Raw genomic sequence first — 128,283 nt, forward strand, 5'->3', positions numbered from 1 at the left:
AAACATTATTTTTTAGAGTGTTAAATCAAGCAAGCTGTTGACCCAATGGGATAACATATGCTTAAATTTAAGCAAATGCTTAAGTGCTTTACGAGAGAGAGAGAGAGAGAGAGAGAGAGACCAGTGTCTGATACCTTGCCAGATCCAGCTCTAAGTGAAAATTAATGTTTTGCTCTAATCTTTGAGACAATTCACTTCCCATTCTGAAAACTGCACATATACAAGACATCGGTTCTTATGCAGTCATGCAGAAGTGGTAGTTATTTCCAGCCCTAGGAAAAAATGCAGGAGATGCACACAGCTGAAGTGCGCTTCAGAAAACAAAATCTAGTTAAACGTAATCACAATAGTGATCTTCATTTTAAAAAAGTGAAACAAGGAGGTAAGATTTACTCTTGGAATGATTCTGATTTAAATTAAAGATTCATAAAGTTCAGTAATTAAGTGCTTAACAGAAATCTATGTGATGTTGATAAATCGTTTGTTACATTTGCCATGTGTATAAATTTGCTGTGATTTATGGCTCATTTAAAATTATTTTTCTGTGATTTCACCCTTCTTCCCATTCACCCTAACCCTATTTCTCCTACCGCAGCAGCCATAGTTTTATCATGCCTGTTAAGATGCTTTGCTATCACTGAAGATATTTATTCAGTTGTTTGTGTGAAAGATAAGAAACAAAAATATAGAGGGTGTTGAGGGAAATACGTTAGTCCTACTATTGTCATATGCTAAAAAACTAATAGTAGTAGTATGAAAAATAGAGCTGCTTGTTTATTAACATCCTGAATTTAACTACCATGTTCATAACATGCTTTGAAAACATTTGGGGCAGTTTTTCTTAAAAACCAAACCAAACCAAAACCACCCCATCCTAACATTTAAGAAAGAAGCACAGTCTTAAAAAAAGAAGGAACCGCCCCCCCCCCCCCAGTGATAGTTATTTGAAGGCATGGTGAAAATGAGGCAACGTTACAGAATTTGTAGTGGATGGAAAGGAGCGAGGAAGATGATGCAGCTGGTTTATGGCCATCCCACCAGTTGCTAGCTGAAGACCTTGCTGTTGGCTGAGGCCATTCAGCCTGTGTGATGGTTCCTCTGGACCAAATGCCATTGTGATGTCCCCAGTAGTGTTCTGGTTGTCACCTGATGGGAGCTGCCAGAAACTCATCACATGAGTGAGATCCATGAAAGGCAGGCTTGTAGTTTCAGCTGCTGCCTCTGTCTCCTTGTGCACTGGGTACTTGTTAGTATCCCCTACAGGCCCTGAGGAAGCTTCTTCCAGACTGATTTTGTGGAGAGATTGAGGTTCTGGTAACGGCAGGTCCTCAAGAAGATGCACGTTGTAACCTTTAACATCCACTTTTATCGGTAGATTCTTGAGGGATCCTGCTGCAAATGAGGTAGAACTAAGGTCATATTTATTAGGCTGATGAAGGTTCAGGTTGGCAGGAACGGCTGTTGAGCATGGTGTGGGATGGACAGCTGGCAGGCTGTCTGCGCAGCCCATCCTTTGCAAATGAGGAGAAGGTTCAAGAGGAAGAGCAGTTTGTAAGCTTGTCTGGGAATGAAGATGTGAACAGTTGTATTCCCCTGATTCTGAACTATTCAAAATCCCATTCTGCACAGAGACCCTTTCAGGAAAAGGGGACAGTATGCTGGCATCTTCCTTCAGCCTGAATGGAAAAAGCTGGTCAAGGAGACCCACTGAGTCACCGTTCTGCAACCTGCTCTTCAGCAGTTCTTGTGGATGAGTCTTCCTAGTGTGGCGAGTCAAGTGGTCCTTCCGCCCAAACCTCTGGGCACAAAACTGGCATAGAAAGTCTTTGCAGCCTGTGTGAACTACCATGTGACGCCGCACGTCTTTACGGGTATAGAAGTGACGCTCACAGTGGTCACACTTATGTTTCTTTTCCTTGGTATTGCCAGTTGGTTTCCCTGCATGGCTTTTGAGGTGTTCCAACAAAACTTCAGTACCGCCAAACTCCTGGGCACATACCCTACAGGTAAGGTCCCCACTGGTGGCTGCATGAAGAGCCAAGTGTCTCTTATAGCCTAGCTTGGTGTTGTACTTCTTGCCACACTCTTCACACTTGAAGGCCATCTTGTTAGGGTCATGAGTCTGAAGGTGATTCTTTAGATGGTCTTTCCTGTGAAAGGTCTTTTCACAGTAGCCACACTGGTGAGATTTCTGTGGAGAATGAGTGGCTGAGTGCCTAAGACAAAAAAAAAAAAAAGTTACTTGCCTTTACATTCACTCTAGTACACAGTACAGCTTCAAGACTTGAAAACACTGGCACTCTTGAAGGAAGGCATTTCACAAGTTCTCAGATTATTAGTAAAAGCCTAACTTTTTTTGGGGGAAAGGTGTTAATCATAAAGCACAGAGTAGGTTAAAATTGCTCAACGTAATCTTTTTGAGCAGCCACCGCAATTGAGGGAGATTAGTTTTCTGCAATTCTACCAAAACAGGAATAATAAAAATTGGAACTCGGGGATTAACTGTCACTAGGACACTCAAGAGGAAAAAGATGTCCTTGGTTTTTTCCCCACACACCCACCAGAAAAGGATTGCCTTCAGAGTTGTACCTGAGCAGTTTATATTTGGAAATGAAGGCTTTTGTGCATCCGTGCTGTGAACACTTGTAGGGGCGCTCCCCTTTGTGCGCGTAAGTGTGGACTGTGAGCTTGTCAATGGAATCAAATATTTTCCCACAGAGTCGGCAAGGGTAGCCGTCCGGCTGCTTCACTTCTCTTCCCTTCAGCAGTGAAGACCGGCCATTTCTCCATTTAGGTATAAACCTCACAAGAGCATCACAATTGCTTCCTGAGCTGGCACAGCTAAGCTTTGCAGCAGAGGAACAGGAGATGGTCCCGTAGCACTGAGCAATGCTTTTGCCTAATGCCGCTCCTCTCAGTTTCCCTTTGAGTTTGCTTTTTGCTTTTACGGGTCCCAATTTATTTGGTGGTCTGAACCTGGTGGTAAGGACCCGGTCTTTATGGATGCACTGGTGAGATTCTAGCAGAGCAAAAGTTGCAAAAGTGCTTCTACAGCTGGAGCATATCCAAGGGTCTACAGACTCTTTCTGCAATGAGAACAGAAACAGGTCTTTCTTATTAGCCGTTCTAAGGAAAGGTCATATTCTTCTCATTGACCCTACATCTTCTCCTGGGCTTTCCCAAGACCTGTCATTGTCCTTAGCGATATTTACTTCAATGTACTACCACACAGCTGTTGAATTGGAAATGGATTCTCTCTAGGAGTCTACAAACCAGAAGGAAAAAAAAAATGGTTGGCTAAATACCGATTTCCATGTTTTTGTTTAGCATTTACTGTAACAGTCCTGAGTCCTTCACCTTTGTTTATCTGTGCTTACTGAATTTCAAAGTCTCTACATTTGTTCCTTTTATGGAATTACTCATAAAAGCAGTTGCAAATTGTACTTCATCCTTAGACTGACATAATTTATCTGCTATTGCAACCATACAAAAATTGGGTGCGTTTCTGCACGCAACTGTAGTTTAGCCATACAGGATTTCCTTACGTTTTGGGCTGACTCCATGCTTTACTGGACGGTAATGGCCAACGCCTCCAGGAGAGACTTCCTCACTTAGCTTGACATTTGGCATTAGACTTTCTTAAAATTGATAAGAAACACCTTAGGTTTGGGGATCTCAAGCCCATCCTGACTTAGAGGCATTAAAACATAACAGGTTTTTGGCAAGCAATGTATTATTTGGAAGTATTATTTCTGTGGAAATAAAAGCTCTACTGGATTCAGTTGAATCCACTTTAAATATTGACATTTTAAAAATTCCAATGAAAAACAATTACAAAAAACCCTCAGTCACTGATGAAATGTACTTCCAATTAATACACAACCATGTACTTCCTTAGCTGTCTCTATATTTTACTTAAGCTTCTCATAAACCATCCTTACTTCCCCTTGCTCTTGGGCTAGCTTGCTCTGGAGAACATGGTGAGGCTATGTCCACTCTGTCTTTACTTACAGACAGAGCCCTCCTCCACCTTATCTGCGTCTGATGCTGTGGCCCTCCCAGCCCTTCTTTCTGGCGTATACTCTAAAGCTCTCATATGCAAATGCAACAACGGGGTTACTTCCCCTCCTGCAGCACCTCTGAATTCCTGGTTCTATCATATTCCCTGTTTAACATTTCCTCCTAGCGTAGATATCAATCTTCAGGGTCATATTTTCAACACTTACAAACTTTTCCTATCAGTTTAAGGATTCTTACTGTCATACAGAGGGGAAGGTATTGGGGTTAGAAGAGAAGGGTTATTGCACAGGAAAAACTGAAATAATCAGCGCATTATCTGACCAACCGGTCAGAGCATAACAGGGGGGAACTGGTGAAAGAAGTCTGAGGCTGGACAGCTTGGTTGTCTACAAATTAAGTCTTTTCAACACATCCCACTGGTGCCACTTACTTCTGGCTATATCTAGTGGCTCCACTGGATTACAAACACAGGAGAGGAAGAGCAGCCTTTCTCTGCATAGCTGTTTGGTTAAAATTGCTCTCGGCTTTGTGTTAGCCTACTACTCTATGGTCTACTCTAGCATTACCAGAATTACATAAACAGAGAAAGCATGTGAATTGTAATTTACTATGTCTGGTGATGGCTTGAATGCAGATTAGGGGTACTTACTGCTACTGGAGGCAAAGGACAGATGTCAGATTCTTCTTTAATGAAGACTGCAGAAGCTTCCATAAATTTGGCATAATCGGCAGCATACCATACTTTCAATTCTGTGTGGGGTTCAATCGGCTGTGAATGGAAGAAAATAGTGTATGTTTATTTGTGCCAGTTTTCCTATAGTGAAGATTGGTGGGGGGTGTGTGTGTGTGCAATTTGTGTCCTTACCCAAGTTGCATTCTTTGAATCTGTTTAAATTATTGGTAACTTAGTTTCAAAATTCAAGCACTTTTTGAGCATTACTATCCACTAGCATTTGACACCTTCACAGTTTCTAAAAGCAGAAATGCATACGTAAAGAGATTTTGGGAGGACAACAGCAGGAGGGGTGCCTCAGCCCTCATGACCTTTGCTCAGCGAGATCTATTTGTCTGTGATGTCCAGACATCCAGCAGTCTTTCCAAGCAATATCCCATGCCTACTCCTCGATGTTTCGAAGCCCACTGGACACAATGCTGAACTATAGGGTACAGGCAAAGGAGAAACGCATCGTGAACGCACAACTGCTTGGATGCCTCCTGGATGTGTCGCACTCACAGAGCGTGCATGCAGAGTTGATCAATATGTGGACTGCAAGTCAAACTTGCATGTTTCCACACGCTGGCTCTCATGTGTCAGGCTCGCTCTGCATGTGCTTTATTGTACCTCTGCCCTCCTTTCACTGAAGCCTTCCCGCACAGGTCTAAGGGAGCCCATAATCTGCAGTTTCCCATCCAGTCATGCCTGCCCAAATCTTTTCTTGGACTGGACTATGACCTCCTCTGACAAATATGTTCAGTCAATAATACAGCAAATAGAAAAAAGGAGGTGTGATTACACTCACTGGCTAAAGATCCATTGGTTATTTAAAAGCAAAGGAGAAAACTAGCTTTGGGGTCAAGATTTACATGACTCCCTGGCTCTGTACACAATTTTCTTCATCTATAATAAAAAATACCATTGCTGCAACAGGGGTGGAGCCAATCTGCACTGTACTTGTAGTTTTATTTAAACTAAACTAAACTTGTGCCACTAAAAAAGAACAAACTAGCCTGGAAGGAGAGCAGCTGAGACTTATTCCACAAAATGTGAAATCTTAAAACACACATTTTTTAACATCGGTGTTGGATAAGCATGGTAGGTGAAAGACAACTTAGATTGTGAATGCTGACAGGTGACAGGTAATTGTGTGTATGATGTCAAAAACTGAACTTTTGAACTTCCAAGAACAAGGCTGCTTGCTAACTACAACCAGTATGGGTTGGTTGTACGTTTGGATAACACATGACCTAAACAGAAATAGTATGTGCTGAATTCTCCACTCAATAAAGGACATGAGGCAGAGCCACCAACTAGGAGGCCGATTATGCACTGTGCTCCTGCATAGAGTCTATTTAGATGCAGAAAACCAAGCCTGGGGGAGCTCCACAGAGACAAATGCCTGGGGATGCCCCGGGACTTTGGCCAGTGACACCTGAGACTGGTACCCACAAACAGCTGCACAGCATGATACTGTCATGACTTTCTGCCCAACATTCCCGGACCAGCGGCGATAGAATATAATAGAATCATAGACTCATTAAGGTTGGAAAAGACCTCTAAGATCATCGAGTCCAACCGTCAACCCAACACCACCGTGCCCACTAAACCATGTCCCTAAGCACCTCATCTACTTGTCTTTTAAATACTTCCAGGGATGGTGACTCAACCACTTCCCTGGGCAGCCTGTTCCAATGTTTAACCACTCTTTCAGTAAAGACATTTTTCCTCACGTCCAATCTAAACCTCCCCTGCCGCAACTTGAGGCCGTTTCCTCTTGTCCTATCGCTTGTTACTTGGGAGAAGAGACTGACACCCACCTCGCTACAACCTCCTTTCAGGTAGTTGTAGAGAGCGATGAGGTCTCCCCTTGAGCCTCCTTTTCTCCAGGCTAAACAACCCCAGTTCCCTCAGCCGCTCCTCAGAAGACTTGTTCTCCAGACCCCTCACCAGCCTCGTTGCCCTTCTCTGGACATGCTCCAGCACCTTGACGTCCTTCTTGTAGTGAGGGGCCCAAAACTGAACACAGTATTCGAGGTGCGGCCTCACCAGTGCCGAGTACAGGGGCACGATCACTTCCCTACTCCTGCTGGCCACACTATTTCTGATACAGGCCAGGATGCCATTGGCCTTCTTGGCCACCTGGGCACACTGCCGGCTCATGTTCAGCCAGCTGTCAACGAGCACCCCCAGGTCCTTTTCCGCCAGGCAGCTTTCCAGCCACTCTTCCCCAAGCCTGTAGCGTTGCATGGGGTTGTTGTGGCTGAAGTGCAGGACCCGGCACTTGGCCTTGTTGAATCTCATACAGTTGGCCTCGGCCCATCGATCCAGCCTGTCCAGGTCCCTCTGCAGAGCCTCCTCTGTGGGAAGCTGAGACCTAGTCAATGTGACTTTGGAGGGAGAGCAAGTGTGTGAAATAGTCAAGTAAGGTAAAAGTTTCATTCTCAGTAAAACTGAGATTAAACACCAGTATCCAAATCCACTACAAGTTGTCATTTATTCTGTCTCACCTGTGACAATAACAGAAAGCTATGGTAGCACCCACATGAAACTCTCCTGTGATCAGACAGATAGCAACCATGGATGATTTTTACTTCCTCATAATTCTATACTTTTAAAAAATACTTATTTCTAGGGACTGCAGTCATTAGGTCAGCAAGTACGCTAACGGTGCTGTTAGCATGCCATTTACATGTATGCTTTTGTAGCTGCAGCTTCATGTCACTGAAACCCCATCTCTTTGTAAAAACAGTTGGGAGAGGATTCAATCCTTCTACTCCCAACTTAAGAGACTTTATTCAAAGTATCTTGAGAAACTATCTTCATAACCAGCCCTAAGGCAGCCTCATGACATGACCAGCAGGGTGTGCCTAAGTGTAGCAAAAGCCTATCACTTTCACTGACTGGGGGACAATCTGCAGGATGCCACAGTACTGTGAATGATACTGGGACTTAGGAGCAAGAAAACCAAAGTAATTCCCAATGATACACAGCACAGTTCCAAGACACATTCCTCATCCTAAGATACTCTTCATGTCAGTATATAGGATGCAACTCTCCATTAATGCCAGTGAGCAAAGTTCTGCTGAAGTCAGCAGAGAGCTGGTTCAATAATATTTAAATTACACTGGAAATTGTAAATTACCAGTTTGTAACTACAACTGCTTTGAAGAGCGTGTGTTCATGCTTCCCAAATATAGTATTATTAATCCTGTCAGTTCTACACGTATAGTATGCATTGAAAAAAATCAAACTGAAATCTCAAATGGTATGGACTGCATCAGAACTTCAAACACAGCCTGAACACTGTCTCAGATTAGCATATACTGTTTTACATTGATTTTCTTCTTTTTTTTAAATTATTTTATTATTCATCCAAAAGCAACTATATGTAACACTGTTATAAAAGACTTTATAAAAGTGTTTTCAGCATTAACTTATTCTCACACCATCACTGTGCGGTAAATATTTTTCTCACTTTGCAGATGGAGAAAGAAAAATGGAGGAACAAAAGTTAACACTACTATCCCACAGAAATGTGTGCCAATTTTGGAAATAAAACTGAAATGCTGGATTTTAATCCCACAGTAACTTCTTTTGACTAGTATTCTCTCTCTTTTTTTTTGTTAATGTTGCCCACAATGATATACAAGCATTAACTTAAGAATAAAAAAGGAAAACAATGAAAGTTCAACATACAGACCAGTTTCCTAAGTGTACAAAAGAGTAAGTTCTGATTAAAACAAACTTTGCCTGAGAAAGTGGCCAAAACAACAAAAATCAAGGCTGTATGTTCCAGTGTCATTTATAAATACAGCGTACTTTGTTCTCTCTCCTCAGACAAAGCCACAGTCCAGAATCTCTAACATAAACTGATCATTTCATGGCAACGTGACAGTACTGTAAGTTGTGCAGTTAAGTCTTCAGATTTAACGAGAGTGGAAAATAGTACATAAAGATTCTACTTAGCACCCTGTTCCTGAGCACCTGGTAGTGTGCTCAGAATACAATGTGTGTCCAAAAAGGTAATAAAGGAAAGGAATGTGTTTCTTCTTTCCAGGATTAAGTACTGTTGAATGTAACACTGCTAGATAATCTCACCACGTACCCATCTGGAACTGAAGAACTTTGCAACATTCACGTTTAAACACCGCCATCATGAATGATATTTCTGTTTCGTTCTGCTCAGTTTCTTCACTACCCACAACAGTAAGTACACACTGCCTTTTACTGGAAAACCCCATACACTGCTTGCTTTACTATGGAATAAGTGATGTAAAAGGTGGTATGTAAAAAAGATCCAGTTGCCTGAGTATAATCAATCTTTCATCTGTAAAAGGGTTAGCCTTTCAGAACCTTTGCCTATGAATTTCCATTTGGATGACTGGTGAAGCAATGTGGGTTTAACTACCTTAACAGTTGTGAAGTAGACTTCTCCGCAGTGCTGATAAGCCACAAGGGTCTGTTCTTCTTGGTTCCGGGCTAGCCGGACAAACATCATCCAGTTTCCACAGTCTTCATTGGGAGTGTCCAGAAAGTACTTTCCTCCATCTTTCAGTACCTGAAACAAAAGGGGGAGGACAGGAGAATGAACACGATAAAACCAAGTCCTGTATAGAGGCACATTAGTTTTCTTTAACTTGGAATCATGGCTACCCATTATATACCCTGCCTTGGTCATACGTCCTTTGAAATCGTGGTTGTTTTGAAATAGATCACTCTTAAAGAACACTGAGTGCAAAAGAAAGTGAAGAACGAATACCTGCCGAGCACCCAGCTACTAAAATAACTGTAGGCCTTTGTATGTATTTCCAGTTTAGATTTCATCATTTTTATGTTATATAAAGATAATATTATAAGAACTAAGTGAAGGCAGGTAGAAAGATAAGCTTTATGCCTTAATGTACTTCCTGAGTACTTGATAATCTCAAACTTTAGTGCCGTATTAATGTTACATTTTGCATGGAACAATTGTGTAACTTGTATAGTAAGTCCAGAGAGGTAACATATGATATAATAGCATTTTAAGAGTCTTTTATTTTTCCCCTTAACAATGCAAAAGTAAATACAAATGAACAATTGTGCCAGAAAGATCTCTTTCTTTTTGCTTTACTTCATTCTTCCTAGATTCCTTTCCAAGAAATGCCTCTATGAGGCAAATGCTCCCGACCCCGTACAAGACAGTTGCTTTTCTGCAATATAGTCTCAAACACGGACAGCTGAAGCTACACAACAGATGTCAGCACAGCATGTATCTGGTCTACTAACCATGTAAGTGAGCAATTAATTGCAAAACAAGTTGCATTTCCATTGCTTCTGGGACCTATTTTATCTAACTTCGTCATGTTTCTGATGAAATCACCTGCCCGTTGGACAAGTTTGGTCACATACTCAGAATGCTGCTAGGGAGAAGTCAAGGCAGCTACTGCTGTCATGTAGGAAATCTGGGAGTCTAGTCTCCTGAAGAAACAGTCTATTCATCAGCCAGAGCTGTGCTTATCACTGTATACTTTTAAGCAAATGGGGCTGACTATCTGATAGAGGATAGGGTGTGGTTTACAATGGATTGGTGAAGAGGAAGGAACTGAGTGCTCAGCTCATCCAAGCTCGCAAGCTTGTTAGAGAAGAAGTACATTTTCTGCATTTGTAGCAATTAAAGTGTCTCATAAAGACAAGAAATTTAGTTATTGAGAAGAACAAATCCTCTCTGGTGTCAACATGCCATGAAAATCCCACAGAAGGACAATGTTACTTTCCTGGCAGACCATTCACATGACTTCCATGAGCAAATGAAGTTCACAGCGATTACTGAGCTGTTACTTTTGTTCTCAAATGAAATTACAGAAGTATCTGTATCTCCATGCCTTCCTCCACAACAGACAGTGTTTTCCAGTCCCAAGCCTCCAGAGAAAGCTCCAATGAAGACATAAAGCATGTCACAGGACAGTTGCTGCTGGAACCTCTCTCCTGGGGGGTGAGAGGGCCTGATATGAAACGCAGGCTCTGGAAGAACTGTGACCTGTCAGGAAGTCCTGACAGAGGCTGTGGCTTGACCATGGACTCACTGTATGACAGTGAGGTGTGCCGAGGCATGACCCCGTGCCGCAAAATGCAGAGACTGGAGCATAGAGGATTATGATCAACTATCACTCCCAAGGAATTCCTGTGGGAAAGGATGTGCATGCAGATATGTCTAAGATAGGCTGCTCCTGAGAGGCCATTATTTGTGCTGGATAAAGTACAAACAATAGTGTCACGGTCCAGATGAGACGATCAGTATCTGCACATGCAGCAAGGGATATTACCAGCCCTAAATAACAATCTGACTAAATAAACTGAGTTAGTGCACTGTGTGTCAAAGTTTATATCTAATCACATCATTAAGAATGCTTCCCCATCCCTGCACTGCTAAGCAGGTGCCTTAGTGCACATTTCTGCCACTACTGCTAACTCAGTGCACAAACTTAACCCTCCCAGTGGCATGGTGTTAAGCACAAATCCTTTTGTTTTATCTGGGAAGACAGTGCTATCCTTGGATACTTTCAGTAGCCATGCTCTGCGAAAAGTTTATGAAGAGCTGTTAGACTGACAAGCAAATCACCCTGGAAGTGGTAAAACTAGAAAGCAGGAAAGCAAACTTCTAGAAAACACAATACACAGGAACATTTTGGTACTTCAGGTTATGCTGTGCTGTCTAATAATGTGATTTGCATTCATACATACAGATCAGAAGTACAATTAATTAACTAGATCAGAAGGCAAACTGACTGGTTAAAATACATAAATACATATGAACTGTTAAAGACACATATGCACTTTGTAGTAAGTCACCGGGTTTTTACCTGCAGGACTAGCCTGCTCTCATCATAGCGGGTCAGTTTTGTAGACAGTTGACCAATGTAAGGACCAAACTGCGTTCTCTTCTGTATTACTTTCTTTGCAAATACTCCAAGGACTGTGAATAAAAAAAAAGACCAGTCTAATATTAGTATAGACATCACAAACTATTTCTTATATATTTACAGTTGTGAAAGTGGAAATAAACACAATAGCGCTGAACACATGAATTCTTCTTCTAGACAAATAACCCAGGTAAGTAATTCTAACGGGAAGAATTTGAAAGTGATGTAAATATGTACAGAGATTTTTTTTAAAATGGGTTATTACATTGAATACAAAAGTGCCTAAAAATCCATGACAGGATATTAAACTGAATATGCAACACAAACGTGCAGATATTCTTCAATCTACAAGCTGATGTTATCATAGTGCTCTGTTTGTTGGCATAATTTACAAGGTGGTTCTCTCCCAATATGAGTGGAGAGAATCTATAAAAACACAGCATTAGCCGTCTTAATCATTCTAGTTATTCCCCTGCCTAATACCAATGGTGCAAGATAACAGGCCTCTTGTCATTCTCTTTCTGAAATGAAATCTAGGCAGGACTAATTTTACACAGGTAACTGTGGAAAATTCGCACACTAAGGATGTAGTTCCCTTGTTCAAGTTTAGGCATTCAAACCGCCCTGCCCTCAGAAGGAAACAACAGTCTTCCTATGACATGAACTGAAGATGTTGCAAAAGGTAAATTAACCCCCTGTGTTCTTTTGAGTTTGCAGGGGGTGGATGAGGGATGTAATTTACCATTTTGTTTCTGACCTCTTATTGAATACTCTTTCCTGTTTTGCATGCTTCGGAAAAGAAAAAAAAAAAGTAATAGTGCATGGCTGTTACTATTAGATACAAATTCAACATTCATTAAACTTGTATTGACTGAACAGAGCTAACTGATTGCTCACAGTTAAGTGTCACACCAGCTCTGGCTAATGTCCTGCCGCCAGTCTATGCATCGATGTTACTAGAAATCAGTCATAAAAAACAGTAGCTGAATGTAAGCTTTAGCTGCGCTCAGCTGAAAATAAAGTAGTCTTCATACTGTTAATACCCAATGATTATGCCTTGAGTTATTCATGAAAACAAGCCAGTGTTAGTAGTTTTGCCTCCTCTTTCTCAACTGTGGGAAAAAGAGCTAAAATACTTACTCTGCTGGTTTCCAGCTCGCAGCTCCAACACTCGCAAAGTGAGGTAATGAGGTAGGGTGAGACGGGCTCGGCTAGGAATAACCCTATCTTTAGCCCTGATGAGTGGTCCGTGGAGTTTGCATTCTCCTATAAGGCTTTTACCGCAATCCTCACACCCTACAAATCCAGAAAAGGGAACCTGTTACTAAAAATGACATACTGCTCTCCAATTTAGTCTCTTCTAATTTTGTCACCTTGAGAACACATCTTGAATTACCAATGCTTTTTTTCACACCACTATTCTACATTAGGTAGTGAAAAGTTTATCTGCAAGCCAAAACCGAACTAGGAAGGTTTGAAACAAGACCTCCAGTTTGTGCATTCTCTCCTGTGAGAATTGGTGAGTCCTGACCTCCAAAGATTTATATACAAGCTCATTTGGAGGTGTCACAAACTCTACCTTTGGTGACTAGGAAGGCAGCAAAACTGGAGCTTGCAGCATGCACACCTATAAATCAAGGTGCATATATTTATATAGAAGTGAGAAGGACAAGTTGCTAGTAATAATCAAGGTAATTTGCAGAGATCCAAGGAGTCCAAGAAAGATCACTGTGACTTTGTGAGCCTGCACAGACCATTCTCAGTAGAAGACGAGACCCTCGGTCTACCGTGAAAAACGAGTACAATGGGTCTTAAAGTCACAACTCAGTTGACAATCACACAAAGGCAGCCTTCTCGTAGACTGTGCTGCCTGTGGAAGTAAGCAAAAGGGGCTTGCTGCATCTCCCAGTCATCGGTTCCCAGTAATGACATCTGCAGGCTGAACACACAAACCATACAGAAGTCGTTAATGAGAAATGCACGGCTGCAAACTGACTTTCCCCCAGCACAGTGAGATATTTTTGGTTCAGTGTAGCTCAAACTGGTTGCCAGGGAAACTCATTCGGAGCAGCGACACAACTCAGCAATGACACTCTCCAGCAGAAGGTCATCCCGGCACTGGTGTCACACAGGGCGATGGGAAAAACGGGACTTCTTGCACAAAACCTTTTTATAGACAGTAGAAACCAAACCAGCGAGCCAACAATGCTTTACGACTGAGTTAAAAGGAAAAGCTGATATTGGTCATCCATGACTACCTCATTTTGTTTTACTTCTAAAAACTCTGCTGAGCAAGTCTATTCAGTAAGCGACAATAAGCAGCAGAGGAGGGGAGCCAGAACAGCCGAGAGAGTCCAAGGGAGCCACAGGATGCTGTAGCAGAGACTGGGGCAGGAGAGGTGAGGCTTCACCACAGACAGGGGCTCGTAGCCAAAGAGAGGTCAAGAGAAGCGTAAAGGCTCAGGAGACACTGCCTGGAGAGACATCGGAGACGGTCTTTGAGAAAGGACAGTAGCATCATAAATGCAATTTTCAGGGTAGCTCGAAAAGGTTTCAGTTTGTAAACACAAGTAGGCACCTGACTAAATTAAACAACTCGAGAGTCTAGTCCAAAATCTCCCCAAATAAGCCTGAAGTGTTCCTACCGAGTTCTTTGGGCTCTCCATCAACTCTAAATGAGGAGGTAGACTTACATGTTGGCCAGGTCGCAGGCATGGCAGTAGTCCATATTTTTCAATAATTTTGGGACCATGTAATAGTTTGCTTTTGCCATGGCTCCCAGACTGCACACCTGCACTATGAATAGCTGAAATACATGATTTTTTTTGCTAGTGCTATAGATAAAGAACATTCCACTCTACAAGCCACCACTTAATACGCACAAAAAATAAATAATACAGCTGCAGGGTGCATTTTTCTCGTTACACACTACTTTATGCACCTGAAAGTCCTTTACAGCTAGGCTGTAAGAAAAAAAATATTTTCTTCGTGATTTAACTTAATTGGCTTTTAAATAAATTGCCAACAATCTACGTCTTCTGAGGGCAAGGGCATAACAAAATTATGAAGGCTTCCTGAGCTTACCTAGAATAATAGCAACTTTGTCTCAAGTCAAACAGCTCCTGCTTGGAGAGTCATTGTATGCAAACTGCCGAAACACATTACCAAAAGCAAAATGGAGACAAAGAACCGCTGTTAAAGGGAGGATGTATCTAATCGTAAAGTACACGACCTTATCAATCCATGCCATGCCTCTGTGATTCATCACAACTGAGCTCCTGTGCAAACCTTCCAGCCGTCCCAGGGCAGTGCCCACCACAGAGGCCCCAGGGTGGGCAGCTCACGGGAAGGCTGGAAAGGGAAAGAAGGGGAAAAGGGTCTCCCTTGAATCCTCCAAATTCAGCATGAGTGCCCTGTTAGCTAACCCACCTTGGTCCTCTGGAGCCAAGACGTAAGGTCTGAAATGATTCATGTGGCACGGGCGCTTGGGAGGTGCTCCTCCAAAATCAGGAACCGCTTTGCATCTGAACGGGTGCTGAACATGCCGCCGAGCTTAGGGGCCCCAGAGACGGCTCCCCAGGAGGCACACCTAACTGGCCTGATGAAGCCATCAGCTAGCACTGAATGAAATTAGCTGCAGAGCTGGAAGTGTTTTTTAAGCACCTTGCTAGTAGGGCTTGGGATTCTGACCTGGCATCACTGTGCAGCACCTTGAAATATCCAGACCTGCCCAGGGCTTGTTCTAGGATTTTCTGTGCTTCATTGGATGGGATATGAAGATAACTAGCTGATTTAGTTGTTTAACAGGCATCCCGGAATAACATTCGCTACACAGTATTTCTGACCCCACACCAACGTGTTAGTAGCCTGACTCTGAATTTATTGCACACTAAAAATTGGAAGGTGTACCAGAAGCACAGGATTGAGCCACTGTAAATATAATAACTTTAGGGACTACCCTGGGGAACAGGGGTCTTTGCAATTTCTTCCCCCAAAACTAACAGCGCAAAACTGTCAAGTTGATATTCTTCCTCGGTGATAATTACAGACCAACTCACGATCCTTTGTATTTCAGTGCTAAATTACAGATGCCATTGGGGAAGGAATGTACACATTATCATAGCTGCAGCATGGCACCCGTTTGCAAAGCTCACACAGATTTTACACCCCCTTTTAACTTGGCTCCTTAAGTAAAATGTAATTTTTTCAACAGCCTCAGAACACACTCTAACCTGTTCTGAAATATGGAGCATCCAGCTATGGAAACAACACACACTTTGCAGTATTAGCACTAGAAATGAAATACACATTGATAGAAAAATCACTTTCTGTGAAGATCTTTTTCTGCTTTTTGTTAGGCACTTCAGTACCTTACTTGATGCTTTTACAGTTTCCCTGCTCCCTTAAATTGTATTTACACAAACAAAATTAATGGATTCAATGTAATGTTTACAGGAATACTTGATAATGTGCAAGCATGCAAGAAGAAGTAAAGCTGCCTCTGTTCCTCCACTTAGCTGTTATTTAGATGAGTAGGCAACAAACGAGATTCACAGGAGTTACAAGCTGTTAAAAAACAAATCGTGTCATTTACTAGATCTTTAGAGCAGCAGTGCTATATTGTGCCCTAGAGGGTATTTCTTCGTTCTTTCTCTATGTCTTTGCAACGATTATGAAAAAGTTCCAAATAATGCCGTTTTTATCTACCTGTAGATAAAACTACACAAGCTAATAGATCCTGTAGCTGATAAGATTTTTACTTTGCTGAACTCCACTGCAGCGGTGGGGAGGCACACTACAGAAGAGCCTGGCTCAGGTGCAGACTCTGCCCAGGTTGTGGGTGTGCAGCCACCACCTTATCACATGGACGAGGCGCTTGTGCCCTGCCAACGGCTGCTGAACAGGATGAGAGAAGGGTACATCTCCTGTATGCCCCCAGCCTGGTACCCCTGTGCCTGAATGCATCTGCTCCCGCTTCTGCCCAGCCATCGGGAGGCATGGTCGGCAGCTAAGGTTTTCCCCTGCTCCTTGGGTCACCAGAAAAATGACACCTGCTCTCTGCACGACACACTCCCACCACATGGGCTGACTGAAACACCGTCGGCCATGTTCCCAGGGAGGAGAACGGTCTGTGAGTGTGGCTCACCTGTACTGTCCTTACCGTGGTGGTGCTTCCCCCCAGTCCAGGTCTAGGTGACAGCTCTCCTTTGCTGCAGACTACAGCCTGGCAGCCTCGGCGGCCAACTTGCCCTGTCCTCCAGACGGCTCTGGGACCAGCCACGCTGCACGGGGATGAGCTCCCGCGGCCAGCAGTGGCCAAGCTGGTACGGTGGCTCGGGCCACCTGGACTCAAGCACAGTTAACAAACTCGGGTTTCCAAAACAGCAGCACCATCCGAGCACTGTGCCACCCCCACAGGCACAAGCCCGGCCTCGGGGAGAGCTCATTAGCGTGGGCAAGGAGCCACAGGCTGCAGTTACACAAAGTCCGGCTGCAGAGATAACGGGAGCTATACATAGCCATACTAGGAACTGCAATCACTGTTGTGATAGCTCGAACATACCACCAGCTCCTTAACCAATCAGTGGCAGAACACCACTTTTTAAAACCAGTTTGCTAAAAACAAGATGCTTATCAGGCAGTCCTTCCTGCTTTTTCTCCAACCTCTACTTTCAAGCAAAACTTTACGGTACCTGAACACCTCAGTGGCCCACAAGATTCCTGCGGTACGATTTACGTGCCCTGTGAAGGCAGAGGTAAATCATTCCTTTTAAAACGTCCACTTCGAGCAAAGACGCCCCGCGAGAAACAATCGTCCGGCTGAGCAGTGCTCAACATTTGCTGTGCTGTTTTGCAGCATTAGAATTAGCTCCCGTACGCAGAGGGAACAAAGATCAGTGTACACAGCCTAGCCTAATTACAATCATAAGATTTGCATAGCAAACAACAGTAATTTATCCCAGAGTAAAACTGTACTGCTCCGTTAGCCTTGTTCAGCTTTCACGTAGAGGAATGCTGCATACATACCTTATGGACATCTTCTGTCTAATATACATTGCATGTGCAGTGTACGAGTCTTGGTTCTTTTTACACAAAGGTACACGAGGTTTTCCTGCCCTGTGGTTTTTCCAGCACTCCTTGCTGGAAAAGCTTGAAAACCTTGTTCCACAATATAATTTATTTGGCAAAAATTCAAAAATACTCAATTAGCAAACAGTTAATCCCAAGTTATTTTCCCATTATTGTGGGCCACTGCCACACATTTTCTCTGTAAAAAATGTTTATGAAAGAAGCCTTTAGATGTCCGAAGTTTGATGTGCAAAGTGCATTTACAAAGGAGCTGAAACTCTTAACTGATTAATAATTAATCCTATTTACAGTATAGTAAAAGAGAACTCGTTATAATTACCAGAATTCAGAAGATAAGAATTTTATTCAAATCCCAATAACTTCTGGTATTTTGTCATGCTAAATTTTCTACTGATTTTCACTTTTTAACTGTAATAACAGATTCCCTAGTCCAACACGAAAACAGATGAACATTTCTTCAATGTCTCCTTTTCGTATCTCTTCTATCTTATACAACAAAACCTCGCAGTAGCAGAGAGTTACAACTGCTCAGCTCTGCAGAGAAAAAAGAATAAATAAATAAATCAGGAAACCACACTCCAGGCTGATGTTGCAATCGTAATTGCTCACCTGAGCAAAGACTGCAAACTTGCACATTCATGCACCACACAGTGTATTATTTGGGAAGCAGGTATTGTATTTTCCATAACCCTGCACCCAAAATAACACCCCCCCCAAAAAGAAGGGGGAAAAAAAAAAGAAAGGATATTTACTCCTAAGTGCGTGAGAGGAAAACTTTTGATAGATTTCAAGTAGTGGTTCCCATGTCTTTGACACACGGAGACCCTAAAGCCTCACAGTCTCTACCTGGTGCCACCAGCACAGACACTGTGGGAAATGCTACTGGGGCAGCATCGGCTCCCCTACTGAGGCCTTGCCCTGCTGACTACCATCCTCAGGCTTGCCGGCAAGCATTGGCTCCCCTACTGAGGCCTTGCCCTGCTGACTACCATCCTCAGGCTTGCTGGCAAGCGGACCAGAGCCTCTGAGATGCTGGTGGAGGGGGAGGAGGAGTCCTGGTCCTGCGCGGACACGAGCAGCACCCTGCGAGTGAATGCTTCTTTTGGGGCCCCCTCTCCCCAAGGAGGAGAACGGTAGGTGGTTTGCAAACGTCCCAGCAATCATTCTTAACATTAAACACGTTCATAGGAACACGACCTCACTCTACTAAAATGTAAAACTTAAAAAATGAGTTACTATATTTGGAGACAGAAACAGAGAAATAAAACAGAAACCATGCCTTACTACCACCCTGTATGTTCAGCTCGACAGGTCGAGCTAATTCCCTAAAACTGGGACCCAGCACTGCAGGTGAGCCCAGCCCTTAGGCATCCTGACCCAGACGCTGATCTGCAGCGACACTTTCCCTCACCTCACCCCCACCCTCCCTGTGCCCCTGCCTTTGTTCCCAAGAGGAAGGAAGATTTGGAGGGAGGGTACATCCTTGGGTCTCCAGCAGTGGGAGATCATCCGTCAAGGCACCCGCTCCTGCCTCATAGCGGTATGATCCTGTCCAGCACAGCTGCTGTTATGGAAGGATGCCTCTAGAAGGGAGACTCTGCACTTATCTGACTGTAAAGAAATCTTCTAACGCAAAGCACACGTGTATTTTCCTGGCAGACATGAGTTTAAGTATGTAAACTCTTTAGAACTCCAAAACTATTTGTTATACAAACATATAAATGATAACAACAACTATGATTCATTATTAGTTCCTAATAGGGAGTAATCACCATGACAGTCAAGCACATCTGGGAACACTAAGTTTTTTGCCCGGCGACCATGAAGTACTATGACAGGCATAGCCAGAAGGAATTTAACCAGCCTCCCATAAAAAGTCATCCTCCCACCAACCCTGACGAGGCTTTCTACCACGCTCCTTCTGTCTGGCAAATCTTAGAAGCAAAAGAGTTAGAGAAGCCTCACAGAGCACAGCCAGGCTGTGAAATTCAGCAATGTGACTGCACACAGCAGCTTTAGCAGGATCCCATGAAGCCTGTGCAGCAAGCAGGATATCTGTGCTCTGCTGTATCTTACAAACTTCACAGCTAGGAGGGGAAAAAAAAGGTTACCTTCACTGTTTGAACGCCTGAAAGGGCAGTAGCTTATAGGACTTTCCCACAAAGTTAAGGAAAAAAACAAAAACAAACAGCAGGGAAAGTATGTAGGTGTGTTTATCAAGTTTAACTTCACTCTGCAGTCTGAGCAACCGGTTTATCAAAGTTCTTGGTAGGTTCATTCATCTAAAATGACCTGAGATCAAAGCAGTGACTGATTGATTGAAATCTAATTTTAAAAAAAATAATCTTTTTCTGGTTATTCTTGGGACTAAAATGTACGTGTCACATTTCTGGTACACCACATGGGGTTTGGTTGCTATCAGAACCCATATGCATAACGAGCATAGTTCAAGTGAAGTCACTTCCCGTAGTTTACATGTGCAATCAGCGCAAACAAAGAGACTTCTCTCATTGCTGAAAGCTGAATACATTTCAAACAATCAAATTGTAAAATACAGTTGGATTTTTCAGGGTTTTTTTTTTTTTTTCCTTCTCTCCCCCCTCCCTCCACTGGCTTGGCATGAAGTCAAATAAAATTAGATCCAGAAACAAGGAAGGAGGTTAACGGCAAATTCACAGAAACAACTGCCATTTTTTACGAGAAACAGCCTCAGTCAGCGTAGCGTGGTCCTAATGCCCAGCAAAAGCTTCCTGAGAGCCAAACCTTCCTGTTGCGCTCTGCTCATCTCCCCACAGCAGTCAGCAGCAGCTGGTCCTGGTGCCAGGCTGTGGCTCCTGGCTGCGACACCGTCTTGCTTTAGGTCTCCACTAGCACTGTCCAAACTGCACAGCTTCCATACTGCAGACAGCAAAACTAAAATTCCCCTGTCCACAGAAATACAGACAGCCATCAAGGCAGTCATATTCAACTACTCATAAGCACCCTGTGGCTCCCAGGCCACATTTTGGACCCCCCTAATCTACACCTCCCACAGCAGTTTTGCCTCCCACAGCAGAAGTAGCTTTATTTGGTCTTGAGCACTTTTCTTTTGGGGAGATTTTTGGCAAGCTGGCTGATTTATTTTAGTGTCAGACCTTTTTGGTGGATAACACCAATGCTACTGTTGTAATTTAACACAGACACCAGAATCTTCTATCTTTGTTCTAGCAAAAAAACCCCCAAGTACGTATGTTTTCCTAAATGTATGTATGTATAAATACACATGCATGCAGCCACACACACCATATCAAGTGCATTAATACAGCTGACAATTTTATTCATAGCAGGTCAACACCACAGTTTCAATTCTGATAAACAAAGTGCAGGGATGCTAATGACTAATACTTAGTATTAATTAGTTGAAATATTTCCAACCCTTTCAACGTTCCCTTAAAAGGGAACCATAGGTTGGGTGTCTCTCTCCTTCACTGAACTTGGTTGTTACTGGCCACCAAGTCCAGATGTCATCTGGAGGAGACTGGTGGAGGGCTCAGTGACAAAAGCCACCTCTCCTTAGGAAACCAGCCCAAATCGATTCTTGCTCTTCCGCTTGTGACACAACTTTCAGCATGGACTTGCAGGAACTTTCCCAGCAAAGACACTAGCGGCTGGGATATATTTCCAGCTGTTTACAGGTAGAAAGAACCAAGCAGATAGACACACCTTGGAGAAGGAAATATGAGTTTACTGTAGGACAAAATGAGGAAGTCTGGCATGACAGAGCAAAGAGATGCTGTACTCATCCTGCAGCTGGAGAACTTGAGGTCTTTAGAGGCAGTTATAACTAAACGAAGCAAGCTACAGCTACTGGGAATAAAAGCGCAGTGTAAAAACTTCTGCAGGTAGAAGTCCGTACACTCGGCTCTACTGGTGTGCGAGTAGCCACATTATGAAAGAAGGAAGTCTGTGTGGAGAAGTAAATACATGGAGACTTAGGACTGGTGGGGGCTGAGACCTTGGAGGACCAATCCTGAAAGAACACTTCAATCCATATTACATTCAGTGGAAACCAAGTCTGAATAAAACTGGAAAATCAGTTAACTTTCTCATTGAACTGTCCAAACCTCCTACTGGTATTCCAATTCACCCAAGAGAACAAAAAAGAAGTTAATTTCTTTTTTGACTAATGAATCCTAAAGCATATATTTAAAATACTGAAATGTAGGAGTCTTCTTTTAAAAGCATTGTTTTTTGTAAATGAAGGGTCATTAACAGTGCAGCAGAACAGCTTTAGCTCTTACTATGCATCACCTTCATAACAGAGGACAGAGCCAACAACTTCTGTCATTACTTGCCTAATTTCCGACAGAAAAAGGATGCTCGATTCCCAGCTTCTCTGGGAACAAAATGGGGAGGACACTCTCATCCTTAGCCTTTATGTTCCTGTTAAATTATTATCCTCTTTTATGCCATGATGTGATTTCTTTAAAAAAAAACATAGACATTGGGAAGCTCTGCTGCTGAACAGACACAGAAACGTATTTGTCTGAAAAAAATACTCACACGTGCAAGTGTCGTACTGTGTTTCCATTTACTTGTTCTCTTTTTCCTGAGATCTAACAGATGCTTCTTTTTTCTACTCTAAAAGACTTTCAATGGGAACCACAAGATAATTATCTAACGTCTTGACTGATACTGTACTAAAGAGATTATGTCCACCTGAGCTTCTTTAACAGACTGATTAAGAAAGGATAATAAAATTGGCAGCAACAGATTAGGCAGCAGCATAGTACATTTCCCTTACAATAACTATTCTCCTCAGGCATAAGGACAGCCTTGAGTCTAGTTCCCTAAAATAGAGAATTACAAAGTACGTGATTATAGAGTATTATTGGAGAACTACATCTAAGAGTTGCAAAAATTTGTGCGTTTAGAAAAAATTGCAGATTTTTTCCTGCAGATGAAGCACTCTAAATTCAGATTATAATGTATCTCCATAAAGCCCTATTTATTCTCCTGTTGACAGTCATCTCACTTTGGGATTAAATAAAATCCAAACACTTTTTCTACATTTGTTTCTGATTAATTTGTAGTTTCTTTAAACTATTTCCAAAAGTCACAAAAATAAAAATAACAGTGGTCTCTATTACTAGAATCTAAGAAGCAACCTTGCAAAGCAAAATTGCAAAGAATTTGTTCCCATTTTCATACTTTCCTAGCTCGAAGAACAAGATCAACAGATGGTAAAGGCATCACCTTGGGGGAAATGCACCATTCCTCAGATATGTATTTGTATAACCCTGGTCATTTAACATGCATATTTACTTAGAGCTGTGTATGATCACATATCCCACTTTGTACTGGGTATATCTTACTCTATTGGCTGGAAATCAATTATTTTATACTCCTTCCACTTTAACATTGCCAATAGGTCACAACGATATTCATATTTTATAAAGATCCTCGATGTTAGAAGAGGCAAAGGGACAACTGTCTTGCCAAAACATCCCCATGTACTTCCCTACACACCTCTGGCTAAACACAGTCCAGTAAGTTAAACATAACACACTCTGCCTTGCCTTATCGCCCAAGTAACAGAGAGCAAATGCCACCTTCCATGTCACACATGAATCATCGACTTTCTTCTCCATTATACTAATTAAAATAGCTCTGATCAGCTGAGCTTTCCACAACTGTAACTCTTTTCTATTTACACCATTACAACTACCCAGAAACCCTCACTGGTCAGCATTTTCATGACACATCTAGACTACAGCATTAAAATGACCTACAAATATATCTCCTTTCCAACTTCAGTGTTAACTTTAAATTAGCTTTAAAGTTTAGCGCCTTCCAATATCTATCATGTATAAATACACATAAGTGAGGTCAAAAAACACTCTTGACACATTTGGATAACAATAATGACAACAGAGCTCACAAACATCAGTATCAGCCTGCTTGAGCTCAATGTTTTTACCTCTGTCAAAATCATAAATGCATTTGCTTTTTTTGCTTTTCCCTCTGAAAATCTTGGAAATTTAAAGGCAGACGCTACAAGCAACAATGCTGACACTTTGCAGTTAAGCAATGTATTTTCATTTTCAGGATAGCAAAGTATTCTAAAGAAGGCATGTTTGCATAAGGAGCCCCAATGCTTCCAAGAAAAACAGATCAGTTATCTGCTGCAGAGAAGAGCAAAATGAGACAAAACTACTAAGATTACTAGCTCAAAGTCACCCAAAGCAAAAATGCCAGACTGAGGAACACAAAACTACTCTGATAAAACGTGAAACTTCCCAAGCACTTCCCCCAAAATGAGGGGATTAATCAAGAGTTTTCAAACAACTGCACGCACACACAGGTACTTTGAAACAGGTTCGCAACACAAAACCAGCAATTCCTACTCACGTGACAGTGATTATTCCGTTTGGAGCTTGCCCTTACACTTAAACTGACAAAGGAAGAAATGACATTACTTAACTTTTTTTCCTGTGGTCATAAATTGGCCACACCTGAAAGTTGTAGCTACTTGAGCTCAGAAACCTTTTTCTTCAGTCACCACAGAAACTAAAATAGAAACTCCTGTTTTCAGTAGAAAATTTACATATGAATTACACACCAAATTCCTTTGGTCTGATAAACTGTTCTGGACTCACATGAAGAAAATACTGCTTCTTCATTATCATCCTCCTCTTGCTATTCTTTGCTGTCTTTACAAAAAAACCTGTACATCTAAAACCAGCAAGCATAGTGGTAAGTCCATCTCTTGCCTTGAGTCTATGCATAGAAACAGAAGTTTGGAAATATATCCTTACATTTCAAGGGCTTTTGGATTCCCAGATTTTCTGCCAGAAAGGCCCACTTGTTAGTCACTGCCTTGTGCGTAAGTATTAACGCAGCGATTTGTACCAGTCAAGAAATCATCTGATGCAATTCGGCTGATTCTCAAAGACATAAAGAACTGCATATAATACCCTATATAAATGACTGATGTTCAGGACCTGACTGCAAGACCCAAATACCAAATTATTTCCTATTACTTTTCATATTCATTTATCACCATTAGATAAAGAACAAACGAACATACACAGAGGCTAGAAACAGCACAAGAGTCACTTAAGTGTTTCCCATGACAGAATACAATTCAAACATTGTTCTTGCACTCGAGAACACAAATGCAAACATTTCATAAGCACACCATGTATGGGAAATCAAAACAATCCTTACCTTATTTAAAATGGCATTTTTAGTAAAAAGTCAGGCTATGCTAGTACACGGTGGCAGGAACCATGCCATCCTCCTTCAGCAGACTTTTCCAAATGCCCCTGTGTTCAACTAAGTCTAACTCCGCTCTGTTTTGTTTCCCCAAGAGGACCCATTCAGCACCATGTGCTCCTTTTCAGCTGTCAATAAACAGAAGCGGTGAATTCCCCCGCGCTTCACAAAGCTAGTTAGGCATAGCCATTCATTTCTTCAGGAAAACAGGGCATTGATTTCAGCAAATTCCCAGGGAGCAGCTACAACAAAGAGATCAAAGACCCACCTCCTTTCCTGCACGGCTTTGGCCAGCCGGGTCGAGAGGAGCAGCGACAGGTTTCCCAAAGAGCGGGCTCGAGCCCTACCGACCACCGTGTGCCCCATTCACGCGCGTCGCCTTCCTACGTTCCCGGGACAGCCCCTGGTGCTAACCGTGACAAACCCCTACATTCAGGCAGCATAATATACTGCACGCTAGTTCATCCAAGGATAAAAAGAAAAACAAGCTCCAAGGGAAGTCTGTTGCTTCCCTGACCGTCCGAGCCTCAGTAGCTGCCAGACATTTTATAAACTTCTCTCTCTTTTTTTCCCTTAGCTTCTCCATCTAAAACAGAGAAACACTTGCTACCTCAAATTCATCATGCCGAAACTTCACTGGGATGTCAGCTTTTTCGGTTTATTTCCACAGGCTTGAAGACTTAGCTGCTGGAGTTTGAGGTCTAGCTGCAGCAGCCCTTGTATTGTGCAGCCATGACATTTTCTTTGTGCAATTTGCCCCAGACTGCAGTGGTTTTTTCCTAGGAATCTAAGTGGTTTTGTTCCAGTTTGGTTAGATTTTTTTCTTTTTAATTACACATTTAGTCTTCATTAATGTGACCTGGAACAAGATTTTTAATTCTAGAATTTGACCTTGTATTGAACCAAGCAGTAGTGAAAGATGATGCTGTGGTCAGGCTTAGGGACTGGGTGGTTAGGCTACATGTCTACTACTAAACAGTAAGAGCCAGAGACTGTTTCCTGGTGCCGAGACCACCTGGCATCAGCTCCACGTGTCTAAACGCTGCTCACCTCCTTCCCTTTTCCCCCACAAACAGTTTGGTTACATCCAAATTCCTTACCTGGAACAGAGCCTCGTAGATGTTATCCTCAAAACACGCCTTGGTGTTGCTTGTTAGCACAGGCCAGTACTAAGCTCATGGGCTGGCTCTGTACTATTTATTTATATAAAAACAGACATAAAGATCTAGAGCCACTTCACATCTGTATAGGTTTGCCATGTTATTCTTTAGCGTTCTCCTGTGCACTGACATTTTTCCAAGGCACTACCTGGCTGTCATGAACCCACATGCATGTGTACTCCCACCAGCTGGAACCTGGAAAGTCCCCTCAGCACTGGTACTGCCTCAAGGCTATTCACACGTCTCTAAGTGAGAAGACAAACGTCTATCCCTCTAGCATGACCAAGTATCACAGGACCTGCCACAGCACAAGCCGTACAATAACTGAGAAGACCAGGGTGGTAGGGATGACTGATCATTGCACAGAAGATAGCTGAGGACACAAGGAAATACAGAACTGCAGAATTATCTAAGTTGCAAGAGACCTGTGGAAAACAACTAGCCCAGCCTCTTGTTGAAAGCAGGCCCTTAGATTAGCATTACCCAGGGCCCTGTCAAGCCATATCTCGAATATTTCCAGTGCGGGAAATTCCACCACTTCCCTGGGCAGCCTATTCCAATGTTTAATTGATCCCACGGTGAAAATGCCCCTTACATCCAGGAGCACCTCCCCTGAAGCAACTTGTGGCCATTGCCTCTTGTCCTGTCACGGTGCATGCTTGGGGAAAGAGTGCTTCCACCTCCTTCTCCATAACCACCATTTTTGTACTGGAAGACCATGACCAGATCTCCTTGAGCCTTCTCTTCTCCACGCTGAACACACCCAACTCCTTCAACCTCTACTCAGGTGACAACTTCTCTAACCTACTGATCATTAGGAAAAGCACAAGACAGGTGCTGACACTGAGATGAAGAGAGAAAAATGAAACTGCCAGGGCATAAATTAGCTAAAACAGTCAAACCAGCTTAAACATCTGAGTAGAGTTGAGGAGTCTTAAGTGATCTTGACCAGGACCACTAAGCAGTCACCCTGCCCTCTTCTCCTTTCTTTAACATTTCACTCCTGACAGCAGTTTTGCCTGTTGTATACAATACAGTCAGGCATATTACATTCCTCATTTTAGAGTTCTCCCTGTATCTAAATGGCACTTAAGCATGCCCCAAAATTGCCAGTTAGCAGATAAAGCTCCAAAAATGCACTTTGACAAATAACTTGAAGTTCAGATATCACCTCCACAGATAGCTGCTATCTGCCAGTAAGCCACTGATGGTTTTATATTTATTAACTGATTACAGCTATTGACCAGAAAAAAATTGTTTTCTTTGTTTCTCTGAGGAAGTATTGGAGACTGATAAAACAGGTTTCTGAAATTCCCCTCTCTTATACTGCACTGCTCTGGGCAGCCCTCGGAGGTAATGATAAAAAATGGCAGCTGAGGCACTGAAGGGACTCCAAGAGAAAGCATGTAGATCAGATAAATAAGCATAGAAAATGTGCTTAATGCTGCAGATAGTTTAGGCTGGAGTAAGAGAGTGCAAGTATCGGGGAGACCTGAGCAGTAGATTTTTGTGGTAGTTACGACAGCAAAGGATAAAGATATGCCACTTGTATATTCTTTGCTGTTGAAAAAGAAGGATGGGTAATAGTGATGAAGCGTGAGATTTGGGTGTGACTTGGATAATGATGCCTTGGAAACACAGGAGTTAAATTCACAAAGTGATTAAAAAAACCCAAGCACATCACTCAGTAGTAAGCTGGGATAGTATTTGTGCCAAAGACAGATAAAACATTTTAGATAGAATTGTAATTTTAAGTCTCAATGAGCCAGTCTGTTCTTATACATGGGCCAGATTTTTACAATTTTACTCATATTAAGTCATGCTTTACTCCAAGAATAATCCCGTTGGTTATAATGGTAATATTGTTCCACAGATGTCTCAGAAGAAACGCAAATGTAAAAGCAGACTTTATACTTAAGATAAAAGACATCAATCATGAGCACATCTGGGAATCTGATAAAAACACATGGTACAAAAAAATCACTGTGGGATGACGGAAATGTACTTACATAGCAGGTCTGTGGACATGTTTACAGATCAGGCAAAGGAAACCTACATAAAATAAATGAAAAAGAATGATCAGTTTTCTGAACTAGCACTATTCATGTTTAAATTTCATGCTAGTTATCATACGCATAATTTTTTAGTTCTTTAGGAAATGAGAGCATATCTAGGGAAATCTAACAAGGAAGAATTTCAATTTGTAGAGGAAAAGAGTAAATCCACCTATTTTTTACTCCTTAATATATGATTCCACTTCATTTCACAAACAATGTGAACTGACAATATTAATGTAATGCATTTTAATTAAAAGCATTTCGCTGTATCCCACATCTTCATTAACATTTATTATTAAAAGAGAATTTTCAGGCACCATATATTTTACCCCATTGCAGGCCATTCTCTGTTTAAGCCTGCTATTTCTGGTATTCATCTTAAGAGTCCTCACCCTTGCAAAGTCAAAGGGAATATTAACTAGATATAGGACAAGACATTTTATTTGCTCTCTTGAAAGATTTCTGGAGACTTCTAGCTTTCTGCTGAACTCTGTTCATCTTGTTCCTTTCCCATTCATCTGCTGGTTTTTGAGTGAAATTTTACTGTAAGCACGTAGGAGCAGAGTCTGAGCTTTCTGTAGCTGTCTGAGCAGTCTCCAACACAGTGGGATCCCAATGTGTGGATAAGGCTACTTGGAGCAACAGAAATAATAAGGCACGTAACAGTAAGGGGGCATGCAAGTAACAGTACGAATCACATCAGCTTATGCCATTTTGTTGTGTCCTGTACATATCCTGAAAATTTCAGGCAGTGTTTGAAGGTGTATGTGTATGATTTAGGGTGAAAACTTGACTCTGGTGAAGACAACAGTATTTCGTTGCTGACTGAAATGGGTCAAAGAAAACATCTTCATTTTAAAAAATACAGATCATTAGTAAGATACTTCCAAATTCACCGGAGCTGGTTGGGAGAACTGAGGGAAGAGGAGTATGGAAGAAGGCAGTAAAGATGACAGGAAAAATGGATGGCAAAGAATAATGAGAACTGAGGAGGAAACAGACTCTAGGGGAGTAAAGAAGTGGTAAGATAAGGTGAATGCAGAGCACGATGAGGCAGAGAGGAGTCAGTGGCCTGCTGATGGGAATTTGCCAAGGAAGAAGCTGTTACTCTGCCAGGTTGCCCATAAGCAGGATGAGGAAGCTGAGACCCAGCTATCTGCTGAAATCCACGAGCACACTATAGTGCCATCTTCACATTTGAGAAGACGAAGATAACACTTCTAGTGACCCATTGCAAGCACCTAAGTTGCCATCTTAGCTTGAGGACACACCGTTTGTCCCTGCATACAAAAGAAGCCATGCTGAGCATTCCCCCAGCATTTACTCAACAGTGATGTACCTACAGATCATCATTACTGGGCAACATAACAAATATGCTGATTACATTAGCAAGTTAACAATTGATAAACTTATATATCCTCATTTAAGTGCTCACAGACCCAAGACCAAGACACACAAAGTTAGTAAATCAGACTTGCTATCTTACCATGTGTCTCATCACAATATAATCAAACCCCCAAGGATTTAAATTGTCAATCCTAGCATAAAAGACAATATGTAAAGAAAATATATTTTATAGATGCTCTGTCCTCTGGAATTTGGAAGAGTTCTGATGTCGAAACCTGAAGAGCTGCCTGGTCTTTCCTTCCCACATGCTAAAAGATGTCTTTCAAGCCTATGCTGCCTTCACCAAACAGAAGACAAGTACAAGCTTTGCATTTTAAAGAGCGATTTGCAGTGGTGGGTGGTGAGGGGTAGTTGACAGATATACTGTAGTCTTTATTGCAGAAAATTTGTATTTTCAACACAAAACCAAAAAGATTCCTCCCACCTTTGGACTGCACACATTCCCTAACATCAGTGGGATAAAACTGACAGGGAGCAGCTCATCAGAGACCTTCAGCAGGGAAGACACTTCAAGGAAAGACGCTTCAATTGCCCATGCACAAGCATCCTGTTTCTTTTGAGGTGCCCTAGGTCATCTGATGCACCCACGTGAAGCTGATAGCTATAATATTGGTCATACAGGAAAAAGAGTCCCTCCTGGACCAGGAGCTAGAAGCCAGGGCAGGGCTACCAAGGGCATCTCAGACAGCACTAGACACTTAAGTTTCAGCAAATTAATCAAGTCCTACAGTATTGCAGTTTGTCTATTTTTACAAGAAACCAGGCAGAGAACAGGCAGGCTGCTGGTATATCACTTCTGTCTGAGATCAAGGGGACTGCGGATGAGGCACAAAACACAAGTGCCAGCACATCAACTTCTCTTCTGTAACCTCTGTCCTCTGCCAAAACAGCTGCCTCTGGTGAACATACAAGCTTATAAACTGGCTTTTGTCTCTGACTGGGATGGTGTGTAGATGTGAGAGAGAAGCAGTAAAGGGGCCCACACGCTAAAAGGACATCAGTGAGTCCTCTTTCCAGCTGAAAACAGCCATGCTGAGAGCAGGCTTTCTAAGCAGCAAGTGTCCTAGTCTGATTTTCACTGGCCAGAAAACTCTTTCTGCAAAAGAACTACTCTGCAGTTTGACTCCATTCTGGCTGAGAGCAAGGCACTTGTCTGTGCTGTTAATTTCTAAGAGTTTAGGCCTTGCAGAGGGAACAGTGGACTTCAACGACATCCATATGTGACTGTACACACACCAACCTTTGTCATCTCCCAGTCCAGCCCAGACACAGCAGGTTACATGTTGTCACTGTCAAAACAGTGCCATCAACTAATAAAGATTTCATCCCCGCACTGAATTACTAGGCAAAATGATTTAATTTTGCTGGCATTCAATCTGCAGGGCAATTACCTGGTAAACCACCACAACACAACAAGCTCTCCCCATCCATGTGGTTTGAGTCAGTAGTATACCTTCATCCTCCCACATCTGGTCTGCAGCAGCCTCCTGTCATGAGAAAGTCCAGCCTCAGTCCAGCCTCTCCCTGTCCCCCACAGGTCTGCCATCCAGCCATGTTCCAGTGATGCTGTGGTCCATGAACACCCCAATTAAGGTTTGGTTGAATTGTTCTGTGGTGTCACTTTGGTGGTAGAGGAGGGGGCATGGAGAAGAAGGAACACATACACTAGCTGGGACAGAAAACCATACCTCTTGGCACGGAGACTGTGACAGGTCAGAATGACATCAGAGGGACTCAGATGAAGAGTAGCATGGTCCAGAGCAACACAAATACCTATGAGACACCTCTGCTGCAATCAAAAGGCTAATCTGCTCCTGGGGTGGGGGGCAGCTCTCAGAAGCATGAGGAGGTTCTCCATTCACTTATTACTCAGAAGCAGCTACAAAAACCACAGCAGAAAAGTGCTATTGCACAGGTTGGCTCTTCCCTCCCATCCCTTTTGCCCATGCTGACAGGGCTGCCTTCTCCTGTGGTCTGGAGCCAGGAAGGAATCAGTCCATGACACTGCCATCTACCTGCTCCCCCTCATGGCACTAAAGGCGCTTACCAGTACAGGCAGGTCACCTTGTACAGAGCTCTCCTCCTAACAGCCCTCCTAGGACGTGGTCAAAGGTACAAGACTCTGCTGCAGAAGATCTGCCACAGAGAATGAGGGCACTATGAAGAGGATAACCATAAATCACCAAAGTGTTTTTCTCCACAGGCCATCAAATCCTGGGAAACTTTCTCTTTTTTCCCCCTGTACGGTCCTCTGATGACGCAGCATTAGCAGCAGCGACCCCGTAGTGCCCAAGTCCAGCCCTTGGGGAGGACACAGAGACTACAGACCAAGAGGGAACACCTCTGTGAGGGCATCCCAGTCACTGCAACACAAGCCACTTGCAGAACAACAGAGCAGCAGGTGCGCGAACACAAGGAACTGCTCCTCTTCTAGCAGTCAGTCAGGACGTTATCTCTGACAGGGTGAGGATAAGCACAGCAAGGTGTATTTGCAGAGGCAAGGGAGCGTAAGCAGAACTACAAGTTCCTTCACAAGCTATGCCAGCTCTTCCCCAGTTACCCTCAACGTGGACCCAGAACTGCCTGTCTTCCTAGCTGCAGAAAACCACCACCATAAATTCCTGCTTCAAGGTCAGCCCTCCAGTGCATGAGGGCACCTCTTGCACAGGGTATTGCCCTTCAACCAAGGGGGCTCCGACACGTGCAGAGTCATGGCAGCCACTTATGCTGTGCCAACCAGGCACAGTGCCTGGTGGTTTCTGGCCACATCAGTCACTTGTCAATCTAAACTTAGCTGGTTGGCCAGTGGCCATGCTGGCCTCAGTTTAACAGTCCCATTGGCAAATCTTCTGTGTTTTCACTCCTTGTAAACCACATTGACGTACCACATTGACCTTTATATAAAGTGTTGCAGGTATATCGGCCAAATTTGCTGTGCTGCCCACACAGCCAAAAGTTGTTGTTTGTCATCGCTCTTAAATACTGTCCTTTCTCATCAATGAACGGGCAGAAGAGGAGGAGGAGCAGAGTGGGGGATGTTTCCCATACCTGAAAATTGCAGCCCTGAAAATTTGAGGCAAAGCCTTATGAGGCTCTTACAGGCTTTCAGGTATCAGGAAATTAGCTTATGCATTTAGGTTGAATACGACTTGATGGGTTAAGTATAATAGATGGTTAACAGTCTACAGATAGCAAAACAGTGATTACAGGCACATTGGATGATGAAAAGCCCAATGCTTTGTGGCGGTGAAAAGTGGTTATGTGCTGGTTAGAGGAAGTGAGGATGGGTTCTGTACTGCCTGTCAAGGAGAATGACATGTTGCAGAGTACATTTCTGTAGGAGCCAGGATTTTAGGCTTTGGTTTTCTTAGTTGTTCCACCATTGCCACAAATTTACAGACTATGCATTTTGTGTTTCAGAAGTGACTGTAGTGGGCACACTGTGGGCATGTGTGACTTGGAATGGGTACACATTATGGTGGTGGGATTGCCCTGGGACATCCAGGGTCCACAGTAGGAAAGGCAACGCTTGTTACCCCTTCTGTTCTGATGCAGAGGACGTGGGAGTAATGAAATCAGACAGCCAGTTTCTAGGTATGGTCCATAAGGAGGACCTACATGAGAATCGGGGTCACTGCTGCACCAGAGGAAAGGTGACTCCCACAAGGAAATGCACAGCAAGGGAAACCAGCCCGCACAGGACCTCTGGGGCTGTTCATGATGCACATAAGACATCCGTGAAGGCTGCCAACAATGGCCTTGATAACTACCTTGCTTACCAGTGGTTCGCTTTGAGAGGCAGCAAGAGGGACAGCAAAGGCTCCACTTTCTACTCCTCCTGTGCCTGGAAAATACTATGATGACACCTGTCTGAAGTTTCTGAATGCAGTTCTCACCCAAAGTCCTGTATCCACTGCAGGTCACTGCAGATTTCTAGGAGGATGACACAGTTTTACCACAGTGTGCTTCACTGACCCTGAAGTTCATCTTCACCAGAGATGACAAACTCCATGGCAAGGGAGGCCAGGAAACTGCTCTGTGAGGGACCTTTGCAACATCTGCAACATAAGACTACAACTAACTGTTCAAGACAGCTGTCCTGCACCTAACACCACAGCATTCTCACATGGGTTCATGTGACAGAGCTCTTCTGCTGACGTGACTCTCTTCCAGAAGAGGTACATCTACCTTCCCTGGCATCATGCCCCAGAAAGCCAGAGGAAAAGCAGGCACTGGTGTAGGAAGAGACGTAAGTGGCAGCAACAGGAAAAGCTTTCATACTGCCACACTGACACTGTGGGTGATACCTTTATGGTCACATCATGATGCCATCTGTAGATGACAAGAGAACATACTGTCTGCAAAAGAGACCTATGCCGTGCAGAGACAAAGACCTGGATCATAGCTTTTGAATTATGAATCCACTGTGAGCGGAAACATGGCTGTTCTGAACCAGTCAGCATCTGCCCCCCCCCCCCCCCCCCCCGCCACGCCCTCAGAGGTTATTACAGAATTCCTTACATTGCTTTCTGCACAAAAACAATGTCAAAAACCAATGACAATTGTCAGCACAGGCATACTCTTTCTAATGATCTGACATTATATGGCTCAAAAATGCACCTCGGTTTCACGCTGCATGCCAAAGAGATGCATTAGTTAACCAGTCACCGGAAGATTCTTCCCCTGACGCTGTGAAGATTCTTCCCCTGACGCTGTGAAGATTCTTCCCCTGACGCTGTGAAGTCATCTGTCCACCTTACTCGTGCAGCTGAAAAGGGGACACTGCTATACTTCAGATACTCTGAAGAACATCCAGGACAACCCACTTACAGATTCACAACAGCCCCACGTAGATGACGTTGTTATCTAAGTACCTTTTATCACATTTTAACTGAGTAAAGGTAAAACGCAAGTAAAAGCATTTTTTCAAGTCATCTATGGTAAGTAATACAGTTGCAGATGTCTTTAAAATACACAAACAAAGATGTGACAGGAAAACCACACTTAACCTACTTACACTGAGATTAAATCAGGAAGGACTCTCTTCCCCCATTACAGAAATCCGTTGCCAGGGTTTAACTTTCAGCATACCTCATGCCTCAGGTTGCATCCATCAGAGGAAAACACACCTTCAGGAGACAGCATCTATTACACAGCATTAGCATTCCACTGGGGTCCTTGCTTGTTCTCTTTCAGCTACTGCTAATGCTCGTGCTGGGCTAACTGCATTTCTGCTGACATAGTTTCTCTTTTCCTGAATTCACAAACAGGAAGGAAAATCATAATGATATAGAAATTATTTAAGTATTAACAGAGTACTAACAGGGAAAAATGAATATGCAGGGCCAAAATCTCCATTCAGAGAAGCCTGTCTAGATTTTCTGAAGTTTGTGTTAGTCCCACATGTGCATCCACAATCAGGATTTGGTACACGCTAAGCACAACTCATCAAACATGTCCAACAGTGAAATTCCATGCATTTTGTATCTACCACATGTAAAGTCCCTCACTGGAGAAAACATGAAATTATAAATCACTTTATAATTTATCATATAAAATAGCATATACTTGTACTTCTACAAAATTACATCTTATTTTCAAATCATGGAATTATTTTATAATTATAAAACAGAATAACTCTTTTGCCATCATAATGTTTTTCTTTATGTACAGGATTCCACATCTTTCCCTTGATTAAGCAAAGAACTTGAGCAGTATAACACATAAACACTTGTGTCCCTGATCCAGAAATCTGGCTCGCTGATATTGCAGAAGTTCTTCAAATGTAAGTCATATTTGTGAATGTAAAAAATAATGAAAACTCAAAGTTATATATGGAACATCTGTCTCTTTTACAAAGGACTATGCAGATGTAAAAGAACAGTGCACAAAATCATAAGGCAGACTGTGGGTGGATAAAAGTCATGCACTCAAGGATACGTTTTCTCTAATGTGTTTACTAAGAATATTTTGTATACCTTCATGATAATTGTTTTAAAGTGTGTACACACACACACAAATACTATACAAATATATAAACTAGTCCTGCTGCTGAAGGAAACTTTATAACTATATACACATCTCTACAGATTAAATGCCTTGGTATGCAAGCAACCAAGAGCACTGTCAGTTTCCACTGACTTCAGGAGGTCAGGCAATAAGACATCCTATTGACTTATGCAATTTTTGGATCAGTTGGCTATTATTTTGCCAAAGCTATATTAAGTGTTAAATTTGGATACATAAAAAAGTCCTGCCTTTCCATTCCCTGCACCAACCAATCAATATTCTAACCTGGTTACAATCACCTCAACATGTAGCATCATCAAATATGGTCCAGATATGCACCAAATCTATCCAAGTCTATTTTCAGTTTAAAGCAAAAAAGTTTTCATTAAAAGTAAATCCATTTTATATCCTGTGTCCCGATACCAGAAACACAAAGACCAATAAATCCCACTCCGTGTTTCTAAGCAAGTTTTTCCTGTTCTGAAATATGGCACTGTCTCACATCATAATTTTCCTAGCCTTGTATCACTTGATGTTGGTCTATTTTGGTCAGCAAAAGACCTATGGCAGACAACGCATCAAGTACAAGTCTTTGCCCACGTCCAGTGCCCTGATAACAGAAGAAGTGCTATTAAATAGTATTTTTAAAAAGCAATAGTAACAAAAGGGAGACAAATCCCTAGGGAACGATACCAAATAGCATCTCATGCCAGCCTGCCTTACTGAGGGCTGCTCTTGTTGTTTGGCTTTGCAAAGCACTCAGCATTTTGATTTCGATCCAGCAAAGCATTTCTGCATTTCCCATGTCCTTCCACCACTGACTTGCAGGGAACTATTTGTACACATGAAGACAAACCTACACTTCGTATTTTGCTGGGTCAGGGTCAAGGCACCAATCATCTTTCTGGATCCTTGTTTTGTTATGAGAATTGGTTAAAATAGGCTTAAAAAAAAAATCTTAAAAGTGTGAGTTTTAAAAAGCCTCAAGAACCAGGAACATTCCTAAAATAATTTGCATTCCACAGCAAAACCATTTCCATTTCAATGAGCCTGTGGAGAGGACTCTGGTCTACCCGCTGAAACTCAGGACTGAACCGGCACAAAACAAACACCGAACCCACTTGTATGAGGTCACCTGAAAAATCACTTTTTCCTGTTCTCCCTCAATACCTTGGCTAAACCCTTTACATCGCTTCAGGCCTGCATCCCAACACTCATTTCAGGAAGGGCACTGCCACTCCTCTCCGCTGGACAGGCTGGTGGCAGGGAGATTTCCTTCCCTTCCCTGCATCCTCCTCAGGCAGCCTACTGCAAAGAGTCAACAAGTCTCCTGCGGCTTCAAAAAAGGTTTTACGACAACTTTGGCTTTAACACTCTCTCCTTTCATAAGCTCACTACAAATAAAACTCATTAGCAGCCGCCAGCTTTCCAAACACGGCGAGTGAAACCCACAGTAGAGACAGAGGGGCCAACAAGTTCCCTCACGGTGCAACAGCCACTCCCATGATCAGAAAGAAGGATACACATTTAGCCAGTACTTCAGCAACGTCCGTAAATTTCAGGAAACCATAAAAACAGATTTGTCATCTGGAAGCCAACACCTTACCTCGCACATCTTGCTTAGATCATGGTAATCTAAAACCTCCCAGCCTCAGATGCTCACAGACTCTGCACATACCTACAACATCATCCAGACGCGTCCTACAGCGCTATTTCAATAATGTAATGCAGTGTGTAATGCTGCTGCTATACTATGTAAATATTAATATTCAAATTATTTGGTCAAATTTCACTTTCAGAGTCTTGCTCTAACTCTTCAGCAGCTTTACATTTCAACGCTGTAAAATGACCATTTCATTCAGAAACTAGTAAAACTGAGGAAGTTTTACCTGAAAAAGGATTTCAGGTCAACAATGTATGTATTTTTACAGATATTTTAGATGCAACATATGATCTTAATGGTGATTTCAATCGGTTTAGCAGCTTTGCCTCTTTAGCTGTTTCATAAAAGCTGGATGTCTTCATACATAAATTATGTATCAAAACATAGTTAATGCTCTTCCATAATATGACCCACTGTTTGTTAACAGCATCTTGGCTACTACAAATGTTTTCTTTCCTCTGTCCACTCCTAAAGGCCTCAGAGAATTGCTTGAGCTGTCTGAAGTAAGCAACGATAACACTAATACATCCTCAAAACTCAAAACTAAAGCATAAGCCAAGAGTTTTCACTAAGAACTTAATACTCGAGGTAGAGAGACAACAGTAGCTGATTTGTTTAATTAAACGCCACAAGCCTTGTACTGGATAACAGCTGCCTGTCACATCCCTCAATTTGTTTGCTGCAACCTGTACACTCAGATTTTCTGCCAACAGCAGCTGGATTTGCCAATGGCAAACTTGGCAGCAAAACCACCCACGTCCTTTCACTCCCGTTCGCACACGTGGACTGGCTGGAATGGGATACTGCCTGAAAAATGCAATCTACCACTTCATATGCTACAGATGCAAGGGGCAACTATTAAAACTAATTTACTGAAATGGAGCCATTACGTTAAATCATCAGGAACTAATTCTGTTGGAATTAAACTGTAACTTGAGGAGTGATTTTTTATTGCCTTTTCTTAAAGGGTATGTTAGTTTTAGGGGTTATATTTTTATAGTGGTGCCCAGAATGCCTATGGTGCACAACTCTAAAAATATCCAAATCCTCCAAATACTGCATATATACTTGATTAATGAAAGCTACACACATTCCCAAATATTACTTAGCTGTTTCCTTAATTTTTCCTTTGATTATGAAGCCATATGATTCAAAAAAATCCGCAAATTGTGGCTCACAGGTTACTGTTGAATAAAAGTAGATAGAGGTGCAGATTCCACACAATGAATCACCATTCATATACAGCACAGTAAACTGTTTCTCAGATAAAGGAGAGGCAAAAAGTTGCTCCCCACTGTCAACTAAGGATCAGTTGAATCTCTTGCTCTCCCATACTGACAGCTTGTAACACAGAGTTATAATCAGACTCCTGCCTTTCCAAGGTCTGCACTGGAAACCTTCTCGGTAATTGTATGGTATACAAACCTCCTTGCGATCCTGTGCCACTTCGTGCACATTACTCAAACAAGAAGCCAAAAAATGTGGCATTACATGCACAGTGTTCGTGCTTGGTTAAAATTTCATCCTGCACAGTAATGTAGTTCTACCCTTTCCTCCAGCAAAACTGAAACTTGATTAAATTAAAGGAGACTGGCTCTTGTCTACGCAAGCTTCTTTTTTCAGTGTAGGAGAATGCGAAAGGAATTACGAAACCAGAATAACATGGCCAATGCTGAAGAGCCCCATAGAGACCAGTAAGGGAAGAATTCTGCCACTACCTCCACAGAATGAAAAAAACCACTTAAAAATAAGTGACCATTAACTCCCGTATCAATACTAAATTAGGAACTTGAAATTTGGCGCACCATGGATTAATGAAAGTAAAGTGCAGGCTGATATAAAATATACCTAGTATTTCAGCAGTTCGGCATTTTTATTACAGTCACTTGTCTGTATGCCATTTTTTCAGAGACAGTCTTGGAATCTGTTTAACTTCTTCAAGGGCTCTAGTAACAGAGGCAAAGAACACCATTTCTCCATTTAAAAGTTATCGTGACATAGAAAAGCTTGTTACAATAATGTAGAAAAAATCCTGTGATCTCTAACCTTTCATTAAAAGTTCACCAAGAGGTCATTTGTCCTTATTTCTTCACCCAGTTGCATGACCTCTTCAACTCCAACTTTGACATTTGAAACATCCATTCAGTATGGTTCAGTCAGTTAATGAAAAACAACCCCAAACAACTCAGACATTTGACATTTGCACCCCAAGTTACCAGAAGGTCATTTTAGTAATTTATAAAACCCTACATGAACATATTCTGTCATCTGTTTATATGGGATGTGAGGTCTGCAAGTGGAAGAACTTAGGGTTATCTAAAAGTGTCCACTATCTAATACTTAGATGGTTTCAGTCAACAAACTACTGAAGTGTATTTTACTTGTTGCACCATGACATTCTAGTCTCCAACACCTACTACAATGTTAATAAAAACCCAACAGATTTCTAATAAATGGTCACTGATGACTTGCTAACCAGATTCACATTGGGAGAATCAGTATGATTCAAGAGTCAGTGCTCCGCTGGACAAACTGAAGGCACAGATCACACTTTCCACAAAGATGCTGTTTTAGGTTGTCCTGTAAACTCCATGGATTCAACTTTTGAAACACACCCTTGTCAAAATAAATGAAATTAAAATTACAGTTTAATGCAATTTAAGATTCTGGGACCCAAATATATTACTAGAAGTATGATAGCAACCTTAGCACCTAAGTAGGTGCGTGACAATTTTTGCTATCAGGTTGGAATTTAATTTTTAAAATTAACACCTGACTATGGGTTTTTCTAAATTAGATGATTAATAAAGTAATCAGTGCAAATCATTGACCATAAAGACAATTCAGAGACTTATATAGTCTAAAAAATGAGTGAATTTGACAAGAAAAAAGTTTTACAGTAATATATCCTGCTAATATTTTTACAGATCAAAAAAAGACACTCATTCTACATTGTCTTCAACTATTTTGTGAACCGTTTTACTGATTTGGGTACAAAATATTTAAAATAACCTTATTTTTATACTCTGTTTTCCATTAGTTTAAGAAGTCTATACTCATTTTTGTAATGTCCTATTTTAAAATTATTTTAAAATGTTGATATTTTTAATGCTGATAAAAGTGGTATGAAAAACTTAGCAAAAACCTGACAATTTTTTTTAAAAGGACTGAGACCCACAACCCCTTCTCAACCGAATCACTTTAATGATCTCTAACATCCTCTTATACACTCTGTAACTCAGTATTTCATCTTTGCTCGGGTTCCAGAGATTTGTAAATATTTGCCTGTATGGGTGCTGAGGCCTGCAAAGACTGAAATGTTCTGAGATTCAGGCTTCAACGTTGACAAGTCACTGAAACTGTAAGAACAACTTACAGAAAAAAAATCACTTACTTTTAGAATAAGATAAAGAGGGAAAACCAATTTACTTTCCCATTTATCCTTGTTTTATTTGCTTCCTTGTCGATCTCTCTGTTTTGGTCAGGGCGGCCTCTCTTCATTTTATTTAATAAATGCTTGAAAACTAGGATACATTTTTATTAACCAAAAACCTCCACATACCTTAGCAGACTCGGTGAAAAATCTGTATAGCAAATTCATGCATTAAAAATAGAGATGATTCCATCTATCACTCACACTAAGAATATTTTAAAGAGAAGAACAGCATGTAAATGTGCACAGGTCAAGTAAAGATGATTTCCAAGTGTGAAAATTATTCTTGTCACTGGCAGCTGTACGCGAGAAGTAATAAGGTCCAGAAGCCTTGTTGGGCATGACCAGGGATAAGAATATCATTACAATCCATCTGCAACCTCCAAGAGACCCAAAATGCCTCTGCAATCTTTTGTTCTAAGCAAAAGTAAAAATCTAAAGCGACAGGTTTCCAAACCAGGACATCTGAGTGTCACCACAGCGGTAAGAAACTTTCCACAAACAGCCCCCCCCCAATGGGTTCACAGAAGGGAAAGCAGAGAACACTTTTCAGAACTACAGAATTTAAAGATCACAGATTTTATAGTAAATGTGTGCTTGCTTTACCTGCTTATTTGCTTGTTTTGTGGGGAAAGGAGTGTTAGGTTTGTAAAAACAAGTGAGTCATGAACAAGTCAAAATATTTCCAGTAAAACTTATTTTTGTCTGATTATGCTGAGTTATCTGAAATCAAAACGTTTTGCAGAAATGTATCTGTTTCACTGGCTTTGCCATGAATCAGTGCTACAGGCTGTGTTATATTTCAGTGAAATTGTTGGTTTCATCCTCCTTCATTTGGGATATAACAGCCTCCCCCCCAACTGTGGAAATCCTCACCTGACACGATTTTTCTTACTTTCATTGGCACCTACCACCGAGGACCAACCACCGAGCGATCTCTTTCCAGTGCTTGGCACCATCAGAATGAGGAAGGGCTATTTGGCTGCCAGGTTTACAAGAAGCAAATGATGCATCCACTCGGGATACCTCATGTGCTAGTTTTCAAATTTCTGTTCCACCGAAAGAGGGAGGCGTGGTTTTATCCTAGTGAGTGCATTTGGATTCATTCTGGCCAGCAGCCCCGGTCTTTTCTTGGATGAGCCCTGAGAATACAAAAAGGTAGTGTTTCAACAGGTGAATCACCTGATTTCAGCAGGCAAATCACCTGCTGCTGTTTCACTGTGAGAGGTATTAAGTCACTTAATTAACATGGGTGATTGCTGAGATATCTAAGTGAAGTTGAAGCAGAAAAGAGTTACGTTACTTCTTCTTAGCTTGTCTTAATCACTTAAAAAGGGTTTAATGCCTTTTACTTACTCAATGATGCAGGTGAGCCATGACTCCCACTGAGATACAAGAAAAAATCAGGGGCCAGAAAGCATCCTGGACCACCTATGTAGAGTCTTTTTGCTTTCTAGAACATGACAAAGGTTGCCTCTCTGCACAGAAAGCTGAGCTGGTTGCTAAGACTAAATGAAAATTGAACTAAAATAGAACTTCTTATGCTGACAAAACAAATCTCTGGGATTTTTGCACTGTTCTTCCATCTAAGAGTTTCTCTTTTGTTTCTTCAATCCAACTTCAGTTATGTTTTTAGTAACTTCTTTCCTTTAGCTAATACTTTCCGGTATTTCATTATCTTTCCTTTGCCTTTTGCTTACTGCCTCTTTCCAGATCTTTGTTCAGCATCACTGCTTCCCTTCCTTTCATACTCCCCTTGGTTCTCTGCACGCCGCATCTGCGGCGATGACTCTGGAGATAATTCCACCTGACAAAGAAGGAACATCCACCTCTCTGGGGACAAAATAAACTTTGAACTAGTTTAGCTATGCCTGTAACATGTCCTTCACTGGTCCTTTCACTGTTTACTATTGCAGGACAATATAAGGATTAGATACTTGGTGTCTTCTTTGGGCATCAATCTGTCAAGGCACTGGCAAAACAATTTTAATGCTTTATAAATCACTTGTTTATTGCTCAGCCTTGCAGCACTTTTAGTTGTAATCTTTAAAAAAGCCGTATTGATTCTCATGTTACTTATTTCTGTAGGACAGGACAAACCAATGCTGTTGATCACATTATACAGCTGTGGTGACTGAAATAACATTCTAGCTGAAGTAAACCAACAAAATTGCAGTGAGTTTATGGCCAAAAAAGCACGTGGGACTTTTGCTGTTGCAGTTCTCTCTGAAAGATATACGTGACACTCTTGCAGAAGATATCCTTGCTCATCCTCAAGAGTCCCTCAACACCATTCATAGCAACAGGAACCTGGAAACAAGAGTCTGAGTGGAGGAGCAAAGTATAATACTGCTCACTGCATTAAATTTGCTTGCTATTGTATGTGCTACCACGGGTTAGATACTGCTACTCTAGTATTTTCCTAAGTGCAATTCTATTATATGCCCTGAAGAAAAGCAAAGCACATCTACACTGACTTTGTTACCTGTGCCATGGTACAAGACTTGGAGCAAATGCTGTGCCCGGTCTTTGTCTGCTCTAGGTATCAGATGGACTGCATGGGGGCACAGTGGCTATCTCTGCACTCTCTGTGTATCTACACTACAGGACTCTTTAGCCTACCTACACCATGCTCGTGACTCGTATGCACAATGCACACAGTTGACCACAGTGGTGGCACCAGCCTATGCACTCTACCAGCTGCTATTCTGCATTTGCTGCAAACACATTTCTTGCTACAGTTCTTCAGATGATTGTTTGAGGCGATGGCATCAGAAGGTTGACAGGGGGACAGTGCCTCCCAACAGGATGAATGCAGCAAACTTACTAATCTGTGGATGAATCTTGCCATTCTGGAGTGACTAGTGCTCCCAAACTGGCAGCACACAACTTTCCCCAGCACGGTTAGCGTTGTTGTGAAGACAAAGCATGGTGCCATCTGCACAATGAACGTGGTGAGCCATTCCACATGGTGTGTCTGGGTCGTGCAGGTCATCTGCAACACGCCTCAAGCACACAAAGTGGACACTTACCACTGAAACAGCTCTATGTGCAACATGCAGGTCTGGGCAGCCACCAGCTAAACTACCTTAACCATGAGCACAAGTTTCCCTGTCAAGAGCCCTAGTGCCCTACGTAAGGCAAAAACAGTACTATCACTCTAGACATCCAGGAGATGACTGCTCGCCTATTGTATCTCAACACACAAGAGAGAGAACTCCCCTGCTCCTCCCCAAGATACACATAAAATAGGCAATGAAGCAGCATCCGCCTAGGACAGACCCACTCCCACCTCCCTCAGAGCAGGGGAGGAGGAGACAGAGGAGAATACAATTGGGACAGGGAATCCATCCACATTACACAGAGGACTGGTTCCCAGCAGTTGGGCTGGGATGGACGTCAGCACTTACTCTCTGTCCCCTGTGGGTCAGACAGAGCTGGGAGGTCTTCTTCCCCAGCACTTAAGTATTGGAGAGTCAGGACTGGGTGCCACTCACAGCAGACCATGGTGCTACTCCTGAGATACTCCCTACATCTTCTTTTATACTCCAATAGCAGCACCTAAGTTAAGAATAACAGGATGAAATGCACACAGTTCTTCTGCACAGCTACTTTTTCAGGCTCTTCACAGACACTGATACAGACAAGAACTAGAGTTTTCATTTATATTTGTCTAATTTCTTCAAGGATTTATTAGCAACTCAAAGAGCCAAATCTTTCTATACTTGAAACTTGAGGCTCGCCAGAGGAAACAAAATGACAACAAGGATGCTGAATTACCAACCCAGCATGACTGAGCTTACTTTAAACCCTTTTATGACCCACCACAAGGACTAGAAATGCACACTTTTCTGCATTTTATTCCCGTTGCATTTTTTCAGGGGTTTAAGCAAGGGAATATACAGTGTCAGTGTGTTCAGGGATGTCCTTTGAAAAATCATGGAAGCTGAATGGGAGAAAACACTGGGAGGTGATCAGTGTGATCAAGTTATCGCTCCAACTCATTAGAACTATAAATCAATGCCTTATGATACAATCTCTATTGTATCATCATTCCAGCTTGGAATTATGAGTAGTTAATGCTATTTGAAAAGCTTAAGTTTTGCTATCTCAAGTTGTTTGTGAAACAGCTTCTCCTAAAATAGTGCTCTAGGTGCAGGAAGGAGAAAGATAAAAGCAGATCTACTCTGTCGTCCAAGACAGAATTAGTTTATGAAGGCATCCTTGATCCTGATTTAGCACTGCAACTCACGCCATTTTACAGATCAATCAGTACAGGCAGAAAAAGCAAGAAAAAAGAGGAAATACGAGAAGCATACGGACAAAGACCACTGGAAAGAACTGTCGCTTCTAGATCATCACGTCGGAGACATCTGGAACCCGAAACGCTCTTTCACAGCAAATTCCGAATAGCCCATATTCAGAAGAATGCATGGAAGAAAGAGGTAAGTCAGCAAAAAAGGAAAGCTAGAAGCAAAGTATTTATTTGATTATCCTCAGGATATGTGTGGAATTAAGTTTTATGATCAACTTTCAAGATTTTCCCATACAGAATTCAAGTAGACTGACCTTCTTTCTGTCCTAACTCTTGTTATTTCCTGCTAGTTATCATAAAATAGCAGTATCCTTGGCATCATTTAAAGAGATTTCCTACTTATTTCCACACACGCAAGAAAAGAACAAACAGTTTCTTCTGGGTGTAGTGACAATTAAATAATGTGGCCAGTTGTACAGTGGCACGTGCTTAAGTAGAAGTGTGTGACTGCTGTTCCCTTGGCGTTTGGAGCAGTCTTGTTTGCTTCATGCTTATCTTTGAAAGCAGGAACATCTTAAAATAAAAACTCAGTGGAGCCAGTAGGGACTAGTTGGCAATGCGTACTTTAAATACGCTCTGGTTCTGCAAACATCTTGTGAGCCAGATTTCTCTTACTGAACAGGACTATTTAGGTTCGTAAAGTTAGGTGTAATGTCAAGTGCTCAAACACACGAAAATTTATATCAAACACCAGCACAGACTGTCTTAAGTCCAGTGTGTGTATTCACTTATGGGTGGGGTGGTGGTTGATGGTTTTGGTTTTTCATCATCAGCCAAGAAGTTAGGAGTTTGAGGGAAAGGGATAGCAGCTCAGGTCCCAGCCTCTGCAACACACTGTAGAATAAATGTGTCTCAACATTTATCGTACACTGTTTCCTTTTCACTGAGTCCTGGCAGAAGGACAGGCAGGGAGAGAAGAAACGCGTGTGCTCACAGAGCTTCACAACAAGGAGATTCTTGCTGCAGAGCAGATTATGGAATTGAAAGGAAATAGAAGTTACTGTCTTCAGTTAGAGAGCATGAATCTGTGACCTGCTAGCTTACGTGTCTGCAAAATGTATGCAAAACAAGTGCCCACGTTAAAAGAAAGTCTACCTACAAGCAATGCACTCAAAATGGTTTAACTCTTCATTTTTACCTTAAAAACTGAGCAATTTTAAATAAACTTGAAGATGCCAATCTAAGGCTTCAACCCGGTTAAACTTGGAGAACTAACTACATGATTTAATAGCCCTTTCTGCCTGTAAGAAATAATCATTTATGTGTTTATGTGCTTTCTTGTATCGAACTCTCCAAACTTCCCACTACTGTTCTCACTCTGATGCAGGTCCAGAGAAACTGGTATAGTCCTTCTGATCTCATTTCTAGCTTTTATTCCCACTCACCCCATCTTCTACTTCTTACACAAGTAATCTTATTATCAATTTGCAGCATCTGCATGATCGGAACGATCAGGTCCTGTTTAAATGTCAGCCATACACCTTGAGAGCACTCAACAATTCAAAATGCGGTGGCGATCAGCCTATTACGCAGTTATACTACTCCAGGATCTATACTGGCTCCCATTAGCTTTGCAAATGAGATTTTGACTGCTTTGACTTACAACGCAGGGCAAGTAAGTGCACGCTAATGGTGGAAAACATATTGCACATGTAACGGCACCACAGCAGCAAACACACACAATATCAAATAATAATCACACAATTTGTCACTGATCCTGTCACTGTACCTGTACTTCTGTTTAGCAGAACTACCTGTGTTCCACCCAGAGCCACCTGCCTGGCACAGCCCCATTTTGTGTTGTACAGTATGGCCGCTCCCCATGCACAGAGGTGGAGCGGTGCTCCGCACACTGCTTCTCCAAACCAACAACAGGGACCCAAAGAACTGGAGAAGGGGAATTCCCAATGACAGTATCTTTCTTTCTCCCCAGCAAAGGGTCAGAGCACAACAGAGGTGCTGCACGTTCGGGGTCAGTGGAGTACTGCAGACCTCACAAGAAAAAAAGAGATGCTCTTGTCTTGCAGAGGAAGTTGCCAAGTGAGGACAGGACCGCTTGACACTCTGTGCCGCTGCACATGATTAGATACCTCAGACTTAAACAGACAGATTTTATGCTAAGCATTGGGACACCAAGAATCAGGTCGCACATGTTGATGTTGATTTTACAACTCCAATACCGAGAGATGCGAATGCTCAGATTGGGAACCTCTTCCTTCCTTGTTCTGTCAGAGCTGGATTTGCTAATATTCCGGCAATAATGCCAAGCACATGCTCTCTTACCACTTCTTGGAAACAGAATGTATGTACCATTTGTACATACATTTGTACAGACCCTCATCATCAAGGTGGTATGAATAATCCTATATGTTGGACGAAGTGGCCACACGCAAATACGTATGTAGATATATCATGTACCCGAAAACATAGCTTGGATTTTGTCCTATACAGTCCTTTAAACTCGCATTTTAAAGACAGCTAGTACTGTGTGCTCTTCATCAACTACTTTAAACCTCTTCTACAAAAGCAGTTAGCCTTATTGGCCCTCCTTTGTAAGAAGGAACATACTTGTTATGCTCAAGTCACACAGGGAAAGCAACAGCCCTCAGAGAAGAGTTTGGCTGTCCTGGATTCACCTTTCTAGAAAAACAAAATGTCATTTGGCTATGGGACGCAGACTTTTAATGGGGAAATGCAAAACAACTGAAAGTTAAGTTTTAACAAAGTTATGTACTTTAAGAAAAAATAAATCGTATGATGTGGTAAATCCCTCTTCCCCACAGAAAAAAAGAAAGTCATGTTTCCCCTAGGAATCAATGTCAACTCAAGACTTGACCGCAGCAGGCTGTCACGCTGCCGAAGAGAGATGAAAAACCAATGTAAATCCGCTGCGGCCACTTCTGTCAGCTGGGATTTTGAGGCAGGCGTCAAGACCCATTTGCAAGCGGTGGGTGCACGTTTGGGCCCGCAGACATTTTCTCATGCGGGAACAAATCTCCCAGACCACAACCCAAGTTTCACGCCGGAGGGGTACCATCGCCGAACGCGCCTCAAGGCGCCGTCCACTGCCCCATGCCCTGCCGTGAAAGCCCCGTGAGTGCTGTGGGACTGAAGAGAGGCACGAAAGAACGATGAAGAGAGGTGTCCCCCCTTAACCCCGGGTCCTGAGGCCTTTCTGTTCGCAGAGGTAAGAGGGGCTGGAGTGGGCCCGAGTGCGTTAGCCCATCCTGGGGCTCAGGGGACGGACAAGGGGGAGAGCCTGCGCAGCGGCTGGGGCTTGGGGAAAGTTGAGAGGGAGAAGAGGAAAATAAATAAATAAATAAATAAATAGTCTCCTCCTGAAGGCGGACACATGTGGCGCAATTCGCTTTCCTGCGGCGGCGGGCGGCCCGCCCGGCCCGCCAGCCCCGGTGCTCGGCGCTGCCGCCCGCCCGCCCGCGCCCCTCAGCGCCCCGCCGCCGCCGCCCGCCGGCCCGCCCGGAGCGCACCCCCAGCTCCCCCGAGCGGGCCAGCACCGCTGCGGGGCGGCGGAGCGCCCCCGGCCCGGCCCCGCACGCCGCCCCCGCTGACCTGCCGCCCCCGGCGCGGCGCGGCCCTGCTCACCTCATGGCCCAGCTCCGCGGGCGCCGCCCGCTCCCCCAGCGCCGGGCCGGGGAGCTCAGCGGCAGCTCCTCCCGTCCCCGCGGCGATGTCCGGCCCCGGGGAGACGCCTGGCGGCGGGGCGGCAGCGGGCGGGGCGGAGGAGGGCCGGGCCGAGGGCGGGCGGACCGCGTCCCGTCCCCTCCCCGCCACTCCGCTCCGGCGGGGCCGCGGCCGCTCGGCGGGACGGCGCGGGGCGGCCGGCGGTGCTCGGGGGCAGCCGCGGGCCGCTGGGAAGGGCAGGGCCGGGCCGGGCCGAGGGGAGCGCGGAGGCGGGCCGGGCGGGGTGCAGCTCTGCCGCTGGTGCCCGAGGGCTTGCTCTGCAACGACGCTGCCAGGAAACTTGTTAAAAACGAAGTGTAAGTATCCCGGCCCGCGGCTTTCCGACCGCCAACGTTGCCACTGCTGTGGCCGTACGGATTTGTCCGTATTTGTAAGGATCCACACAAAACCCCTCGCCTGCACTGGTGGTAGTTAATTACTTCCAAGGAAGGCACCTCACAGCATTAAGAATTTCCTGCACGGATACCGATTTTTCTTCGTTATCTTGGGTTTTTGTTGCAGACTTGCACCCTGGCAGGCTGAGGGGCACAGAAGGGAGCGTGTGCACATCGCCAGCTGGCATTTCCCCTGGAGTGGCTTGTGGCCGTTGCTTCTTGTCCTGGCATGGGTCATCCTTGTGGAGATGCTTCCACCTTCTCCATAACCACCATTTCAGTGCTGGAAAACCATGATCAGATCCAGCTGAGCCTTCTCTTCTCCAGGCTGAGCACACCCAGTTCCTTCAGTCTTGCTTTTTATGGCAAGTTCTCCACATTTAACCATCTCTGGGGCCCTCTACGGGACCCTCTCCAATTTTTGAGTGTCTCTCTTGATCTGGGGAAGGCTACAGCTGGGCTCAGTCCTCCAGGTGTGTACCAACAAGTGCCAAATAGAGTGGAATAATGGCATCCCTTGATCTGTTTCCTATGCTCTTGCCGACACAAGCTGGGGCACAGTTTGGCTTCACGGCTGCAAGGGGCATTGCCGCCCAGCTGCTCGGCTTGCGGGCCACCAGGCCCCCCAAAACCATTTCAGCAGCACTACACCCCAGCCAGTCAAAGTCCAGCCTAATCTAGGGCCCTGCTTTTAGAAAAGGTTGGACCAGATGACCAGGGATCCAGAGATCCCTTCCAATCTAGCTAGACCTTTCAGTGATCCTGTAATTCAGTGTGTTGTGTTTTGGGGAACTGTAGATAACTTGAGTATTATGTCGACTCTGTTTGAAACAAATGTATTTGATTGATTAATTACCATTAATTAAAATGGTAATGGTTGGCCTGCTGGTGGTATTTGCCCATTAAATAATCTTTTAGATGTACTTTGTAACCCATCATACATATGAGTACTTTCTGACATGATCATCTTAAAACCAACTATGTTTAAAGTAGATATAATTTCAGTTGCCAAAGCATGATTGAATCACGATTCCTATTGAGTCAAATTCCACTGTTAGGTCATTTTTAACAGTATATGTTGTCTCAACAGTGGCTGCAAGATCCAACTAGGGCTCTGATAAACAAAAGTAATCTTTCTGGGGCAGTTTCAGGCATTATTGCGTCAGCCTCTCAGCCAGACTTTTTGCCAGAAATCGTGAACCCCCGTGGCAGTCAGCAGCATGGGATATACCACAACCATGGCTGCTACAGTTCACTGTCAGGTTTAGCAGCTTAAACTACCAGTGACAACATACGTATGCTAATATTATCATATGTTAATAACCAAGGCCTGGGCAACTTGAAAGGGCCAAATGTTCGTGGTGGGGCTGAGGAGGAGGAGTGAGGTGACATAAGGCAGGTTATAACTACAGTGATGCTGCAGTAAAGCAGCATCACAGCTAAACCACTGAAAGGTACTCCAGGCCATGTCTGGCTTCTGGTATGTACCAGTAAAGCAAGCCTGGCAGTGAGAAACCACACTGAAATAGTTTCACTATTTCACTGTGATAGATACTGTCCTACTGGTCTAAAGGTGTCTCCTGCAGGAGGACAGGACAGGAATCTTCACAGCTTTGTGAACACCACGGGGCTGTTGCTGTATATTGCTGTATACCGCTGCTGTTAAAGTAATACAGCTTCTGTGGGCTCCCAAGGCTGTAGCCATTGAAGATGATAAGGTGAGGTTCATGTTTAACACATGCGTATAAGCAAGCGAACAAACACTTTCATAGGTGTATTCTTTTAAACTGTTCTCTCCCCAGCTCTTTGAAACCTGTGATTTCTGCCAGCAGCAAACCAGCCATGAATTTTAGTCTCAACAAAATGCTCCCAGTCTCTCAGTGTGCAGCAGGAAATGTGGAGAGTCTAGTTTGGTCCATCAGTATCGAGTGGATTCCCAAACTGAATCAGGGCCAGGCAGTAAGTCTCAATGTCTTTCCCACTTCTCAAGCGGGTGTTGAAGTAAACACAGAGCTAAACTGCTGAGCTGGTTGTTGGAGTAATGCTTTGGCTCTTTGCAGAGAAATCAATAGATGGAAACCACGTGGATACAGTCATATTGTAAGCAGCTGCTTTTGATAAAAACACACAAAGATAGGAAGCCTCACTGTGCACACATGCCACTGTTTGAGGCTTTTACTGACAGGTACCCAGCCTGGGCATGACTAGAAGAGGTACCAGCTCAACTCCTCCATGCTACAAGTGGTCCTTTGGACACAGTTCAGTGCCAAAATGAACTTTGTGTCCAGTTTCTGATGGTTCTGGGAGAAAGTGCCCAGCAGCCTGCATCCTGGGTCCAGCACACAGATGTGTTAAGAGTTGCTTATGAAGTTGCTTATCATCTGAAAAGTTGGTTGTATTTTTCTTCCAATCTCATTCAAAGTACAGGCTGAAACAGTTCTGCTGAACTTTTTGAAACGGTTCAGCCCAGGGCTGAGACATGGCATGGAAACAGTCAGCAGCTCCAGTTAGAAAGCCCTGAAACCCACAATGTTCAGAGAAGCTGTGGATGCCCTATCATTAGAAGTATTCAAGGTCAGGTTGGATGGGGCTTTGAGCAACCTAGTGAAAGATGTCCCTGTCCATGGCAAGGGTGTTGGACTAGATGACCTTTAAAGGTCCCTTCCAACCCATACCATTCTGTGATTCTGTGATCTTAGTGTGGACTATGTGGGGTGACCCCAAGTGTTGGCTCCTCATGTTATGAGGAGATTTTGCAAAAGGTTGACACCTTTGGGGTTTATCAGAGGAGGGAAGTCCAGACCGGTGTCACTAGTGCAGGGTGTGCAATGTGCAACAGGTGACATCAGCGTCTTTCCATGTGTCTCTGCAGCTGGATTGCTGTGGCCCGTCCTGCCCTCTAGTGCCTGCAGCGCTGTCTCCCTCTGTACCCTCTCCGCTCCCCCTTGCACCCACATGCACACTTGAGGGGTGCTGCTGTGGTTCTGAGCAGGGAGCAGGAGCTGCAAACCCTCGGGCCTCCCCCGTGCCACTGTGCGTGCAGAGCTGGCCACCCCGTGGCCTTACCTGCCTGCTGGGGACAGCTGCTGCTAGGAACACAGACCAGGGAAAGGCGACTTGGAAGGGAAGGACGTCAGGAGGGGTCCCTATGGGGAGGTGGTGTGAGGGATGTGGTGCTCTCACCTGGGCTCGGCTGGAGTGGCTCCCCCAGCCACTGGTGTGCCGGCCCCTGAGCCACCCTGCCAGCGGCAAGGCCTGTGCCGCACAGTCTGCATGTCTGCCAGCATCACCCCAAACAGGTGACAGCTACACCATTACACCATATCCCTCTTCCCCTCCTTACTGTTGCTCATGGTTTTCCGCTTCTCCAGTGACCGACAGGATGCAAGGGGTCCCCTCCTCTGCCAGCCTGCCCGTGTCTGGGGCTGAATTCAAGTACAGGGCTATTAATGGAAAACTGCCAGTGCGGTATAAAGCTTCATGACTGTATGGCCCCATATAAACATAACCTGTTACAGCAAACTCTACCACAATACACAATGCTTGAGTTGTATCTATACGTTCTAATGAAGTGAAAATGCAGGGCATACAATTCATTATTTTTTAATAATAATTTAAGAATGCGTAATAATGCCACAACCTATTTAAATAGAATAATTCAATACTTGAAGTAAATTTTCTAGCAATCAAACACAAAGCAGGAGTGGCAAAAATGAAAATATTCCAGGTGATCACCTTCCTCTTGTAATGTTCCAAAACCAATTATTCAAGTCATCATTTGTTTGAATCTTTTCAGGAATGATCCATGGCAGTCCTCTAGGTTATGCTAAGTCTCCTGTAAATACATGACAAAACAATCATTCAGTAATGAGGAATCCTTAAAACTGACATACAGTGTTCCAAAAATGAGCTGAAACATTTACAATTCTCATGAATCATGTCATGAAGCCTTTTTATTTCTCTAGATAAAATTAGCCTTAAATTATTTACCTGATTTACCTGAAGTCATGACAGGAGTCTCCATCACCATGGGAAAAAAAAAATGCAAAATCTTGTTCCTTCTGAAATTGAGGTAAACCTCCCACTGACTTCAATGCCTAAACCAGAGTTTCATTTCAAGCCTTCAATTCCAGTCATATGCATAAAAATAAATTCTTCTTAGAAACTTAAGGACAGATGTAGTATCTGACTACTGACTACCTTAATTTCATACATGTAACACATTTTGCTGGATGCTTTGAGGAATCAATCATAAATGAAAAAACAAGCACACTTTGTTGAAATACTGTCAACTTAGCAAACAGAGGAGGAGTTTACAGGGGAATATTCCAGCTTTGAAAAGCATCCATGGGTGTGTCTATCTACCGTCTGTACTACGTGACTCCACTTACTCAGTTTTAACACATTCATATTATATCACACCACTGAGTGGATTTGTTGGTGGTTACATCTCATTACTTCTGATTTTCAGCTACCTACAGAGAGAGGTAAATACCTGACGCTTTCCAGGGGAGCTTTTCCATGTAAGCAATAGCTGCCCTGATTATCACTGGACGTCCTAGCCCAGGATGGAGGGAAGGCAGGGTCTGCCTGTGAAGCCACGTGTACAAGCGGTCCAGTGAAAAGTCTGGACGTCCCTTTTCAGGGTTTGAGATGTGGAGCAGGTACTTGTCTCTTCAGGTGTCATTCCTGACATCCCACTCTCAGACTGGGATCTGGCCTGCTGGGTTAGCACACATCTCCTCTGACCTGCAGTGAGGAGGTAGCACAAAGCGGTCTGGACAAGGCGGGACTTTTTCCACAGGTGCAGCTAGCAAGGAAACGGTATTGCTGCAATGGAGCGCAAATGTATTTTTATGAGGGGTAACACCCCACTTGTAGACTTGGCCTGTGAACGGATATATGTGGCAGTGGAGGTGCATTTTGCCAGTCATGTCTGGTACCGTTTCCAGTGAACCAGCAGGAAAGGACAATTACAAAGAAAACTGAGGCTGGACTTAGCATGTGGCTCCAGCCCCTCACCAGTGCTCCAGGAGTCAGGAGGCTGAGGAAGATTCTGCACTGGCAGAAATTCCCAGTGGCAGATAACTCTTTGAACCTGAAGAGCTTCAGGAACAACAGCCTTTGCTCTATTACCTGCTGAGATGCCCATCCAAGTTTGTCAGGAAAGGAGAGACTAACATGAGTGAAAAGAAATTTATCTAAGTGCCGTAGCAGCTACCTTTAAAAATAAGGAAAGAAACATTCTCAGGACAGAATTTCCTTATCAAAGCACTTGCAAAGGTTATTAGGATGCTCTCAATGTCCTTCTCATGACCTTCTAGCACGGGGTGTGGGACAGCATTACTTTTCAACTGTAAACATCCCAGGTTTTTGATGGATTGGATTGTGTAGAAGGGGATAGAATTTCACTGCCATTCATTGCACTAGTAACCTCTCTTTTGATTCTTACAGCCTGAAATCAGAAACGTCAGCATATGGAAAACACACTTTAATGCTCTACTGTTGCTTAGGTTCATCCTTCAGCACGGCTAGGGCACAATACTTGTAAATAGATAGAAATTCGTTTCTTCTTTCAGCTAAGCCATTCATCTCCATTTACTTGATGACTTGCCTGCTTGTTACTCAGTTTCCAGATCCTCTGTTCCTGCTCAATCTGATTCTTCTAACAGGAACGAGATGTGACGTGAAGGCTCTTCCTCAGCAACAGGTTGGTCAGTCTCTTCTTCCTCTGCGACCGGTTGGTCAGCAGCATCTGTCTCACCAGCCACCTGGGGTGCTGCATCTGTTGGCCTGGGCTCTTCAGCAGGTGCCTCTGTCTGATCAGACAGAGGTTTATGGCTAAATGCATCTAAGCGTTTTTCAACCACTGTACAAATCAAGGCTGAAACAGAGAAAGCCACCATTAACAAACATGGAGGAAAAAAACTTAATTTGAGATTATTTTATATATTACTGACCTATAACTTCTTAAACAGGGGGAAAACCCCAAAATAACGCTAAAAATGAAAGAATACTTGGATGAAAAAAACCATGTAGCCTAGTTCCAGCCAAATGAGCGGTTTACACTGAAAGCAGTGATTTGAAAGGGTTCACCTGGATTGTTTTTCAACTGTGATTTCCTCACAGTTGTTCATCACTTCTGGAGCAGGTCACCCCGCCAGGAACGAGGATGAGCCAGGTTGCACACAGCATGATGGTTTGGGCAGTGGGAAATACTGGAACTATGGGAGTCATCAAAAGGTTTTCTCTTTCCAAAAAGCAGCTGTAAAGCACCTATTCTTATTATTTTTGCTGTTTAGCCTTCATATATTTTTCTAAACATTATACCCCTTCCAAATCAAAGAACACAACAAAAAAAACCCAACACTCACTTTGATTTACATCATTTAAATATGAAAAATAGAGGCCAACAATGAAGGAAGAGAGGTTTAACACAGAAAACAGGACAATGCACAGGTACTAAAAAGAGCTTCATTGTTAATTCATGAGTTGACTTTAGCAAGTAAAAGAAGGAATTGTCACCTCTGAGAGGACAAACATAGCCGCCTCACACTGTGGGTGCTTCTCTTGTAGTTGACAGCTCTTTTATTGGACGGTGACAAAATAAATTCTTTAAGTAGCGCCTTCATTCAAATAGGTTAAAAATGGATCCTTAGAGATTTTTCCTATGCTTCTGCGTAAGGGGGAGAAGAAGCCACAAACTATCTCAGCCGAGCCTGTGTTTGCCTCTAGAAAACTTGGAGAATCTAATTTGCAGTTCCTTTTGCAGAGATGATGTTTAGTCAACAGTGGGTGATTGGGTATAAGTCAGGAAATACGGAGGGTAAATAGCAAAACAGGGGCTGCTGGTATTACTTGTTGGCCTGCTCCAGCTGCTCTATGTATCTTAGAACTGGTGCAAGACCATGATATCTGGTTAAAAAATTAAACAGAACGATTTAACAGGAATATGACAGACGTTCTCATCAATAGTGTATCCTGCAGCAACATTCTCCATGGGATGTTTATTCAGCAGTCACATACAATACTTCTTTCTTAAAAGGAGAGAAAATTCCCTCCTTTCTGAAGAGCTACATGAAGAAGTGATCCTCGAGTGTACATACCGGCACATATATCATAGGATAAAGTACCTAACAGACCAGCTGTAATTATCCAAATTATACCCTAACAAAGGATCCTGGTTAAACTGAAAATAAACCCAAAGGAAACAAACATAACTGTAATTCAAACCCAAAATCACAGCAGGAGGAAAACCATAGGAATGAAAGATACAACACAAGTATAAGAAGTGGTTTGATCTAGGACCACCACGGTGGACACGCATTCATCATAATTTTGTGTTTCTACACAATACTAGAGTTTACATTGTTCAGGTATTTCAACTACAGCCTCTGAAGACTGACCAATGAAAGAACCTGAATGCTTAGCTTGAACTAGCCCAAAAGAAGACTGATATTTTAATCTATTTCAAAAGCAAGGACATGATTATTGACTGCTGAGGAGGTAAGCCCTTGTTCTGATGAAAAGTGTTGGTCACCTGACTTCTCAGTCAACCATGGCCTACGATTATCCCTCTCTTCTCTTTTCAGGGAGGATGAATGTATTACTCCATAGCTCAGGGAGCTTACACAAACGAGTTAAGAGACTTTAATGGTATACACGTGGCTGTAGACAGGATGGGCCTTTCTGTTCCCACTGGCACAGTCAGGCACACTACAGAGAACAGCACAGCAATGACGGCTGTGTAACACATGAGAAATAAAAGTTTTATAGCAGAGAAAAGAACAGGTGCTCTTTAACCATTCTGCTCCTGCCAAATATATTGCATCTCCCAGCATGAACACATCTCAAACAGTATAAAGCCAGCAGAGAGAGGGTAGTGCAGCATGACTGCCATTTCTATTATGTCAGCTGAAAATCAATTACCTAGATGTATGTAGTAGTAGTTTTCCAACATTAAAAATGTTTTAATATAGTAAAAAAAAAAAACCACACACAAAAAGCCACGGCTACTTGGAGCTCTTGCTGAAATGACATCTGCTACCTTAACCCACAATGACCCTGTAAATGTGATATTTGTTCTGACTGGGGAAAAAAACAATCAAGAACATCAAGCAGCCCAGATTACATTCCAAGATTTGGTAACTTACAGTCAAGCATTGTCCTCCCCAGAACCTTCCTCTCTAGTGTTTCTTCCACTTCTGTCATCAGCCACGGAAGGAATTCTGTCTCAATATCTGTAAGCATTTAGCAGGAAGAAAGAAAAATGTCTTTTTATTAAGGATGAGCGACAGGATCTTGGGGCTGTTTTTCATTTGCTATGATCACTAAGGGATGAACATCCTTGCCAAAAGACACTTGCTTTGCAAGATCCAGATGAAATCTCTCAGGTGGTGTTGGGTTTCTTATCTCCTGCCTCTCTTACTGAGGTTCCTCATTGTTACGGACCCAGACCACAGTCCTTGCAACTGCAGTGATTTTCCAAGGGGTCTGGCACCCTTGAAGGGGTAGCACAGATGAGACACACAGTAATGTTCTAGTGAGATGAAAATAACTGTCCTGAACAAGTCAGGAGAATAACATTTCCTGCCTTGCTTTCCAAAGCTGTCTGGCTTCTGGTCTGCTGAAAGCATTTGTTCCCTCTGACTAAAGAGCTCTTGCTTACCCATGTATTTCTCAAATCGTGCTCTTTGTATGCCGTGGTCCCAAAGCCTGCCCCACTTGCAAAATACTCTCAGTTTCTGCATTTGCCCCATGACTCATTCTGGAGAGAGTGTATCCATTCCCAAACTGTGGTCTGGGCACCTGTGCGGGGCCTGGGGAAGTGGGATGCAGCAAGGTAGCCCATAAGAAACGGTGCTGAGTCTAAAAGCTTGGAAGTCACCAATGTACAACTTCAAAATTACTTTCAGGGCCTAATTATAATTGACTAATTTCTCCATTGCTCTGATAATCCATAACAAAGATTGAGAATGACATACAGATTTCTTTGCCTGTCCTATCAAAATACATTTACTTCAATTTGGATCTCTCTCTCACTCTGCTCTACCAATCCTAACCACCCATTTATTTATCTCCAGTTCAAAAGCAGCTCTTCTCATTGTAACAGTATCAGCTATTGCTTATTCTTGACTACTTGTACAGATGACCAATAATATTTGGTTTAAAAATTTGAGTTTGGAAACTATCTCTTCAGCCACAAATGTAAATTAATAAAGTCTTGTGACATTATTCTAAATCATAGGACAATAAGCTATGTTTTATGGTTGTTTTGACCTTTATATTACTCAGTTCACATATTAACAAAAAACCAAAAAATCCCACAAACCTCTTTCTATAGGGTCATAAAAAAACCCACTCTCACGAAGATTGTTGAAGACCGAGGGAATGAGATCAGCCAGGTAACGCTGAGCAAATGCCCGAGCTGCAATTTTCTCTGTGGTCTCTTTCTGTTTCTGCAGCATTTGCATGTGCTGGCGTTTGCGACGTTCCTGTCAAGACAATATTGCCTGTAAAACTTTCAGGCCTTTAGCCATCACTCCTTTGATCTAGGCTTTGAAGAATGATCACAGTGTGAGAGTCATAAATAGCAAAGATAATCAAGAGTACCGATACTTACAGCCTCTAACTTTCACAAAAACTTCTCATGTGAACAAGTGCTTGAAAGCAAGCTTGTACTCAATCTATGGAGTACTAAAATCCACAAGGACTAGAGGGAAACACGTTCCTTTGGTATACCTTTTCTGATTTTGGCAAGTCTGTAAAATAAGGGCCTTGTAGCTGGCCAAATGAAACCCTTCTCTGATACCTTAGTATGCATTGATCTCATGACTCTTTGCTTTATTATTGCAGATAAAGCTGATCGTTGGCCTTTGAATGAGATGAGGTTGGGTCAGGATTTCCTGAACTTTTCATCTTTCCAATTTTATATCCTATTTGATGTAATTAAAGATTAAAACTCAAATTGGTCCAGGAAAACATGGAAAAAACCCAAATATATAAGGCTGATGCATAGCGAGTAATTAGGACTTGCCCTTTCTATTTACTAGATAGTACTAATATGGCTTAATACTTGGAGATCCTGAGAGGTATGTGTGCACATATAGTAGGTGCGTGCGCTGAGTGTGAAAGACTAGGAGGTGCCTCTCTTACTTTGAAGCTCTGTGACTATTCATTTAGCAGTTACTATAATGAAAAGGCTTGAGTAACAGCTGCACCAGGTACAAAGGGTACTGTTGGGTTTGGCCTCTTGATCAGGTGTCCGAGTACACCAGGTCACTGGAGCATGACTGCTCCGAATAAACACAACAGCATGGTGCTGGTGCATGAGAGCAGATGGCAGAGTGCAGCTGTGTGGCACCAAAATGCTTTGAGGAATATCAAACTTGACAATAACCTTCTGGGCACATCCAGCTTATTTCACAGCTTGTATTTCAGTATTGGAAATGGTTTTCTCTCTTCTGATGAGCATTCAGACAGGTCTGTTCTGCTCTTAGGAAGTCCTACCTTCTCCTCTCTGTATCGCCTGTCCTGCTCTTCCAGGCGCTGTACTTCAGCAAGCTCTGCATTACGCAGCTCTGCATAGGCACGCTGATGTGCCCACAGCTGGGCCAGCTCTTCTTCCTCCATGACTTCCAGCAAAGCTTGCTCAACCGTTTTCCCAATCAACACTTCCAGGATTGGCTTGACTTCAACGTCAAAATCAAACAACTGAGGATGGGAGTCAGTGAAACAGAGATAAATGTCCCTTGATCACAATCACTCTTAGCATCTTGGCAAGGAGAAAAGGAGGATGAACAAAGCCCTTGTGCTGAAGGCAGGCCTGCGAAGTGCAGGTGGGGGGGCAGTGTCAGCTAAGGGAAGAATCATGAATGCAGCTGGGGGCTAAATGATGAGCGGGCTGGAGTGAGACACCACACACCCTACCACAGCCACTGTGGGGGCTGCCAGGGAGAAGCAGAGCACTCCCCTGGACCCTATTTCTGCTCACCTCTGTGTTCCCAACACTGGACACTATTTCTACAAGGGAGGGCATTTCTCAACATTGCAGTTCTTAGCTGAAAGCAGCAGAACCAGTGCACATGGAGAAGCACCCTCCTTAATTTTGCACTTAACCTCACAGCAGACATTGGGGACTTTTTTTTCTTTTTTTTTGCATGTTCTGTGAGGAGAAGTTCCTTTCTGTTTCTGCCTCAGTTTTGCATCAGAAGTGTGTTTTGTATGGGAGACATGTTTTGACAGCACTTGCGGTCCTGAATTTGCTTCATACCTCTCCTTCTTCTATTTGCGTGGCCACATCTTTTCCTGTTTTGGCTGGTATGAAGAGTGGAGTGGGAGGTCTGTCCAAAAATGCATCTGTTTGACATTCTGTATCAACCTCTGTTGTCCGGTCACTAATCTCTTCCAAATACAGTTCTAGAAATAAAAGCACAATCAATGTTGTAAGTTGGATTCTTTTTATTTTAACTCTTGACTATTTTTGATGACTCTACAGGGTGAATTATATCCAAAGAGTGCAATAAAATGCCTTCTATAAAGTTAAAAAAAAAAGACACCTCAACTTAAAACATAGATGGGTTTGCTGCATAGGTCATCTGATGACACATTCTCTGTAACATCTGGTGCACTTCCTAAAAGGGTATTTCACTTAGTAGGTTTCAAAAGTCAGAGTCTAGATCATTTCAGCCCACCTTGCAGAATAAACAATTCTTGATAGAGTCAATGGGATAGGACAATTTCAAAAAGGGATAATGATTGCCTATCTACTAACAAGTAATATTGAAAATATACATTTTTCTCCATTGTATGCGGCAAACCAGAACACTGGATCTGTTTGGTTTAAAGAATGATATTATACTTCTGGCCCCACCAGAAGTGGCTTTGAGGTAACCACACATCTATAACAACATATGCTTGATTTGAATTATAACTGTCTGTCTCCTGCTGCAAAGATAAATAGCCTGGCTCAGATAATAAGGTCTGTGGAGTACTTAAAATTATCTGCACTCATCAGTGGGAAGGATATGAGGCCAAGACCTCCACACTAGATAGCCTCCTTCTGCGTCCAACAGTATTCGAATGGTGAAAAGCCCCTGTGTGCATTGGAGGTAGTGTAGGAGGTTCAGCGGGCCTGGGGCTTCTGAATGTTCAGAAGCCAAAGACCATTTCTGATTAGCATGTAACACAGCTTTTTCCCAGTTTATAAGTCAGTCCAATCTGAAATGATTTTCAGAGGGCACAGCAATACATTGCACTCACCTCATGACTACCCCACTGCCAAATTTTGTTTTTCCTACAAATAAAATTGTTTTCCCACAAATAGGGCAGTTTCCTATTCTAAATTAGGGTGTGTGTCCCAATTTTTAATAGTAGTTTTATTCTTACATATGACTGTACTTTTAAGAAAAATTTTTAAAACCTCACAATTTTAAGCATATACCAAACTTCTCTGATGATACTGGAAAAGGAAAGAAAAAATGAAGAAGTCTTGACTAGTGTTCAAGAATGTACACTGAAAACTGAAAAACGGAGCCTCTGGGAAAATGTCACTAATTAGCCAAGTTTATTAAATACGACTAAAAATAAGGGGTTATAATGGAAAGAATTCGAGAACCTCTGATTCTAGAATTCTATGATTCTAACCGTAACGCTATGCGATTCTACCAACTGCATCATCAATTTAGTAAGTGAATATAAATCAGCAAGATTTTGTTTTCAGATGAATTAAAAAAAAATTCAGCCTTTTACCTGTCTGCACATGAATATGCTCTCTGCCTTCCACAGGCTCAGGTGTTCTTTGTTGCATTTGCTCTTTTGCGCGCTTTCTAGCCAGTGCTCTTTTCCGTGCTTCCCTCTGCCTTTGAATCTCAAGGGCATTGGGTTGGGTACTCTGAGCAGGGATGAAGAAAAAAACCACAAAACAATACACTTTGTACTTGGAAATGGTACTAATTTCTCTCTAAATGAAAATGAAGGTGGTTGGTTGATTTTAATGCTACAAATCTAGCATTTCGGATTTACTTTTCTGGGTCCTGACCCTAAATTTTCAGTTACCTTAAAGACTGTAGGGCATGAAACTAATAAGGTATGCTAGCTGCCTATAAGCACATACTAATGGCATCTCACACTAAGAGCAATCAGTTGCTATTTGGAAGTGGATATTATATACAGAACTTTGCTTTGTGAGATAAAGTATATTAAAATGGCATGTTCTTGCTGACAAGTGAGAGTTTCTAAGTAAAAGCTTTAAGAAGGTCAAATGGACTTAAATCCAGTTATCGTATTATCAACAGAATTGTTTGCTAGATAAAAATTATAGGTTCTTTATTGCTGATGAAGCAAAAGAAACCTATACTATTATATTCAGTACTGTGTTTGTGGATTGAAATGAGCATCACTTTCGAACTTCTTAAACAGAACATATGTGAAATTCACTCTAAGAAACAGCTACTGACCAACACAGTTATTTCCACAAAGTAGCTTTTAAAAATACAGACTGCTTTAAACTCTTAAATGATCAAAGTATCTATATAGAAATATTCCCTGAAAATAAAGTATCACTAAAACATTTACTACTGTATCAGGATAAATAAAATACTTTTGCCTCCACATAAGCAGATTTTGCATACAGCTGGACCATCTAGCTCTGCTTTTTTAGTAGGGTAAGCAGAAGTCTACCCCAAGACTTAATTTCCCAAGAGCTGCTATTCTCACTGATAACACTTGTGGATGCATATGGTAACAGATGATGCAGTGATGACTTGTGCTCAGTATCATTACACTAAAGAAATGGGGGGAAAAATAATCAAGTACTTAATGGGAAAAAAAATAATCAGAACTACAGAAGTTCATGGGAAACTCAGTGCTTTGAAGAAAGGCTGAAAACAGCCGCATGCTAGTTTAACTGGAGAGCTTGTGACTGTGTGAACTATTTTAAGTAAAATTACAACATCACTAGTTAAAATTATTCATGAGGAACAGTTTTCCTGCCCTACCTATTGCTTTTCAACAAAGCTGTAGGGTGATATACATAAAAAACGTACCACAGGTATGACTTGAAGGGCGTAAGTGTTGCCGCGCACCACTCTCCTGTCATACATGAGGTTGGCGTAACGAACAGGTTCCTTCTCTCTGCAACATCAAGCACAGGTAGCTGTGGTTACAGAGCTGCAACCCATATGCTAACGCCTCAACAAGCCAGAAGGACTTTGAAAGGCCAGAGGTGCAAGTTCCCCCGAAGGATTCCCCTCCCGCGGGAAGGGCGGCGAGGGAGCTGGGGTGAGGGAGAAGGAGCGAAGGGCAGGAGGGGCAGCGGTGCCCGTTCGGGGCGCGTAGGCCGCAGGGCTGGATGGCGCGGCCCGCCGGACACCGGCACTCACGGCTCGGCGGCGTCCGGCGGCGCTCGGTACTTCGGACGGGCGGGCAGGGCGCGGGGCCGGCTACAGTAGCTGTAGGGGACGGCGGGAGCCGCCGCCACCTCCGGATCGCGGGCGGGCAGCATGGTGGGGTCCGGCCGGGGCGCGGCGGGTCTGGCCCGCGGCAGCCGGGCGGCTCGGTGAGGGAGCTGTAACGGCCGCCCGCGCCGCGGCAACCGTCTCCAGGGCAACGCGCAAGCGGGGCGGGGGATCGGCGGTGGCCGTGAGGCGGTCGCGGCGTTGCCGGGCGGCAGTCAGTCCCGTTCCCTCTCACGCAGGTTTTCCTGCCAGGAAAGAGCTAAAGCCCGAGGGGGATGTAAGGAGGACGTGCCTGTTCTCAGGGCACTGGGGTGCTTAGCGGAAAACAATCACGCTAACTGCTAACGGGTTTGCGCTTGGCAGCGCTGCGGCGCCCCTCCTGGGCCGAGGTAATGAGGGAGCTTAACCGCGAGGTGTCACCGTCCTTCTGCCGCCTCTGTACAAGCTGCTCAGGGACTGGAAGGTTTCCAGTTAAACTGACGGTGTCTTAACCCGATCTGCAGTCCCGTTGGGGATGCAAAAATTGGCTGGGGGATCGCAAAAACCTGTCGGATGGTGTGCTGGTGGCTTAAGTACGGGTGTCCTGAAAGGCAGCCCAAACAGCTGCGCTTCTAATTTTGTTTTTTCTACACAAGTAGGGCACTTGGATACCGTAAAGGTGTTGTACGATGGGAGACAGGAGAGTGAGGTGGGCCCTCAGTGCGCCATCCCATACCTATAGTGAGCTGCACTCCCTGTCATGACAAATCATGAGGACGTGTTTTCAGATTCTGTGAAAAATTTCCATTAAGAGAAACATAAAAGCAATTAAGGGTTACTGGTATAGTGATAGCTCTTTTTTTTAACCTGTGTGGGTAGTGATATAAAGGCTTGATTACTTTGGCAAGACTGAGTATATAAAATAATCCATGCCCTTTGTTTCTGAAATCTTTGGTTCAAATGGAATTCATAGGTGAAATGCTATTTATTTCAGCTCAGTTATGTTACTGTGGCAGATGTCTGTGCTCCACGACAGCCCTGTGTAGACAGTCACAGACAAGAGAACTGCAAGTAGCAGAGAGCGCTTCATAGGAGGCCTGCAAGGCACAGGGGAAGCTGTAATAGCAAGAGAAACTTTCAGAAAAAGAAGTAAAAAAAACCCACCCCAAACAAAAAAAACCCTACCAAAACCCAAGGCCAAGTGTGGAAGGCAAGGGAATAGAGGAAGGAATGGTTTTGTAATGAATTAACAGGCAGCTGGCAGAGTCAATATAGGAATGGGAGTTGTGTTGACTACATGGTTACCAGCTGGGTGGTGGGACAAGAGGATACGGGGCTGCAGGAGCACAGTGCAAGTGTCACTGGGGTGGGAGGAGAGAGCAGTCCTTCAATATTTGCTTGTGTCTGGGCAAGCAAAGTTGATGAATGAGCAGCTCGGTCCAGCCAAGCTAGAGCACTATGGCCCTTAAATTTGACCAGAATAAGTAGAACCCTTTGATTTTGGGGACCTGACTCATATTTTCTGAAAATTTGAGTTGGGCTATATACCTATGTCTGCTTTTGGCCTGAGGACTTGAACTCTGGGGAAGCATTTCCAAGCTGTTAGGGACACGGTGTTTTCTGTTTGCATAAAAAAATAGCCACAGCATAGCCTTCAAAAACATGTACATGTCTGGTAAGGAATTGTTTGAGTGTGCTTGCTGAACAACCCTAGAAAGCTGGCTGGAAAGGACTGGGCAGGAAGGCGGCGAGAAGAGAGCCTGCAACCACCTGAGCATGAGGAAGGATTCCTTGCCTGTTGGAGGAGCTGCCTGTTACATACCCGTTGCCCACAAATCTTGTGAAGATGAAGGTGTTGCATTGCAGGTTCATTCTGTTAAGCTGGCCCCAGCCTGGTGCCTCACCTGTTGGGTGAATTTCTCATTCACCTAATATGTGCACTGATTGAATGGCAGAGACTCTCCTACTTACCTCTGTGAAACACTCATAACTCCTAAGTTACCAGTTCAGTGCAAAAGCATTGCAAGTACTCTGTGGGAGAGGCGAAGGTCTCTGGCTTTGCGGGTTAGCAGACCTTTGTAACTGACAAAGCCATGTCCAGGAAAAAACTCTGCTCTTCTCCCTTGCCCCCTTTTATGTTGTTTTTTGCTAAAAATACCCCATGAGTTCTGGAACATTTCATGTGATCACAAGACTGACTGCAGCAGGAGCCAAAACCTCATTGATTGTCATCAGATGGCTAGGCTGCCATTAGTACCCATAGCTGCACTCGGGATCTTACAGTCACAGTGGCTGTTTCACATTGTCTGGGACATGCACAGATCTCAGCGCAGGAGGTACTGCCTGGGAAGTGGGCCTGCTAGCGAGGAATGAATCAGCGCCCATATGGCAGCTAAGGAAGGTCTTTTGAAGTGCCTTCAGCTGACTTGAAAGCTGCAGAGCAAGGGCTTTGTCTCCTTCCAGGTTTGCTGTGGGTCTGTTAAAATGCTTTGGAGCCACAAACAGACTATGTTTTTTTTATTTTCATGAGAATTTCCTGGCATTGTACCATGCCTTATGGAATGCTCCTTGGCAGTGGGCTTTCTGGATGTGAAATGAGTTTATACACAGCAAAGCAAGCATGAAGGTGTCAGCATCTAGTAACAAAAGATGTGCATCCACCATTTCCTCCAGCATCTGGGATGCATTCTGTAACTGCTGAATGACATCTTGAAATACAAGATGAGGGGTCTACAGTGCTGAGACTGGGTTTTCCTGGGGCCCTAGCTTGGATGTTGCTAGCTTGGGAGACTCTGTGCTACAGTGCATTGAATAATATGATGCTGAGCAGACTAGCTGTGTCCAGTTTCCACTATCTTAACTTTCTGCAGCATTGCATAATTAAGAAAGGAAGGAGGTTTACAGAGACATTTTGGATATAGACAATGCTTAATTATCCAGGAAGGACATGGAGGGGCATATTGCCTTCCCAGAGCATTGCCTTCTGTCTGGAGAGGACCATGGCTGCTTTTAAAATTACAGGAATGCATCCCGGATGTAATACTGTGTAATTACCTGAAATTTGGGTTAGATTTGGTTCTCCATGGTCCTGAGATGGAATTCTAAGCTGTGGTTCTTACCCCTCTGGGTCTGCAGATAAAGGGATGGAGTTCCCAGTCTTGGAAGTAACTCAGTAAATACTTGAGCTAAACTTGAGTCCCTATGGTGACATCAGTATTTTTTAAGTAGGGTTGTTAATCTTGATATGTAATTATGACTAGAAAAAAATACAGATCCTATCACTCACATCTTCAAACCAAAATTATTAAACTTCCTTTTCTCTGTAGCAGAACAGCTTCCTTTTGATCCCAGTCCTGAGCTTGTGGGGTTGGGCAGGACTGGGAAATTCCAGTTCCAAAGGTCTTCATTTCTCCAACACTAGTCAAAAACCAGATTTTATTATTCATGATTTCCAGCCAAAATTAACAATCCTGCTTCCCCCTACGACTTCATGTCTGACTCTCAGCACCATTTTCCCCAGGTTCCCTTCCCTCCATGTCCCCCACAAGCTTTGTTTTTCAGTGTGACGAGCCTGCTCTCAGGGCTTGCATTCTTGCCCTGTGCCACCGTGGGACTTCAGAGCCAGTGACCGGAAAGAATTAGGGGGGAGTAAGAGAGCACCTTAGAGGGTGGAGCAGTGCACACTTAATTTTAAACTACCATTCATTAAACTGCTAATTGGAAAATCAATTGTTGGTGACCTTCCTATTTAAGCTCAAATAGACTGTGCTGCTAATCCCTCTCCATCCCCTTCTTACCTCTCTCTTCCTTGAACAGGGCTCTCCCAGTTGTCTTCCTTTTGGCCCAGGAAGCTCTGCCTTATTTTCCATCTCCCTGTATTGAGGGCAGTTGTTCAACTGCACTAACCTTGCAGAGTAAGAAACAAGACTGATCTGCTTCTATTGCCCCTTTACTGTAGCCTCAGTGTTTGTCCACCTTGAAATAAATTGCTTTTTATCACATCTCTGGGAGGCAGAGCAGTATCATCTGTGCTTTAGTGCAGTTAAACTGCACAGTCCAAGAACTGCATGGGGCAGGAGGCATGTGGAAAAAGCAGACCCTGATGTTGAATAACCTAACTACAAGTCTCCAGTCTTTATCTCAAGGCCATCCTCCCTGATCACTTATGGAAAACTAGTGACTGCTCTGCTCTTTCACACACCCAAAGACTTCTCAAATGCCATGTCTTCTGGTGTCTGTAGCTCATAGGATGGATCTGCATATTGTATCATGTAATGTTGTGTACTCCTTGGAGTACAGCGCTCTGTGAAGTTCTTGAATGATACTGTGGTTGCTTTCTTACCTCCTGACCAGTTGTGCTAAAGAGAACTGGTTGGTGAATCGCAGGCAAAGCTGTCCAGTTGCCCTTGCTGTGTGAAGTCACAGCTTTATGATGGGGAGATAGAATTCACACCTGAAGGAGTGGGGGGAAAGGTGAGTGCAAAACCTCCTTCCTCAGTGCACGGAGGAAGTAGGCAGGGCTACGCCCTATATATGATGAGGTTGAACTGCACAGCCCAAGTCTGTGCAGCAAGCATGTGGAAAAGCAGACAAATCTCTAATCTTTATCATAAGAGCATCTTCTCTGATCTTGGAATCTGCTTGGGTTTGGCCTTAAAATATTTTAAAAATACATTTTTATAACTTTCAGCATGGCCTGTGTGATACTGAAGGTGCAGGGTTTGAATTTGGACTGTAGCATCTGTCAAGGAAGTTGGTGGGAGGTTTGTGGGTGGTAGGAAGGAAGAGTTTCAAGCAGCCGTTGGATCAGTTCTGTAAATAGCTGGTTGGCTAAAGAGCATGTTTTGTTTACAAAGTGTGAAACCCTTTATAGAAACCTTTTCATATTGTTATCCAGCAGAGGAAGCAGAGCTCAATGGAGTCAAACCCTGTTTGGGACTGGTGAACCATTTGTTCAGACTTATGTGCTGGCACCTCAGGTTAGAAACAGAAAATAATCTGTGGTTTCCTCTCCCCTTGTAGAAGAACATGAAGAATTTGGAATGAGCTTTGCTCAGAAGTGAGATTTAATTGGGTATATTTATCACAGCAAATGGAAAAGACTGATTTAACACAAGAAAAGTGATGCATTCTATAGAAAAAACTAGATAATTAGCACTTCTGAGTAACAGAGACATAAAAACCAATTGTTCACCCAACATCCACGGAGACTTGCAGTTGTCTATGTATATGAGTCAGCTGTGCATATGAGAATTGTATCACTCCTCCAACAGTGGCTGCCCTTTTCCCATAGATTTGTCTCTCTATTATTGTCAGACTTTTTATTTAAAAATTTGCTTCCTCTTCTGAATTTTTAGCCTTCAGAAGTTCCTCTGAAGCTTTCACTCTGTTCTGATGATACACGTGATAAGGACTGACTGCTAACAAAATTCAGAGAAAAATGTAACCAGAGCGCCTAACCAAGGTGGGTTTCCTTTTCCTGTAGTCAGAAGTTGTCCTCGTGGAGACACATGATAGCCACAGTAACTGCTATCTGGCTAATGCTAGCAGAGTAGCAGCATGTTTTAATCACCTGAATTTTGCAGCTGGATGTGAGCAGTTATAGACATGAAATGCTTGCTGGATTGGACAGCCAACCAAGCCAACTTCAAAGTGAACTTGGTTAACTTCATGGCTGAGTTTCCAAGTTAACTTGGTGAATGAGTTTCTATGCTGCTTTCCATCTCAGACAGGCATATTCTGCCATGCAGAGGGAATGCATACCAAGAAAACAGCTTTTCATGCCTGCTCCACACAGCTCTTGGTGCCCCCTGAGTTTGCAGAGCAGTGGAGAAGCAGGCCTGCTGTCTTGAATATGTCTTAGCAGGCAGGTGAAATGGCTCGTGCACCCATTATCGAAGACATGCTTTACATTGAACAGAAATGTAGGATTGCATGAATGACACTTGAAAACATCTTCTTTTCCTGAGAGAGGGAATAAATTAATGGATTTAAGGGAAGAAAGATAATGCTATTGTCATGGAGTTTTTGGCAGTGAGCCACTGGGGGGTTTTCTTGGCTTTTTTTATGAAGAGGTTCCCTTTGTAGTAATCCTGTGGGAAGAAGGGTCTCTGGACACATTCAGGTGGCAGAAGGATAAAATTCCTGACAACCATAATCCCATCTTCCTCTAGGGAACCCTTGAGCTTGGAGGTCCTGGAAAAGAGGCACTGGAAATCAGTGGCTCTTTAACTTGAGAACTCTTTTATCTGCTGTAGGGTATCATTCAGGATCCTGGGCTGCCTACCTATATTTGTTCAAAGCTCACTCCTGTGATAGCCAAGCACTGTAATCTCTTGGCCTCACTATGGCAAAAATTTTGTTCTCTGGGTCAAGAGACCTGCCTGGGTGCACTGGGAAGCTGAAATTGTCACTTGCAGTGTATGGGTGAGGAATGAGTCAGCCCAGGAATAAGCAGTGCTGGTGTGGTGCTGCAGCAAACCACCTGCTCTCCTGTGATGGGTCAGCACCAAAACCAGAACAGGCAGTAGAGAAATAAGAACTCCCATTCCCAGACTAAAAATAACACAGACGGGATTTTTGTCTGCTGTGAGACTTCTTCCTGTTGTAGTTGGTGACATTTGATAGCAGTATTACAAGACGGAACATTATGGTAAAAATGGTCTGTGTGGAACTCCCTACAATATGTAACTGAGTTATGAGGCAGTAATTTTATCATTAGCTTTTAATATTAGTATTAGCTTTTTAACGTTAAAGTATACATAGTCCAAGCAGGAATCCCAAAGCCATCCATTTTGGCTTTAGTGCTACAGGAAAAGAGAGAGATCTATTTCTAATCAAAAGGCTGAAGAGATACAATCCCTTTACAAAAAATTTCCCAAGTTCTTGGCTTTATTTTAGGTGTCAGAATTGTGGAGCACAGTCACATCCTAGAGTGGTTCAGTCCCAACAGAAACAGAGTTCTGGGTGACAAACAGGATGCCCTACCTTCCCTAATACTAGCTGTTGAACTCCAAGTGATGTTTGTCATTGCAGGGCATGCAGTCTTGTCCTCCATTTACTTAATGTGCAAAGAAGAAGATTGCAAATCCTGTTTCATCAAACTAGATACAGTGTAAGAAACTCTGAAGAGCCAAGTGCACCTGAAAAAAGAAAGCCAAGTGTCTGTGTTGTAAAGGAGTAAATGCTAAGACTGTGCAGAAGAGGAGACACAGGCTCACATAAATGCTTGCATACAGATGACTAAATGTAAATGTCCATGTCTGCAGTCTGCACCTAAGTGCCAGTCTGAATGTTTGTGAAACTTGCAGGCATGGTATTTCTCTCAGCCTTCACTAATGCTTGGCCATAGAGTTGATGACAATGTGCTTTTGCTGTAAGTTGCTGTCCTAATTCAAGTGGCAGAGAACAAGAGTTTGCAACTACCCAGTGCACAACATGGGGAAGGAAGGAGAGGAGCGTGTTGCTCCATGAGGAGCTCCTTTGTTCTTCTGTTGGCTCTTTCAAATCCTAGAAATTCAGACATAGCCATACATCCAAAGCCCGGGTGCTCGGCTAGGCAAGGCGTGTTGGGGAATGTCAGAATTAAAACTTTCTCCTTTGCTGCACAACCTTGGTTCCTCCCCAGAGCAGGTGCATCCTGTGGGGAAGAACAGAGTGCATCATGTGATTGAAAACAACAGCAGGATGCAAACATAAGGAACTGAATTCAGGCTGCACTAATAGCCTTAATTCCAGCATTGCCTTACACAGCAATGGCTTGGATCTTCTGCTTTAATATTGCTTTTTTCCCTCTTTCAGTCTTATATGCCATGTATGTTTAGAGTGTTTTCATGAAATTTAATTAGAAAATTGGATGTGTGAAGCAAGTGATGCAATCCTGATGATGGAGTAACCTGCGGAGAATAGGAGGCTTGCTGTCATCATTCAACTCTTGTGCCAAATAAGTCAGCTCCAGCTGACCCAGCTGTAAATGGGTATTTGATCTTTCTGGCTAAGGAGTCAAAGACAGCTTTGACAAAGGCACTTAGATAGTTCACTTGTTGGATATAGCAGTTAAAGGGCCTTACTCTTGGAGGTCAGGATAGTTGGGCTGGATACTTGAATGTGGTACGGGTGGGCTGGTAGCATGATAAAGCTGTTTTCTGAGCTGTAGGCAGATGAGTAAGTGCTAAAGCAAAGCACTCTGCTTTCTGTGTCATTCTAGTCTTTTGAGGCCTCCTAAGTGCTTATATAGAAGAGAAATCCCTTGTGTGAAGGGATGTGGCATGAAAATAATGCTGACTGAACAGGCAAGTCTTAAGAGATGGAGGAAGAAAAAAGTTATCTGTCATGAGGGAGTAAATCTCTTTTGGGGTCTGTTTACATTCAGATTTTGTTTAATCATGGTGCTTCCTGGACTTGAAGAAATGCAAGAACAAGGTAAGGGGGACTGGGCCACTCTTTCACCTTGCCCCTTGTTTGTTAACAGTGTGTACAGCTCCTCTCTGTTGCGCTCATCTTCCTTTTTCTCCCTCTATTGAAGTGCCTTAAAAGAAATTCCAAATGGACTTTCTTATCCAGGAGCTGGAAGATTTAGGCTCATCTATATTGAACATTTAGAACCCAGGTAAGCTTTCTGAGTGTGATTGTCATGTCTGCCTTAGGACACCTTGGACCTAAAGAGAGACTCTCCTCATCTCTGGTGAAGTGACTGTGCTTATTCTCCATGGGTTTTCTGGTGTGGTTACAGGACAGGAAGTGAGCAGTTCCTCGTCTTGGGATCTTTAGTCTTGTCACAGTCAAAAAGAATGAGTCACTTACCAAAGAGGTAGCCATGTTGTTGTTTGAGTACATTTTGAAGTTTGTTTTCTGTTCTGTGGCTTCTGAGCCTTTCCACTGCACGTGGATTATCTCTTCACACTTGTTCTGCCATGAGGGCAAGACACTTGTGTTTTTTACAAAGGAAAGCTGTCATTCCCGCTTGACACAGGACAAGAGGCAACGGGCACAAATTAAAACACATGGAATTCCATCTGAATGCAAGGAGACACTTTTTCACTGTGAAGGTAGTCAAACGCAGGAACAGGTTGCCCAGAGATGTTGCAGAGTCTCCGTCTGTTGAAATATTCAGATCATGTCTAGACATGGTCCTGGGCAACCCGCTCTAGTTGACCCTGCTTGAGCAGGGGGATTGGACAGGAGGATCTCAAGCCTCACCTATTCTGTGATTCTGTGACTCAGGAGTTGCAGATTCCAGAAAATGGCAAGTGCCTTTTGCAGCTTGCAGCAGAGCTCTCTCATTGAGTTGCTTGGAAGCAAAATGCCACTGCTTAGGGGGCTGGGTGAGGTGGCATTTCCTCTAGTTGCAGCCTACCAGTATGGTCCTTCTCACATCATTTCTCCTGTCAGGCCAGGTACTCTCCTTCCCCTTTCTCTGTGTCCTGGAACACCTACACCTGGAAAACATCATACCTGAGATGCTGGTATGCTATTTTCTAATCTGCTCCACTTTTGGAGCAGCATCACCTCTTTGCAGCTCCCTCTCCACCTCACTGGTAACTGCTGTTACATGGCAGTGTAACTTGCTTCCCTGATAGAGAGGGACTTGTTCCCAAAATCTAGCCTGCAGCCTCTTACAACAACAATAGTAGTGATAGTGCTGGTCAGTTACTTTCCTTGCAGCTACTTAGATATGCCATGTCATTCAAGTAGACCTGCAGTACCTGTAGAACAGTATAAAAGTAGGTACAGTACATGTAGGGCCTGCATGTTTTAAAGACAGCCAATGGGCAGTTTAGCATTCATGCAGAAAAATGTTTTATTGTAGTGAAGTTACACAGGAGAAAAACAAAAGTCTTCCTGCTCCTGGTTCAAGGCTACGCAGAGCCATAAAAGGGGAGGTAAGTGCTAACCAAAACAAGTTCCTACATCTAAAAATACATTGCACTTCCAGTCATTTTTACAAGGTTATAAGGACACCACCTGGTATTTTCTTTTTTTTTTTTCTTTTTTTTTTTTTTTTTAATGAGCTGCAGCTTTAACTATTTAAAGCTGGAGTCCAGAATGTTTCCTTACAGGAATTTTTGTTGTTTGGGTTCTTTTCCCCTCATAAAAGCAAACCTGAAGATACTCTTTCTTTCTGCTTAGCCTGTCCAATTTATTTAGACTAAAAGCGGGGCAGGCCACATGAGGTTTACTTGATACATTCCCATAATGACCTTGCAGGGCTTCGGTGGCTCTAAACCCAGGCTCGGTATACAACACTAATGCTGGTTAGTGGCCAGATCATTCTCATCACCAGCAAGCAGGAAGAGGGAATGGCAGCAGGTACAGGGGATTTATGGAAGAGTGCTGAAGTGGCCTTGATGACAGAACAGCTTTTCCTCAGTTGGGGTAACTGCCAGCCCACTTCTTAATGCAGAAAATCAGCAAAGCATTGCATCAGCCTGGCACACACACGTGACAAATGGCATGGAGTCTGTGACCGTACAGAAAAGAAAAGGAAAGGACCTGCCAACCTTTTAATTGTCCTTTCAGGGATACAAATACAACACTGTTTATCAACTACTAACTAGTTTTCACACACAACAGGTTATGTACAGCATATTCACTTCCATTTTTACATAATAATACACAGGTCTTCCCCACCACCACCTCTTGTGGTGAAAGAATGTGACAGACACTTCAGGAGAGCCTCAAGGAAAAAAAAGTTCATGCACAGCTAGCTTATTCTTGGTCTCTTGAAAGTAAAATCTTACAAAGGATGAGCAAGATGTCTATTTTTACAATATTTACTTTGTACAGTGCGAAAAGGAGGGATAGGCTTTTTAAACGTAGGATTCCTTAGCATACTGGATCTGGTCTACCTCAAAAACTGGCTGGCTGCACCTCCGAGCCACATACTCAAGTTTGTTCTTTTGACAGGATTCAGACATGGCTCTCAATCGGTAGACTCCCGGGGTCACGGGTAAACTCACACGGGAGTTTATTCCCACAGTGACGCTGAGGGTTTCAGTTTCCACATCAGAATCCTTCGCTGCAGAAACTCTGCCACTGGGTAGATCCCTTAGAGGTGTATATGCTGCGTCCTGTGCACAGCTGCTGCATGGATGAGTCGGCAAAGCATCCTGGTTTGACACCTTTAATCTCATAGTTTGAACCGTGAGATTGTGGGAGGGAACTTTAGTGGCCAGGCAGTTTTTAGTAGCCTCTTCGTAAGAGGGTGGTCTTCCAGGATTCCTCTGGTCTACCTCTCTGAACACTTCATCAGCTGACCTGAAACGGGGCCTTTGCTGATACTCCACAGGCAATGGTTCGTCATCATCAGGGCTGTTCTCCTGGACGACTCTGCAGGAGAACTGATCTTCTTTCTTTGTGAAGCTGTCTCTCTGAAAACCCATGTTTTTTCCAGGCCCCCAACTCTGGGTTTTTATTAGTGTTTTCCTGCGGTTTGCAAAAGAGAACGACATGGAATGCTTTTTGATCTCTCTGCTAGGCATACTGCAGTCTTCAGTGGCCTTGGTGGAAAAGGACTGGGGCCTATTTAAAAAGGTTTTTTTGGGACTAGAGGGCGAAACTACTGGGGAGCTGGTGAAGACTGAGCCATCAGAGCTCTCCAGGGAGCAACTGGAGGATGTTTTGGGTAGAGAGTCAGTTGATAATTGTGAAGGTAAGATTGCAAGCTGTTTCTCCAGTGCCTCCAACCCTAGCTGTTTCTGCTGAACCGGAAAATTGTCCTCACTTTTGTTTAGCTTCTGTTTCCTTATCCTGCTTTCAAGGCGGTTCTGGAAGGACAGGTCTGGCTCCGAGTACCTCCTGTCCATCATGCTGATGTCATTTCTGAAATTAGTCAGTGAAGGGGCAGAGATGCGTGTTGGGTATCTTCTGCTCACACTAGTGCTCCTCTCTTTGGGCTGCTCCATCTGAGAGGTACGGGGGCTGCCTTCAGCTTCAGGATCTGGGCTGTCATAGGCAGAGTCATTCTGATGAGCAGCACATAGGTGCTCTGTGGGGAGAAAGCACGTTAGTTTTTACTGACCGTCTGAGGATGAAAGGGAACAGAAGAGCACTGCAACAGTGTTTTGAACCCTCTGCAACTCTCTGTGTTTCCACAGATGTATTCCCATATCAAATTAAACAATTTGGCCCAGCAGCCCCAGTCTCTGACATCCCCAGTCCGTTCTCATACCTGTGGAGCTGTCTATGTGTTCCGGTGACTCCTCAGCCGAGGCACAGACCGACAAGGCAATGTCCTCCCCAAATATTTCTAAGCAGTTGTTTATGAGGAACTCCACCAACACTGTCACCTGCACACAGAAAACAGTTTATTTCAGTCAAAAGGGCTGAAAACATATTAAACAGTCTTTCCTGCTCCTGCCTGCTGTCTTTGTATGAAGGGCAGCACAGAGCAGGGTGGCTTCTGCCAAAATCATAGAATCATAGAATACCAGGTTGGAAGGGACCTCAAGGATCACCTGGTCCAACCTTTCTAGGCAAAAAATACTAGCTTAAAGTCAGAGGGTGAGACCACTCTGGAGGATGAGGCCTGATGCTGCAGCCTAATTGATCTGCCCCAATACAAATAAAACGCCATCAGCCACAGCTTCAGCCTCAATGCCCACCGGGTGCCCCTTGCTCTCTGTGTGCAAAGTATTCAGGAGCTGTGATACGACGTAGGGGACTGCAGGGCAACCGCTACTTTTGCTCAGAGGAGGCGAGACGAGGGGCAGCCTTGCCCATCACATTGCAGGCACCTGAGCTGAGGGGCATCCCCAATGTCCAGGGGCGCTGTTTTGTTCAGCTTTTGCAATGGCAGTGGGACCCCTATGGATGGCTCTGAGCTGCCCCGAAGGGGGTGGCTGCTTGGTGAGTTCAACGCACCTTGTCATTCATCTCCTTCTGCACTTCCAGCGGCAGCGTGTTGTCCATCTCTGGGCTCAGCATATTTGGGCCAACGCAGATGGCCAGATTGCTGGAGTCCATCCTGTTGGTCTCGGCGTTTTGGCTGATGTGGTGGAGCAGAGACAGCAAGTGCTTGAGCAAGACAAGGTTTGGTCTAGGCAGTTTGTCAGCCACCCTGCATGAACGCAAACAAAATGTGACGTTAATTCGTGGTGCAGCAGCCGCTACTTCTTTATTTGAGCAAGTCTCAATTAAACTCAGACAGATGACGCTTCCTCCAGAGAGAGGCATGCATGTGCTTTTTTCACTGCTTAGCAGAAGTATCACTCAGAAATCCCCAACAGCAGCTGAGCACGTGGTTAATTATAAGATCTTGAATTACAAGGTCTTGACTGAAAGGCAAGCATTACAGCAGTCCACGTCCTTGAGTAGATGAGATGGCATCGGGAGATGTCACTGGAGGCTTCCCGAAGGCACGTGAAAGCCTGCGGTTGTGCTGTGCATCTTTCAAAGCACTCCCAGTCAGCCTCCGCATCTGCTCTTTCTAAAGAGCAAAACACGGCCGTGGTCTCCACGTGCCCGCCTTCACCGCCAGCAGATGTGAAGGCTCCCTGTCCCACAGCACAGTGACTGCGTTAGCTGAGACACTGCAGCCTCTCGCCTCTTCCTACGCTAGTCGTTTCGTAGGGCAATCTCAGATAACTTCAGGAAGTGCTGCTACTAGGGCCCTCTAGACCAAACCCCATGGAGCAATAGCAAGCTGATGAGCAATGAGCAAGCTGATATAAATGACAGGCTTTTAAATGAGATTCTCAATTTCGAAAGATGTCATTGGCCTCTACCAGCCACTCCATCACATTGGGGCTGATTGCAAAACCTCCTGGTTGCAAAACTTACTCTTTCAATTCTTCAGTTTTTTCCTGCTTGCTTGGCTTCTCCAGAGCTTGCATCCACTTCTCATAGAGGTCGGCCGACAGGAGTTTGGAGGGAATATTTCGGAGGAAGTCCTGCAAGGCCATGAGATTTAGATGAGGCTTTGGAGACTACCCCTGAGCACAGAGGGAGCATCACTGTGACATGGGCTCACTAGGAGGCAGGCTGGCTTGAGCTACCTGACCATCAGCACTGGCAGAGCAGTGGGGTCTACAAGAACATGCCAAGTACACTTGCACTGGGGTAACCACAGGACCCAGCTCTTAGCTGCTTTTCATTCACCCATTTTCATTCACCCATTCCCTGGGGAGGATGCTGAGGAGGAGGATGAAGTGAGCTTCCTGTGGGCATGCAGGAAATCAGCAGCACAACAAGTGGGACTGAAAATCAGGTGGAAAAGGAAAATGCCAAACTTTCCTAAGCCTGAAACATTTAGTCTGTCTTTGCTCTGGCTTTAGCTTGGAGTCCCACTCCAAGGTCAGCTCTGGGCACTGAAGTGGTCCTGTGCAGATTAGCAACGCCCTCGCACTGCTGCACGTCAGAGGAGCTCACCTTCAAGACCACTGCCAGCAGGTGCACAGATTTGCTTTTCAAATCAACATTCCCGCCTTTGTTTAGGTCCTCCTTCAACTCCTTTCGTGCTTTCTCATTGGCAGCTTTTCTGAATATCCCTTCAGTGGAGGGTCCTTTCATATACAATATGGCTAGGAGATCCTGCACGGAAAAAAACCAGACAGGAATGGGAGAACAGTTAATTGGGTGAGGGAAGGTCCTTTAGCAAGTGAACATTTCTTTAGAAACAGAAAAAAAACTGTCTGGAGGTACACTGTGCTCTAATTAGGTCAGTATCTGTTTCTTGCTCCAAGTAGATTACATGGGCAATAACCTGATTTTCCCCCAGCCCACCCTCTTTTTGGATGGGTGAATTCCACTAACTTCAGTGGAGTTGTCCCTGCTTCCTTCCAGAAGGAAACAAGGGATGGCTTAAGTCTTGGTTCAAATCCCCTCCCTCCCAAGCCAGGCAAATATTGCTTAGAAGAGACAAAAGCCTGTCTATTGAAAAAGCCAACTCAGTGGGAGAACTGTCACAAGACTGATTTTATCCGGAAGATAGTGTTTAGGTATTTGTCGGTGGCAGTCCATAGCTGAACTTTTTTTTCAGGGAAATACAGAAATCCTTGGAAGTTTATGCTGTTGAAATAGTCATTTAAATGACTTCTGTAGAATCACAGATGTTTATACTAAGGAGCAGATCTTCTCCTATTCCTGGTCCTGGGTTGTTTCCACTCCAAGTTACTTCCAGTGCAAGCTGGGACAAAGCCCACAGACCTGACCCTTTCTACATCTGGGATGGGCCCTGAGCTTATCAGAAGTGTGTGTGGAGGGGAAACACCAAAATCACTCATCTCCTGGGTGCTGCAGCACAAGTACAGGGGATCCTGCCTCATACTGGAAGCCAGAGGTATAATTGTATCGCCAGGCTTGCTTACCTGCACCGGCTGGGGCAATGTGTCATCTTCTCCACAGATAATTGCCAGAGGCTGGCCAAACAGACTGATTTTGGCACCCGAGTCTAGCTGCCCTGGGGAATTCCCGCTGGTAGAGCTTCGTCTCAGAGTAAACGACTGCGATATCCCCTTCTTTCTTTTCTTCGTTCCATCTGCTGCAAGCAAAAAATCAATTTAAAAAAACCCACAGAGCTCTATGCGGCCATTCATCTGTGTGCGGTGCAGGGATGTATGTTGAAACAACTCAAACTAAATGGGGAGAAACTGAAAGACAACTAAGTGGTTACTAAGGAAACAACCACCTAAACTGTAAAATTGTGACCATCCCTCTAAGGACACCGCCTTTCCTGTTTTTGGGTGGGTTTTTTTACATTCTAGTCAGTGTTTCTTCTTAGAGAGTGGGAACATACAAGGCACAGAAATAACATCATTTATAGAGATTTTTGATATTGCAGTGGTTTCTGTGATAACTATCTAAGGCAGATATCTCACTTAGGCAGCTGGCAATGACAACAATTTTCACTACGCAGTCTGACTGTGCCCCAGCCTTAGGGCAAGAGTGGAACTAGGGGCTCCTGCTTTTCAGCCTCTTTCACAGGCTGAAATGAAAACACACGGCTCCAGCTCTGCCAGTTTCGGAGCCAGCTCTAATGATAGTGGTCCTGCTAGAGCTAGTGCTTGCCCCCTGCAAGCCAGCCAGCCAGTGGAAGGTGATACTTGCTCCAGAGGATGGGAGCATGGCAGTAGGGCCTCACTGGCTTCAGAATTTCATGGTCAGAAATCTCTTAGCATGGGTTTTGCATCTGCATCTTAAAGAGGAGGGCATGCTAGGAATTTGGAGATGATGGTTGTATTGGGATGAGGTATGGCTTTTTTCCCCTTTCAGAAACAGTGAGAGAAGGATCATTTTTGCTAGAAAGCTTTCTAAAGGAGTTGCCTTCTGCAAATTTCCTACAAAGGACTTGCCTTCTACTCTAGAATGAAGTTGTCTTACACAGATGAGAAGTTCTCAGGACCTGTATCTGTGGCTTAGCACAAATCCTTGGTAGGGAGGGGTTAAAAGCTATGAGAAAGTCACCTAACATAGTGCCATATAAAATGTTTGCTTCTGATACTCCTGAAAAATGGTCTGATATGATGGTCTGCTCCAAATCTGACCCTGCTCTGCTAATGGTCTCTGCCGGGTTGTTTACAGGTGCCGAGGTTTTGCATGGCGAGAGAAAACAAGTGCTGTTGCTGCCAAGAGGGTTTATTTGCTCTGGCGTGCAACTGCTGGTAGCTGTACTCACTTGCAGTGCCACACCTCAGTGGCGATGCTCGAGTGAGAAAGGAGCACATTTACTTCCCATTACTGCCAGGGAACACAATGAAACATGGCTCTGAGGACCAGGGAACAGGGATACAAGACCTCTGGCACTCAGCACTGTCACCTCTGCCATTGAGCTTAAGGGAAAGAGGTCACTTGCAAGTGAGTGGCACTCCAGGGGTTAAGCCATCTTCTGGATGGGGCTGAGGGCTGTGGATTGCTCTCAGGGAGGTGAAGCGGGCAGTTTCGGGTGGTTTTGCAGAAGTGCCAGCTTGCAAGCATTATATAAGAAGGCAGTTCCTCAGTTTGTTTTTAAAACTCACCAGTCGAGTGGCAAAGTCCGTCTTCAGTATCTGCTGGGACCAGTGCGGGGCATTTCTTGGCATTAGCCTGCAAGAAGTGTTTTGGAGTTACAGAGCTGCCACCAGCAGCGAGGGCCACCAGCAGCGAGGGCCACCAGCAAGTTGCTACAGCTCCTCAGAAATCTGTGGGAGGCTCCGGGGAATAACCATAGCAAACCTAAAACCCTCTGAAGAGGTGCCTTGGTCCAGGAGTGACACTGCCTCGCTGCCCAATAGAGGGGTTTGTGGTAAACCCTGCAGCCAGCCACCCCAGACCTGCCCGGCAGGTCACAACCCCGTGCTCTTTCAGGCTGCTCTTTTGATCCAGAGAAACCACAGCCGGACACAGCCTGCCCTTCTGTGTCCTCCCCTGGCACTGGAGATTTCCTCCCAGATTTCTCCGGGGAGCCTTGATGGCTTTGGAGCCTGCCAGATTCCTGAGCAAAGCTCCCCAGGAGTGCGGGGAATGCGCTGGCTGCTGACAGCGATGCCCAGCTCCTTCTGCATGGTGCTGCACAGAGTTGCCTTCAAAGGGCTCTGCCCACTCATGGGTAATGGTAGGCAGCGGGCAGCTCCTACAGGGGCCACCCCTGCTTTGCTATCTCACAACAGCACCCAACAAGGATTGGGGGAAATGTAGCGGCTGCTTACCTCGGACTGGCACTCAATCAGACTCTCCATGTTCCCAGCATTTAGTGTCTTTGACTAGGCAAGAAAACAAAGACACTACATGAGTAATTGAATGCTATGGTTTAGAAATCAGAGCTTTTCAAAATCACTTTGTTGACAGAACTGAAACAATAAAGACACTCACAGTATTACAGCTGCTTAACACTTTCATTAGGAGTTTGATCGGGGGAGCTCTGGACACTCTGGTTTCCTTTGGTCCTTTTGTTTGCCTATTTATTGAACAGGGAATGGACAAAGAGAGAGCTTTGTAAAACTGCACCCTTCTTGTCTTTCTCCCCTGCAAGCCAGTCGAGCATTTAGGTATGATCCTGAACCAGCAAGATATCCCACTCAAGTCAGTCATAAAGCCCTTCTCTGGAAGGCACGCGGCGCTGCTGCTCTATCTGCCTCTTGATTAAAACAGAAAAAAAGCAGCTTTCCATTTTTAATCCATGCAAAAAATGAGCAAGTGGTGACAGCTACGTGAGGTTGTTGTTAATCTGCAAACACAAGGCTAAGCAACTCAGTCAGCTCTGCCTATGAGCTACACTTAGCAGTGGGCACACCTCTCCCTCGTCTACATTTTTGTACATCTCTGTACAGCTGCGTCTGGAGCACTCCACCAACTTCAGAGATTTAATCCCAGGGAGTACTTACCCAAGGAGTGAGTCCAGCCAGAGCTCCTTCACCTCCTGCGAACTGCAGAGGAAAGGAGAAACAGCATCACTCCCCACTGCTACTAATCCTTTGGATGGAGGCAGGCGACTAAACAGTTCCACCCCACGTGTGCTGCCTTATATATGCAGAAGGGGCAGGTGGAAATTCAGAGACAGGAAGAAGCATCATGGGGCAGGACTGAGACGCTACGAAATTTCTGGCTTCCTCTTTCCTTTTAAAGAAGCTACTTTTTTTTCCTTAAAGAAAAAAAAAAAAGCCCTTGTAGCTGTTATGGATGGAAAAGATGAGACACTCGCCAGGTAAAGGTTCCATCTAGCATCACCAGTGTGAGGTGGGATGTGCAGAGGGGGCTGCAGTGTGGGCAGCTTCTCCTTACCGTTAAAGGGCAGTGGGTACAGTCTGTCCTTTGACTGCTCAGAGACCTTAGATTTTGCAGTTTAAAGACACACCACCAGATCAAGTTACACTAAGAACAGTTAAAAGATGGGGGAGTGGAATAGCCAAGATTCAGAGAAATGTTTTTGTATATTTTTTTAAAAACTAATGGCAACAGTTTACTGTCTGCAAGCAGATGTAGACACGCACTTTGCCAGTGCCAACTAGTTCTTGAGAGTCTAAGCATTGGACTTCTATAGAAGAACTGGTGTTATGTAATAATTTAGTAACGTATGACAATATGTAATAAGAAGTCTTGCTTAAAATATGTCTTAGTAAGAATTATGCATCCAAGTAATAAAGTTTAATTCAACTGAAGAGAGAAAAAAATCCAGGAAAAATCTACCTCTGCTCTCCCTGTACCTCTTCAGGGTCTGTTGCTGACTCCCCCCAACCTGGGCACATCAGGAGCATAAGGACAACAGTGCTCACTCTACCAAGTAATTATGAAAATTCATCATCGTGTGATGTTAAATGCATGATATTAGTTCTACTGATTCATTGACAGAGGCAAATTACAACCCAGTATTCTGGGTACCAGTTTTTTGATCTAGTGAAAAAGAGGACCTAAGGCTGAGTCAAAGGGTTGGGAATATTTCAGCAGTGAATTTAGGTGGAAAGCACACTTGTAAAACTGTGGTGTCTCTGCTGCTTCCCCAAGTGGATGCTCCATTTCATGTGTGCAGGGAACAAGGCTGTGTCATAGCACAGCTCTTTGCAGATGCACGTTACGGCTACATCCGCTGCTGAATTCACGCTGAAAGCTGTTCTTTGCTTAACCACATTAGTCCTGGCCCGTGTAGTATTGACCCCGGGTTGTCATGCAAAAGAGACAGGCGTCTCAGCTCAACTCTGGCAGAAATCCAAGGTGCAAAATTCACTTTTGGTTAGACAGAGATGTGTCCAGAAGGGCAAAAGGAGAGCTGCCCTGCGTTTGTAGGAGAAGATGGTGTAGATGACCTTTCAAGTCCTCCTGAGGCCCATCATTTCCATGCTGCTGTAGAGACACCGGTCTGCACCCTTGTTTAGAGCTGAAACTTACAGGAATCTAAATCAATTACTCTGCAGGCTTATGCATTTAACACTGATCTTTTACTCACTGCTGTAACTGATTTTTTGTTAATTAGCAGTCCCGTGACATCTGTCATTTCCCTACTCAATTCCATGGGTCAATGCACATTTTTGCAGAAATATTGTCATCCTGCATCGTGTTCTTCTGAGAATTTCTTCCAAGGCTCGCTGGCAGCTGCAGCACCCCTGCTGATTGTCCCAGCAGGATTTCTGGGACAAGGGGCATCTATTTCTCAGTACATCTTTTAAATGTGTATCTAAACATATCTATCTGTTAAGTGTCTCGGAGGCTTAGGGGACCTACGCAATTCAGCTCTGCCTTGCCCTCACTTCCAGCACTGTACGCAGATGTATTGCCGAGCTCAGTCTGTTGCGTGGTTAAGACACGGGGTTTGATCTGGAAAATGTGCGACTCATGAAGAAAATGGGAGTTTAACGGGTGGTGATTAGCCGGGCCAGAAGCTTAGATTACAAATAGGGCACAGCTGTACACAGGGCATAATGCTTTGAACTTCCCAGGAGGAAAAGATACAGTAATGGGTGGTGTATAGACAGCACATCACCAGACTGTCCATTGGCACATACTGCTGCATCTCTATCTAATTAGTTCCCATCTATTAACAGTTATGGGGATATAATGGCCATTGTATGTGGAAAGTGTGTGTATAGGCCTGCCTGCCCATATGGAAAACAATTTGGTTTTTTTTTTTACCCTTGTGATAGCATTCATTTTTTATAGCTCTTGTATGGTGTGTATCACAAACACTTAATTTGTGCCAAAATTACTTTAAAGCAGGTTATTTCATTACAAACAAACATGCCCCATCTGAATAGCAGACATCCTAAAAAGCTATGGTTTGGTCGGGTAATTGTATGGTCACACATAACGAAGCTTGGCTGTATTTGTGAAAAGCAGTAAGCGAGCATGTGCTGGCTCCTGTCGAGCACTGCAGAGCTGCGTGCAGGGTCCCGAGGTCAGAAGGGCTGCTGCGCCAGGTGGGTGAAGACAGGAGGACCAGCACAGCGTGAGCTGCCCTCACACCTACCAGCCAGACCAGCTTCACAGCTTCCTCCACCAGTGTGTAAAGGGTAACATAGATGTAGCTCCCAAAGCGGTCTCCACAATGAATATTAACAGAAAAGGCCTGCCATATGGGATGTTTACATGAAGGTCCCTTACATGAACAGCTTCTCTCCCTGAAGAGACCAATTCCCTCTCTACTACCCAGCTCTGCTTTGCAGACTCAGAGACTTTGCTATGGTCTGCCCCTCAGTCTGGTACAGATCTTATACCATGATGTATTAGAGTACAATTTTTTTTGGTACCACAGTACAATGCGGGTTTTGTACCACAGCGGTCGCCCTAGCGCAGGTGGAGTAGATGGCAGATGGCTTGGGCACACCTGGAGCTGTTTGCAAGGTGATGTGTTTCTCCCACGCCATCCCTGACTAAGTGAATGCACTCTCCTTCAAAGATATGGGGATGTTTACACAAAGATCAGGGCCTGGGAGAGGGGGTGGACTTAGAAGGGTTTTGTAGGACTAGCCTGTGTGTGAGCTCTTCCCCTCCTGTACATCAGGTTGCTTCCCTCGGTTCTGCTGAAGTGCTTTGCATTCACTGGAGGGAAAGCAAGAGCGGGGAGGTCCGGCAGAGCAGCAGACCCTGGGTAAATCCGGGTATCTCGGGACTGGGTTTCTTCCTCGAGGTGTGAAGCATTTTCCTTGTAGAAGCCAGGACATCAGATTGATGCCTCTGCTTCCCCCTGGGACCGGGCAGCCCCTCTCCCCTCCCAGGCCATGGCTGCTTTTGTGGTCCACTCCCAAGCACCTTGTCCAGCCAGGTTTTGGAGAGAAGGCTTATATAGCACTTGCTGCCAACACAGACCAAATGGTGATTTTCCCCTTTCTGTGAGCTACAGTCAAGCTAGGTGTTTTCTCCTCTTTTCTCCTCTCTCCTCTTACACTGTGGCTCGGTGAAGGACCCCGGACCGTAGCAATGAAGGGGCAGCATCCGTTGGGAGGAGAAAGGAATCAGGAGCTGATAGTAAACAAAAGAACAAAAGAACAAATCTGCTGTGGCTGGAAAGCATCTGTTTTTCTTCTCTCCTTATCAAACCACAAATGGGAAAATCCCAGCCACAGCTCACATTTGTTTATTTCAACACTACTTTCACAAATGTTTGACATGATGGCTCTTAGAAATGAGGGAGTCTGTGAATGAATCCTGAAACCCGCCTTCGTCCTGTTGTCGTACCAGCAAGGACGCAGCAGGAGCATCGCTGTGAGAAGGGTACAGCAGGACGCGCCTGGAGCAGTGACTCTTTCAAGCCCATATAGAGCAGAAAGAGCCAAGTTCTGCACCACTGCTTCTCCATGTGGAAAAGAGGTTGTATTCCAATTTTGTCTTCACTGGCACAATCATGGTCTCCCGGGGGAAAATAGGAACTTTTACCAAAATAAGGAAAGCAATTATGCCAAAGTCAGAGAGTTGCTGGGTGGGGTTTTTTTTTGGAAAGGAAAGCTCTGCACGACCTGTCCACGGACACAAAGAACAGGGTGGTGTGTGGGTTGCTGAGAACAGGTCACATTTCTACCCGTCTTCTGAAGGCAGCTCTAATTTCCTACCGCTTTCCAGAGTGTGTTGCAGATTGCATAGGCACGGTTCAGGGTTTGATCACAGAAAAGAGGGCGGCCTGAGCTTTAATCAGGCCAGTCCCTACCCCCTACCTGTAACAGTTCAGACTGAGATCCATCAACCCAGCTGGTGCTGAACTCCTACAGTTTTAGTCAGGTGGGACCTGGGTTCATGCTAACCCTGCCTTTGGAAAGTGAAACCCACTGGCAGTTTTTCCCAGCTCTGCTCTGCTGATTTTTAACCTTAATCAGATATCAAGGTTAGATTGCAACGTGGGGTAGATTGCACCACCCTTCTACACACTGGGTTACTATTGCACAGGAAAAAGTTACAAATCAGAAGTAATATCGTAAATACAGCCCAAGGTGTATTCTGTGCCCTTCCCATGACACCCTTTTGGTTGCATTTGCTTTGCAGGATGGTTTGTTTATTCTTTCGTGGGTGCTCCCCCCAAGACTAAGTTGACAGCTCTGAAGTTTTTTACCAGTCATCAGCTGACTGGTTCCAATGGGGGTTTTTTAGCTGTGAAGGGCAGGCATATGTTGAACATTTTTCCAAAGGGTCTGTGCTGGTGTTCAGTCATGTCTGAATTCAGCTTGCTGTTGTATCTTGGTGGCTCTTGGGAATCACTCATTCCTTGGGGTCCCCAAGGTGGCCAGCACAAAGGAGTCCAGGAGTTGAAGTTGCCCATCATTTCTGACTGAGTGGATGCAGATCTAAATCTTTGCCCGCTTACAATAAACAACAAGATAATAGAGAACGTGTGTAATTAAGTCTGAATTCTATTATTTTCAAGATTTCTGGTTAAGGTACTCAAAAAGTATTGAAAAGTGAGATGCTACTCACTTTTTCTTGTTACTCCAGCAGGTTTCTCACTTATTTTGCTTCTTTATATTATTCATTCGCAAATCAGAAACTGAGATGGTGCTTTTCTGCCAAGTTCGTTTGCTCTCAGGGACAGATTATATTTCTTACTGAATCCAGAGAGGTGTGAATCTTGATTTTGTTTTTCAGGATTAATACAAATGTTTTATTTTAGATTTTGGTGGATGTAGGCTTGTATTTCTCCTGCTTCTGCACCTTGTGTTTTGCTTTGAATTTCAGCATCAAAACGATCTCAGATCTCAAAATGAGACTCAGTGGAAACCAGCAGTAATGTGGATTTCACATTGAATTCTAACTTGCATGTGATTTTCAGGCATAAGTCATCTCACTTTCACACAAAAGATGATCTGCAGACTGCCAATGGCCTAGGAGCCAGTCCGGAATAAGACGAAGAAAACTTGGCCTGAGTGTAATTTTGGGTTTCATTGTGTATGTATGTGTCCCATTGATACAAAAACTAGAAAAGAAAGGCAGGCTCAGGAGTGGAAAGACCTTACAACTCCCCTGGTAGAGCAGGAGCTGCTCCAGGCATAGCAAGCACCCATGGCCGTGAACACGGCTGTCACCATAGGTGCCCAGGAGGAACCACCAGAAGTAGCTGGAATTTCCCCATCGTTTGCCTCCAGTTGGCCTCCTCCGAGCCCCAGTGGTATGATGGGAATATCTCCAAACTCTTCATCATAGTGATGCCCTTGTGAGTTTGTCATTCCTGTGTTGTACCTGCTTCCTAAGTAATAAGTAGAACTGCCAGTAACCAGATCCTCATCACCACTAAATTAACCATGAATGGGAACATTTATGACCACACCCCTGGACTCCATCCTCCAGGCAAAAGCAATGTCAGGCAAGGCAAATCTTTCCCAGCACAACTCTGCTGGCTGCAGTTAAACTGCTCTGAGCACATTTGACTCTGTACTTCGGGAGAGTTATTTGCTGTCATGCCCTCTGTCCTTGTGCACGCGCATCCACTCACAGCAAAATAAAATGTTCTTCTGCAAAGTTTTCGCCACCCATCAAAATCAAGATGATAAATTTGAAACAAACATCTCCATATTAGCTGGTGATTGCCATATTGTTGCTACTAGCAACAGCTGCCATGTTAGTGTTTTATATAAACACTCCACTTTGGTATTGCTATCCCATTTTAAAGCGGGACTACCTTATGAGGATTTCAGAAAGCAAATGCTTCTTATGGCATGGGCTCTGTCTCCTGCCACAGGGTACCATGAGGCCTCTGGGCAAACGGGACTGTCGCTGCTGCCGTGGAAGGGACGTGCGGAGGGTGGAACTGCTCCACGCCACAGCCGCCGTGGGGCAGGGAAAGCCGGCCTCAGGCACCAGCACCGACTGGCACAACTCGGGGGTGGTGACGGCTGCCCCACCTGGAACCAGAGCAGCCAGGTCCTCACCTCCACATTTGCAAAGGCACAGTGACTCTTTCAGGCTGGGAATAAGAGAGGAATTCCCACCTTCCAGAGCAAGCAGGACCTGGAATCACCTGCTAGCGAGAGTGGGGTGGGGGGGAAGAAAAAATGCTTTTGAGATTGAGTTTAGCTATACCAGCTCATTGCTGGAGAGGGCTCAGCTTGAAGGCCAGGCTGATGTGTTCAGGCCTGCATTTCTGCAAAATTGGCCATTAATTACTGCTGCTGCCATGCAGAGCAGGTGCTGTTATGGCTGCATTTGCTTATTGCACTCATATGTGCCTGCTCTGAACCCTGCCTTTGCTTTCAGATCAGCAGTCACTGCACGGAGATGACAGTAAGGGGTATATAGAGAAGGTACCTGCATGCCACCATGTCCATTTCCCCGTTCAGTGGTGGATGAGGCTTGAACAGAAGATTTTGTTCTCCCGTTCTACTTCCTTTTAAAGGTTTGTTTGTGCTTTATTTGAGCTTTACCTTTTCTCCCATTTATCAGATGAGTATGTTTCTTTGGGATTTTTCTCTCTGAAAACAGTCGCTGTGTGTGGTCTTACAGTCATGAACTGCCTTATTTAGTTAGCAAGAAAGTTTGCGAGGGGAGGATATATCTTTAACCAGGGCAACTGATACAGGTGCAAAACCCTTCCTCAGGTCTGAAAAGAAATGCCTGTCTTCAATCTAAGGACAAGTTGAGAAGAAATGCTCTGAATTTTACTAGATACATTGATCAGTTACATGGTTACTTGTTGAGGTAAGATAGGTACCCCAGAAGTACCTCAAGAAGGGTCTTTTCAAAGAGAGACTGAATCCTCTTACCTTTAGGCACCGTAAGATATAAAAATGCTGAGCCAAAAGATGTACAGTCCAGCAACTGCTGTAACATTTGTGTAAACCAAAGATCATATTGCTACAGAGAGTCTTAGTATTGCTTATGCAACACCATGAACCGATCCTGTCCTTGTGTAACTTAATTGAACTTAGTATTCAGAAAGTAAAAATGAACACTCATTATCCTGTAAGTTATACCAAACCTAAGATGCTGGTACATTTGCAGGGGGGTCCTACTTCCATTTGGTAGGTAACAAGGCAAAATGCCTATTCTTACTGCATTATACACAGATCCCCAGAGTGTATCTTTCAAACATAACCCCCTGGAATTATTACAGCTCTAAGTTAGTCACCTCCAATGCTATACTCAGTGAAAATGTTTGCTAAACTCAGGCACTGAAATACAACATATCACTGTAATTGACTCCTGTCTGTGCTATTTTAGGAGAGCCAGATGGGCTAGAAGAGGAGTTTGAGAGGCCTGCGTTATGTCCCAGTGGTTGTCCCTCCTCCCTGCAACATTTCTGTTTGCTTCCAGAACCAAGCATTCCCGCAGTTTTCTTTGGACGAGAGTGTGCTGCAACATAAACCTGTCATAACTGTGACACTGACATGCATAAACAATGCAGATAATATTTCTGTACTGACCTTAAAGGAAAAATCCTAATGAACGTCACAAGCATGGAAAAAGTCGTTACTTTAACAATTGAACAGGCTTACTCATCAAACCTACAGTGCTCAGTAATCCCCCTATTAGGGAATTTTCGGACTAACCAAAAACTGTAATTGCATCTTTGTGTCGGGGTTTTGTGGGTGAACTCCAGGAGATGCTTTGTTTTGCCCTTTGATTTTCCACATAACATCTGAAAGGTAGCTTGCCTTCTTTCTGCCTCAGTTTCTCACGAATAACGTGCTGAAAATAAAAGGTCACTACACTGCATGAGGTGCTTTGATATCTTTTGGTGAAAAGTGGTACATACAGGAGAACCCAGTAAAGAGTTTGGCAGCTGTTGCCTCTTCCGTCCCCTATGTGCCATGTAGCAAAGAGAAGACCTTAATTTTAGCCCTAGTGGCAAATCTTTGACAAATGAAGGTATTTAAAATGCCTTTAAATGCATCGTCTGTGAGGACAATATGTTATTTTCTGGGCAATACTTGTGCCCCTCAAGGTCTTTGCAGTTCTACTTACCACATCGAAATGTGACAGTCGCCTTCTGACCAGATCAAATACTCACTTATTTTAAGCATGCAGCATATTGTCAGGAGGAAATATGACAACGTCACCATGAAATAACCATTAAATATGGTAACTGAACTAACCATTTTATCTAGATTCTGTAATAAAATGTTTCTGAGCATGAACTCCCTTCCCTTCGCCTGACCTCTGGGAAGGGATCTGACATGGGGACTCCAGCACGGTCACAGCAGAGGCTATGCTTTAAACATCAGGCAGATAGTGGGATATGGCGTCACATGATGTCTACATGCTCTTTGAGGAGCCACTTCCTTCAAAGTGAGCTTGGGAAGGGCCATGTGGCACTGCAGTCATTGCAACCGCTGTGTACGTTCAAGCTCCTAAGGAGGCTCTTAGCCTCCTTAGCGAGAAAGTTTGCAAGACCCCTTAGCAAAAAGTGTCTAATTCTGCACGGGTTGAGGGGCCCAGTGGCAGCTCCTCAGAAACCCCCAGCCCACAGCTATCCCCTCTAAGACATTGTTGTCTAACTTCTCGCACGCAATATTCTTTGTCTTCTAATTTTTACTTTCCTATGCCAAATTCTTTATCTTTAGCCATGCAGAACTCCAGATTTAACTGGATTTAGTCCTTTGTATGCTTTTAATCTTGGGCTCCTAGTCTCGCAGGCAAGGCATATGTGACTGCACTTTTTTCCCAGGTGTTTTTTACTCCTCTATCACCCCCAGTAACTTTTAGTCTCTACATTAATTACAGTCACAACAGGCAAATGAGCAACTCTTCCCCAAGCCAGTGAATTTCCTGCAAGCATTTTGGAAGTTAGTGGGTGGTGGGGATTTTTTTTCCTGAGAAAAAGTCATTAAACAATCTTGAGTGGCTAATCAGCATGTGCATCACGGCCACTCAGTGACTGTGCCCATAGGTCTGGGCTAGCTGTGACGTGCCTGACGGAAATGGCATATAATCATGGTGGAGATCAAGGTCTTTGCAGAGAGGTGGATCAGGGCACAAAGGACACAAGCCTGCAGGAAGCATCACATGGTTGGTTCCACTGTTCCCAGAACAGCATAGTCAGATTTTCTGCAGTGACTGCGTTCAGGTTTTGAGCTACAAAGATGAGGAACGGAGGGTGGAAGGTGGTTAGATGGACAGCCCATTCTACTTACCAGCAAGGCTTGTGCCAAGGTGTGCCTCTGTCATCAAATACATGTCTGGAGGGCTGTCAGAATATACAAGAACTTCTTGTATATTCAACATACAAGAAGTGCTGAAGGTAGGAGATAGCTGCCAATTTTCGTAAACTTCATATTTAATCTTCTAAAAAAACACTGGGATGGTGACTGGAGAGATGTGTGTATGGCGGTAGGCTTCTTGCTCTATATCCTAACAACAAGCCAGAGAACATCCCTTTCCACCAGTGTGACACCATCTGTGTGAACACTGAAATGTTCAAAGTGTATCAAAGCACTTGATTCAGTTAATCAACTTGAAAGTAGTTGCTGAATTTCTTACACAGAGGTAATCCTCCAAAAGGAAATTATGGTCAGACACTGCTGTTGTTTTTTTCTCTTCCTTCTCTTTTCTTCTTCTTTATTATTGCTTAGCAGATCCTAGTTTTAGTTCCTCAAAATGCAGGTTTTGTTGGTTCTCTTTTTCTCGATGCATAAGATACCACTAGCTTTGCAGAATGAATTTTCCCGCCAAAAAGGCCTTCCCTTGCAGTGGTTTGTGCGGCTGTTTCTGTAATTGTGTTGGTATAACTGAAAAGGGCCCAATTCCTGCAGCCTGGCTCTCCGTGCACCCCAGGTATAAAATGCCACCATTCTGACTTAGTGGCGTTCAAAATTAAACAGGGATAAGTGACGACAAGAACGGGAAAAATCCCAGGCTTTTGGTGTTGGATTGTGCCTTTAGGAGAGAACACCTATAAAAGCCTGTGGTCATGAAATACTCTTATCACTTTTAGTAAAAATTTCTGTCCTCAAAACGGGAAATTTCCATTAGAAACCACAGACTCTCTCACAATGATATACATGTATGAAGGCCCTACTTTGTACGGTGAAGGTACCACCCTAGTCTGCGTTCCTTAGAAGAGAAGAGGAGATGGAAACAGCATTTGGCCACTTGTGGGATTTTATCCCCTTTGCTGTGAGTTCTGCACCGTCTCGGTGGGAGGAGGCTGGAGCTGGCCTTGGCGGCTGTGGGGAACGTTGTGCTGGGGAGTTACCACTGAGGGCTCTGGTGAGGAAGTGGAGTCAAGGACCAGATCCTCAAAAATACTTAGGGACCTATCGCCTCTTTGATCACCTACCCACCCTTATTTTAAATAGGAGTTGGGAACATAACTGCCTTGGCAAATTTTGGATGAGATCAGTGCCAGGGAGAGGGCAGGCAGGCTCTAGCAGCGTGAGGTGTAACTCCTTTCAGTTCGCTCTTCACGACTGCTGTGCACTGAGCATGGCTGAGATAGAACTAACCTGCACTTGGGCAGTGCTTTTCATTGTGAAGCCTTTTATTTTCAGTACCAGTGAAAGGAGCTACAGAGAGTCTACATGATGCATTCCCCAAATCATGTCTACAGATAACAGATGGTAAAAGCGTGACCTAGACTGCATCTGATAATTACAGCAGATAGATTTAATATCAGGGTGCTTGCCTGGAATGCCAGGTCTGGGGACACAGAGCGAAAAGGGACGGGGATCAGCATCTAGGTTTTGATTTGAGTTGTCATAGAAATATTGCACAGGAATGCTGCAAAGCTGGGATTCAGAGACAGGTTGCTCCAACTGGTGCTTGAATCAAGTTTTAGTCAATGACTCATCTCTAAAAAAATGAGTATGATTCAAAGATCTACTACCAGCCAAAATCTTATGAATGAAGAGATTTCATTGTGTCCCTAGTGGAACTCTGCTCTGAATGAACTCTGCCTTGGACTAACTTAGGGGCCACAGCAAGATGTTTCCTTTAGTATAATTTCCTTTACTGTAAGTGGGCACTGGATCACTGAGATCCTTTGGCTCATCTCCACCATGGTGCCACGCTGTATAAACCTTTAACAGGACTTTGACATGTGAATAATCTCGTGCATGGGCAGAAACCATTCCTTCTCCACAAACTTGATGCATTAAAAGTGATATGCGTGACCACAGGAAAATGAGGAAGGTACCATTTTCTTTAATAAGTAGTGTTATAATGCAAAGTGTAAAATATGAATCCTGCTAAGGTCTTGCGGGAATTCAGGAGGTATTTGGATCTGCCCACAAAATACGGAACAATAATGAAAGTGTAGAGAAAACCAAGAAACCATCCTATTGTGTTGGCTGATTATGCATAACAGCACTTGCACATGTCATATTTGATTTGTACTACAAACTCCCCAGTCATCGCTGGGCCTCACCCCATTATTGCTGGCTAACTCGATTCCTATTAACCAGCTGTCCTCCAGGAGAGTGAGCATCCACTCACACTTCTCTGAACACCACAGGGAATGCGTACACTTCGACTTAAGAGCAGCTAGTAACAAATCTTCAATGTACCTGCTGACTGTAGCCCTCTTTAGAAAGTTGTTTTAAGGGGGGATTGATGGTGATCCCTGTTTTTGCTATATATGTATCTTACAATCTTTCATCTGAGGGACCCACAAACCTTCTCAGTGTCTTTGCTGTTCAGCATATGGAAAACTACAGAGTGATAGAAATACTTTTGCAGTATTTTCTTAAAGCCCACTTGTCTTTTGGGGAGGTAGAAAGTACCAAACATTGTCAAATACCTTCCCAAGCTTGGGTTGCCTTGGAAACGCTTTGTTGGCCTGTCCAAATAACAACTAAATGCAGGAACATTTAAGGCCAAGTTCCCATCAGTACCAATCCAGCAACAGCAGCAGCTGCTGTGCTGAGAACATCTGACAGCTGTCAAAACAGCTGCAACAGAGCAGGGAGATGGGAGATGGTTTAGTCAGTTAAACAGCTTCCACCTGAACTGCAGCACATATTGCTCCTGGGCCCATGAGATGGGGAGGCCGCAGTTGACAGAGATGCTGGGTGAGGAGCTGGCTGACTCCCTAGATGCAAATATGCATCCTTAACTTTGAGATAGAAGCCCTCACTCGGTGCAAGCCACCATGACTTGTTTTTTGACTTAACCCTTACAATGACAAAGGGTTCAAGTCCCTCAGCTGGTGCATAGTGGGAGGGCTTGTGGCAAGGACATTTGGATAACATCTTCAAGGAGACAAACATACCAAGTAATTATTAGCAGAGAGAAAGAATTCTTTAATACCTATGCAGATATGGTATTCTTCTCTTTTTCTCTCTCATTTCTCTTTTCAGACCGTGGTCTGATGGTGAGGTGGAGTAAGAAATGCGGATACTAGTAAAAGTTACATATAATGATATGCAGAAGCTGGGTAGATGGAAGAGAGTGCTCAGTGAGGAGTATGTTGAGTTACGGCTGTCTTCCTGGACTTGGCTTAAGCTGGGTTGCCACTTTTCTTCCATTCAGATTTATAAACATAGCTAATTCACCTTGCCAGGGACTTGGGAGCCCCAGCTTGCAAACTTGGGCTCACAAACAACGAAATCTGAATTGAAAGGATGCATGTGCCTGCACAACAAAGCAATAAAGGTGTCTCTGGCTTCCCTCTAATAAAGACCTGGGAAATTACACTGAAGAAAGAAAGTCATCTTGATTGCCGAGCCAAATTGGGAAGTGACTGGGAAGTATCCACTGTATGGTTGCATGGGCAAACCTATGTTAGCTGCCTTGTCTCCATGTGCTCTCATAACGCCTCTGGTCACAGGACTACACAGACCTTTTTTTCATAAGATCCCTGTCTCATTTTGGATTTGAAATGAATGCATAAGGAGTGGGCTTAAGATAAATGTAAATAATATTCTTATCTTTCTTAGTTCAAAATTTTCGAATACATCTCATCGCAACCCATGTGATGTTTTCTAGCACATTTTTATTTCTGCACTGAGATACGCAGCTACCACACAGTTTTCTGTGATTATGTTTCCCCTCAACACTGTCCAGTTTCTCTTCTCTTCGGCCCATCCAGCCTGAGATTTTTTTCCGGGAAATGGATTCCTCACTAGACATACTATTTCCCTCATGATTTCCTGCAATATGTTTCACAAGAGGGGCAGAATGGCAGTTACTTCTGCAGTTTATGGAACATGTTTTTCTTAGAGGCTCAACATATCCATAAACTGACATCACGGAGAATGATGTTGCAATTAAAATCCACCCACTGGATTTAACTTTTGTTTTACTAGTTTGCAACAGAAGACAGGAAAGTGGCCCAATATTGGTAAGTCTGTGACTGACATTAAGTGTCTGTCTAGCCTGATTTTTCCACTGCTGTTATTTCAATGTCTCTCTTCAATTTTCCCTCTCGGTTTCTTGGGAAATACCTTGGGAAACTGGAAGTTTGTGCAATCTGAACAGAATTTTCTTCTGAAAAGTTGTAACACTCAGAAACTTTTCATGGGTTGGGTAAAGTGTTTCTCACCCAGCTCATCATCCCATACCTGAAAAGATCAGGACATCGTCACAGAAGAGGGGCCAAGGAGGCCGGGGAGGTTTGGGTTTGGATGTCAGTCACCAAGGGCTAGCAAGCCTAAATCCCACCTCCCCTTCAGCTCTGAGCACAGACCATAGGTTTCTCCTGGAGCACTGTTGGTGCTGCATGTGCCTGCACCAGCCCAGTCCCACCCCAGCTCTGCTCCTCCACGGGAAATCCACGCGACCAGCCTTTCCCCTTCTGTTTTCCAATTCTTACTTCTGCTGAACATAAGGCTGCTGTTCGTCTGGAGACTCTCCATACCAAGATAATGCCTGCCGGGGCTGCCGTGTCAGGATTGTTCCTCAGAGTGGTCATGGCAATGTCCGAGGGAGGTGACCAGGGCTTTTCCAAATCAGCGCTCTCCTCTCTTAGGTCTGGCAGAGACTGTGCAAGGTTGGTAACAGGATCTGACATGGCAGCACCTGGCCCTATCCTGTACCATGGGGACTTTCTGTCAGTGAAAACAGTTTTGCCATGAAGCCACAGCTAATTCGTCATCTGGGTCCTGCTCTGACAGCCACAGATAGTTCCAGAGAGTCTCCTCAGCCTACTGCTGGCTAAAGGGTAGGTGAAGGTCTGAGGTGTTACCCCTGATCTCATGGTGCTTCAGAGGAGGGCAATGCCTCATTTCCCCTGTGTATTCAGAAGCAAATGGGGAGCAAAGACAGCAGGGGGTCATCTCCCTGATCATACAGGAAGGGAGGTTGGAGGCCAGGACCAGGGCCACATCCCAGTGGTACCAAAAGGACCTGCCCAAAAAGGAGCTCTCCATTGCTCTTGGGTCCTTCTAACAAGAGGCTGCCATTGCCCCCAGGAATATGCAGGTTGCAATGGACAAAGGACATGAGGTGGAAGAAAGGCAGTGTTCCTGTCCTCCTTTGGCAGATTAAGAGCAGAGAAACATAAAATGACTAAAGGCTTGCCTGACACAAAGGTGCATGAAGCCAGAAGAAGTCTTTTTTTAGGGTAGTCCCTTTCAATCCTGGATCTCTACATCTTGTATAGCTGCCACTTACTGGTGAGGCCTGCCATGAAATAAAGAGAACTCAGTGGTTCTCTAGATTTTATACAGGTGGTCCAGTCTTCCAGAGCTGTCACAGCCTGCAATTCAGGATTGCTAAGAGGAATGGTGCTGACTGGTGTTTAACTGGTTTTAGACGACTCTTAGGTGAAAGTAAATCTGTGGTCCAAGAGTGACCACTTTCTACTTGGTAGGAGTACACAAATGATGCATCCCTGCACATCTGCCCTTCTCGTTCCAGCAGTCTACACATGCACACCTCTCATCACACTCCCTCCTGCAAACCTGGCCTCGCTGTTACGGTGTTGCACGCTTACTGCATGGCCTGTCTACAAAGGGGAAAGGAGCAATTCAAAATAATGTGGTCACAGTCTAAATACAAAGTGGTGCCTCTACTTTCACTTCCCACATTCTGACACAAGCCTGAGGTAGCCCAGATGGGATGGCAAATGAGTGCTATGTCATAAAACCCAGCACAGCTGTGTGAAATGTCACCAAAATTCACCAGAAAGTGCCAACAGGGAAGCTGGTGGGACAGAGAAGGATAAGAGAACTACTGCATCTGAAGCTGAATACCTCCTGCTCTTTTTCACACCTGGACACTGCCTTCTCGCTGCACACAACCCACAGCTCACCGAGACCCAGCCTGTGCTTCAGGCAGAAGGTTGTGCCACAGCTGCAGAGGGGAGCAGCAGGGACTTACTTCTAGGTTGCCTTTAAGAACTTAGGGCAACCATGGGAACCTGTCTGGGAGAGTCATTTCACTGAGGCAGAGCCTTGGAAATGGAGGCCCAGAGTCTCCGATGGTGGAAATCAGCAACAGTCACTGCCGTGAAGACATGCTGACTGGCACTGCCATGGTTTCTGACCTATGACATATGTCTCTATTCTTTCCCTCCATCCTGCCATTTACACTAGCATTGGTATCCCAACACTGAAATCACCAAAGCATGAGACAAACACACTTTCATTTTTTGGGGATGATGGTTATAATCAGTTTCGTGTGTGGCAACACTAAGGGTTCGCTGAAGGAGCACAGACTGAACCCTTATTGCTCAAGGTGCTGTTCAAACACAGCACAAAATAACAGCTTTCACCCAAAGAGGATGCAATCAAAGGCTGAGACTGAGTGGACACGGCCAGTCCCATGGAGCTTTACGAGGAACCAATGAGACCTTCCCTGTCAGTGCAAAAGGTAGTGGCCATAACACCCATTGGCTATTTCCTCTGTCTAAACTGACACATCTACATCCAAGTTAGTCATCTAGACTCTCCCCATAGTCCAGAGAGAGAGCAAGGCTTGTCTACATGGGGAGGAATCCTGTCCTACAGTAGAAACCTAAGACAGCCCAAAGGGTTTCTGCAGCTGGAACTGCCTCTTTCTCCCCATTGACTATAAAGGGGCTTAAACCACAGGCTCAGATGTTCAGCATTTCCTACAACACCATAAATGTGTGGTAAACGCATAGTACATACAGACTAGCATACACAACATGAATGGTTGCATGCTTCCTTCAGTCTAAAAGGAGAACTGGAGGGAGCCTATTTTCCAGATGAAGAAATAAACTGAGACAGAATAAAAACTTCTTGCTCTTCTCTATAGAAAAGTGCTTCTTTCAGATCCTGATAAAGACAGACATTCTCCTTGTGCAGCTCTTAGACAACACCACTACCATTTTCCTTCCATTTGTACTGCTCACATAATAACAGTAGCACCTGGCTCTTAAACAGTTCTCTCCAGCAGTAGCTCTCACTCTGCTCTTTTATGCACTGAGGTGCACCTCATTTACTCGCCCAGGTTCCCTTCAGCAGCGTGGGTCTGTACCACTCTCGTGCCTCCCTTATGAGGGATTCCCACGTCTGATTTTTCCCGACAGTTTTGTAACAGCTGCTTTAGGTTGCCATCATGCTACCGGGGATGCTCTAAGCTGGGTTCTCCCCTGCTTTGCCCAGGGCACTGTGAGTGCAAAATGCTCCCAGGCCCAGACAGCAGTTGGATTTATGCCTCCAGTTTGACTAAGCAGAAGGCAGAAAGGCAAAAAAGGAATGGGAGCAGAGGCAGATCTGCAGTTGTGACTGCACGTCAGCAAGGCGCTCCTCCGAAGGCTGCATAATAGGGGTGCCAGTGAGAGGATGTTCAAGCCCACTGTACATTCAGAAAGCAATTGCTGGTGACATTTCTTCACACCCTCCTCCTCCTCAGAGAGAAATTGGCAGGTTCTGAGGTGTTAGACTGCTTGTTTGCATGTGGAGGCTGATAAACTAGAAGCAGGGTCTGCTTCCTTGTGCTGAACTAAACAAGCAAGCAGGGGAAAACCAGTGCCTTTAATCTGACCAGGTATAATAATCTTCAGACTTGCAACAATCTACACTGGAGTATGAAAAGGTGAAAGTTTGCCCACTATCACCTCATGGAGACTGGGGGCCTTTGCCTGTCTCTCTCTTTAACCCTGCTAAGGACTCTGGAGAACAAGTGTTTAAGAATACATAACGCTACAAAATGGGGAAGATATTTTGCAAGGGCCACAACAGCTAATCTGCTGAGTAACTGTCTAAAAGGCTCATCAGAGAGATTTTCTCTGCAAAGCTGGTTCATGTGACCGATGGCATCATATGATCCGTGGCAGCTAGTCGGTGTCTTGCCTCAGTGCCTAGTGGCTTGTTATGCAAGCATGAAAGTTTTCTACAACTCAGATATGCCCAGTTTCTTTTAAATGAGCTTTTCAGTTTGTTGCCAGTCAAGTGACTTAGCTTGGATTGTGTTATTCTTTTGAAAGCGACTACGTGCCTTTTGCTGTTTGAGAAATTTGCTGAATTGCTCATTCCCATGACCAGAATTCTTCATTTGCTGGGACCTGTTGGTCATCATTGCCCCACTGGGTCTTCCCTCAGTGCTGAGATGACCATCGCTTGTGTTATCCTCACAGCAGTTGACTGACTACTTAGTGATTACAAACCACAGTATATTTGAAAAAGCCAGAGATGGGGTTTCAGATTATGTGGTAACACAGAGAAAAGCCTACAGTTGTCACATTCATGCTTCAACAACTAGCATTCAGCCAGCCCAAACTGAGGCAAAATCTCTTCTCTTGGATCCCTGAGAAACTGGTTTTTGTCATCACCACCTTCGGGGGACTTCAAGCTACTTTTTTACATTTTTCACTTGGGGGTTTCAACCTTTCACAGATGACTTCAAGCCTTTGCAGACCTTCAGAAACTAGAACACACACGATACAACCTGTATCCATCAGCCCAAATACAAATAACTCTTCTTTTCTGTGACATACCACTGGCACTCATGCGGGTTGCATTTTAAATATGCTGAACACCATTTGTGTTTATCAGTCCGAGTCACTGGGGCACTTTCTCTGTCTTGCCGTGTTCCTGAGGTACCTCAGCGTCCCCTCGGATGAGAGCCTTAGTTGGTTGCAAGGTTAGCACAGCAGCACCTCTGCCATCCTCCCCACCTTCAGGACAAAAGAGAGATGGAGAAGATGGGCTTTGCAAGGTGAGAAAAAGACATGCCCGAGGCAGCCTCATTCTTCTCCAGGTCTCCTCAAATCCTGGCTGGTCCCTGGGACCACTGCCAGCCATCTCACAGACCTCTCCGTGCTTCTTGACTCTGCCGTATGAGGCATCTTAGCATGAGGTCTCATGAGAGAGACACCCTTGGAGGCAGAGCGGAGGAGGTCAGCCAAACAAATCTTCTTTCCAGAGTATGAAACTTAACAGGACTAAGTGTCTTTTGCAAGTATTTTCTAACCTGGAAGCTGTTGCAGCCAGACCCCAAACCCCAGGGCCAGGAGGAAGGTCAGGGAGCTCTAACTGGTTCTCCAGACACCACCTGCCCTCAGCCTGTGCACTCTGTGCTGGGAAGAAGCTGAAATCAGTGCAGATGGTCCTCCCAGCCTTGGGAAGTTCTTCCAGAGCTATCAGATGACACTGGGTACACAGCCACTGTAACAGACAACCTCCCAGCCACTGCTCTGAGCTGATGGTGATAAAGCAGGATTCTGCTTTTGGAGCGGGTGACCATATTTCACTAAATAAGCTATTTTTATTCCATCTAGTCATTCCAAATTGAACATGAAAACTTGAATTTTGGGGAGGCTGGCCTAAAACAGAGCTACCTGAATATTATAATCTTTGTCTCCTTATAAAAATGCATTGTGTAAAGAAAAGACAACAGGATCCGTCCCATTAAATGCATAGTTACATATACAGACATCCATGTACGCAGATAAGCAGCATTTGTGTGTTACACAATTCTGTCATTTTTACTTGGAGGAAAAATACAGACATCCAGGGTAGATTTGCAGACTGCATTTATAATTCACAACCATAATAGTTCTGAGCCATACAATGCCCATTTAAGGGGACTACCCTGACCTTTCTCCATGCTGATTGTGTTCAGGTGTCTACAGAGCAAATCCCAAAGCAACACATTCAAACAACCTGAAGGCCTCTGCAGTGTGAGCTGATCCTGAAGGTTTGTTGTTCTTTGAACAGCCAAGCGTAGTCCCCTTACATTATATTTAAAACATACTCAAGGATGGGGAAACCCAAAAGCCTGGGTGGCAGAAGCACTAAACAACAATGCATACCTTGTGAATGAGGATAGCATTTGTATTAGCTCTGGAGGTCTTACCAGCTTTCTTCTACTTCCCAATTTTAGAAAGAATTTGGGGAATATCCTTTCTTGTGCTATTCTGGAACTTCTGCTTGTAGTTGCAATTGAAACCAAGATCTGTGAAGGTGTGTGGTGGTGGGAAGCCCCTACAGGTGACCACAGCTAACCTTTGTATCCAAATACTCATCAGCTCATGGAAGCCTTGAACACAGCTGAATTTTCAGCTTGAGCCGTCTCATTGGGGAAAAAAGTGTACATAAAACATAGGAATGTAGGAATTAGCAAGCTGGATCAGGCTGGCGAGCCACCTAACTGAGGTTTCTATCTCTAATGGCAAATGATGCTACTTGCTTCAGAAGTGGTTGCATTTCTCATGCCTTTGTAAGAAGCTTTTTCTTTCAAGCCCCTAGTTTATTAATTTTATTTATTCTTGACAAAAGAATATAGGAGAAGGCTGATTTAGGTTCTTATTTCATTAGAAACTGTCTTCCTAAAACAAGTAGGAATGATAATACACTGGTAACCATTTCAGTTTTACCAGTACATCAGCTTCCATCCCTGTGGGCAGAAAAGCACAGTGTTCAAAGGAAAGATTGCTGGTAGGGACCCGGAGCGTTCTTCTGGGGCATCTTCTACCCCCAAAATAGAATCAATTAACAAATGTTTGTCTAATCCATGCAAGCTGTGACACATATGCTGCCCTTTTGCATTAAGTCTTGGCAGCGGGACTCTCAGCTTGCTGTCCTTGAAGGCAGAAGAGCCTTCCTCTCTGCTAGAGCCTATGCTTTTCACATCACTCAGTTCTCTCAGCCACATCCAGAGAGACGCTTATCTTGGTTGTTCTCTGTAAAGCAGCATACAGTCATGTTAAAGAATGACTAACAAAGTGAATTAATGTGTTCTGCTATTGCTTTAGTCTTTTCACGCAACATAAGCAAGACAAAAAATGCTTGAATGGGCTTATAGTCAAAATTCTGGTTTTAATTACTCTTTTTTCCTTGAAGGCTCCTTAAAATTATGCTTTTTTAATGCTGTTTGCTGCAACAAGATAGACGAAAATGTATCCATTAAAGGCGCAGCTTTTTTTCTCCTTTAAGTGTCAGCTGAGTTCCCATTCACCTTCCTTTGTCATCCAAGAGGCCAAGAAAAACAAAGACAAGATTTACAACTGCCAATAGCTCTACCAGGAAAAAAAACCCAAAACAAAAAAAAACCACCCCGAAGAACCGGGAAAGACTGTTGCTCTTCCTTGTGCTTCTCAGCAGAAAAAAAAAGCCCAAACCCATATCATAGTATTGCAAAACTGACATTGCAAATCAATTTTAAGAATTCTGCTTATAGGTATCATCTAGGGGAATTTCTGATGGGAAGCGTATCTAATACGATAACTGAAACTTTTTTAATGACCCCAAACAATGGAAATTAAAAACTACATCTGAACTGACTGTGAGAAGAAATTAGATAGGAATACATTTAGATCTTTCTGTTCTTTTTCAGTCAGCTCTCTCTGATAAGTCACTTCTCAGCAGAAATGAATAGCATTGATGGGAAACACAAGATGCACTTTGTCCGTTAGTAAGGCAAATATTGCAATTGAGGCTGAATCAGGAGGTGTACCCTCTGTTATTTCCCAGACCTTCAGACTGATAAATTAAGTTCCCCCCTGAGTAATTTAAGAAGTGTGGGCTTTATGAAGAAGCACCAACTTGTTTGAATGTAGGAGGAAAGCGAAAAGTCAACGAAGTGCGGTGGGCTGGCTGACCTGTGCGCCGGCTGAATGTTCTGCCTGTGTGAAGAGAAAAGCCGTCCAGGGGTGTTTGCGGTTTAAGACTATGGCACAGACTCTTTCAGAAAAGCTGGTATTTTTTCTCCCCCCCCAGGATTTAGAGCTTAGGCTGATAAGTTTACCTGAGGAGAGGGTCCTTCTAAGAACAAAAGCAAATCCTTTGGGCCCTGAAGCACAAAGTCCCTTCCTCCAGTGCTGCCAGGAAAAGGAAAATTAGTCTGATTTGTGATGCATTTCCAAATACATGGCACAATTACCTGGATGGTCCATAGGAGGAGGATGTGATCATTTTTACTAGATGTATGACCACACAGAGTCTAGATGCATACATACAGAGCAGCTGCAGGGAAAAAAAAACAACCCCAAAACCCAACCCAAAACCAAACAGCAGATACCAGGGATCACCATACTTCATAACCCATTCTGTGTCTGCTAGGGTTCAGAAAACCTTTCCTTCTATTGCTACAAAAGAGCTGTCCTGGTCCACTGGGCAAATACTTTGGTAAAACTCGCTAGCCAGCTCTATTTACGTATTAGATTGCAACGCATCCAGCTGGCACCTGTTTAGAGTGGCAGCATTTTCTGAATAATGGCCTGCACAGTCTACTTGACTCCTGATGTGGTTTTGTAAAGATAAAGGGCTTAAGAAGCATAGCTCCCCTCAGAGTGCCTAGCCTCCTTAATTTTCCTCTAGCTGCAAAGCTTGCAAAAAAAGAGCTGGGACCCAGAAATGAGCACTTTACCCAGCAAAGAGTCCAGAGGAACATTTATGATCTGTGAAGCAGATGAAATCTATTTAAAGGTTGGACCTAACTTTCTCTGTGCTGTGGACTTCCCTGTAGCTGTGCTAGCAGCCCCCCTCAGACCAAGCCTGTCCAGGGAAATTCCCTTTCTGCCTTTAGTATCCTCCTGAATGATTACATTTCAAAGTTTCTTTACAATAAGCAGAGCTGCTAGCTCTCTCACCTCCATTTGTTTTGAGTGATCTGCTCATTAGATAGCATTTGAACCAGAGACTGTATTACCAGGGTCTGAATGGACAAGTCCAACTAGAAAAGTGGAGCTGGAAGAGGAGGAGAGCTGCCTGTGGCTGAACACCGGTGTGCCAGAGCGGTGGATATCAATGACTTCCTCAAGGTGAGCACAGGCTTTGTGCAAGTCACTCTCCTGAAGTGAAAGCTTGCGCCCTTCATATATAAATCGGGAAACGTCAGATGGCTGATTTGAAAATCAGTGATGAATGCTTAAATGCTAGATAAACAGTCAATCGACGGTTTTGATAAGGAAAGGTTACTGTGCCAGTATGTTATATATAGAGAGGCTGGGTTTGGGGTACGAGGGTGGGCATGCTTGATTGACTCTGATGTTGTTGATCTAGCCATTAGCATGATTATTATTAACATTGCTTATTATAGCGCAATGCCTGGGGCTGAACCAAATCAGGGCACCACGGGTGAAAGAGGGACCAGGTTTCTGCCTGAGCAGGTTATAGCCTGGACGCAGCAGGTACCTGGGGTGCGTGCGAGGAGAAGGTTACCGGTTTGAAGGGATCTGGTAATGCTTTTCAAATGAAGAACTGCTACCACTTTCCTGGGAAATATTTTTATAACCTAAACATAATATCCTGGAGAAGTCTGCCATGAGTAGGCTCTCTGAAGTTAGAATGTGGGTGGGTTTCCCTGGGGTGAGGATGGGGGCAGTGACGTGCCTGTTTGCAGAGTCCGGGTTAGTGAACAGGGTGCTGATGGGGCAGCTGCGGCTGCTTGACTGCGCTGCTCCCCCCAGCCAGCTCCATGGTGAGCCCCCATCAGGGTCAAAGTGGTAAAAATGCTGAGGAAAAATAGCTTAGATTCATCTCTTCACAAAATGAAGGGAAGACTGAAACTGTTTTGGAAATGACTTCTGCATCATGAAAAGTTTAGCTGAATGTAAAATGCTTTCACTGAAAAAAGTAAAGTTTCCTCAGCTGAAAACCAACTATTTGAAATGTGAGTCAACTTCTTGCGCTTCTTCCACTTTCAGCAAAGAAAATCCCCAGCAGCCTGCCAAAAATGAGATTTTTGAGCAGCTGTTCTTAAGAAATTGAGCTCCTTTCAAATTTTTTCTTCAAGCCAGCACCAAAAAGACCTGTTTGTTTTGTTTGGCTTTGGTCAGTAAAAGCGGAGTCACAGATTTACCCAGCTCACCTGTGGCTGGCACAGCAGGGCTCCAAGCAGAGCCTGATTTTCGCTTTCAGTTTGGCTCTTAGCTCACTCATGCAGAAGTTGAACTTTGAGAAATCCCCAAAGACGAAGCCTGGCCGCAGTACTACAATTAGTCAAGAGCAGGATTTTCCCGTCGTTTGTTTATAACTGACTGGAGAGTTTCTTGGGGTTTTTTGTTATTTTTCAAAAAACACTTAAGGTAGGGGGGTTTCAGGGATTATTTTTAGAGATATTATACGAAAAAAAGAGAAGTATAAGAAGTAAGAAAATCCATTTGACTTGATATTTGTGAGACATAATCAGTGTACACATTTTCTTGTGTAGAAGTAGGGTTACTGCTGTTAGCCAGGGGGAGATGGATGCTCATTGCTGGGTTTCTGGGAGGCTGCAATCCAGGGCCACTGCGGGGCCAACCTTACAACTGCGGGTAAGGGCAAAGTGTGGCCGGCTGTAGTTAAATATTGCTGCTTGCCCAAGAAAGCAAAAAGTTGTCTCTTTAGATGCCTCTGGATGCGTTTGGTCCCTTTTAGATGCTTATTCTTTTCCCATCTGGCCATAGGGCCCTTATTTTGCAATGAAGTGGTGAAAGCGGCACGTCAGAGTCATGGTCTGAGCCAGGAGAAGGGCCAAGAGTGAGATCTGGCCTTGGCCTCACAGGATTATGTGAACAACACTTTGATGAAGCTGATGGAAACTATGCTCAGGTGAGGACTGCAGGATGAGGGAATATCAAGTAGAAAGAGATGTTTTTCTTTTTTCTTTAGGAAAACAGATAACATGAACACATAGGTTCATCCACCATTCCAAGCCAGGAAAGAGTCCATGAAATCATCTAGTCTGGCTGCACGTCCACACTGGAATTTCAGCTGGTTAGTCTTGGAGCGAGCCCAGCCAGCAATGTGTGTCTGACTAAAATACTTCTGCTTTCAGTTAACACATACACCCCGCAAAAGGCTCTTCCTTTCGACCTGGAGATCTCAGCAGAGAGACCACCATTTACCTTGATTACTTTTTTCCCCATGGTTCAAACTTTCACAGTTGCTTATTAACAGTGTGGTTATGTCCACATTTCTTTTTCCTAGCTTGTAGAGCTACCGCTTCTCCTAACGCCTATTTCTGCTGCTTTCAAGATCCCCTTGTGGCAGCTGTTTCCCCTACATGAATGAATCCACACACACACCCTGAGTCATCTCCTAATCTTCCTTGTAGTAATCTATCTGGGCTGATATCCTTCAGATTTGCACTGCAGAGTTTTCTCAAACCCTGCAGCAGTTTTTATGGGATCTTTCTGCAGTTTTGTCAAGTTTCCAAACCCTTTAAAAAATACAGACACCAGTGTCGGCAGTCCTTCAGTTCCAGTGTTTCAAACACTTTTCTAAGGTAAAATGAATCTCCTTACTTCTGCTAATTGTTTTTGATATACCCAAAGGTCACATCAAGCTTTGGGTATATAGAAGCTTCCTTATGAGTGATTGTCTTGCTAATAAACAGCGGAAAGAGGCTTTAAAACAAGTCGCCTGTCCCAGCTCCCATCATCTACCCAAATTAATGCGAGATGTGGACCACCGACACACGGAAGGTAAAAGCGCTGTGCCACCCCACAGCAAAGCCGAGGCCGGGTGCCATGGGCCATGCAGACACTGATGGACAGGTCTGTCCATAGATGCTGGGGACCTCTGTGCAGCTGACATCTTTGGCTGCAGGGGAGGTGGGGACAGCTGTCCCTCGGCTCTGGGGACACCACATCCCACAGCAGCTTCACGCCTGCAGTCTCAGGGAAATCCAAACTCACACCCAGGCAGAACTGACCTGTTGATAAATTTCCTGTATATGGATACACAGTGTAGAGACTGACTCACAAAGGAGACGAGCCATTTTGACCAAGAGCATTTCTAAGAAGCAAAGGGCTTGCATACAGTTGATACACAGTGAGGACAGGGATAAGGCGTCCTGCTGGATGAGTTTTGTGGGGTCAGGCTGGGTACAAGAGGCTTAGAAAAAAATAGTTGACAGTATTTATATTATTTTTCTGGATTATATTGCCCAGTAAGAAATAGATGCAATGAGTTAGGCTAAAATTCCTCCTCCTGCCCAGAGGTGGGCAACTCGGTGGGACGTCATATTGACATGAAAGCAAATGGCATTTTGCTTTTATGGCTATAACCGATTTAAAATGAAATAGCACATCTACTGATGGACAGATGTTGCACAGGAAGCACCAAGGAGATACTTTATTCTCCAGTGGAAGCTCCTCATGTCCTTTGCTTTTCACTGGGTACTTGAAATCTCAGCGTCTGCCATTTCCTCCATATGCAAAACCAGCAGTATTGCCTCAGGCTGCAGCTTTGTGGGGCTAATTTCCACACCCAGGTCTCTTCTCATTAATCCACCAGTACGTGTGGAGCAGGGGAACCACTGTGACTGCACCCCAACCCTGGTTGCTTCAATGCCTGAGTTTTAAAAGATGTAATCAGAGGCTAGGAGCCTGCGACTTAGCTTCCTGGCAGTGGACAGTGGGATGTTACTGCGGCCTGGGACAAAAGAGGAGACGAGGTTGGTGTTTGAAGATGTAACAGGTCCAGCAGCTGTGTTGTGTTTCCATATAAAACCCAAACGCGCAGGCCTATCTGCAGTACACCAGGGTCCTCCATTGGCTTGGGTGGCCTATAGACACTTGCACTTGCCCTGGAAGGGCAGCAAGGACATTTGCTTCTGGCAAATCGCGGGTCTGTCCGTGGCAGCAGATCCTCCAGTGAATAGGGCTGAGACCTACTCGGGATCCCGCGCCTTCCAGTCTGCCCTCTCTCATGAAGGGTTAAGAAGTGCAGCTGGATTTTCTACCTCATTTACACCTGGTTCCTGTGACAGGTAACACTCAAATCTTCAGGGACCTCAAAGAGAGCAGAGTCAGAGCAATACGGTGTGAAGCATGCCTTCAGGACGTATGAAGTTTCTCCTACATCAGACAACTGCAGTTTCATCTGTTTGTTCCCCATCTTGCTCACAACTTGCCACATGCCTTTTCCTCTGCAGAGCAGGTGACAGCGTCACGTGTGGAATGAGAAACACCAGCGATACTCCAGTAACGCCCTCCTCTTGTGCAACAAGAGGAGCACACCCACGTACACGGTACATGCTGCTTCCTCCTGAGCCCTCACTTGCTGTGCCGGCTGTGTGGTACCAGGGAGCTCAGGGCTGCTGCAGAATTGCAAAGGTTTTGCTGCTTCAGCTGACATTTAACTACTAACTGGTTTTGTGGAGACTGAAGTAAAAGGTGCTGTTTGTGGGAGGTGATGTGTGGATGGGAGAAAGAGTAGGAGTAGTAGGTGTCATGCAGTAAGTGCTGTTTGATCATGTTTACCCTTTTCCACCTCGGTTTTCTTAAGGACAGAGCCCTTCTGAGTCCCTTGCAGCCATGCGAGGCTGCAGGGACTCACACTTGGCTGACCATGGGTGCTAAGTATTTCTGGGCCTGGCTAGCAGGAGATTCCCTGGCAGTGGAGGCACTGGATAACTCCGTGACTGGGCTTAAAAGCCTGCCAAATGCAAGAGCACAGATGGGGAGTGGCTAGAAACCCTCTGGCTTCATTCATGCTGGTGGCTGAAATAGTCTGTACGGGCTGACACCATGGCACGGTCTGAAGCTGATCTCCAAACAAACCTGGAGCCATCTCACCCATCTGAGATGAGACTTGCCTGGCTCTCCTAGCTTCAGTGAGCACCAAAGGCTCTCTGTCAGGGAACGGGCACTGCTTCAGGCACACCTGAGCAAGGGGAAGATGAGAGTACTTGGCTCAGCTCAGCCCTGGGGCTTATCATAGCACTGGGAGGGCCCCGCAGCCCTCTATGCTTCATCTTTCCTGCTCTGAAAGGTGCCCATGGCCACTGGCACAAGTGGGCTGCACAAGAACATGCCAAGTACACTTGCACTGGGGTAACCACAGGACCCAGCTCTTAGCTGCTTTTCATTCACCCATAAATCTCAGTATTCCTCCCTGGGGAGGATGCTGAGGAGGAGGATGAAGTGAGCTTCCTGTGGGCATGCAGGAAATCAGCAGCACAACAAGTGGGACTGAAAATCAGGTGGAAAAGGAAAATGCCAAACTTTCCTAAGCCTGAAACATTTAGTCTGTCTTTGCTCTGGCTTTAGCTTGGAGTCCCACTCCAAGGTCAGCTCTGGGCACTGAGGTGGTCCTGGGCAGATTAGCAATGCCTTCCGACTGCTGCACATCAGAGGAGCTCACCTTCAAGACCACTGCCAGCAGGTGCACAGATTTGCTTTTCCAATCGGTCCTGGGGCTCACCCAGGGCTGGGGAGGGCCCTGCAGCCCAGGCACCGGCAGGGTCTCCCCAAGACACAATGGAGTGTGAGGGGCGAGGGTGGGAAAAGAGGCTCCCTCAGAGGGTTCTGAAGGACTCGGAGACATGTGGCTAAAGCAGGGCTGTGACAGCCAGTGCTAGATGTACCGGGGGAACGGGAATATGGAGAGGGATGGGGACATGCTCTCCAAAAAGCCTATGGGCTGCCACCACTAAATCCCAAGTGCAAAAATGATTCAGGCTCTCAAAATGCTTTTGAAAAAGACACTTCTGTGTTTGTGATTATTTGACCCATCAGCCCCAGAGCTGAGGAGACACAGAAATGAAGGCGGGAGGTTGGGTGTGGGTCTGGGCCTCCGGAGGGGCTGCTGCTCCCCAGGGCATGGGGGCTGGCATGCAGCTGCTGTCTGCACATGGGTCTGCACAGCCGGGGCTTGGGGTACAGGCACACCCCAACTAGTGCAAAAGACTAATCATCCATCCCATCTTTACCTCAGATTCCCCCACCTGGAAGTTGCACTTCTCTGCCTGAACTGGGGGGGCCTCATAGCAAACTCCTCGGGGAGTGCCAGGATGGAGACGAGTGCTTCTTCCCTGCTTCTTGCCAGTGCTTTTTCCAGGTGCGATTTGTAGCTTTGAAATGCTCCTCGCTGGGCTGGACAGGCAGTTTCTGTGCTGGTGTTAGCACTCCCCCTGCTCTCCCAGTCACGGTGACAATCGATCGTGAGAGCAGGGCTGGAGACCTCCTGCCAGGCTGAGGAGGGGGAGACGTTTTCTTGCTTGCTCCCACCCCTTCTGCCTGTTTTTTTTTTTCCCACAGCTCTTCTTCTGCCCTACAGCCAGCTCTTTCCTCCAATCTTTCCTCCATGGGCTGGCCGAGGTGACAGAAGCCACCACTGGGAGAGCCGGCAGGGCAGGGCAGGGCACCCGGCTGCCACAGAAAGCGGCAGCTGCTGGTGCTTTGCGCAGAAGAAACATGCAAAGGTCCTGTGGTGTGTCTTCCGAGAGGAAACGGCTTTGCTTTCGTGAAGGTAAGAAACCTTCCACCTCTACAGGGAGAGTACTGTGGGCGGCCAAGGTGAAAGTCTTCAGCATTCGTGGGGAAGCCAGGGTTGTGCTGCGTGCCCCGAAAGCAGCTGTGTGTCAGGGCCACCCAAGGAGCATCCTGCAAAACCCTCTCAAGGGCTGAGGTGCTGCACAGGGCAGCCCCAGTTAGAGGAGGTAGACAGTGCTGTTACATGGACGTAGCCTCCCAAATGCTCTTGTAGCACCAGGGAATCTTGCACCCAGGTCTGATCTATGAAATGAATGGGGGGAAAGTGGGTTTGCTGGGTGGGGAAGGGAGCTAAAGAGAACAGGGCTGCACCACCGGCATGGCCAGCTCCTGCCCATGCCCTGGGCTCAGGGCAGAGGATGGTCCTTCATTGTGTCCTCACCCGGTGACTGGGGAGATGCCAAACACAGGCCATGGCAACGCTGGCACGTTGCATAGGCCTGGCTCTGGGGCGACCTGGCATGGGGCAGTCCACATCTTTGCTGTTCAAGGCTATCACCCTGCCAAGCAGGGAGACCTTGTCCAAGCCGCCCGCTGGGGACAGCCAGCTCATGCCAGTTTCTGGACGGTGCCAAGGAGCTGCTGGCAAGGGCTGGCTGGCCCGGGCAGAGCCATGCTGGGAACACCTGAACACTTTCTGAAAGGGATAATTTTGTGCCAGTGACAGGGAAAGTCCCCGAGAGCGCCCCATTCACTAGCAGAGCTGGTGCCCTGACAAGCCCAGGGCTGATGCTCTGCTGCAGGAGACTTCTGCGGGCTGCCTCGTGCTGCTGAGTGTGGGGAGGTCCTGGGTGGAGGCCCTGGAGGCATCACCAGCAATGGCCAGGGTTACCAGCGCTCCTGGCAGGCTCGGGAGCACCGGTCCTCCTGCACGTTAATGGACTGTACGCGCCTTTCCAAGATTTCCGAGTGCAGCAGCAAAGGCCATGCAGAAAACTGCTGAGGCAGAAGGGATGGCGGTTAACTAAGGGGAAGCATCAGCAGGGAGTCCCCCCAGCAGTCAGCCTGCAACCCCCATCAGAGGGTCTGCTCCCCCAGGTCCCCAGGCCCAGATGGGTGTCTGCCTGCCGGCTCTCCTGGGCCCAGGGTGCCAGTGGTCTGTGTGCCAGCACGCTGCCGGCTGTGCTACCTACCCCACAGCGGTGGCACAGGGGAAATGCCAGACACGAATGTCAGCCTTGGGACACCTACAGCATGTTTCCTTTCCACCAGCAGACAGGATGTAAGCTGTCACGGGTGTTAATTAGCCTTTGCCAAGACCTGCAGTGCAATGCTCCTGATTTTCGTCAGTGCATCTCTCAGTTTGAAGCTCTCTCTTCTCAGACTGGTCTTTTGATAGGGCCACAGCACTGAAGTCCCCATCCCTCTAAGGCCTTTTACAAGGTCTCTTTTCTAGGTACAACACTTCTCAAAAAAACACAGAATCCTGTTTTCTAAAAGCATCCTGTGAGCACTGTGGAGTGCTGGCTGTTTCTGGATAAAGATGTGTTTGTCCAGATGTCTGCAGTACTGCTGGACTCAGCTGAGTCCTAGATATGTCCAGTAGCAACATTGCACTTGCCCCTGCACATTTCTTGTAGCACATACATGGGAATAGCTGTGCATATGCAGAAAGGTCACAAAAACCTTTTCTGGCTTGCCTAAGAGTTTCATTTAGAAATGAAATGATTAGCTGTTTAGAGATAAGCTGGTTATGACTGAGGCTTGGACACATAATAAAAGTTTTACCGCTTTAAACAAGGCATATTGGTGGAAGCACAGACTCTGCCCCGTGTACGGTTCAGCATCTGGGAGGGCAGCAGCTGCTGCCCAGCAGCTGGATGCTGCTTGTCACTGCCCACCCAATGAGTGTCCTGCTCCCACCTGTCTGCAGGTAAAACGGAGCAAGTGAGCGCTCCCAAGTTTTCTCCAGGGGAAAATCTGCAGCTCAATTCAAGCCCCATCACTCAGCACCATAATACAGAAGTAGCAGACTTGGTACCAGAGCTGTGAGCTCCCACCCACCGGCCTTTGCTGCTGGCTATAACTTGCAGACAGGGAATGGTGACAAGTAAGAACAGGGCAGTAACACCTGAAGTCCCTCCAGTCATTTTAAAGCTGCATGGATACCCGGATGCATCTGCATCTGGGGACAACCTGGACACCTCTCGTCACGCAGGCAGCGTGGGCTCTGCAGGCCGTCCTGCTGCAGGCTAACCTCTGTACATGAGACGCCTCAGCTCCCGATTCACCCCATCGAATTCATCTGATCATAGCCCCCAGTGACTGGTCTTGGAGCTACACGTATGTGTGTGGTGACATCAGTCAGTGGCAGGGCGATACTGCTTCAAAACATGCTTAGCTTTCCTGGTGTGAAAACCATGTTTTTGGTGTTCATTGAACAAATTTGAATTGCAACTTTCATGAGACTGTAATTTTTCAAAAGCACAAAGGCGAGTCACGCAGGCCAAGTTTCTAGAGTTCACATGAAAGTTAGAAAAGAGATAGAATGAAAGTTTTAAGGTCTCTACCAACAGCTATGACATATTTTTCCCATTGAGAAGCTTTTTAGTTTGGGTGATATTTTTAGTGTTGTTGTTTTCAACAAAAATGTAACATTTCCAAAGAAAGCAGACACCTTCTATAATAATGTCAGCCAACCTCCGAGTTTCTCATCAGAACAGTTTCTGTGAACTGTTTTGAACCAACCCGCACGAGAAGCTGAATATGTTACTTCTGTGTTTATAAATAGGCCTGTTTTCACAAAACTCTTTCTCAAGTAAACTGCTCTCAATTAATATGAAGTACTTTTGCTTATTACTTGTGTTATAAAAAAAGAGGGATCCCCGCATGGATCAGAGTCCTGTTATGCTAACAGTTAATAAAGGGACAAGTCTTACCCTGAAAAACCTCATCTTTTGGATTCGCCCCAGGTCTCTGCAGTTCCTGACAGTCTTATGCCTACCTCCGAAAGAATCAGCCCCACTGCTGTGTTGAGTGCCTCCTGATGATAACTACTCCTTTCCTCACCGTATCCCTATGAGGAAAGGCAGCATTATTAACCCCGTGTTACAGATGGGGACTTGTGGTGCAGAGCGGTGAAATGTCACACCGAAGATGATACAGGCTGTCTGGACCAGAGTGGGGGTGGATGCCCACTTCCCTTGAAAGGCAGTACCCTACCCACTATGCTTCCATGTGGCTGGTGCTATGATAGTATTATTTTTTTACTCATTATTTTCCCATCACTCAGCCTATGAAAAAAACCTCACAGTACTATCATCAGCTGGTTAAACAAGGGAGCTAAAGCATTTAGTTAGTATAAGCACACAAAGGATGAAAAATGGAAGAAGAGAGTAAAAGTGAATGAAGAGAAAAAGTGAAGGGCAGGAGCAGCATGGTTGTCAAGAAGTAGCAGGAGGATATAGAAAGGAAATCAAAGCTTCGAGCTGACCCATAAAACTCCCTAGTGTTACCAGCAACCCCCCTGATTTCACCCTCCGAGATCTTGTTTTGCAGCAGCCTTCACTTGACTCATCTACACCTGCCCACTTCAGTCCTGTGGCCAGCAAGAAACCCTCCCACCTCCTTTAACTACAGCCTTCCACACAAGGGTCTCTGCCGTCAGCCCCCACACTCTACATGACTCACCCCCTCTGCATCTCTGCAGATATTTCCCTGAGCTTTCTCAGCTTGGCAAGGCAAGTCTGTCACACCTTTGGAAAAAAAAAAAAGTAAAAAGGCAACTAAATGTGGTTGCATGATGACAGGAATCAGATCTTCAGTGTTGGGATGGGATCCAGCATCTCTGTAGGAGAGTTCAGTACATGCTGTGCCTCCCTGCTTGGACCTGGCTGCCTGGGCAGGGGAAGGAGCCAGGGCAACACAGAAAAGATCACAGAGTCCAAATTCCCCAATCCTTGTTCTATCAGTGTGAAGACCCCCCCAAACAGATGTTTCCCTCTGCAATGAAATGCAGTGCTAGCTTCACTATCAGGCTGGAAATCAAGACAGTGGTTAATTAAATGACTTTCCCCATGTCACAATAAAAGCTGCAGATCAGACTTGCCTCACTCTCCTGAAAGCCCAGTTGAGTGCCATCTTCAGTACACTGCTCCTCTCATCTTCTGCAATTGCATCTGCAGTCATGGCAAGAGTTGGTCTGGGTCCACTGACCTCTCCAGCACTACGGCAGTGGAAAACCCAGTGGAAAACCTTTGGAGTAGGAATCCTGTCCCCATAAATGTTTGAAGAGGATGCGCCTTGTTTAATGTCTTCCCTGCCAGGAGTAGGTAATGAAGTTAGCGCCTAATGAGCAATATGCAAACTCAGCCGCAGAGGTACAGAAGATGCTTGGTACAAAAATAAACATCAACTGTCAGGAATGTCCTCTAGACAACATCCCAAGGAATAAGTTCCTTCAGGATCTCAGTTTGCTATGGAGGATGTGTGCTTTAAAAGGAAAGGTTTGCCCTAATTACTTCTTGAAGTTTGTCATCGATAGTTTTCCAACATAAATCCAAAGGATTTCCGATTGGCATGTTGGTTAATAACCACAAAGTAAGCATGGGAACATGCTTATGTTACCTTTTCCTAACGCTACTGATAATTGCAGTAGGTCCAGAAACCAGACACTGCAGTGACTTTATCTCACGAGCTAACTCTTCAGTCAATGTCTGGATCTGCACTAGTTGATTAGAGCATGTCCGGAATGCTACTGCAACCAGGAATTGGTTTGAGAGCTGAAGGAAACCAATCTCTAGGCAGTTGAATCTGCAAGATGAATAAACTCATCAATTTTCTGGAAATGACTTATGGTTCAGTTACTACAATCATCTGCATTAGCCCAGTCAGGTAGTTTGTGAACCTCTGTAGGGGAAAGGGAAAATCACCATTTAGACCGAGAACAGTCAGAACTGGATGGTTCATGGGTTTGGCAACCAGATCACAAAGGCTTTCACCTCCACTTGAAATTCATCCTCGCTGTATAGTGGCTATGAAGGTTAATGCTCCAGTAAGTGCTCCGTGGTATTTGTATAGCTTACTACCTGCACAGAAAAATTCAGGGGATATTCCATCTGTGACTGCTCTGAATCCTGAAAGGTGACAGCTTTATGAAGGTGGGTTCCTTGTGACAATTCCAACTTGTGACAATTTTCCTGCTATTAAGTATAATAGAGACTTTTCTATGTATGCTTCTGTAGGTTCAGAGGTTCTAGAGCATGCCTGCAGGCAGCACGTCTGGAGTGTTGCCCAAGATGGCAAAGTTTTTTGGAATACAAAAGACATTTTTCATTTAAAGGCTGATTAGTTTGTGCTGATCAAAACCAAAAAGCTCTTTCCATAGGGCTTTGTGGGCCTTCTCTGTTGCATCGTGTCACAGTGAAGCCACCAGTGGCTTGGCCACGGGGCTGGGAGGTCTTGGGGAGAGACTGTGTTTGTGGCACAAAGGAAGCTGGGTTTAACCTGACTTTCACACGAGCCTCTTCTGTGCCTCAGAGGTTTTGTGTATTCATTGACCCAAATGTATTCAGTGGAAATGGTACTTCCTTTTGCGAGATGAGGTGATTCAAGGCCTTTGTGGCCATTAGTGCTGTGAGGCAGGTGCCAGTGAAGCAGCTGAGGCTCTGCCTAGGCTATTTGGCGGGATTAGCACCAGCTCAAGAGATAGGCAAAGCAGGCAGTCACCTAGGGGAGCAAGCTGCCGAGAGCGTGAAAACCATCACAGCTTTCCTGCCCACACTGCCTGGAGAGCGAAGCTCCTTGGGCAGCCAGGCTGACTGTGGAGGCAAGGCTCAGCGTGAAGAGAGGCTGCCGCTCCTGCTGAACCACTGCTTGGAGGAGCAACAGCCCCTGCTCTGCCCTGCCCCAGCTCACTGCCTGAAGCGCAAACAGACAAACCCGAGTCCCAGGGGCTATTTCTCCCAGTTCTGCTGCTTGCCCTCTCCCTCTCTTTTCCCATCATAGGAGCAGCCCGGTGCTGGCACCTGACGTTTGCTTGTCCTGCTGAGATACCTTAGACTGGCTTTGTCTGGAGGGGTAGTAAAACAGGGGAGACTGCCAGAGCACACCTCCCTCCTCCATACAACCAGGCCACAGGCAAATTAGCTGTTGGCACCGGCTGCAAATTAGCTGATGGCACCAGCAACAACATGGTTTACACCACCGGGAGTGCACTGGGCTCTTGGTAAATGCTGCCTCCTGCAGAAGTGAGAGGGAGGACCTATATTGTGCAGGGGGCAGTGAGGCACTGGGACCACCTTCCTGCCCAGCCAGGTCTGTTCTCATGGACAGAGGTCTGAAAGCCAAAGCCAGAAGCTGGAGGAGGCAGGGACTCAGGGCTGGAGCGGGGGCATGACTGCCCCTCCAGCCGGTCACCCATCACCAGCCAACACAGGGATGCTGCTGTCTCCTTCCTATAGAGACGTCAACAGCCCCTTTGTCCTGCAGGCTCAGGCTCCTGGAGTTTGTACGGCCTAGGGGGTGGGGGTGGTGGTGGTAGTATTTTTCGCTTGTAACACCTAGTAAATTATGGCATCAAAGAAAACAGAGCAGTGAGTCCTGGGCACTTGTTCAGTATTTGAGTTCCACCTGTCCCCCCGGGCTGTAGGATGATTCTGGGCTCTGAGATGGAGCCGTATGGCGAACCAGGAGGTGTCACACAGAGCCGCTGCGCAGACTTCAATCAGGAATGTTTCCAGTGAAAAGAAAATGTGTTAAACTCAGCCTCTCTCACAGTCTGACAGCTCCTGATGTTCATGTCAAGAAACAAATGCAAAAAAATGTGCTCACTCTGAAGAGAGACATAACTGAAGAATAACTAACTGCAAATGCTCTTACAGCACAACTTGCCCCATTCTCCAAGCAAGGAATGCTCAAGGACTCAGACTTTTGCTACCTGAAAACCCAAGATACTGCTGCCCTTCCTGCCTTTCCTCTGTAAGCTTTTTTTTTTAAACACATAATGAGCCTACTTGCAACTCCACCATGCCCAGTTAGCAGTGCCGTTTGACTAATTGGACTGGGTTTATTAGAGGATAGAAGGGAAGTCAGGGCATTGCAGTGAAGTAGCTGCAGTTCAAATGATAGTGTTCCTCTGCTTATTGGAAATCAGTTTAATGAAGGAGGCACTGCCACTAACGTCAGCAGAAATTTCCCATTGGTTTGGCTAGGCAAGCCATGACCTGTAGCAAAATAAGGCAGTAAATGCTATCACAGCCAATTCTTCTGCCTATTTCAAAGGCTTTCCTACCCAAAAGAAAGAAAACCAGTTGGAAAACAAAGAACTGAAATGCTCTGCAGGGGAAACTGCCAACAGGGGCTTCTCAACAGCATAGGCAGAAACTAATATGAGCTAACAAGGAGCCAGCGCTGGCAGCCCTTGTCATGGGCTGGGAGAGATGGGAGGAAGAGGCTGAGCTCCTGCTGGGCTCACACAGGCCTGGTGGGAGGGTGAGAAGAACAGCTGGGGGCAATGCCAGGAGGTGCAGTTCCCACCGCCTGTCCCCTCCGTCCCCACTACAAGAGCAGCCCCCGCTCTGCACCCACGACTGCCAGCTCAGCTGCCCCGGGCACCACGTGTACGGTCACCCATCTACGACTCGCCTGGGGCCCTCTAGTGCGGGGCACTGACAGCGGCGCCACATGATATGTGCATGCGCGAGCCAAGGTATATCGCCTTGCTCCTGGGCATTAAACATCTTTGCAAGCACTGTGTATATGGCACACGATGTACATACCTGGCTGAAGGCATCCATGGCTTGCTCAAACCTTTGCTGAATAAGAGCGATGGTGCTGAACAGCGGCGGGGAGGAATGGTCTTGAGGGGCTGAAAATGAGAATGAGTTTATTATCAGTTTCCATCATCCAGCAAAGCTCCCACAAAGGTGAGGGATTTGAGCATTTAAAGGAGTCATTGCTACAAAGTGTGTACGGGAAGAGCGTAAAGTCTGTTTGTGCTCCTAACTCTTGGATGCTGCCAAACTTCCCGTTGAGTGCCAGGGCTCTGAGCCCTGCAGTGGTTGGCATGGCAGCTGCTGCCCCGCGGAGCCAGCCAGGTACCACAGCACTGGCCAGGACAGGTGCACAGCTACAGCACCGTAGGCAAAGCCCTGAGGCCACCAGCTGAGGCACCCTGGTGGGTGTCTGCCCAAATTAGGGCAACATCAGCACCAGTGTCTGCATGAGGGCTGCTCAGCCCAAGCTCCTTTTAGAGGCAGTGGGGAGACATGGTGCTTGTAGGGCACCGTTCTTCCTTCCCCGCTTCTGCTGCTGGCTTTGGGAGTAGAGGAGCCATGTCCTTTCCCAGAAGCGCTCACTTCTCCGCACTGACTATAAAAGGCTCCTGGAGCAGCTGGGTTGGACACAGACCTCCACACTCTAACTCCGTAACATAGGGTGAGAGGAGGCCGCTCTCGGTGAGCCCAGCTGGGCTCCCAGAAGCAAGCCGGGTGCCCCACAGAGGCAGCCAAGCTGGCTTCAATTAGAGGTGGGTAAGTTGCCTCCTGCAAATCCACGGGGGAGCTGCCTGCCTCTTAAAGAGCTCAAATCCCTCAAATCTGTGCTTCGGGACAGCAGGCTCTGTGTGGCCGCCTGCCATCTGAACGTGAGCATGAGCGCCAGAGAACGAGGCTATTTCAGGAACAAGTGACACAGCAGAGGAGCATCAGAGGCAAGAAATGGCTCCTTGCTGCCAAGCATTGACATGAGGCTGATAAAGGGCGGGTTACCGCCCTTTGGGAGATGCCTGTCTTATTAAATTCATATTTACAGTGTTTTTTTGAGATAGTTGAAAAGCAGGGTGATATATTTACAGACAACTTTTTGAACATTTGGCCCCGTTTACTGAGTGGAAAAAGAATGACTAAAAATGCCATCTGCTTTTTATTGAAACTTTGTCCCAAATTCATCAGAATTTCAGCAGCTTTCACCTCTGACTCTCAATTTTTACTCCTGAAAGTTGTTAGCAGCATACCACTCCATGCAGTTTACAAATGGCAAACAAGCCCTACTATCTGTGTCTGCAGATCTTCTCTCCTGGGAGAACTGGAAAAGTGGCCTCAGTCTTCTGCTGGGGAGTCACAGAGGAGGTGAGTGTGTGCGCACACGCACGCGTGCACCAAGTGCTGATGCCAAAGCTGGAGGGGGGATGAGGAACTGACCGATTTCCTAGAGGGCAGAAACCAAGAAGATCTCATCGAGTCAGTGCAAACCAGCCCAGTGCAAAGGCAGGCGCCTGTGCAATGTGGAGCGGAGCTGGAGGCACCAAGTGCTTCGTGAGGGTGTTGGGAACTGAGCGCTGTGAAGGGTGATGGGGAGTCGAGCTGGTTGAGACCACCCCCATGGTGCGCCAGCCTGTGTAACCCAAAGCAAATGCAGTTTCCCAGAGGAGATGAGCGATGTTCCTGGCTGTTATCAGCAGAGAAAAGTAAAGCAGTAGTGGGAGAAGTCACCATGCTCTCGCTGCAGGGAAAGGCGCTGGCACGTGTGGCCGTGAAGCTGCAGCAGCACTGTGGTGAGATACTAGAAAACGTCTTTCTGCTAGGAACAGTGAAAGACAGGAGTGGGCACGCTGTGGTATCTCTAGCTCTGGGGGAGGACTCGAATGCCAGGGATGACACTGGTATATTTACTCCTGGTTTATACCTGGTTTATACCAGTTTGACGCTGGTATATTTACTCCTGTGGCCTCTCTGCATGCGGGAGTTTGTGTGACAGGAGTAGGTGACACTGCTTCATACCTGAAGAGGAGCTGTTTCTGAATGCAATCATTGTTCCCATGCGTGTACTATTATGGCCCTTTTTGCTGCCTACCTTTAACAAACATCTTAAAATACATGATCGGAAGTCAAAGAAATTAACATTGAAATTGCTTATTACGTACATATGTCTGTTATCAGAGCAGCACGTTTTTTTCTTTGATAAACATTGACTCATTATTACCAGAAGCTTTTCTGAAGTCAGCTGCTCGACAAAAGGTCAGTACGTGACCAAGCCTGTGTTGCTTGCACAGTAGTCACTGCAGAGCACACAGAGTTAAGCATGTTTTGGGGAAAGGTTATTCTCCTAAGATGCTGTAGGGTGTTGTCCTCATGCTTGAGCCCACCAGGACTCCAGCATGGGGGAGTCCTCCAGCTCCAGTTTAAAATATTGTACACATGGGGGGCACGGTCTGTCCATAGCTGGGCTTGCAGTATCAGGATAAATCCCCAGTCTAGTGATGGAAATAGCAGCACACTGTGGGGGGAGTGAGGGACAATCCTGACCCAGGCAGAGGTCTCTTTTCTCCCCAGCTTACTCCCTTGTATCATGAGCTCTGACCATACCAGCTTTTAAAACCATCAGTGTTGTCTGTCATCCCGCCTCCGTTTAAACCACGAGGACTGTTCAGTGCAGACTCCCAAACAAGCTGCACGTGGGAGGGCAGACACCACTTTCTTAATCTGGTGCAACGTCTGCCAGCAAAGCGGCACCGAGAGGTCAGCCAGGAACCATTTCTGAACCCACCTAGGGCTAGCTGGAGGCACGCTCTCTGCAGAGCAGACAGGGGATGCTCAGGGAAACGCAGCCTTCCCGACTGCCGCCCGGGGTGGGGATGGGGGTTACAGCTGGTGGCAGCGTGATGCTCAGGGTGCCTGAGGTGATGTGTCACCAGGAGGGCAAAGAGTGAGCGCTGCACTGTGGGGAAGAACAGGTTTGTTCCTTTCCCTGAGCCAGTATAAAGCAAATTATTCCTGTTACTGTTACTCCTGTTATTCTAGAGTTGCCACAATTTCGTCTACCAAGTGCATATAGCGAAGATTAAATGAACAACATGTTTCAAGTTACATATGTACACACGCACACCTTCTGGCACCAGTGAAAATACCAGACCTGCTGTTCCTCCTCTCACTCCAAATACAACAGAGAGCGAGACCTGGCTCTGGACTGTGATGCTGGAGGGTCTCTGGAGAGGCTGAGGCATGAACCCAAGTGTCAGTCCTGCAGGGTTGAGAGCCACGGTGGGTCCTGCAGAAACCATCACACTTTGCAGCTGGGTTATGTGCTTTAGCAGACTCAGCTCTGGGCGAGGGACAGGGTCCATGGTAGTTCGCTATCTCCTTGCAGAGGTGGGCAAGCAGGGCCCCGGGCCCAGCAGTGAGGATGGGGCACAGATCTTCCTTGATTCAGCCAGCTTGTCACCTGCAGAAGGAGCGCGCTGGCTGCCGGCTGAGACGGGTGAGAAGTCCTTCCAAATTATTCCCTCCCTTAGGTCTCTAGGTGATGGCCTCTCCTCTAGGTGAATTGAAAAAAAGTCCTATCTGGACAGGGTGAGAGATTTTCTATCATGATTCAGTAGCAAAGGACTAAATCTAGGAAGTGGGAGGTCCTGGGATGTGGGGAATCAATCCACCGCATGCAATGTGTTTCAGGTAAAAGTGGTAAATTACTTCATCAGGGTCCAGCAGCTTGGAACATTTCCACATGGAAAGCACATTCAGTTTTTATGGTTTTAAAAATTAAATTAATGCCTTGTAGAAGAGTTTGCATAAAAGTTCCCACGTGGGGTGTATATTTTTTTCTTCTGGCCTGAGTCCTCATCAGTGCAAGAAGAGCTCCATGAGAAGCTCCCACCAGCCCCCCGGGACTGCTGAGCTTCATGCTTCTTCACAGCTACTGAGCATCTTTACCGAGGATGCCGTCCCCTCCCCAGCCTCATGTGTGATCCCCAGTAAAACCTCCCTGCTCTGTCTGGAAATCCCTTAGAAAGCCAGTACAGGTGGGCAATGCCAAGGTCAGGGGTTGGTGGTGCAAAACCTCGGTATACCTGTCGGATTTTGTGTTTGGTCTTTAATTTACATGGAGAGGATGGTCGTTTTCATTTAATTTATTGAACCAAACAATGTTATGCCGTGAAGAAAAACTTTATTCCCAAGTGTTGCTGCCACTTCAGTGGAAAAAAACTACATGTGATTTCTAATGAAAGAGTGCAGCAGGTGCAGAGAAGCCAAATGAAGTTTGCCCTGTGGTCCAAGAGCTGGGAGAATTTGAATCCATTTGTGTGTGCTGGTTTTGGCTGGGATAGAGTTAATTTTCTTCATAGCAGCTAGTATGGGGCTCTGTTTTGCATTTGTGCTGAAAACAGTGTTGATAACATGGGGATGTTTTACTTATTGCTGAGCAGTGCTTACACAGAGTCAAGGCCTTTTCAGCTTCCCATGGTCTGCCAGGTGCACAAGAAGCTGGGAGGGGGCACAGCCAGGACAGCTGACCCAAAATACCCAAAGGGATATTCCATACCATGTGACGTCATGCTCAGCATATGAACTGGGGGGGAGTTGGCCAAGGCGTAGCGATCGCTGCTCAGGGACGGGCTGGGCATCGGTCAGCGGGTGGTGAGCAATTGCATTGTGCATCACTTGTTTTGTATATTCTTTTATCATTATTATTATTATTATTTTCTCTTCCTTTGCTGTCCTATTGAACTGTCTTTATCTCAACTCACAGGATTTACTTTTTTTTTCTGATTCTCTCCCCCATCCCACTGGGGCAGGGGGAGGGTGAGCGAGCGGCTGCGTGGTGCTTAGTTGCCGACTGGGGTTGAACCACGACATTATGCCAGTATTGACTATCAATTACCTCATACTTTCTCTCTCAGGGGTTTTCCTCTACTTAACAGAAATCTTCTCTTGCTTCATAGGGGATATCACAGTATCTGCCACAAGTTAAACTCCAGCCCTTCTTACTCTAGCCTGTAACCCGCTCTCACTCCGAGACACACAGCAGATAACACAAGGATCACATCTGCAGATTGCAGAATTTCAGGTGCACTCACCTGAAATGAAGCCATTTACTTAATGAAATCACCTACATGCACTGCGCAAGGGCTTCATCCCAGGCATCCACAAGGAGAACCGCCTGAAGACTGGAGCATAATCAGGAAAACGGGAGGGAAAGCCTGAAAGAAATCCCACTGCTCTGCATGTTGTGGTGGGACATAGGGCACTGAGAGTGCTGAACAAGCCCAGCACCAAATGATTTGCTTTTTGAAACTGGCAGAGAAGTCACAACTCCTTTATTAGCTCAAAGCAGTCCACCAAAAAAACTGAAAATCCAGAGTTTAGTCATTCTTCCTTGGATGGGCTAACCACATGCTGCTGGCTTATAGGTGCAAACGCATCACTTGTTTTTACTCATTTGGAAAGCCTTTCAAAGTGTTACCTCCTTCAGAGATATACAGGGACATGATTTTGCCATCTGGAGAGACTTTTACGTGCCCAGATTCTTCAGCAGGCAAGGGCCAGCACCAGCTGAAAACGAAACCTGTTTCTAAAACCTTGGACTTTTGTTTCTTCGGGACTTTCAGAAATGCCCCCAAATTTACAAACCTACTTCTACAATCCTTAAGGACAAACTAAAAGCCTCTTTGCCCCCCTCCACCACCATAGGCGAGAGTCCTTGTGAAAATGGCAAACGCACATCCTTCCTTCTCCTCCTGAAAGAATCCATCACTGGCGGGAACACAGAAATTCCACACGGTTCACGTTAAGTGATCGCTTAAACCAAACCCCATGAGACACCAAAAGCAGAAGCAGAGAGGGGAGCCCGGGGGGTTTCTGGGAGGTGTGCTGGCAGGTAATGCTGCCTTTCCTTAATGAGGTTTTCCCAGGGGACACATCGAAATTCCCGGGGACTTTCCTTTCCCCAGCCATGTCATACATGTGCACATGTGGAGGAGGCCAGGAAAGGGGCAGCTGTGACCACCCCGGAACATCAGACCACCAAAAAGGGGAGGAAAAGGGGCTCCTGGGGGCGATGAGTCCTTTAAATGAGCTTTTGCCTGGACCTCTCCCCTGGTTTGTCTCTTGCCTGAGGCCAGCAGCAAGGAGGGGGCAAGAGCCATGGAGCGGCCCTGCTCCACCTTGAAAGCGGGACCACCTCTCCCCCCGGTACGGCCAGGCCTTGACCCCACAGTGGTCACTGCAGCTGGGGTGTCCTCACCCATAGTTCCCCACCCAGCTGCAAAGGGAAAGGGTCTGGTGCAGCCAGCGCCATACAAGCACTGTGCTGCCAAACCAAACCGCCTGCAGAAGCTGCTGGTGCCGTGGCTCAGGCTGTGCCTGCGGTAGCCAGCGCTGCCCACCCCAAGGCAGGGCTCTGCTCCCCGTCTGACGGGGACGGCTCGGGACACTGCTGCCCCGAAACAGCCACGCAGGCTGGGAAGGAACTTACAAATATATGCAAGAGGAGGATTTCTGGTCTCTGTTGTATTAGTGTGGGCAGAGAGTGGTTCCTCTGAAATAAGCGGCAGCACTCTCGATTTCAGCTAGCCGTCCCAAGGTCACCGGAGTGGGTCCTGGCTTATATGGAATAAACCAGACCGGAATTTGCCTTGAGCTGGTCTATATTAAAACTCTTTTCCAAAGCTACTTTGTGCTACTAACATCGCTGGAGTCAGTGCAGTTACTCTGAACTTCTAACAACACAGCAATAAACAGATTTTTACCTGAAGAGGTTTAAAAGCCAACAGCCTGGTTATGGGGACCGGTGAGATTTTCTTTATTGACTGTGCAATCAGTGTGATTTAGAGCCTCCACAGGAGCCCTGCTGCAGGCTAAGAGCCAGCTATGACAAATCCCCCCCACAAGCTCTGCTGGGCACTGCTGCTGTCCCCAGCAGCGGTGGCACTGGGAAGTTCATCATCATCATCATCTTCCCACCCTCCTGCTCCTGCCTTCCCCGTGTCCTGCCCTCCCGTGGGGCCAGGGTCTGACATCACACCCCTGCTTTCCAAGGTAATAAATTACTGCGGGATGCAGCTTTGCACTGGACTTCATTAACCGCAAACACTGTCGTCCCTTTTCCTGCCACACCATGCAAGCCAGACATCCATGACTACCTGCAGTAGATACGCATTTCTCAGGCTCCTGGGAGGACTCACTGGTGTGTGGCAGATGGTACGCTGCACTGATGGATGCATGGGGCTGGGGAGGTGATTCGCCCTTCTTGTCTCTTGGGATCATGTCCCAGCACAGCCTGGCACTCCTGTGACACTCCATTCCCGTGCCATTGCAAGGGGTTTATGTATGTTGTTAATATCGGAAAAAGTGGGATGTAAGTTGAGGAGCCTTATTTGGTACCGTCTTGTTCCATTTTCGGAGACCATTGGTACTCCGAAAAAGTACCAGGCTTAAGTAAAATAGTGGGCAGCCAGATCCATAAAACTAGAAGTGAAGACAAGACTGAACATCAAAGCGCAGTAAGACGGATCCAGCCCCATGCTATGGGTGCGAGTTCCGGGGCTGTGTTACGTCTAAAGAAAATAGCATTTTTTCAATGCATATTGAAGGGTTACTTTTGAAAAAAAGTTAAGTAAGGAAAAAATTGATCTCGGAGCAGTCAGCATCCCAACCTTCTTTTCTAAATAATCACCTACTTTTTTCTTTTTGTTCCTTTCCTACTTTCTCACCAGAATTAGAAAAAATAGAGGTTAAAAAGAAAGAAATGGGAAGAAGAGAGAGAAATTACACCTATCTGAAATTTCGATTTTTTACAATGTCTCTGCCGACAACTTTAAACAAACCCTATTATTTTCTTTCTTTTTTTCCTCTTAACTCTTTTTTTCAGTAAGCTCTTTCTTACTGGAAAATAGTCCATTTCTGCTAGCAGCCCTACTTATGAAGAGCAGGAGGAACAATGGAAAGCCAGATCAGTTGGCATGTAAAATACACTTCCCATCATTGTATTTGGAAGCTCTGAAGCTTCTACTTATGATACACGCATCTCTGTGTAAGCGTTTCATGCAGAGAGCCCCTGCCACTAATCTCATTTTTTGTGGAAGAGTCTATTTGTCAAAGCTGACAATGTCACAAGGAAATACTGTGTTTCAGTGCAGAGATTCAGTCCCCGGCAATTTTCTTTTTGTTTCCCAGCCAGCACCTCGCTCCTGTCTGAGGTCAGACTAAATGATGTAACGGTCCCTTCTGGCCTCCCAATCGATGCGCTGGCGGCCGGGGCTCCTCTCCCTGCTGACAGGAGCGATCGCTGCAGCTGAGACCACCCTGGGGACCGAGCTTTGGTCCCGGGCTCACACCAGACTACCAGGTGCTGCGGGACAGAGTTCACAGCGTGCACTAATGTGAAACATGTCTCTTGCAACGATGTTAACCTCTCCATAGCAAGAACAACAATGACGACAACAAAAAAACCCTCTTTAACTCTTTCCCTCACACAGATAAAGCCAAGAAACCCCCTGGTTTTATTTTAACCAATATCCATTTGCTCGTGGCTGAGGGTTTTGTTTTGTTTGCTCTGTTTTCCAGGACTCTGCTGCCCTAAAGCGGTGTCTGAGCAGTTTGACCACGCAGTGATATCGTCACGCAGTCTCTTCAAATTCTGTCTCTGGCAGGAGGTGGGGGACTGCACGTTTGCCTGACCTCTGATAAGCTAACCCTGGTACCACCCGACTCCCGTGGCCCTCTTTCTTAGGATAACGAGCGCTCTGCGGTCCGGGGCTGGGAGCACGAAGGCGCTGAGCCCCGCAGCACGGGATTACTCCGGTGCCCTAGGAAGCGCGTTTCTAGACTTATGCAAGAGAGGTCTCGGGTTTTGCTTTTTACCAAATTCAAGACCAGGCGCAAAGTCCCAGGCAGTTCCTCAGCAGCCTCTATCCTCAAATAACCCGCGGCGGCCAGCATCACCTTTAACACCCGGAAAGGCGGGGTGCTGCCCCGCGCCCCCTCCCCGGCCCTGCCCCGCTCCGCACCTCCCGCCCCGCCGCGCCGCACTCACCGCCTCGGGCGCGGGGACCCCGCCGCCGCCGCCGCCGCCGCCGCCGCCGCCGCAGCTGCCCCGCCGCGCCGCCCCGCCTGCCCGCGGCCCCGGCATCGCGCCGGGGGGCGGCCGGAGGAGCGCGGGGGCGCAGCGCTGCGCGGCCGGTCCGCCTCGGGCGCGGAGCCGGAGCGAGTGAGCGGAGACCCCGCTGCCGGCTCCCCCCTACCCCTCCCCGCCGAGGGAGGAGTCGCTCCCTCCCTCGGCGGCAAAACCCGAGGGGACCGCCAGGATGCCGAGCTGGGCGCTGGCAGAGGCGGGCTTGCCGGGCTCCCCCCGTCTTCCCGCCGGAAAAGGGGGCCAAAAATCAATAGGCGTAGGGAGAGGTGAAGTGAAAAGTGACTTACAAAGAGAAGAAGACCCTTCACGGCTGCTTATTTATTGGTGGCGCAGCCAAGCCCTCCCGCCAGGATTATTACTAAGACAGCGTGGCAGGTAAGAATGTAACACCGTAGGGTGTCCAAAATAACGAGCGCTGCTGCTGGGGAGCAAATTTGAGTTCATCGGGCATGCAGGAATGAGGGATGGGGCCAAGGGACGTTAGGGATAGGGGGCTGTGTCGCCACTGGCCTGGCGGTAAAGGCTCTA

At 45.2% G+C, this 128,283-nt stretch overlaps 3 protein-coding genes across 6 annotated transcripts; all 3 read right to left on the reverse strand.

Annotated features, from left to right (window-relative positions):
- Positions 1-915: 915 nt before the first annotated feature.
- On the reverse strand, positions 916-48,699 carry PLAGL1 (PLAG1 like zinc finger 1). Of its 2 annotated transcripts, XM_076333762.1 has the most exons (8): positions 48,632-48,699; positions 28,154-28,196; positions 12,778-12,933; positions 11,578-11,690; positions 9,147-9,296; positions 4,670-4,789; positions 2,590-3,086; positions 916-2,216 (listed from the first exon to the last, which is right to left on the reverse strand). In XM_076333762.1, exons 2-8 carry the CDS (start codon positions 28,170-28,172, stop codon positions 941-943), a joined length of 2,331 nt encoding a protein of 776 aa, XP_076189877.1. In that variant the 5' UTR covers positions 28,173-28,196; positions 48,632-48,699; the 3' UTR covers positions 916-940. The 2 variants fall into 2 exon arrangements, with proteins under 2 accessions (XP_076189877.1, XP_076189878.1); XM_076333763.1 differs by lacking the exon at positions 12,778-12,933.
- Positions 48,700-52,728: 4,029 nt separating this feature from the next.
- Positions 52,729-63,607, reverse strand: RSPH3 (radial spoke head 3). The gene is made up of 9 exons (XM_076333770.1): positions 63,486-63,607; positions 63,150-63,237; positions 61,855-61,996; positions 60,377-60,522; positions 59,614-59,817; positions 58,436-58,598; positions 57,258-57,344; positions 54,719-54,988; positions 52,729-52,939 (listed from the first exon to the last, which is right to left on the reverse strand). The coding sequence occupies exons 1-8, from the start codon at positions 63,605-63,607 to the stop codon at positions 54,756-54,758; spliced, it is 1,185 nt and encodes a 394-aa protein (XP_076189885.1). The 3' UTR covers positions 52,729-52,939; positions 54,719-54,755.
- Positions 63,608-73,325: 9,718 nt separating this feature from the next.
- On the reverse strand, positions 73,326-118,690 carry TAGAP (T cell activation RhoGTPase activating protein). 3 transcript variants are annotated; one of them, XM_076333768.1, is made up of 11 exons: positions 118,626-118,690; positions 81,836-81,877; positions 81,324-81,408; positions 81,161-81,214; positions 80,492-80,558; positions 78,845-79,014; positions 77,907-78,068; positions 77,319-77,428; positions 76,401-76,596; positions 75,709-75,826; positions 73,326-75,525 (listed from the first exon to the last, which is right to left on the reverse strand). In XM_076333768.1, exons 1-11 carry the CDS (start codon positions 118,637-118,639, stop codon positions 74,348-74,350), a joined length of 2,196 nt encoding a protein of 731 aa, XP_076189883.1. In that variant the 5' UTR covers positions 118,640-118,690; the 3' UTR covers positions 73,326-74,347. The 3 variants fall into 3 exon arrangements, with proteins under 3 accessions (XP_076189883.1, XP_076189882.1, XP_076189884.1); XM_076333767.1 differs by having other exon boundaries at positions 78,845-79,017; XM_076333769.1 differs by lacking the exons at positions 78,845-79,014; positions 80,492-80,558; positions 81,161-81,214; positions 81,324-81,408; positions 81,836-81,877.
- Between the last annotated feature and the right edge of the window lie 9,593 nt (positions 118,691-128,283).

This window comes from Aptenodytes patagonicus, chromosome 3 (genome assembly GCF_965638725.1).
Source record: "Aptenodytes patagonicus chromosome 3, bAptPat1.pri.cur, whole genome shotgun sequence".
Taxonomy (NCBI): Eukaryota; Metazoa; Chordata; class Aves; order Sphenisciformes; family Spheniscidae; genus Aptenodytes; species Aptenodytes patagonicus.

What these genes read in the sequence shown, in the direction of transcription:
- RSPH3 (XM_076333770.1), bottom strand. Translation starts at nt 63,607, where the DNA reads ATGCTGCCCGCCCGCGATCCGGAGGTGGCGGCGGCTCCCGCCGTCCCC. An exon ending in GCATATTCATGTGCAGACAG is followed by an intron (nt 60,523 to 61,854) that starts GTAAAAGGCTGA and finishes TTTTATTTCTAG; the next exon opens with AACTGTATTTGGAAGAGATT. An exon ending in GGCGATACAGAGAGGAGAAG is followed by an intron (nt 58,599 to 59,613) that starts GTAGGACTTCCT and finishes TTGTCTTGACAG; the next exon opens with GAACGTCGCAAACGCCAGCA.
- TAGAP (XM_076333767.1), bottom strand. An exon ending in TGATTGAGTGCCAGTCCGAG is followed by an intron (nt 80,559 to 81,160) that starts GTAAGCAGCCGC and finishes CACTTCTTGCAG; the next exon opens with GCTAATGCCAAGAAATGCCC. An exon ending in CATTGCCCCAGCCGGTGCAG is followed by an intron (nt 78,069 to 78,844) that starts GTAAGCAAGCCT and finishes TTTTCCGTGCAG; the next exon opens with GATCTCCTAGCCATATTGTA.
- PLAGL1 (XM_076333762.1), bottom strand. An exon ending in TCTACTTCACAACTGTTAAG is followed by an intron (nt 4,790 to 9,146) that starts GTAGTTAAACCC and finishes TTCCATTCACAG; the next exon opens with CCGATTGAACCCCACACAGA. An exon ending in TCCAAATATAAACTGCTCAG is followed by an intron (nt 2,217 to 2,589) that starts GTACAACTCTGA and finishes TTTTTGTCTTAG; the next exon opens with GCACTCAGCCACTCATTCTC.